Source organism: Orbicella faveolata, unplaced genomic scaffold (genome assembly GCF_042242905.1).
Source record: "Orbicella faveolata isolate gen_17 unplaced genomic scaffold, um_ofav_v1 contig_24, whole genome shotgun sequence".
In the NCBI taxonomy this organism is placed as follows: domain Eukaryota; kingdom Metazoa; phylum Cnidaria; class Anthozoa; order Scleractinia; family Merulinidae; genus Orbicella; species Orbicella faveolata.
In genome coordinates, this window is record NW_028301552.1 from 34,283,046 (window position 1) to 34,421,851 (window position 138,806).

Here is a 138,806-nt window from a genome sequence, read left to right on the forward strand (position 1 = left end):
TGAGGAAATTTCGTGCAATTTTGTGCCCAGCACGTTGGATTACATTGTAATGCAAATATGAGAAAAGTAACAACGTAGGAACTTAAGCGGGAAGAGAGGAGGGCTGGGGACTCTTCACAGATCCACTTCGGCCACCGGTTGGCGCGTTGTGAAGACGAACAAATATTTTCTCCAGCCCAAAGACAATTTTCGCTATGGTCACACGGCTAGAAAGGTGTGTCTCCTGCTGGAAATTAAAGTTGGCGTGCATATGTTCAGGAAAGCACCAATCACATCGTACTCCCCGCGGCTCGTCGGAACAAATCAATAAACTTTCGAAGTCGTCGATCGGCAATCGACCTACGAAAATCGCGAAGTCCTCGTTCCCAGGGCCCGTTTCTCGAAAGTCCCGGAAACTTCTCGGGCCCGCAAAGCCATTTTTAGTTAATCGGTATTTAAAGACAAGGAGGTGTATACGCCTGAAACTTCTTGTATGAAGAGAACCTTTGTTCATATTAAGAATATGTGCCGCATAAAACAGCTCTGAAGTCATAAGGTTTGAGATTTTGCTACGGCTTTTCGGGTGCGAAAACTTTTTGGGACCTTCGAGAAACGGGTCCCTTGGGCTTTTTCCTTAGAATTGGGAGAGGTGGAAAGGACGTTGCTTTTCGCGCGCAAAAATTCTTTCCGCGAACTTCGACCCGAAGAATTCTATACTGATGGAAATTCGATACTGTCGCTCCATGGTCTTATGAAGTGAACATGTTTAATATGGGATCTAAAGTAAAGTAAAGTAAATCTCTTGTATAATCTGGCTGATAGGAACAAACTTTTCAAGGTCTATTTGAGTATTTCAATTCGTTCTGCAGATTTCTCTGCCTACCTTGAGCCTGGTCTTTGGAAAGGATTTCACTCAAAGGCACTTGAGGAGTATATAGAACGGTAGGGACTTCACGAGCTAAACTTTTACAAAGCTGCCGTTTTGCTAGTTAAAAGACCCTTTCACTGAACTATCTGGAAAAAATTTGTCCGAGGCTCTGTCATTTATGATTTTAAGGGGATGTGCTGTCCAAGGTGGTTGAAAAAGGAGGTAGCGTGTGATTGTGGAAATTCGGTGAAATTTTCTGACTGCCGGGCATGTAGCCACAGCGAAGCTTATATGAAACAAGAGAGGATCAAGGGATCTTCTCTTGATACGAAAGAGTCACCTTTTGCCGTCAAAAATGGGTATTCAAATTAAAATGGCAAGCCTTTGGACCTCAGGGTAGGGTCTTTCCTGTTATATAACTTTGTTAAGTACCCTGCATTATAATTATTTCAAGAAAGCTGCTGATGGGGTCAAGCCACGTTAACAGGGTCTTTGATCAGATCCGATAATTCAGTTCAATATAAATTTGGCATCTGTCACCAGAACGGAAAAGTTCAAAAAATATGCTTTCTTCGCTCATGAAAATTGGATTAAGTAAGCTCAGTAAACAAAGACAACAAATTAATCTTAGTACGCCACTATCGTTGTTTAGTTTGCTCATTATGCTCGCTCGAACTGACTTTTGCTTATAAAGGGACATGCCGTGAACGTGTACCTAATCTTTTCGTGAAATTTCGCAGTTTAAGTAGACGACTTAATTTAAAGACTATAAAACAATTTGTCTTCAGCCGGAAATGGCTTGCATATGCAAAACTGACCTAAAATTGGTTTCCACTCCAACTGCGCTCCAACTGTCCGCGACGACTGCATGGCCAATGATAATCTGTCTCGGGTCCGTAGATTTGACCCTTGTATAAATTTACCATTTATATGCAAGTACTCCCTAGGAGCTTAGTTATACAAGAGGAGCTTCACATGCAAAGACGCCAACTTAACCTGCTTGTATGAGTGCTTGTCTTGCCCTGGAGGTTTTAGACTAAGGACATTCTACACATACTGAACAGCGGATCAAGGGCCTGCTCCTTCAAAACCGTGCACATTACAGATTAAGTCTTCGCCACAGAGTATATTTGAAAGTCAATTGCCTTTTACTCTCTCCATATTTGAAGCCATGAAGGATTGGTTGAGGCGAAATCATCCTCTCTACCTCATCTACAAGTTTAAGGAATTTAAGGTAATCTATATGTCTTCAAATGATATATATTTGGACTACCCCTTGTGGTTAACCACTTCCTACCTCAATTTTCCTTAACATTAAACTACTGGTACTGTTACATGTTAGACAAGACGACACGGCACGAAGGAGGTAAGTTTGCACAAGTTGTAAGTTTAACTTATCTTTATTTCCTAAGCTTCGCTATGGCATACAAAGACAGGAGATGACTGATAAATTTCAAACTCTTAGGTTTAACTCCACGATGTTTGTATAAACGATTAAGAGAAATTTTTTGGTTGCTGCTAAAACATGATATAGGCCCGCACGCGTTTAAACCAATTGAAAGTTCGTTTTACAACCTCTTCTGCAAATGTTTCAGAAGAAGCTCTTTTCAGCTTTAAAATTAAGTTTGCGCTAAAACTCATGAAAAGAACGCGATTGCGAAACAATAGTTGTGTAACATAAATCTGCAAGGCAAATTATCCTTGAGAGACCAGCCATTGTGGGCAACTCAAATCTTTTCGTTAAACATTCTTATTCGTGGAAAATTTTATGCTTGAACTTCTCCACATGACGCCCATATTTTCAGAGGAAGCTATCGTAAGGAATTTGTGTCTGATCGAAAAAACTGCGAGGCATATGTCTGGAAGAGGTTTGCGTGTAAATAGCCGAGATTACATAAGTTTACTGCAAGGAAAATTCTCATTCTAGGTCAGAGTGCACACACATAACCAACCCTGTTCCAGACTAAAATCTATACCCTATTTCCACAAAAACGGCTTAAAAACCACATACGTTTTGGAGTTACGCATATAAGCCTATTTAAAGGAACCATGTTTAGGCAACTAACTAATTTACTGGTCTTTGGCCCTTCTCTGGATTATTTCCACTGAACTAATTTAAAATTCGAAATGGTTCATTTACACCTTTTAGTACAGTGAGTCCTAAAATAGCTTGAGCAATGTAGCAGTAAAGCGGCAGCCTCGGTTAACCGTATAAGGCAGTTATCCGGCCTGTGTGGTATTTAGAGATATCCTAGAAGCAAAAAAAAATAATAATATCTAACCAGACAAATCCTAAAGCGAGAAGTGCGATACCGCGTTTTATAACGGAATTGGACTCACGAGACTGGAAATAATATGTTCCATAAAAAAATTGTCTTCAATACATTCGGCACGTGAACGTCCACGTGCACGCGGCGCGCACGGTCCAGACAGGATGAAACTTGCTAAATGAACTCTTGCCCTTTCGTGAATTAATTCCCATCTCATTTTCGCGTTCTTCTTCTTTCATGAATAAACCGAGAGACTCTAAAAGGTTTAAGCATTTTCCCTGGCCTTCGGCTATCGTAACATACTATACTGAACTTAGTAATACTATAGATGACAACACGATAATTAAAATCTCCGCAGACCGTTGTCGCCTTTGTCTGGCAGGGTTATTGTTTTAATAGTCTTGTTGATATTGGTGACTATAGAGACCTATGGAGTTAAGTAGTTTATTTATGCCCTCGGGCCACTTGACGGATGCCGGTCATTCCAGCTGTTCCTGTATCCGTAGTTTCCATGTATAAGATTATCGGCTGAAAATGGGATCAAAGATGGCTGTTGAAGGGCCAGTAATTTTCAGTCTCGCACATTCCGTGATCGTTTACAGACATTGTCTTGGCGAATCGCAAGGTGATAAAAATGACGAAGGGCGAAGCAAAGAAGGGCTGTTGCTTGCTTGAAATTTAGGGAATACGGAGTACATGCGGACCTTTTATTTCTCTAATAATCGTTGGAGGGGGAGAAACGTTTTTGAACCGTATAGTGCGAAAACCAGGAAGGCCTACGGACGAAAAGCGTCAAGGAAAACGTATCGATGAAAACACTTTAATAACAAAAGCATTAGTGTGAAAGTGGACCTGACTTAAGTCATAGCGTGAGTTCTTGGTTCATTGGAACTAATCGCGAGATCCGTGTCCCAAGAAGGATGAAATTATCTGCTGCGCGGCTGAGCCTCACCGTGGGGTTAACTACATATATTAGCAACGAAAATACTCATTGAAAATTTGAAGGAGCTTCACCGGGAGCTTCATAAGGCTTAAACTAGCTGTTTATGTCACGATATCGTGAACTCTCACAATATTTCTTGATCAAGGGTAGAGTTAAGTTATGAAGTTTCGTTATTTTTGGTGTTTCTTTAGTCAAAGTCAAGTGCCTTCCTTAGCCGAACTGGAAATGAAAATACAGTCAAACCTCTCTACAATGGGGATAAAAAGAGGTGGCCGTTGAGGGGAGATAGGGGTGTAATATGACACCTGCTTTTTTCGGGGGTGCCACTTTTTTTGCAAAACAAAAATGCTCATTTTAGCGTACAAATACGCAACACGACCAAACCATATCAATAAAACAGAAACTAAATAGCAACAGAAAGCAACGACGCGCGGTACGGATCAAGTTTGGTGACCTTTTATATTTTACAATAAAAACTAGGGCTTGTATCGACACCGCTCGTCAGTCGTTGATTATTGTTTGGCCGCTGTCGAGAGATTATCTTGGCAGTTGGGATGCGTTTAAGTGGCTGTTGCCGTTGTGGAAAGGTGGCCGTTGTAGAGAGGTGGCTGTTGCAGAGAGGCGGTGGCCGCTAGTGGACTCTTGATCACTCACGGCTACCCAACTCTTTACCGTTGGAGCCTGAGCACTACATTTGCTCCCGCCCATAGACAGATACGTAGACAGAAAAATATTTGTTCTGCATCATTGATGTCGGTCCGTGGAACATTTGAAACTCAAAATGGGTTAAAATGGGAAATTGTTCCTGCCTTTGTTGCTATGGAAGATTGTTTTGGAAAGGAGAGGTAAGGGGGTCAGCTTTTTTGGAAAACTTGGTTGATTTGAGGAAATTAAGAGTTAATTTACGTCACAGATCTGTGCGTGAGCTTCCATCTCCCAACAATTCGCAGCCTTTTGGAGGCGGTAATTTAGACACAATAACTTCAATTTTAAACAGTTTAAGTGAATATGGCTCTTGAAAACAACCATTTATTTCGTCTTTTCTTTCACAAGGCTTCGTAACATCTGTGTAACTTGAATTGTCGACTCGTTTAGACGACCTTCGATAGCCACGAAAAAGACCTTCCATTTGAGTTCTGAACTCTTCTCATCTGTCAAATCCGTCAAGTTTCCTGCAGCCTCGATTTTCCGTCGGTATCCTCGAACAAGCGTTTGCTACTGCGTTGTTGCTGTTTTATTTCCACATTCCTATCAACTGGTTTGCAGTTAGAGTACTTATCATAATTAGGGGTGTCGGTTGGAAGGTCATCGGTTCGTAAATGGGACATCCCATGAAAAACTTATCTTCTCCTTTTATAACGGTTGCCGTACAGTATGGTCTCCACTGCTCTGGCTAGTACAAAGCTAAGTCAACGCATTGTTTATACCCCACCACCCCCACATTAGTCAAAATTTAACCAAAAAAGATCAAAGTGCTCATATGCTGAAAGTGCTTTAAGTGCACCCGGCAGATTTAATATTTTATTCTTTACGAGTGGACGCTGCTTTCCACCAATAAATAGACGCTAAAAAATTTTTTTCCTTGGTTTCCGGAGGTACACACATGTGCATGTGTATATGGTCACTACGCCCCTCAATTTGCATTTAATCTTGTTTATAATCTTTCATTTAATTTTGAGAGAAGATCTTGGCCATAAAATCCTAATTGGCAACAAACTAAAGTAATATACAAGCAACATAGCATAGCACCTGCTCTTGTGAGGGAAAAGCCTGGGGGGGGGGGGGGGGGGAGTGGCACTCCCCAAAGGTTTTGGTTGGGGTGTGCAGCCCAAACCATTCTGTGATTCAGGGCTGTCATTAAGTTATTAAGTTATTAATCACCTGTTAAGCCTTGATCTTCAGACCCATAGCAAGCTTGTTTCTTTTTGGATGAATTATATCAGCTACAGGCAAGTTCACCCATCACTCAAGGGCCTATCAAGCATATTTAGCCATAGCAACTATTACGGGTTACACCTTATTGACAACCCTGCTATTTCAGACCTGAGACAAAAATTGATACCCCATCTCAGGCATCTAAAATTACTACACGGCTCTAATATATGACCACGGCTACCCAGAAACAGCTCCATTTGCAAAAACATTTGAGAAGGGTTACAATTTTGCCAATGTTAATGCAGAAAAAAGTACCTTGTAGAGAAAATACCTACTGCAGAGCCTACATTCCCCTGTCACTCCATCTATCAGATTTTTGATATGTGAATTCTCTTTTTTCAAGTGACTAATCAACTTGGGTTTTTCACACTTAGGATCAGAAGCAACTATTAGCTACCACAGGGACATTGGCTGTACAGATGGTAGAATCTACTGAAGGCGAATCACAACATCAGATGAAGAAAAAGAAAAAAAGAATAGGTGGAGCTAAAGAGATTAAACTGATCTGGGCAAATAATCGAGGTAAGTGTCAATGTCAATCATGTGTAATCAAATCACTTACAAGGCCGTATCCTAAAGAGAGAGTTTCAATTATTGTTTTTTGCACGCCATGCCATTTTCCAAACCACTGTAATTTTGGTCAAACTTAAATGTTATGTTGGTTGAAATTGTTCTTGGTTCACGCCTTGCTCGAAGGGTTTTTCTCTGGATTCTCCTTTTTTCCTCCCTCCACAAACTGACCAACACTCCAAATTCCAATTCAACTAGGATTGTTAAAAGACCTGCACGAAAACCAGCTGAGGCTAATGTGGCTTTCTCTCTAAATATTTTGATTTCTCTATTTATTTTTCTATTTCTTTCTTTCTTCTTTCTTTCTTTATTAATTAATTAATTTATTTATTTATTGTCATAGAAACAAATGCAGTGTTTAGTAAACTTGGAGCAGAGGACATTGTTGCTCGCTATGATAAACTCTTGCATGAGTGGAAGCTGTTGAAGGATGCTGAACACGACTTTAAGAAAATAATGGGCTTGGATTATGATCGTCCTCTAGTAAAGTGTTTGGATTCTATTCCTCCTGGTACGTATACCAAATTCAGCCCAAGACATTACGTTCTTCATGTATGTGTTTGGAAATATGTGTATTTGTAATAAAAATGCACCTGTAGACCTTTGAAAGGTTGACTGGTCCTTGCATTGTTCTGGTTAATACTATTACTGGTATGCTACTCCCAGAGTGTATCCATAGTTCTAAACCAACAAATGCATTATTTCTTTGGATGATCCTTTAGTTGTTTCCTCTTAGGAGTAAATGAAAGCTGTTGAACAGTATTTTGAGCACATTAAGGGTAAAACAGTCTCCAAATTAAACAAAAATGGCTTCAAGCTTATAGAGCCAAATATTAATACTGGTTATAGGTTGTTTTGGAGTCTAATTTATTTCTTTATGCATGTTATAATTTAATATTTCAGACCTCTGAATTTTTGTATGGTTTTCATTTATGCAAATGATTGAATATGCAATTAAATTTACATGTCTTAAGTTCTTATCAACAAATTAGTAGGGGCGCAGTGGCCTCATGGTCAGTGCGCTTGCCTCTGGATCAAGCAGTCCGGGTTTGAGCCCTGGCCAGGGACATTGTGTTGTGTTCTTGGGCAAGACACTTTACTCTCACAGTGCCTCTCTCCAGGTGTATAAATGGGTGCTGGAGAATTAAATGCTGGGGGTAACCCTGTGATGGACTGGCATCCCGTCCAGGGGGAAGCAGAAATACTCTTAGTGACTTCATGCTACAGAAATGGGAGATAAGCATGGGCTTGATGGATGGGTCACTTGGCTCGTATGCAGACTTAAATTTTACGTTTCCTTTATTAACAAATTGTTTAATATTTCCAGATATGAGAATAGGCTTCAGTCATGGGACCGGTGACAGTGAATATGAGTTCCACCTTGATGTTCACCCCCTCCTGTCAGTTGACAACCTCAAAGCACCACTGGCAGACCAGCTCAAGACCGCCATCTTCCTCTTCAGTGTTATATCAAGTAGAATGAACTTTGTTAAGACAGAAGGAGCGTCAATACAGAAAGTTCTTGAGAAGTTGATAGGCAAGTTCAAAGATGAAAAGGAGACCAGCGTTAACATACATGGGGTGCGGCACAGCGTGGAGCTCTTGAATGTTCAGCAAGTGGAGCAGGCTCTTCTTATTGTTAAGGACATTGTCGCTTTCACGCTCGCACGGAGTAATGCTCTGATGGAGTATATTGTGGCACAAGGAGACAAGGTTGACATGCAAGTCTCAAAAGATGACCCAGAGAATCCAAAGGTTATTATTTTTTCAAAGAAATTACAGAGTTCAAAGAAGCAGAGATCTGTGTAAAATTAATCTTGAAGTAAAGATTACTTTCTGAGCAACAGTTTCTGGGGGTGTTCTCGTGGGAATTTAATATCATTGTAATGCTAGGTTAGTCAGGGCTGTCATAAGTTTTGAGTCAAATACTGTAGCCTTGATCTTTACACCTGTAACAAACTTGTTACCTTTTAGGTGAATTGTGTCAACTATTGTACCATCAAGGGCCCACAAAACATATTCAGTCATAACAAATGTTACAAGTGATGGCACTTATTGACAGCCCTGTAAGTTTCCTAGACTAAACAGTTTTTGTCCTTAGCTTAAGGTAAACTTTTCTTTGATTATTTATAATGAATTTTGCTTTCCTGAAATGTGATTTGAAATCATTGGCCTAGTGTCCAAACCTTTTATGTCCTTTGTAACCCCCCAGGTGGGTATGTCTACAAGGGAAGAGTAGAAGGTAGTTAGAACACGGGAAAAGGAAGCAAAGATTGCCTTTGAGATAATATTATTAGTATGCATTATAAAGAAGTTTACACTTAAATATAATGGGCTGGACCCTGAAGAGACAGTCTTCCATCTAATAGCATGCTCAATTTTTCCTCCACTCAAAAGACCTTTGAGATTCAACTGGAAATATTCCATAATGTTGACACAAACTCTACAGAGAACCATGTTGTGTGCCTGTTTAGCTGTCCTTAGATTACAAGTTATGTTGAACCAATCAGTCATCACTTTGCTTAAACATGTTGCACCTAAGAGGTTAGTGTTAGTGCAATCAAAATATGAGCATGTGTGCAACAGAAAAAGACCATTATTATATTAGTCAGATACATAAGATATCTCTGTAGAGTTACATATTAAGTTATCAGTATGGAGACTAATTCACAGTTTTTACTTGATGGGGAAGAACAAATTTAATGAATCAGCAGTTATATCTGGTCACTCAGTCTAGAAGATTGCCAGATCCAAAAGCTACATCATGCCGAACGCTCATCTTGAAAAAAGTAAGCCTAAGTTTTTCATGCAGACAGTTTCTCCATTGTTAACCATCTTAACCATCTACCTTTTGGTAAAGTTTTCTTTAGGTTTCTTTCAATTTGACAGTCTAGTTTATTTGGATATTGTGCACATTTTGAGGTCTTTTACCCCCTTTTAGCATTTATAAAGTGGCTGGTCCATTGAAAGGTGCGCTGGTTGTGGGGCAAAAGTTGAAAAATGTAGCATAATGTCATTACAATATTATTGGTTTTTTTTTCTTGGGGGGGGGGGGTGCTGTTAAAATTTAAAGCACTGAGTTTTTTGCATTATTCTGTTTTGTTCTAAAAGTTCAAACAGCTAAATTAAAAGGGTCATACATGTATAAATAGTTTTTTTGAAGTATAATTTTCAATATTTGGACAATAGTTTTTCTTGTGGCAATTTCCATTTTGATGGCAAGAAGATGCAGAGTTAGCTGATTAGTTCTGTATTGTCTGAAATTATTCAATTAAGTCATGTGGTTTTCAATTTTCCTCTAAATTCTTGTACCACATGATGTCATGTGAAGTAGTGGTCAATATCGTCAAAGTGATCAGCAATTTAGAATTACATGTACAGTTATGACCATTTAACTGAAAGGTTAAAGCAGGTCAAGATAATTAAATATGTACACTATTAGTATACTAATAGCACAGTGATCAATGATCTTATCTTATCTAAATTAAGTAGGACAGTTGAATGGACACAGCTGGTACTGTGCTCAATAATGTTAATGAACTTCAACAAGCATTGCTTCATCTTAAGTTGTTGTTACTTACTGAAAGTAATTTCCAGTCAGTAATAATAAATTTGTCTCTCGTGTATGACTAGAAATTGATTGTCATTTTGAGGGTGGTTTACTCTGTAGGTTTCTTGGGGCATCATCAGATTATGCAAGAAACGAGCAAGTTACATGTAATTTATTCACCTGTAAATGCAATTTTTCCACATCTGTTTAGGGGGTCATTGTTAATTATGATTGCTACCATATGGTCAAGTGACATTTAACATAATTTTTTAAAGAATGATATTTAAAATGTCACAATGAATATCTGAAATTTCAGTTTCTGTGACATGATTTATAGATTAATTATAAAGACAGCACCGTTAAAATTATGGGAGATTTGTTAGTTCTAAAATATAATTGTTAGTTATTCTGTAGGCAAACATGTGAACATATTTAATTAATGCATTTTTTGACAGTGTCTTTAATGCAGACAAAGTGTTCCATACATTGTAAAAACAAAAGAAATCAAATCAATAGTCTTACAAGAAATAATTATTATTATATAAATTATACAGTAAATCTCAAACTCATTTATAACGATGGAAATCAAGATTTTTTGACATTGTAAAAACTGAGAAGTAGCATAGTTTATGATAAAATATTGGTGGTGATTACTAAATGTTTTTGTAACCCTTTGAGTGAACATTGTATTTTTATGAAGATATCAATAAAATTTAATTTCATTCCTGATGACTCAGTGATGGCTGCACATAAGTAACCTTAATGCTATGCAGACATTTTTTAATATGGCTCATTGTCATCATGACAAGCCTTAAGAACTGCTTAAGAGGCTATATAGGGGTCACTGGAGGAGTAGAAAATATTTACCTGCTTTGATTGAGTAGTCCAATCACAACAGAAAAGAAAAAATCATTTATTAGGTAATCAATAGCACTTTTTAGCTTGGGAGGTTTGTTTTCCATTTAATATAGCCCACATGATTATTCCTAGAGAATTGTTTTTTTCTTGATCTAAAAATTATTCTTTCATGGGCATGTAAGTATTTGAAAATTTGAAATCAAGAATTCTCAAGAGCCTCATCACAGCGTTTGGAAATATGGGGTAACAAACTGCCTAAGCTAAAATGATCTATTTGAGGCCTATTCAAATTGCGTTTTACATCTGTTTCAAAACTAGTCTTGGTGCACAACCTTCCTAATGGAAACAAGTTTTTCTTGCACGTTAACTGTCTTGCAATTAACCCATTTCTACATGAAAGGTTGTGCACCAGGACTCGTTTTGAAACAGGTAAAAAGCAACTCGGAAATGACTTATTCTGCTCTGTCTTAACTCTTTCCCCTTGTATGGCTTGAACAAAAGAATATTTTACCACCGGCTCAACTGCTTATGCCTGTGAACTTGAAATTTCTTGAGACCCTCCCATGTGGGGTGGGGGAAAACCATTGCTAGTAGGAGAGAGAACTGGGAACAAGCTACTCGATTGTAAGAGATTGCGACACTGCGACACACACGTGGGAAAACAAAATGGCGGAAGGATCGAGTGAAAAGATGAGCAGTGAAACAACGGAAGATGAGCCATTTGAGACTGTTCCAGTGAGGAGAAAACGAAAACGAGGGCAACTGGAAGATATGGATACTAGCGAAGAATTAAAAAGACCCAGTTTTCCTCCTGCAAAAGCTGAAAAATTGATGGTCAGTGTAAATCTGTTGCGGCGTCAATTGTACGATGAATGCAAGTGTTCTTCAACTTTACACATCGCTTGATCCGCTTTCTTTACAGGGTGGAAAGTCAGAAACGCGAAAAATACCAGTTCCACCCCACCGATATACACCTCTTAAAGAGAACTGGATGAAGATATTCACTCCGATTGTCGAGCAGTTGAAGCTTCAAATTCGTTTCAATTTGAATGCAAGAAAAGTAGAAATTCGGGTAAGGTTATTCTAGCTACGTATCTATCATTTCTCGCAATTCTCGTCTAAATTTTTTGACATTACATAATCTTAAAATGAATGAGAACTGGTAAAATGTTTTTCTTGCCAAAATGGACGGTACATGAAAAGCAGTTTCTTCTTTATAAATTATCTAGAAATGCAGCTAAAATTATGCGCACAAAATACGGTAAGTGATCGAAGATCTGCTCTTGCGTGAGAGTCACTGACACTTGCACACCTGTAAAACCTGTCTGGGTACAACTACATGGGGGACCCTGTTTGAAACAAACCTCTTTCAGTAGGTGAACCAAACGGGAAGGAGCTAAGTGTCTGTGTTACAGTGTGAGAGTTAGGTGACCCATGTTGTTAAGATTGAGACTCACTGGTAATGAATTATGGTTTCACTGGGACCACATAAACTTTCTGTAACACATAGAAGCATCCATGTTATGGAGTTGGCTATAGAAGATGTTTGGCTGTATGTGTGAGAAAAATTGAACTGAACTTGTTTCTTGTAGACTTCCAAGGACACTCAAGATATTGGTGCGATCCAAAAAGCAGCAGATTTTGTTCAGGCATTTCTACTTGGATTTGAAGTAGAGGTGAGTGCGTTGAATAAGAGAAAACTGTTCTTTTGTAATTCATACAAGGGCAGACCTTGCTGGTCTCCATTTGAGTCTAATCAGTAGAATTAATCGGGAGAATTAAACTATATTTACGTGCTGACAGTGTGAGGCACTGCAGTTACTAGCGTTTTGGTTCTTGTGCTGGATACTGGATGAAGTGTCTGGGTTTGAGAGCTGGTAAGAGTCTTTCTTTTTTGGGGGGGGGGGAGGATGGGGGGGGGGGGGGCACTTTATTCTCGCAGTGCCTGTTTCCACCCAGGAGTACAAGTAGGTTCTGTTGAACCATCAGGGCAATAGGAAACAATGTTGAGAGATTACCTGTGATGAACTAGCGTCCCATTAAGGGGGAACAGTAGTGTTTGCAGTTAATTCATGCTACAGAAACTAGAGGTATAATGCACAAATTAGCTATCTGGCTCACCCACCACCCAGGTCTAGAAAGGACTTCAATTACAGGTAGGTTAAGTCTGCATATGAGCCAAGTGACCCATCAAGCCAGAGCATTTCCTGGTTTCTGTAGCACAAAGTAACTAAGAATATTTCTACTTCCCCCTGGATGGGATGCTAGTCCATTGCAGGGTTACCTCCGGTATTAAATTCGCCAGCACCCATTTGCACACCTGAGTGTAGAGAGGCACTGTGAGAGTTAAGTGTCTTGCCCAAGAACAAGACACAATGTCCTCAGTCAGGGCTCGAACCTGGACCACACAGTATGGAGTCGAGAACACTCACCATAAGGCCACTATGCTTCCACAGACTTCAGGTAACATCAAGATAATTTCTCCCTGGTGATCATTTCTTTATATTTTTCTGTGAACTATGTGCCTTTCTTTCAGTGTTAATTTATTGAGAATATTGCTTTTGATCTGTGGTGGTTTGGTGATGACTTCTGCCATGCTAATTGTGAGAGTCTTCTCTCAAGTCTGTTGCTCAGCTGGTCTTGTTGACAGTGGGCTCAGATCTTGTGGAGACTCTGTGACAGCAATAACGCATACTGAAAACCACTTGATAAGTCAACAGCAGTCTTCTCATGACTATGAAGGCAAAACGAAATCCAGTAGTCACAACAAAGTGAGTGATAGATTCGTTTAACACAATTAAATACCATGGCGGAAATTCCATGCCATGCCCGGCAAGTATAAGCGAACAGTTGCCATATTAGTAAGCATTCCCTTTGCCATCAGTGAGCGATCAACGTTATTAGTATTTAGTGCAAATCTGTAATGTCTTTTCTCTCCTCTATTTACCTCCCCGTTTGGGGGAGCATCATGTATGGTCTTACGTAATAAAGACCCAGTTTCCCCCAATTGAGTTGGTGTGTATTTAAGCACATGATGCAATGAATCTAACAGAACATAAGTTTAAACATGTACATAGTGTTGAAGATTTTTGATGTGATTTTCTTCCGCAGGATTCCTTAGCCTTGGTCAGATTAGATGATTTGTTCTTGGAGACATTTGAAATTGCTGATGGTATGTTCACTTGAAATGATTTCAGTCTTATTTTCCCTTACTATTAGGGACACATCTAGAGACAAAACAGATTGGTTTGGATATGTATGGGTTATTGACCAAGTGTGAGGTCAAGATCGCTGGATATTGGCCAAGTTCTTTTTTGCGTGTTTATGGACCAAGATGGAGTCAAGGTCCTTAAACTCGCCAAAAAAGAACGAGGCCAATATCCAGCCATCTTGACCAAACAAGCTTAGTCAATAAAGGATTTATCATATGGCTTTCGGGGAAATTTTTTGTGGGACACGGCGGGTAGTCCCGAGTGGGCAAGATAGCTCCATCTTGCCTACTCAGGTAGCCAATCACAGTGCAGGATTTGATTCATCTTGCCCACTCACGGAGCTAGCCATATAATAAAGCAAAATACCCAACAACAATAAATTTATAATTTTCAGATGTGATATTATAATGCACAACAATAATTATTGAAAGCAACAAAACATTGAATATTTCACTTTGTAACTTTGTTTTACCAACAGTTAAGCCACTGAAGGGAGATCATCTTTCAAGAGCCATTGGTCGTATCGCCGGGAAAGGTGGCAAAACAAAGTTCACCATTGAAAATGTATCCAAGACAAGAATAATCCTTGCCGACTCGTGAGTAAAATGTTTTGCATCTGACTTTAGCGTTGGCATATTATACACTGTATGTCACCAAAGAAAAGAATCAGTTGGGTTCAGAACAAGTGTCGTATTTGGCAGTTAAGTCATCATTGAAGCACTTGTCAAGTTTTTGATTTTTATTTTTGATTATGTATCCCATCAAAGAAAATGGCAAAGCACTCAGACTACTCTGAAAGTTGTCATGCCATCATATAGCAATCTGCTTTGTTACAAAGGGGTTTAGCAACTGAGTCCCTGGGCAGGCCTATGGTCTTCTTTTGTGTCAGGTTAAGTTAATGTCAGGAAGGTCATTCTCATAGTTACTTATTTGTGTTATTTTTCTTTTTTTTTTTTTTTCAGTAAAATCCACATTTTAGGATCATTTCAGAACATCAAAATTGCCAGAACAGCAATTTGTAGTCTCATCTTAGGTAAGGAACAAAAGTTGTTTTTTCCACTTTCAGTGTGTAGAACACAAAGTAAGATAACCTACTCTCCTACACCATATTGTTCCTAAAAGTTGATCAAAAAAGTGCTGTCTTCATCTCAAAGTATTAGATATGAAGAGCGTGGGATGAATGTGACTCTTTGAAATTCATTGTATTTTCATAAGTTTCCAACATTTGAGAAACTTGCAGAATTTATTTTCTATTTGAATTGTTCTGTTTGTTGTCCCCTTTCACAGGATTTGTTTTAGCCTGCATAGCAGGCATTCCTATCTAAAAGCATGCAAAGGGAGCAAATTGAACTGCGAGCCTTTGTGAAAAAATAAGGAGGAGGGAGTGGGGCAAAAGATGAATGATACCTTTCCTCCCCACACCCTCTCCCCTCTCCTCTTTTTTTTTTCTCACCCCTCTCCACCTCTCTCGATTTTTTGCTCACCCCTGACGCACTCATTTGCTTGCTCACTTGGTTGATCTCCCTTCTGAAAAATGGAAGGGAAACGTCTGCAATACAGGCTAGATTTGTCTGAACACAATCAACCGAACCGTTATTGCAATCAATGTTTCTTTTGATGGGATATCCTTTATAAAGTATTCCATCATTGTCTGATGATTCCCCAATCACCACTCCCCCCCCCCCCCGGTTCGTAAGTAAACAGCACCTGTTAGCATAGATGGTTATGTAAGATTTTTAAAAACAGTATTTTAAGCTTATCTTGTGTTGCTGTTGGTTCCTTCACAGGAAGCCCTCCATCAAAAGTATACGGAAACATGAGAGCAGTGGCGAGCAGAACGGCCGAGAGATTTTGAAGAGACCGGGCGGAGATGGAGGGAAGTGATACAGGAGAGCAAGAATGAAGTCAGATCCGCAACGAGGAATTGTGATGTCTGTGATGATAAATTCGTGGCAAATACAGAAATGTTTTGATCTGATACAGCGTGGCGACGGATTACAAACAACATTTTTATCACTAACACTTACAAACTTGCAAAGGATCAAAAGCACGATCAAACGAAGACAAGGAAAATTTTAATTTATTGGAATGGAAAACTTCCAGTGAAAAAACCAGGATTTAGAAGAAATTGCAACCCAAAACTAATAGGAATCAACTGAACATTTTTTACACAAATTTGTATAGTCACAAAAAATTGCAAACGGTTGCTTAAAACCTGCTAGAAAATTGTACGTACAGATATATTGTCTGATGTAGTCCATGCGTTTTATCGCTATTAAACGAAAAAAATAAAGATTTATCTTGGAAGCAAAATGCAATAAACCACAGAACAATCTCATAAGCAAAATAGAGGAGTACTGTTTTATCCATTTCTCATTGGTTAGTCTGTCCACAGCCGTTTACGTTTTTGGTGCGAGTTGTTTTTCTACGAGCAGGCGAGAGCAGCCGCGAAGTGGGCGCAAGATGTTTCCCCAGCCGCACCCCCTGGCGTTTCAACGTATGTATTTATTTCACTAAGTTCGCGATCTCGACGAACTAAAGACAAAATAGCTAAATAGGTAAAGCTTCCTAGTGTGTCGAGCCTTCCTGACAGTGTCAGACCATTTTTGGTTCCCTTGAAATGTTCAAACTTCTGAAGGAAAACAAAAGATGGAAAGCCAAAGTAGACGGTAATAACATGGTTAACGGGTTGTATGGAGCACCCTTCCGTGTTCAATTCGCATTTATTCAAGTGTTCATGGTCTTGATTTGTGTACAGTCGTAAGCACAGGAATAGTCATTCGAAACTCCAGGTAGCAGGAATGTTTTAATCTCTTTAACGGCTTCGCTTTTGCAGGGCACAGTGTAGAAGCTCTTCAAAACACCTACATTCGCGAGTTGAGAACCCGAGTTGGGTGGGAGTATTGCCACATGTGGGCAGGGTGGGTGTGTGCGGCCCAAAAGGATGTTTTTTTTAGCAGTTTTGGTCAGAAATAGGGCATCGATTTTGGCCATTTTGTTCCCAAATAGGGTATGGATTTTGCACTCTAGTCTTGAACTGGGTATGTTTTTTAGAAGAAGCTACTTTTTCATCATTATCGATAAGACCGTCGACAAAAGCCTTTCACAATGTCTTTCACATCGGTCTGAACTCGGGAGCTAATTATAGGGCAGTTCAGAAACGGGGAGACAGTGTAGGAGAATCGCAGCTATAGTATATTTTAAATGTTCAATTCAGTTGTTTGCGCTTAAAACTGCATCATAAATTTCTGCATTGCGAGGCATTGCAACTTAAAGAATAAAACCAAACTTCAAAGTTAACATGTGCGTTTATTTTCTCAGATTTTCTATCAAGACATACATATGCGATATCAATAAATACAATTAATCTTTTTTGTCCACTTATACAAAATCAGTTAACAATAAAGATTAGCGAAAAAACTGAGCAACGACGTTTCGGTGTCATCCTGGCACCATTTTCAAGTTAAAAAATATTTGTGCGAAAAGTAAACTAATTTATACCAATGGTAGAGGTGCGAAATTGAATAAATTAAGATTAAGATAGCTGTTCAATGTTCATGTTCATTCCAATGAGGTGTCAAACACTGGTAATGAGTTCAGTGTCTGTTCAATTTCGCACCTCTACCATTGGTATAAATTAGTTTACTTTTCGCACAAATATTTTTTAACTTGAAAATGGTGCCAGGATGACACCGAAACGTCGTTGCTCAGTTTTTTCGCTAATCTTTATTGTTAACTGTATTTCCAAATTTAATCTTATAAGAATTATACAAAATCTCCATAAAAATTTATTACTTTTTGATTGCTGGTAAAATCTTTATACAAAAGGCAAATATTTCCTTGATAAAAATGGTAGAAATTGGTTCTCTTCAGCTAAATTTTGATGACTATACGGCCAGCAGAAATGATTAAGAAAACTTCAGTACTTTTTTCTTTTTCTTTTTTCATGCAACCTGCTTTGTTACCGATAGCGAAAAGAATGGTCAACTCCGTATTGGCATTTTTCAGTTGCGGAAAGTGAAAATCACGCCAGCGTGAAAGAAAAGAAAACTTGAGGTGTATCTGGCAGCATTTAGCATGTTCTTTTTGGTAGACACTACCCTGGAAGAAATTTGAAAACGCGGCTTATTGCTTACGGTTAGGATTACCGTCATGAAAACGGAGCTTTTCGAAAACGCTCTTCAAACCGGAGGGATTTGCAAACGACGGCTTCGCGTTTTCGTATGGACGGAAAATTTTTTTGGGAGCTTCTCGAAAACGAAAACGTCACGATAATCATGTGACAAACCCTAACTCTCGAGCGTTTCTGCTGCCGGTGATTGTTGCGTTTTCAAATTTCTTCGATCGAGGTAGTGTGGACAGAAAGCATTTAATTCGTTTTCAGAGTGCATGAAAACGCTGTTTTCAGATTTCTCCGGCGTTGTGTGCACGGGGCGTAAGACTGAAAAATGAATATGAAACGATTGTTTTTGTCATTAAATAATTTGACAAAATTTGAAGTTGTGGATACCAGTGAAAGATCTCCACAACCTCATACTAATTTTCCAGTTAAATAAACTAAATATCTTCTAGGTTTTAAGCTTCTCCTCTAATTTTGACTATTTACAACAAAGCGGAGTTTTTGCCCCACCTAGCTAGACAGTGTAAATTCTAAACTTGGTGAAACTCTAACCAAGCCATAACAGTAGATCGCCGTTTTTGGAGCTCAAGGTGTTGCGTGACGTCATTGATAGCACCTGTTAGGACACCTGACACAATTTGTCCATGCCTGACCGCTGCCTAAATCCGCGGTTTAATAAAAACAATGCAATGTTTCTCAGTGATTAGAAGTCAGAAACAGCTGTAACCATAAATAAACTAAAATTCGTACAAGTCCAGTCAAGCGGACAAAACGTAAAAAAATTCATCTCCTGATTATTTCGGTTTTGTTGAGTGCATGCGTTCTTTTGTGAAGTAAAAAACATCCTTGATCGTGGGCCGCAACCTAGGCTCGGGTATTAAACAAGACATGATTAGATACCCAAGGTCGGGGCTGTATAAGTTCTCTGCCTCTTGTAGTCTTGCCGGAGGGACCCCATTGACAACATTATTCAAGGTTTCAAAAATATTTTCACCCTGGTGCAAAGGAAAAGCAGGTTCCAGAAATGCCAACTCGTAGGCCACGCAGCCGAGCGACCATGAATCCTGTTTGTTCGAGTGTTTCTGTCCCCGTATCCTCTCCGGGGCAACGTAAATTCCATAGAAGGAATCTTTGCCGTCCACACAGACGTTCAGCTCTGTTTCGCTGGGCGTATAAATTAACAGATTGTGCAGCAAAATATCTCCCGTTTTTGAGAGGGACAAAGTTTTGGTTTGGATCTCCGCGTGCACCATCTGCCGCCTCTGTAAATACCACAGAACATCGCAGATTTGATGAAGCATTTTCCACAATAACCATTCCGAGAATTTAACACCTGCTTTGCGATATTCTTGCACTAGTTCGTAAAGACTCTTTGGAAATGGCTCCAATACCACAGCTACGGTTTCTTGCTCTCTGAACCACAATAACACCTTCATTATGTTCTTGTGATTTATATCTGCCCATTTGTCCAACAGACGCGAAACAGTCGTGGAATTACAAGCTTTGACGTTTATGCACTTCAAAAGAACCTTAGAATCGTCCAGCAAGCTGCAGGACGGATAAATACAGTGAATTCGCATGTCTCTTGGGAGATTTAAACTCTGCATTTCAAACTCTCGAAAGCTGAAATCCGATGTCAAAAAGTCAATTAAATTTCGCGGCAAAGGAAGATCTTTTCGCGCTCTCCGTAGTCGATGCAATCCTGTGTTCCTTATAATCACAGCCCTGCAAAGTTTTCGAAGGCTCGTCGTTTTAGGTTTCGGTATCCGCATTTTTCGCTTTGAGCTCTCCGCTTCAGTTCCCGAACTCATGGAAGAATCATTAATTGTGTGTGTACTTCGCTCAGCATCATTGCTTCGGGCTGGGCAACTTTAAGTCCTCGATTGGGCATGACAGAATGTACCGTTATGAACATACTAATAAGTCATTTGCAGTTGATTCGATCTGACATGGCAAATTCGCGACTAAAATAGCTCTAACTGCATTTAAATTTTATCGCGCCATAACAAAACAAAATTAGCATATGATGTCACTTCCGTTAGACGTGCAGGGCCAGGGACAAGCTCAGACTTGCAGTTTCCAGAATTTTTTCGAAGTTAACAAGAATTATGAAAAGCAACTTGAATCGTACATGTTTCACTTTTCAATCGAAAAGCAACCTGGAAACAAAAACCTGAATGGTAACGAGTTTAGATTATTACTACCAAGAACAGTTCGGAGAGCGTGACTGTTAACAGGTTCGGCGTTGTCACGCAACCGGAAAGTGGGTTGTGGAGTGCGTCACAACACTAAATTCCCAAACCCAATATCATCAATATTTTAAATGAGAAATTTGTAGATACACTCTTCAAGAAACGGCCCTGTTATTGAGCAATATTGCTATCAACGGCTGAAAAATCCTCCGAAATCGTAGCTATTCGGGAAAATAAAAACTGCACATCAACGGCCGTGAAAGACTGGACCCCGCTACACGGTTATAGATCGATAAAAGGTCGGTACTATTCGTGGGCTCGATAATTGAACGGAGAAGTTCGTTATACGTCCTCGTCGTTCAGTAATGGCGACAAAGGAGGAATCAAATATGGCGGAAGCTAACGGTGAAACTTCGGTAAAGAAATTGAGCTTTTAGACGTAAAAATCCACGTGATCAGCCTATTTTCTTAACTAAATCTTTTAATTGTTGATCATCTTAGATGGAGGTGGTAGAAGGTTGCAGAATGCCAGTAAAAATGAGTGGTTCCGACGAATGGCGTAAGTAATTTCTTCGATTCAAAGTGAAAACGGACATGCAAAATGAGGTTGAAAGCGTTGTTCTTGTGTTCACCACTTACATTTTTTTCGTAGCATTGGCTGAAATACTGAGCAAGAGAGAACTTTCAAATGGTCTGACCCATTATTACGTGCATTATATCGACTGTGAGTACGAAATATTTTGTGTATTGTATAAGCTTACGCTATAAGCCTATATTGCATATTTTGGCGCGCATTTTGCTTCCACAGCAACAAGCAATTTTGGAGTTTTAACTCATGGAAGGGCAATTTTTCAACATCAATCCTGTCGATTTTATTTATTTGTGATTTATTTAACCCATTATTAAGACTACTTAAGGCGTAATTGTCAAGAATCCGAGTTTTTTTCGAAATTTATTCAGCCCAAAAATTCAAGATGGCGGAACGGGAGTTTTCATTCCCGTGATGCATTGCTTCCCTAAACGACAGGTCCGCTCGGCGTACTTGTTTATACTTCTACAAGTTGAATCCCGGCTGTATTTGAAATTAAAGTCTTTCTAGAACAGCTTGATCATTCACAGTATCTTTTTAATGATCCCATACACTTTCATATGTGGCCTTTATTACATGATTTATGAAAATATGATGGCATTTCAACACAAAGCAGAATTTTTTTTTTCCAGTTCAAAATTTTTTCATTGGTTACCTAAGCTATGCACTTCATGCAAGACTGGGAATCTCTTGCCTAACTTCTGTTTTGTGTTTTAGTCAACAAGCGGCTTGATGAATGGGTTGAAGAAGAGCGACTGGACTTGACCAAACTGCAGATGCCTAAAAAGGAAGATACTAAAAAGATCAGTAAGGGTAAAGGTACTGCTGGTTCCAGGCCCTGCTCGCCTGACAGGGAACTTGTGAATGGTGTCGGAGGAGGACGACCTAAAGCTCCGGTAGGCAGGAAGAGGAAAGCTAATGCCATGGACAAGTCTGGTGATGAGGTAAAACACAAGAAAACTTTCTCTGTATATTAGAGACAAAAGAAGAAAAAACATTTGAGCCTCTAACAAGAGTCAAACCCTGTGTCCTTCCACACACCAGTCAGGTGCTGTAGGTAACCACAACGCTACAGGAGAAAGTAGTTGAGACATTACCCAAAAACAAACGTTCTCCCTTCAAATGTAATTTTTCTACTTGCACTCCATATATTTTGCTCCCTTCCCCCCTTCCAGTGTTCTAACCATGTGACAGTGTCGAAAAAACTTGTTTTAACATTGATTGCGGGGTGGGGGTGTTTATTGACGAAAGAGTTTTTTTTTTTAATCAAGAGAAGTATGTATCTTGGTTTGAAAATGCCCCATTTGCAAAAATGTCTCAACACATTTGTCTTTGATATGTGACACACATCCTGGGTACCACTAGGATCAATAAATTATGTTGAAGGTGTCTTGTCAAGCATGGTCTGAGATAAATGGTCTGTAAGTACAAAGTTTGATCATGCTGTGAAGTGCACTAATTGTGTTTGGTTTGTCATGGGCATGGGGCTTTTAAAGAGAAAATCAGACTTGAAAATGGTTAAAAATTACCATTGTTGAATTTATAACCATAAAAACACTTTTGTCTTTTATGTTGAAAGATTGATTCCCAAGACAGCCCGAAGGACTTGCCCAGCACTCCACCAAAAACAGGGAGCATGAGACAGACAGGCAGTATGGTTCAAGATCGTAGTCATGACGACATCATAACACGAATGAAAAACATCAAAATGGTCCAACTGGGGAAATTCAGAATTAAACCCTGGTACTTTTCACCCTATCCACAAGAACTCACTCTGGAGCCTGTGGTGTTCCTGTGTGAATTTTGTCTAAAGTATGTAAAGAGTTTCCACTGCCTCAAAAGACACAAGGTATTAAAAAGAACAACTTAAAAATATTTACTGTATTTTAATAATTTATCAAGGTTGGTCCCAAGAATATTCTGATAATTCTGATATTCAAGGCTACACGTAGGTCTGTCATTTTATTAGTGAAGACTACGCTACAAGTGTGGATTCACATTATTTTTATTATTTTTGTTACGTAATTTATTTTTTCCTTGTTTATATTTTGCAGGAAAAATGCAAGTTACGTCATCCCCCTGGCAATGAAATTTACAGGAAAGGAACAATATCTTTCTTTGAAATTGATGGCAGAAAAAACAAGGTGTGAATTGCTAAGCTAAAAAAAGGTCATATTCTTTCAATCTCTGGGATTATGAAGTCATCAGCATGTTGTAGGTCAAAATGAAATTCAGGTTAAAATGAAATTCCTTTGTCTCTTAACCCTAATTATTCTGGATCATGAATAATCAGGGTTAGAAGACAAAGGAAATTGAGAATCGAACTAGGTTAGAATCATTTTAACCTGAATTTCATTTTGACCTACCACATATTATATAGTACAATTTTTTTGGCGCAAAAATCCTAACTAGACATAATTTTCTGTTGTGTTCAGGAAAAATAGTTGGCTTACCTTAATAAAAAATACTGTTTGTTAATTTCTCTTCCAGGCATACGCTCAAAATCTGTGCCTCTTGGCTAAAATGTTTCTAGATCACAAGACTTTATACTACGACACAGACCCTTTTCTGTTTTACGTCATGACTGAATATGACTCAATTGGATTTCACATTGTAGGATACTTCTCTAAGGTAGGAATGCCTTTTCACAGGACAGGCGATGTTCAATAATTCTTAGTTTAGGTTGGAAGCAGATTGCGGCAGTGATAGAAATACCTCTTACTGACCAAGTTTGAGGTCTGTACTGTAAGTCATGGACCAAGTTTTTCCCTTCGATTTATCACCCAAACATGAAGCACTTGGGCCTTGAAGGGGAGAAAACGAGGATCCTTAACTTACAGTATGGAGTGAGAAGACAAGGTTAGTAAAATATTTATTACTGTAAATCTCTACTGTGTGTCTGATGGGTTCAGGAACGATTTGTTTTCTACACAGAAGCACCTAATGAGTGAATCTTGTGAATATTTCAGGAAAAAGAATCATCAGAAGATTACAATGTAGCCTGCATTCTAACTCTACCACAGTATCAGAGAATGGGTTATGGCAAGCTTCTGATAGAATTTAGTAAGTGTGAATTTCTACTTTGCCATTTTGCTGCTCACTTTACATTCTCCCCCGGGGGAGTCCTATGAAAGAATGACAGACACACATGTACCAGTATGCGTGTGATCATCAGAAATTTTGTAAGAAACTTTTGAAGGAATCAAGATTTTGCTTGTGTCGTTCAAAGTTAATTTTCAATCCAGGATAAGAGTTGACCTAGTAAGTACTTCATGTCACTAATGTTTGATGTCCTGAGACATTGGTAAGACATGATTCAAACAAATATTATATGCCACAGTTAATGTCCTTGCTTATTCTCTTCACTAGTCTCCTAGAAAGTGTATGGATATAGTGAGGAGAAACTATTTGCTGATCATTTTCTGTTTTGTCTGTTTGCTTGTATTTAGCATGCCATCTAAATTTTTATTTGGTATGATAAATTGTTCTCGGCAGGTTATGAGCTTTCAAAGTTTGAAGGTAAAACAGGGACCCCAGAAAAGCCTCTCTCAGATTTAGGACTGCTTTCTTACCGCAGCTACTGGTCACAGACCATTCTTGAAATTCTTGTTTCTCTCAAGGCTGGGGAGGATGGAAATCCTCCAGCAATAACTATCAAGTAAGAGTGCATTTAATATTTAACTTCCCAGAGACTCAGAGGTAAAGGGTAGCACCAGAACTTTGAGATAAAAAACATTGATTGGCAAAACTCTTTGGAATTAGATAGGGTTTGCACTCCTTTTATTTGACCAAACAGTCAAGGACTTTTAAGGGACTAATCCAGGTTTTCAATGGGAAATTATTGATAAAAATTTATCTTTGCTATATTATACAATGTAATATGAAACTCATAATTTATTGAAACCATTGACATTTCAAGATATTTCAAGCAGTAAATTCCAGCATTTCGCCTTTGAAAATTTAAAGATTTCCAATGAGGAACTAAGAATCATATTTGTGCTTTCTACCTTCTGCATTGTAGTTCTTAGCCTTGTGTAGTTACACATTAAAAAAAATTATAAATTATTGCTTTGGCATATTTCTAACAGTGATATTTGTGAGATGACCAGCATAAGAAAGGAAGATGTTGTTTCAACCTTGCAACATCTTGGAATCATCCACTACTACAAAGGACAATACATTCTGAATCTGTCAAAAGAAATTCTTGATGGGCACAGAAGAGCCATGACAAAGAGAAAGATTAGGATTGACTCAACCTGTCTACACTGGACTCCTAAAGACTGGGCTAAGAGAGGAAAATGGTGACAACCAGGGTGGAAACTGAAGGAATTAATCAATTCTACTTCTAGTAATTAATATTTCTAGCGGATAAAAATTAATGTGTAGAGCAGCATGTATTGTTTTGAATTTTGAAAATTAATTTAATAATTCAGTCATTCTAATCAATAGTAGCCTTTATTCCAGAGTCAAAGTTAATTTTGAGGTCAATAGGTGAACTTTCAAAAAACTATGTTGGTCTTTACTGTGGCCATTTATGACTTCTGACATGGGCTACAGTAGTAATGGAGAAATGTTATGTTTGAAGAACATAAGACTAATCTTGACTTGTAAGGATTCACTTTCTACTAGAGGCTACAGTTGAACAAAGGAGTTATTCAGCCAGACTTTCAAAATTTAAAACAAAGATATTGAACGTTTTCTCATCTTTTGGTGAAATGCTGCTGCAATTCCTGTAGAAAAGGCTGCAGAACACAAAGGTGCACCTTAAGGGATCTGTGAAGAGGGTGGGGGTAGGGGGTGTGACCAAAAAGCCTGAGTTTTGTCACATACGATTGTTTCAAACAAAATGTCATTTCCTGCAGCAACCTTGCACTTGTTCTTCACCCTCATTCCAGGTTTCTTACGGTCAGCCCTTCATGCAAGGTTATTAAGTTAGCCAAGATATTTATTTGTATAATTATTATGGTCACAATTGTAAATAGTGTACTAATCTTCTGTAGGTATTGACTGCTTTATGTGAAGCAGCATGAAATTAGAATTAGTATGGAAAAGCCATGCCAGTCATTCAGAAACTTGAAGTTGTTACAACATTTGATTTTTATTGGCTTAAAATTAAGTTTAGACTTAATAATAAAAAACATTTTGAACGATCAAGACTTATCAATCCTATCATGATCAATCATATCTTCATAACTTATCAGAGTGTTAATAAACCGAAATAAGATGGAGTTAGGTCGAGTTTTGGGCCATGGGTGGGGAAGGGAGGTAGATGACCAGGTCTTTTGAGTTGTACATAAGCCATGCCTTACAAGTTGGTGTGGTAAAAAAAAACATCAATTTAATTGTTACAACTGTAGTAAAAGTTATAACTGATATCCAAGTCATAAAGCAACGTTGTAAATATGTTATGGTAGCAATGAATGTGCAAGATTCATTTAGTTTTACTTCAACAAAGGCTCTGTTGCACTAATTATTTATTCTTTTTTCATGTTAGAAAACATTAACTTAAGGTAGAAAGAGGTGCAATTGAATAATTTACTAGCAAGTTCTACCAAGTGGTATTAGAACAATTATATAATTTGGGTGCATCTGTTAACTGCCAAATAATTTAAAAATTAGTGCATACTATTGATCCCAGACGTCAGTTGAAATGGTCCTTTTCAGGCCATTTCATGCACCATTGGTTTCACATACCTGAAAAAAAAGTAATCATGTGATGACGAATTTCACGATCGTGTGATGAGTGAATCTCTGCCATCGTAAAGTTGCTTCACAGTTTGTTTCCAAGTTTGTTGAGTTTCATACTTTCTAGCAAGATACAATCCAACATACATTACAGAGAAGAGTGTGACAGATGCAAAATCCATCGCATGGATAACTTGGTACTTTTGAGGAATTTGCAGCGATTGTGCTTCAAACTGTGGCCATAAGTGCCAAGATATGTTTTTCATCTCGTGATCACTTTTTGAATCATGTGAATGAAACCAACAGGATGTGAAACGGCCTGAAAAAAAAAAAAAGAAAACATTTCAACAGATGTCTGGGAACAATAGTAATATTATTGCCTAGAATTTTGGTCTGGTACAGTTTGTACAGAGGGCTACCAGCATACCCTTTGCACACATTGTGCCTAAACATGCATCAATCACAGACCTTATTTGCGTGGTAATTAACTGAAAGATCTGACAAGGATATTATTCCATACCTGGTAACCACAATGTAGACTGTTAGTAGTTATTTGAGCTTATGAATGCATGTATTACCAGGTTTACCCTGGGTGCCAGAGGTTTTTTTTTTTGTAGCGAAGCTGTGATTGTGAGCGGCGAACCCTCTGGCACACAGGATATACCAGGTTAAGACATCTTAAGAATGTAAATTACTTTGTATTACACAAGAATGAGGGCATAAAACAGTTTTATTAACAAATAAATCTTAATCAAAATACTGTCAACTGTAAAAATGCTATTGAGAGATTTATTTTAAATGATCCATGCTCCATGTACCAATATTGCAATATTGTTGTAAACAGCATTATGTTGAAATAAATATTGTGAAATATTTTTGGTCAGATCTTTGCCTTTTTACTGGATGTCTTGTGCCATGGAACATACTTCTATCATTGACTGGCCTTTTTCATCTCACTTGATAAAAGAAAATGTTTTGTAGTTCATAAATGTCTTCATCACAAGAAGAGATTTCTGTTACATTGTAGCTTACTGTACAAGGCTTCACCCAACTGTTTAGATCAATGCAAGCCTAGAAAAGGAAAAAGAACTTTATCAGGGATTCTACTCTACTCTGGAGTAGTATTCCTTTGATACGATGTAAGTCGCAATGTTCATAACTGTTCCATTCATGCTTGGTTCGCTCATAAAAGCAAATAAGAAAAATGAACATTGACATAACAGATTTTTTTAAACTCGACTCTTTTTAAAAAATTATCTTACTCAGAATTTATATTACACAGTTATTTTAATAGCACCTCGCGCCCACAGCCTAGCTGAGGGTGGGTGATGACTGGCATTTCAGGCTAAGCTAAACTACTGATCAGAAATTTAGGCAAAGTTCAAATCAGGCCAGTGCTGGTCAGCGTCTCACCAACAGTGTAAGTGCCTGAGTCAATATTCTTCTTGATTGTTTGGTTTTCCCTCCCTCACTCTCAGTTGGCAGGTGCCTGGAGGTTGGTGGTGGCAGGGTTGCCTCCCTCTTTTGCTACCTTAAGACCGCCATTCTACAAAGCTTCATTCAGCTTTGAGTTTAAATATTAACTTAAACTTACATTAATTAAAATGATGAGCATCTCAACTAACCTTATCATTGAAGATTGTGGCTTCTTCAAGACTAGGCACAGTGACTAAAACACAACCAGGCTTTGTCAAGTGCTCTCTGAGAATTTTCCAAGTTCTTTGCACAAAAACAAAAAGAAAATCAAAATTCTACTCTGGTCTTTACAAGTCAAGGTATGTCATTCTTGCATTTTGTAATCAGCAATATGGGATAAATCTTTTGCTTCCTACCTAATTTGTTCATCCACAGGTAGAAAGAACTCAAACACATTGTTCAGAACAACAACATCAGCTGAGGAAACAAACGAAATAAAGATTTTTCCAACAGCACGCATGTTCTAAATAAATAGCTTGCGTTGCAGGCATATTACACTATGCAGGCTATAAATAAATGTCCAAAGTCTGCATATGAGCCAAGTGGCCCATCAGGCCAGAGCTTATCCCAGTTTCTGTAGCATGAAGTGATTAGGAGTATTTCTCACTCGGAAAATACTCCCCCTGAGATGGTATGCCAGTCCATCACAGGGTTACTGGTATCTCCAGCAATGAATTTGCTTGAATTAACCTGGATGGAGAGAGGCACTGTGAGAGTAAAGTGTTTTGCCCAAGAACACAACACAATGACCCCAGTCAGCTGGGCTCAAACCTGGAACGCTCAATCTGGAGTCGAGCACAATGACCATGATGCCACTGCGCCTCCACCCAAGTGATTGAGTGAAGTATAAACAAGAAAACAAACCAATAAAGAATAAAAGGGTAGCCATAGACTAAAAGACAGTAAATTATATCGAAATCTTGATTTTAGATGCAACATGGTAAAACCGGTCAGAGCTTATTTCAAGCAAATGTGAGAAAGGGATACTAGTAGATAATACTTAGCAATTTTCCATTTAATCTTGAGGTACAATTTCTCAAGGTTATATTTTGCAGTTGTTTGGAGTTGTACTAATTATAATACTAGTACTGACAGTCTTTGTTTATACCTTGTTCCAAGAGGGTAAGCTCACTGCAAATATCAGCGCATCTGATCTGAGATAACAACAAAGACATAATATTATTAACAATGAAGTATAATATTATTGTTTGTCTTATCATGTCATGACGTAGTCACTTGTGATGAAGATCTTGATGTTTCGACCACATACTGCAAGTCTTCATCGGGTGATGAGGTTGATTGGTTATGGATCACTGATAGAGCACAATGCTTTTTCTCTGACTGAACAGTTTTTGACAGCTGCAATTGACAAATTTCAATCTTTGCTGTTTCGTTAACTTGGAATTCTACTGCATGAGGCACAGGAATTGCAACTCCCCTGGGACAGTGGTCACTTGCAGGTATATAACACCATTATTTGATGATTGAGCAATATATGTCCTGTAATGCTGAATGACATCAATGTAACCAACAAACTGAACCTTAGTTAACTTACACATCTTTTAAAAATTCACCTCCACTCGATCTGACATGTTATACTTTTCTATTGTCTCCTGTTGCAAGTTACACAAATCTGAATTGATTTCTACTCCAATAATCTTCTGTATTGTGCTGAAATGATATGCCTACAAGAAAAGGTAATAAATTAGTAAAAGTATTAATTTTAAAAATTTCTGATAAAATTTTAACATTTGGCCAACAATGAAAGCATGTTGTCTTACAATAATACTAAGATCAGGACAAAGACTGACTTAGCTAGTAGCTAGTAGTAGACTTTTCTTAGCCTAAGAGTTTCTACAAGAATGATAAAATTTGGGTAAAATTCTGTGAGAAGTGTACATCTCAAAGTGTATATATTAATCTATAATGTAAAACTTAAGGTTAAGAAGATGGAGTGCTAAAATAACATGATGACCTAACTAATTGCTTTCATGGACTGATCATAAATTATATGGGGACTAGAAAGTAAACAGCACATGTAACTGCCAGACTTAATTACACAGGGTTTGTGCTTTTCTTAAGAGTAACAAATGTAGTGACTGACGCTGTAATAAACATTATAGGGAAGGAATATATATATATATAAATAAATATAAATAAATACTCTATTTTAGTTAGGAAAAATACGTAATGTCTGTGTGACCTAAAAATACAGAAAGAAGTTCAAGAAAGTCATGTCTCATAGCTTGGGGCTAGTGGATGTTGCAGTCCAGTTAGTAGATTTTGCAGTTTCTTGGGAAAATTAAGGACATTTAAATTACAGAACTACTGTAAGAGATGATTTTTTTTAGGGGGAGGGGTGTAAGTGAGAAATGTCCTTTGGGCAGTATATCACTTTCTTTGCAAGGGTAGATTGAATGTCTCTTAAGCTAGGTGGCAATGCAAATCCAATCAAGCTGAAGTTCCATGTGGTAAAACTGGATTTCACTGACTGGATCTGTCCTCTTTCAATTGGATGCAGAACAGCCTGCCTCATGGAATACATCTGAATATACCTGACACACAAGACTACCTGCACAGTCTTTGCACCTGCCCTATGAGTGTTGTTTTCCACTGGCTGGGGAACAAAAGAAGCAGAAGACGTTTTTCTCACACACATTCTGGACTCTTGGCGGTTGTGTGTGGGTAGTCTGGTCACATGGATTGTGGTTGTTTGCCAGTTTTTTGCAGCATGTAATCCCAAGGTCATCTTTTCCTGCTAGTCACTTTCTTGTACTATTTTAACATTAATTTTTGTAATAAAGGTCAATCTGCATGGTTCAGCTTGGCATGGCTCCCAATTGTGTGTGGGAAAGCACATTTATACAGAATAACTAAGGCATTGTCTTTCAGTTTTCAGCTCAATTCATAATTATTATATACTACTTACTCCATAAAGCACAGCTCCAAGTCTTGACCCAACATCTAACATCAACTTGTTACTAAGTGTGTTAAGTATCATGGGAAGGGCTGCTTGAAATATGAACCTTAATTGCACCAGTGATGAGGAATGTGATATAAAAGCTGAAAATATAAAATTTTGTTGACCATGGATAAAACTTATGTCAGTCATACAAGTTTAAAAATAAAAAGGTGTAGCTAGTTTCATTTTAATTCTCTGAAATAGAGGGATCATGTTTACTTTAGGTCATGTCGGTTGACACTATTGACCGATATATCAACTGACACTTGGTTGATCTGTTGGTCAAGTATTGGCCTTGTATTGGCTAAGTCTCGACTGATACACAGTCGATATATCGGCCGACAGTCAGTCGAGTGTTGGTTGAGTATTGATAGAGTGTCAGTCGAGTGTTAGTAGGGTATCAGTCCATTATTTTAATATGCACTTCTTACTTAGTGGAGCTGTATTGTGAGATCCACAATCTTTACAGTAGTTACGACTCATTTTGCCCTCATCACAAAGTCTGTCAATGTCTTCATCACTGTACAGGAATGAATCAACATGAATTGTAGTGGAAGGATGGAACTCTGAATTCTAAGAAAGAACCATTGATCAGAAATGTATCACAAAGAAGAAACTGTTTTAATTTTAGGTTTTACAAACTTTGCAAACATCTTAATTAAACTACAACATGATGGAAAATACATCATGTTCCTTTAAAAGATGACTGGAGTAAGCATGATATTTTTTTTTTAACCCTATCCATCGATTATGGATAATAAATTCTTTAAAATGATGATTGGACTGATATGTATACCATAAGACAGTTAACAAATGATAAAATTTGTATTTTCTGTCAAAGCTCTGCATGTGTTCCTCATCATTCACCATGGCATTAATTGGCTTTTTAACTATTTAGAACTTGTTGCTATGAAAGGTGATAATTTTTTAATGCTCCTTTCCCTATTCACTTGTGTTGCAAAACCTTTTCCATGAGGCAATCAACCTTTAAAAAACTGGTGAAAGGATGGATATAGCAGAAGGGAAAGTGGGGTCAGAAGTTTGCAATGCAATATAGTCACAATTACCTCCCAAATAATTCCTGTTACACTGTCCTCTGACTCCCAAGCTTTTATTAAAATAATTTGGTCTTTTTCTCTCACTTCCTGCTTTCCTGAACATTATTTCACTACACACCCTTTCCCCCTATGCTTCTCTTAGTCTTCGTCACCCCTTTTCTTGAAGGCCCCTCCCCTCACAGACCCATCTCCCTCCAGGATCTGGCAATGTGTTGTCCCCAGGGGCTCCCATATAGAAAGGACAGGGGTGCTCATCATACCTTTTAGGGGTTATTAACACACTTTTGGTAACTCTTAGGGGTACTGGACCTCAAAAGGTCCACAGCAGAAGCTTTTGAGGTACCTTATAGGGTATTGAGCCAAGAAAATATAACAGGGAATAATGTGTTATGCAAGAATTGGTACCTCCTAGGGGAGAAAAACCTTTCTAGCCAAACCCACAAAAACAGGATCTTGGTAACTCTTAGGGGTTCTCTTCAAAATCTCCAAAAAGCACCCCTGTCCTTTTGGGAGTTCCCCCCTGGGTGCATTGTACTCTGGAGGTAGGCCCTATTTGAACATATCAAATACCTCCACATTTTCAGGGCAGCATAAGCCCTAATTATGTTGAGTTACCTCTTCTTCCTCTTCTGGATGAGAAATGTTCTCTGATGCCATGACCCCTAGAAGAGGAACCCTCTTTTTGATATCTTTCACAATCTCTCTCAACCTTTTCTCCGCCGAAGTCATAGATGCGTAATTAGTTGTTTCTCCTGTGTTCCCAGTGGTATTTACATTAGAGCAATGCTGAATGACCCATTCTACAAAACTTGGCGACTCGCAGGGGTCAACTCTTGACAGAAGAGAGAGGAATGAAGACTTGGCCACTTCCAGCGAACTAGCGTCAATATCTTCCATCACAATCAATCCCTTCGACGCGTAGGATCAATAGAAATGTTTCATTGGAAGTTAAAAATAAAGGTAAAAGTTAGCGCACCGAGCCAGGTAAAGGATAAGCTTGAATTTGAAAAGAGTACAGGGAAAGGACCTATTGGACGATTTGCGCCACATGGCTTACGTTCGGTTACCAAGCCACAACATCGCGTGGCCACCAAGCCCAGGCCAGAAGAAATTAAGATGGCGGTCGCAGACGTCGTTATCAAACAAGAAGCCGTGGACGCTGTAGATTTGGAAGAGAGAGTCGTAGAACTTTGTAAAGCGAATCCAAAAGGAATAACAGACCAGCTGATATCTCAGGATATGCCAAATATTCCTCCACAGCAAAGAGTAACTGCTATAAACAGACTTCTCTCTATGGTGGGTCTCAGAAGAAAAAAGGAAATACATAAAAGTCAATGAAAAAGACAGCTTCCTTAGCCAAGCAGTCTCGAAACATTTCTTCTAACTTCTGATTTTTTTACCAGCTTATTTACTATTTATCATCTGAAAAGTTAATTCTTTTTCTTTTTCTTATCAGCTGTCATCTTGACAATGCACTGAGATTGTTCTGAGGAGAAATAACTTATTAGAGTAACTTATTATAACAGATCAGTAAATTAATTTAATTATTATTGTTTTTATCAATATATTAGTTTATGATCACTATGTGGATTTTAGATGCACTTTGAAAATCACTTTTCAAGAATTGTTGTCTGAGAATATGACTTAGCTGTTGCATTACTTTGCACTGTAATGCGCTAATGTTGTGCATGTGCTTGCATATTTTCTCTGAAGGGTAGGATTGAACTTTTAAAAAGTGGCACACAGCTTTTATATAGATACAAAGATGCACAGGCAGCGACGTGAGTTTCAGCTTTTACTTTTACACTTCAATGTTTTAGGAACTAATGTAAAAAGTGAGGACTACCCCTACCCCCATTGGTTTGAACCCCCCCCCCCTACTCCTCTGGAAATTGAAGGAATGAGCAAACAAACAACTGAATAACCTTTATTTGAACTCAACGAAATTTAAGCTATGAGTTTGTGGGGTCGTGTAAAGAGAAAAGGTGAATTAAATAGATTATATAAATAAGAAAATTGTGAGGTTTTAACTTTGAAGTAAAAGTAACAAGTGCTCTGCTATAATAATTAGTTTTTTCCTTCCTGTTAAAACGTTTGTCTTTTGAGCCCCCTCCCCCATGGGATTCCCAACAACCTTCCTCAGGGTGGGTGTGGATTTGGTCACTGCACAATAGTTCTGAAACACAATTTCAGATAACTAATAACTTGTTTTTACAGGAAAACAAAAGGATTTGACTTACAAGAGAAACTTGTTTATCAGATTATAGAAGAGGCACAAAACAAAGGTAAATTTCAAAATTATTTCATTTCAAAATTATAGTACTTGTACATGTTATACATGTGTTATTATTTTCCATTGAGATCACTAATAACGCTGCATAAAATTAATCTATATAATAATTATTATATACATCGAGCAGGTATCTGGATTAGGGACATCAGATTCAAAAGTAACATACAAATGACACAAGTCAACAAGATTGTAAAGAATCTGGAGAGCAAGAAGCTTATTAAGGCTGTCAAATCTGTAGCTGTAAGTACTATAGAGAAACTGTGATTCTTTCCTTAAATCTGTCGATCAATCTTGCTAAATTTCTTCAACCTGATCCTCATGTTGGCAGACAAAAGCTAGTCACAGTTCCTGTGACAACAACAAGCTTTTAATAAATCAGGCAGAAATTGGTTTAATTATCAGTTGACTTGGCTACTATGTGTGATTCCAGAAAATACCCATACCCACCCTAAGGAGGGTTATTGGAAATTCCAAGGGGATGTGGGGGAAGGGGTGGGTCTCAAAAGCCAAAATTTGTAAAGGAAAAGTATGAGCCAAAATGGAATTCTGGGGTGGGGTGAGAGCTGAAACCAAAAAACCCTTGGTGGGAGAGGTATAGATTTTTTTCTGAACAAGACTATAAGCAGTTATACCCTCTGAACAAAAATCTTTATTTGCACTCTGTCTTGCCTTTGCAATTAAATAATTAATTAATTAGGAATGAAATTAGATTACTGGCTGCCTGGAATAACCATGAGAGGGGCTGGTAGAGCTGGATGGCCAGGTGATAAAAGCATTAAACAAGAAATATAAATTACTGGAGACAGAACAAACTCACTCATTTCTGACTATTTTTTAGGCTTCTAGAAAGAAAGTGTACATGCTCTTTAATTTGGAGCCTGACATTACAGTGACTGGAGGAGCTTGGTACAGTGATCAGGATTTTGAATCTGAGTTTGTAGAAGTGCTAAATCAACAGTGTTACAAGTATCTTGAACAAAAGGTATGAAACAGAAACTGTAATCAGCAGTTGGTATGTCTGTCAACTCAACGTACCTGCTGTATGTGACAACCTTGTGGTAGGTGTAGTGGTATACATGTAATTATGGTAAGTGCATTGTGGTGAGACAAGAGGGGCAGCAGTTCTGTGCAATGCTGTTTTTATCACGCAGATGCTCATTCAGTTCCCACTACAGTAATGCCTTGGAAATCTCACTTCCCAGCCTTTCCATACCCCTCCTGACTTCTGCTCTCCCTTGTTTTCCACACCCCCCCTAACTTGATTGGACTCCTGCTCTAGAGGACCTTATTCAATCTTGTGTGGGATAATGATAAATTTACTGTTTGTAGGCTGATCAAGCTGACAGAATGAATGTGGATCCTTTAGCTAAAAGAAATGCTTCTTATTCGTCATGCAATGATGTGTGGAAGTACATTTCTGAACTAGGAATCAGTAAGGTAAATACATTACTTCTAACAAATTATTACTGACAAGTTTTTTATGTGCATCTGTGTTTGCATACAACTGTGCAACTCCACCTTCTGGCTTTAACTGCAGTTGCTGCAAAAAAGTGTCATTCTTTCTGTACGAATGGTCTATATATACAGTCCCTCTAGAGTTTGCAGATTGACCAGTGCTCCCTAGCTTCAGTTGGTACAAACCCAAATTAACTATTGATTCCATATGTTTGCATGAAAAAGTACTGGTACCAAATTGCAACTTTTTGATTTGGAATATTGTGAGTCCTAATCAGGAGGTGCGGTGGCCTCGTGGTTAGTGCACTCATCTCTAGATTGAGTGGTCTGGGTTAGAGCCCTGGCTGGGGACAATGCAAGACACTTACCTCTCACAGTGCCTCTCTCCACCCAGGTGTATATGGGTATTGACAAATTTAATGCTGGGGGTAAGTAACCCTGTGATGGACTAGCATCCCATCCAGGCGGGAGTAGAAATACTCCTAGTTGCTTCATGCTACTGAAACCAGGATATGCTCCAGCCTGATGGGCCAGTTGGCTTGTATGCAGACTTTACCCACCTAGTCAAGAATGGACACTAAACCAGAAGAATAACCTCAACAAAACAAGACTATTAAACTGTCAAGGAAGATAAGTAACCTAATGGTAGCAAGGTGTTATCTCTTCAAATCCTAACTTGTGAAGAGTGGCTTTGGATACATTACCTCTCCCCAATCCCTCTGCTTAAATGTAGACTGAGGTACACTGGGCACAAGGCTACACTCAGGTGACACTCAGCTTGCATGTAACTAACATTGTTTAATTAATTCTACATGATTGTAGGTTCAACTATCCGAGGGTGATATTGAAACAATTTTGAACACATTAGTCTTTGATGGAAAAGCAGAAATGTCACTAGTGGTGGATAGCAGTTCAGGATCATCATCAAATGGACAAAGGAAACTTTTCAGGGTTCTTAGACCTCTGTTACCAGTGACAGGACTCATGAGGACACCGTGTGGTGTTTGCCCGGTAAGGAAGCTATCTTCCTGTGAAGGTGAACAAGTGTCCTTTGACATAGCTTTGAATGCTCAGGAAGAAAGGACTGACCATTATATTCCAAGTTTTAGCAATGTTTTTAATATTGAAATGCACAGATCTACTGGTTCTAGTGACACACGCACAATGATAGTTTAGTAACATGTTCAAAAATGTCTCATTTCCTGCTGTCTTAATAGTAAAATTGTTATTGTTGGTGAACATAGTGTTTTAGTTAAGGTTGACTCCCTTACAGGAGCTACATCATGGTTTATGCATCTTGAAAACTTTAGCCTAAATTTTTCAAGTTTGTGGTTTTTAATCTGTTTTAATCTTCTCTATCCTTAACCATCCTTGTTCTTTTACGGTTTATTATTATCCCTTTGGTGTTTTTCCATTTTTGTAAGCTACTATTTCCAGGTTTCCTTCAATTTAAAGGTAATTCTGCACGTGGCCAAAATAAGTTAAAATACCATGACTGAGCTCCTTTAACTTGAACCATGATTTTATTGTTGATCGTCGTTTACAGGTATCTGATCAGTGTCGAGATGGTGGGCCTATATCACCAAGCAAGTGTATCTATATGAAGGACTGGCTTGCAGAATTATAGTGTAGTAGTACCTTTGTACGTAACTTAAAGTGTTTTATTGATTTCATATTTATACAAAATAAACATTTATACTGGTTAGCTGGTTTATTTGATGGCTGATCACTAACTTTTTTTTTCTGACTGATTTACTCAACAATACTGCCTGGCCATTTAAATTTACGATATTTAGAGAGGAGGCCACATCAGCCTAAGCTGGTTTTCATGCAGGTCCTCTCTCCTGGTTGAATTGGAAGTTGTATGTAAATGCTTGTTTTTGGAGGGAGGAAAACCCGAGAACCCGGAGAAACACCCTTGGAGCTAGGCAAGAACCAACAACAAACTTAACTTACATGTGGCACCAGGCCAGAATCAAACCTGGCCACATTGGTGGGAGGTGAACGCTCTCACAGCTGTACCATCCCTGGTCCATGATATAATTTTTGTGATTCAAAAACACTAGGCAGGTATTATTAAGAAGAGGAACAAACGTTGATAGAAACTTGCATATGTGCACACTCATCAAGAATACAGAAACAGGAGCTCTCAAAAGCTAAAAATTCTAGTGGGAAGTACAAAGCCAAACTATAATTTTTGGGGTGGAGGGGGTTCATACCAAAAGCTGTCCATGGGGAGAGTTTAGGTGATTATCTTCTGGAACAAATAATTAATTATACCATAATGACAAATTATTGACAAGAAATTCAACTCTTCTTTAATGTCAGCAATAATTATGTATTTTGGAAGAATAACAATTTCAGTCATAAATAATCCATTTAAGACAATTTTAACAAAAAAGCAGTTCTATGTATATACATTAAATTTTCAATAGTATGATAGAAAAAAAAGTACACCAAAATTGGTAGCTAAGGGTTGTAGCAGAAAAGAGCCACAAGAAATCAACTTGAATTCTTATCTTGCAACCCTATACCTTATGAAGCTTTAAATGACATTTCATTCGTGCTGAAAGTATATTAAGCAGGTTTTAAGTGTAATAATGATAGCTCATTTCTGAATTTCCCTTTGCCTCTGAATCAGTTCTCTGTTTCAAAACACGTCCTTTTCATAGGAAATGAGCTTCGTTTGCGTGAAAGTAAAGGTGCAGGTGAAACACATTTTCATATGAACAGTTTTGCAGGAAGGCTCATTTTGACATCAAGGAAAAAGGCAACTTGGAAATGGCCTATCATGATAAACTTCATTGCAATAATAATTTAGTGCCAAAAATAGATCAAGTGTCATTGAAATAAAGTCTAATATGTAATGCTTCAAATGTCTGTTTGATACATGCAATGATAAAAAAATTCACCAAAATTATGAGTGATCCTCAGAATTCACTGACTTGAAGGCCTTGCCAGAACCTTTTATGGCTTCTACTTGTCAAATTTTGCCTGACAGGTTGGTCATGATAAAAAAGAGAAAAAACTTGCCCCTTCCTAGTAGCCTGCAAAACCCCAACATGAATAAAGTTCATATTTTTGTTGCTTGAAAAGCTACAAGTGTATTTCAAAGATTAGTGGACACAGTGGATTGATTCTAAATAGCATGGCACCCTTAGTTTGAGTATGAGTATTGCTTCTCCCCTTGAATGGGATCCCAGACTACAGATCCCTCAACCCTCCTGCCCAGCATTTTGTAAATTCACAGTCTCTCTCTCTATTAATTTGAGTCCTTCTCTGATTTGATTTTGTAATGTTACAAAATCGTTTTCAAAGAATGATGGCACACCCCCATTAAAACTGTTACTGTAGTTATTTGCTGGGGTTTACACGAACTGCAGAGAAGTTGATTACTCCGGCCAGCAGAATCACAAAGCACTGAACTTTCTAAGTCATTTCTCATTTTATCTTTTAGTACAAAATTTTACTGCCATAAATATTACAACAATGGTGCAGTTCTTTTTCAAAAGACTCAAATGAAAGCCTGCTGACTGGAGAGGCTGTCCATGAATGGCTTGACAAGCTCTGTAGTGGCAAAGTTGAAAATGAGTCCAAATGTAATTGATATAGGCAAAGCAGGTAAAGCCTTCTTGTAGATAGCTAAAAGGAGGAGGGTTAAGCACAGGCCCTGCAAACAACAAACAGCCATGAGTGAAGGACTATATTTAACACAGCTTGAATACACAAACATAGTCATGTGAAAAATCTGTCTCTCTTTGAATGCCCATCTCTTCCTTTCCTCAGAAGACTGGTTTTCACTAGTAATGGAGTCTGAGTCCTCATCAGAAGTGCTGAGTGATACAATCAAACCAGCAGAGTCAATAGAAGAATTCCAGGTCCTCTTATGACTCAACTGCCTATGATATGAAAACTAGATTATCGGAATCACAAGCAGAAATTCCTAGCATTGTGATTGGTTGCTTCTGCTTCACACTCTGACAATGTAGTTTTCACTGGATTATAAGAGAACGAGTCATAAGTGCAATCGGAACAAAATGAAAACGTTCCGGTTTATCTGACTCTGAAGCTTATGACTCTGCTTACAACTCTGATTCTTTATTTTCACTAGATTGTTAGTGCTCTTCCAATTCTGACTCTAGTAAAAACAAGCCTTAAAGATGCATTTATGTCAAGGGTACAAAATGTACTAAGCTCAAAACACCTCACACCTATGTTACATTCTTACAGTTCAGCAACAAAATTCTGTAGGTGAAAATAGATTGCATCACCTCCAATATTATTATATGGCTACTTACAATGAGAATGGCCACAAAGCAAGCAATTGTAGTGTTCCAATCCTTGTATGAGGAAGCTTTCCCAACAAGAACACTGTAGAAAATGAAATCTCCAAGGCCTAGTTTGACACCCTCTGATGGCATTGAAAAACAAAATCATTAATTGACACTGGAAAATAGCCAAAAGAAAATATGCACGCTGATTGGTTTAAAATTGTGTTTCTATAACTCGATAGAAACACAGTACATGTTTTCTATTTCTTAAACAGAGAATATATTAAACAGAGTTGACTGCATTGCATTCACAGTTAATACAATTACGAATGAAAAATGAAGTATCAATGGCATCAAGGCAATAAGAACCTGACCTTTTTTCATAACCTGTCAGTACGTGTACTAAAATCTTATTCTTGTTAGTCTATATTTGCATATTATCCCTACTATCCCTTAAGATTTTGTCAGCTTCCCTTCAAACAATTTGCTGGCACTATAAGAGTAAAGTGTTTTGCTCAAAAAGACAACAGAATGACATTGACCAGGGCTTGAAACCTGGACTGGGTTGTTCAAAGCTGAATAAGCTTACCCAGGATTAGCGAGAATTTTGATTTGAGTTTTGTAACGTTGCAGTGAGGTTTCCTGTTTATGTTGTTTGGTCGTCTGTTTTGAGTTTGAATAATCTCAAACTAAACAAAACATGAGGCTTATTTAAGCAGTGAAAAACATTTTTATTCAAGAAAAATTTATACTTAGGTTAGCTTTTAACCCTGGGTTAGCTTTAACCTGCTTCCAAACAACCAGCCCCAACTTCTTGATTTGGAATCCAACATGAACTACCCATTGGGCCACTACTGCAACATCAACATAATCATCTCTACAGTAGGTTCTAAGAGATCTAGCTACATTCTACAGTGGAGCAGCTCAATTTTCTAGACTCACTCTCTTCTTCGTCACCATCTGGGGACTCATTTGGTGGATTTTGTTCCTCGTCATGAGCACCCAGTGCTCTTATAGCATTTTCTGCTGCCTCATTTGTTGGTCCCTCTCCATCGACAGATTCTAGCAACTCCTCCTCATCTTCTGAACTAACACGAGTGGATGATAATGGTCGTGCTCTTGGCTCACCTGAAGTATCTCTATCAGCCATGCCAATTGACCACATCATTGTGGCTAAAAAAACCATCAGAAATATTACATAGTTAAACCCCAGGCGCTGATCTAACAGACGTAGCAATGCTGGGTCAAGAAGTGGGAGGAAATTGCTTTTAAATAAGAATTGCAGCATGTCTAGACCCCAAGTAGGGTAGCTGTTGAATCAACTGAACAAGTTGTAAGGACCTAAAACCTAAGGGAAGCATGGAAGTGCAGTTTTCGTATTCTGGGAATCAAATTCTTGAAGTTTACACACAGTGGTAATGATTTTCTCTTCAACTGTTTCATGCTCATGATGATAATCATTAACAACAGTAACAACCTGATGTTCCTGCAAAAAGAAAAATCTTGCAAACTTGTACAAATCTGTAGGTCATACAGAACATACTGCTGCAGAATTAAGGAATTTTCTTAATGCAAAGAAAGTGTCTACATAATCCAAAGACATTTAACTTACAGGAGTAAATTAAAGATGGAAACAGAGGTTCATCTCTCTCTTGAGCAGTTTGTACGAGAATCTTCAAGGGCCCTTTAGGGCACAGAACAGCACACAAATCTGAAAAAAAAAAATCAAACAGCTTAACTTGTTTCTCAAGCAATAAAAACCAGTTGCTGATCACACTGCAAGTAATGGAGTGGTTGGATGACTTACCATAGAGAGAAATGGCTGCTAATATTGCCCATGTGGTCCAATCTGGTAAAAATTTGATGAACACTAAGGCCTGTAACATGAAATAATGGTTCATTTCATTAAAAATAAGTTAACAGTATTTTCAAATCATCCCTGTTAAACAGAGATGTAGCAAAGGAAACACTAAGCCGGCTCATTGACAAGCCCAGCTTGTAGACTCTTGTAGGTTTTCCAGATACCAAAAAAAATAGCTACGAATAGTATTTCATTGTCCTTAAGTGCCTACTTTCTTCAAATGTTTTGCATGAATTTCCTCTGCACAAGTAAATTTGCTCACTCAGTAACATGATCCTAAATTTCCCAGTTAATGTTACTGATTTCAATGACCCACCTAAAGGAATCACTGACACCTTTTCAGTCCTGTAAGATGCCTGAACAAAATTACAGGACTTTCATTCCTGAGAGCAAATTAGAGTTCGTTACAACTCATTAAGTGACTCTTGAGATTTCAAATTACTTAAGACCTAAAACTTGGATCTCATCACTTTGATCTCAAAAACATTTTATACAGTGTAAATCCAGGTGTTTCATTAAGGGCCAGGCAACAGGCAAATTGACAGGCTGTGAGGATGATTGTGCCTGACTGGTTTGACCATCTAGAGGAAAGTTTTTCTTATAACGAATTTTGGTTCAAAAAGTTTTGCCTGCCTGTGACAACCAGCTGCCCTTCTGCTGAAAATGTTAATGAAACCCCTCGTAAATTACCCTCAAAACATGAATGTTGTTGAAAGACATACATGTAGTAACCAGATGACAACTTAATGTAATTATAATAAATAATCAACTTACCATCAAAGCACTAACTAAAATAAGATAAGCTTGCTGCAGTCTGAGTGGTCCTTTCCAATGGATGCAAATCATGCCAACAACTCCAAAATTCCAGATTATCAGTGACAATGTGAAATAATCCATTGGCACATTGTATACCCTCAGCACCTCTCTACAAGAAAGAGGTAAATGGAAATGTTACATTAACCACTGTTTTATGGGCGGCATTTTCCTGCAGCATATTATGAAACAATAGGGAGTTTAAGCAAATCACTACGGCTCGCGCTGATACGGCTGCCAGAAGTAAATTTACCCCAAAATGAGACAGTGCGCATGTATGTCGGTTGCATCCAGCCGTAGCATGAAATCTGACTACGTGAGTTGGGATGTTTTGCCGTAGTGGCTGCTACGTTGGGTTTATTTCGCATCTCTGGCCCTTTTCAACAGACATCTCGGCATTTTAAGAATTCCATTGGATACCGCATCCTTTAAAGTCAATTTAAGTCAAAGATTGTGTTAAGGTTACCTGTCATAAGGTTGTAAATCCATATCCTGAATTTACGATATGTTTTGGCAAAGGTGTTGGAATGGCAAAGTGAGTCAAGTGAAATATTCGTGTTGAGCACGAGGTTGTTTTTCTTCGGTTTAGTTTGCTTTGAGGGTTTAGTGAAGATGTTTTATATCTGGATAAATATACGATGCTATTTTGCTTCTTTGAGTATTAATATATTTGTGTTCTTCACTCGATATTCTTTGAGATATTTGTCTCAGAAATTATATATTTCATCCATCAAATTGTTATGGAACAAAGTGTCTGGCATTCGCTTTCACTCAGAAATAATCTGTTTGCCCTAGGAAGGCAAATAACGGCCATCGTCCTTTGAGTGAAGCCATTTGGCTGTGAGAAACTTAATAAAAGAGATTTTAAACTCCTTAGCCGATGTTTGTTTCATCTTTGTATTGCGCTTTATGCACTACACTTAAAAATTTGGCAGACCACTGTTAAGTCCTACAAATTGTACTTTACTATTTCAAGAGGCCCCACATTAGGCAATTTCTGCATTTCTGCTTACAACTTGAAAAATTACCAGTCAAGAAAACATTTAACGAAACCACCAAACACTTACTGGAAATAAATGTAGCCAAAGAAGAATAGTAACATAAGTGAAGATAGAACCAGCCATCCAGATATTACCTGCCAAAATAATAATAACCGACACACATTTACATGTAGCCCATATTAAATATTTGGACATTTAGGCACTTTGAGCACAACTATAATATCAATTTTATAAAGACTAGGATAGTTCACGGCTACTACAACAACAGAATCAATGTTAGTAGTTTCTACACTATCTCGACTCCCTGAATGACAGTTGGCAACTGTCCTCAACCAACACTCAGTGAAACATTTGCCAAAGCAAAATATAATAAAAATAAACACCTTATAACACATCGTCAATGGTACAGCAGAACAGACTATAACAGGGGCAAGGGTTAGACCGCACGAAAATGAAAAATCTGTTGCATTATTCACAAAATAATATACAAAACCTCAAAACACTTCCATTTACACACACAAGTGTCTTGCTACCTCTGTTTGAAATGTTGCCAAAACATTTTAGATTTGAAACATGGAAATCAGTGCATTTTGTCACTCCTTGACCTTGAGTATTCACTACTACACTGTATCATTATTATCCACAAATCAAAAATATGTCTCAAGTGTCCCAAGGAAGAAGCCTGAGTTTTAGCATAACAATGGGCATGTACAGAGTCTCAAGCACAAGAAATACTCACACAATAGCATCTAAACTTGTACAACAGCACTAGGATTATTGTCAGCACCAAGACAACACCAATCACTATAAAGGCATTTGCTATTGCCTCTCCAGCCTTCCTTGCCTGGCTAATGTCTCCATCTTCATGAAATGGTGTGTAAACACTAAACAAGAACAAGAGACATGAAAATTTTTCTCTTATAAATGTAACCATGTATACAAATCTGTGTGGCTGGGACCTTGACGCACAACAGAAATTTACAAGTATCACTATCACCAGAATGTTAAAGGTACAGGTAAAGGAAGTTATTATCCTTTCCTTGTCAAAATTAAGACAACTAAATATGGTCTTACACCATGGAGATTTTTTGCTACAAAGAAATGGAATGAGCTAACAAATGATATTAGAACTAAAGTAGTCACCAATGAGGTGAACAACAAAATTTGATCACTTAAGTTTGACTGATATCGGAACTTATTATAATTTGATTCTCTAGATTTTTAGTTCTCCACGTTTATAGTTTTATACGTTTTATTATTGTATTTTATTATCGTTTTTATTATTGTACATTTTTATTTTTAATTTTTAGAATATACTAGGGCCGTGGATTACCTGTAAACTAACTGATTAGCTAAGCATAAACCCCATGATAAATAAAGTATTGTGCAATTATATTGTTATCGTTATAAGATGAACATTCAAACAAAGGAAATACAGTGAAAATCAGGACATATCAATACGGAACATGTACATGTACAAAAAAATACTATTAATAGGAAGTGAGTAAGACTCTGGAGACAGAAACTGAAAGGGTACAACTTACAGATATGTTCCTTCCCTGCGAGTGTAGTATGTGACTGATGCTATGGTTGCCACCACAACCAACATACAAGTCGACACTGGGACAATCAACATCATAACGCTCTTGGCTCCATATTTGAGCATTTCCTCTTCATCCATTTCACTCTCATGAGGCGACACATCTCGCACCCTTGGTTCTCTTCCTTGGTTTCTTGTGCGCCCTCTAGCTCCTGTTACATCATCTCCTTGATCAAATTCGTCAGGTCTATCTTCCTGTAAAAGTAAACAAATTGCTGGATCCCCATTTGTAAAAAATTGCAAAAGCTGTGATCCTCCTGAATGTTTGGGAGCACTCACAAAAGCTGTGGAAAAACTTGCTTCTGGCTCATTTTGGGACAGCAAAACTCCTTCTCCCAAACTTCCACTAGTGTTTCTATAGACACATTGAAAGTGTTTTCTATTTCTTGAATTAAGAAAGGCTATGCAGTATGCATAGAAAGCCTGCAGCTAGAGGATTTTCCAGTAGTCACTCATTGTCCTTTCTAGTTGTCACTGTCCATCACTCACCCAACAGGCAAGAGAAATTTCTTGAGGTAATCGTTGTCGAAATGCAAATAAGAGAAGTACTGCAAGAAACAAACTTTTTGGTGATGACTGATTTCGGACTAGTACTACTGCATCTGGCCATAGGACTTGCCCAAAGGGTAAGCTCGAAAATTTATTTTCCTTGCATCCTACCATGGTCTGTATCTACAAACTCCACACACTGTCATTATTTTTTCAAAATGATCCTAAAAGGATGGTGGAAAATCTCTGCTGGCAACTATCTGCCCATAGGCCCTTGACAAAAATGCTCTATTGTTTATATAGAAACCTTAAGTTCACCATCTAATTGTTAATTATTTGTCCCCCTAGCTTAGCTATTTTATCCCCCATTTCTCTGCCACAAAAAAATCCCGAGTTAAAGAATAGCCACCTTTTACTGATACTAGTTAACCAAACTGATGTATACGTATATAGGTGAGGTAATAAAGGTAAGTTGAGTTTACAGTGGAACGTCTCCACAATGGCCACCTTGGGGACTGAGTCCTGAAAGTAGCCATTATGGGGAGGTAGGGGTGTAATAAGACACCTGTTTTTATTTTTCAGGGTGCAACATTTTTTTGTCAAAATGTGCTTATTTTGGCATATAGAAATCAAAATGTATCAATGCAACAGAAACTAAATAAAAACAGAGACCCAACGACCCACAGTATGGATCAAGTTTAGTGACCTTTTACAATAAAAAGGTTTTGTCTACACTGTTTGGCAGTCATTGATTAATGGCCCTTTTTGAGAGGTTATTTTGGCCACTTGGGATGAGTTTTAGTGGCAGTTGCCATGGTGGAGAGGTGGCTGTTGTAGAGAGATTAAAATAAGAGTCAATGTAAGGACTGTCCGCCAGGACTGAAAAAAGTGGCCGCTGTAAAGAGGTCACCGTTGTATGGAGGTGGCTGTTAGTGGAGGTTCGACTGTATTTATTTTTCGTTAGGGGGGGGGGGGGAGGGGGGAGAGGGGGAGCAGAGGCAGAGGAGGAGTTCAGTCCATGCATTCTCTTCGTCTCTATTCTTTATCTGTACCAAAACTACTCCCATGTATGCCATTTGTAAAGCTAATGCTGGCTGGTAGATTCACAGACATTTAACAGGACATCGAACATTTGTCAACAGCATGTCAAAAAATAAACCTTACTTTCCAGAAAACACACTTAATCTGATAGATTGCTAGCTTGTATTTAGGCATAATTCTGACACGAAGTAACCTTTCAATATTAAAACGACAACGGAATCTTCCATTGGGCTGAATAAAGCTAAGGTTACCACACACCTCAGTGTAGGCTTTATAACCTATGTAGTTCCTTACTGTTGATGCGGTTTACGCGGATCTGTGCCCAAAACTATGAAACATAGTGAAACAACTAATTGCAAAAGAGAGCTACTTCCATCTTCTCTTACCGCATCAGTATTTTCGTCTCCTCGTTGACTCCGAGGCCGGCGGTCACGAGAACTTGTGTCATTGTCCTCGTAAGCTACTTCGCCCGACATCAGTCTAGTTGTTTCGCCGACGTCTTCTTCGTTCATGTATCTGTTACAACAAGCATTGGCACTCCTTCTTGGTACGGAAACGTATCACCAAAGCGGTGAAGTTCCTTTCTCTGCACGAGGTTCCGAAAATCACTGAAAAACCATCATCGCGGAAAAACAGTGACGTCATATCACCCCTCCTCGATATCAGACTGCGATCGAGCGGAAATTGGGTACCAGCGCACATGTCTTCGTGGTGGGCCATGGGCCGGGGGTGGGTGAATAAACTAAGGAGAGAAGGAGAATGAACGCGAGCTAAAACGCCTAAAAGAACAATATCCCAGAAAAATAAGATACGTTTTAAGTATCAATACAAATAACATGTCCTTATATAATTATATTTGCCTTTTTTTGTTCCACTGGGCCTTAAAAATTTTTGGCCTTGATCCGCAATACGTTTTTCTTTTTCTTTCCCTCTCCAATCTCCACCTCTCTCTCTCTCTTTTCTCCGAAATTCGGATTATTTGTGAACAGAAGGCGATTATAAACGCCACAACCTGAGTGAGAAAAAGACGAAAGATAATGAAAAGATTGGAGGAAGGACAAAAACAACAACCTGAATCAAAATAAACAATACCGTAGGAATTTCCTGTGGTCTATGGAGAGAAATTTAACCCGGCCCCTAGGCAGAGAAATTTATATCCCTAGTCTTAGAACTCACATTTGCACCCAAACTTTTGGAAATGGTGGGGGAGTTGGGAGAGGAAACATAAAAAAACTGACAGAGATGGAATCCATCAAACAACCCTGCTTACAACTAAAAAAACTTAACACGGAATAGACAAAGGTCGAAACTGAAAGCCAAGATTTGCAAAAGGGAACAGCTGTTCCAACTTGGTTGGGTCTCGTCAACACAGTGTAGTTGAAATAGTTGTAGAATTTCGTATCGTTGAAACATAATTTGGTCCATTGAACCAGATTCGAACCAGTGACCTAAGGATCTAGCAGGAAAAAAAACACAGAGGGCAACTAGCAAGAGAGCCAATTGTGTACTAAACGCACGTGTTTATGACACAAGAAAGACATTATAGAGACACTTCAGGCTAGGTAAGCTGAATTTTTAATAGGGTTAAGGACAATCGCTTCAAATTCCTTCAATTAGTTAAGGTGATTATCAAAACTAAAAGGTACTGCAAAAGCTCCAGCTGGGGACCTTACAATAATAATAATAATAATAATAATAATTAGATACGGAAACATGTTTTACAGGTTTAACAGACATCCGTGTGAAGATCAAATTGAAAGTTTAAATAAATACAAAAAAAAAAAAAAAATAATAATAATAATAATAATAATAATACCCTAACAGGTATCAAAACTGCTTTTTAACCCCAAAAAGGTTTGACAAGCACCCCCGTCCTTCTTTGAATGGGAGTGTCCCCCCACCCACCCCCCAGGTTACAGGTCTAGATTAAAAAATCTAACAAGCCTGATTGCCTTAATTTACAACCATAGGAAAGTAGGGTGAAAAGCAGCCTGCAAACATTCTGAGAACTTTTATTATTTACAACTCAAACAGCTTTCAGCCACTTAAAACAGTGCAATTATTAGATCGTTAATACATATCTTCCCTACTTTAAGGCTAAAAATCACATCTACTGCATTTCCTTTTTTTGGCCAATCAGAGACAAGTAATTTTCTAAAATGTAATATTACAAACTACAATAAAAAGACAATGAAGGCCTTCTTCGCAACAGCTTACTAACCATGCATTCTGCCACGGGGCAAAAATTGTAAAGAAAAAAACAATTCTCAAGAAAAAAAACTTGAGTGTCAAGTAATAGAGTGGTATATAATTATACAACAATTTTTCTGTATGACCATTGAGGTGGCTATTGTGAGTAAGGCTTTATTATGAACTTTTTTGTTGACATCAATTAATATTACACTTTTGACTGAGTGAAGAAAGTTGTGCAAATAAACATCTGTATCAATACATTTTCTTGAACAAAAGAAAATAGCAAACTAACAATTTGAAAGTGTGTTGTCATTTTGTTATTTTTTATTTTCACTAACTTATTTATAAGAGATGTCAATTGAATTATTACTGTTCTCTTGCAGGAGTGGTTGAATCAGGATTTTGACTTGAAATGTAACAACTACTGAATGATTAAATTTTGGTAAAAAGAACAAATTTATGACCCCTTTGAACTGGTTGAATTTCCAGACCCCCCATCCCATTCCCCATGCAATGGACAAACCAAATAAATTGCTCAAATTTTATGACTTTACCAAGAAGATAATTTCAACAAACTCTTTCTGATACTCAAGTTCAACAGCTGGCCTACTCGCCTAGTTATAGTAAGATTTAATTGACCTTTCAACATTTACCACACTGATACTTATCAAACATATTGCCAACAAACTATTACGTTATGGGTGTTAAACTTCAATCTAAACCCTTTTTCAAGATTTACTTGGCTAGAAGACATGTTAAACCTTTGAGTCTACCAACCCTAAACAATCACTTAAAACTCCATATTTTTCAACTTTGAGCTGTTGGTTTAATGAACACGACAACCAGCTTTGTGGTTTCGTGAAACAATATCACTATTTATTTAACATTAAAACAACCCCTTTAATTAAACACTTGCATTTTAATCACCCACATTTGATTTTTGAGGCCCATCCACAGTGGATTTCAGTGGTTGAGGCGTGTTGTCGACTGGATTATGTGCGTATAAGATAACTGCATATGACACAATTGCTATTGCAATAAAAGTAAAAACATCAACTGGAATTCCAAAGATGAACCAGCACAACACAGCCGTGAACATGATTTCTAATGCACTGGCAAAAGTCTTCAGAATAGAGTTAAGACGCTGTAAGAACAAAGCAGTAGTTATGCCAATGGCAGCATTATTGAATATGATAGCCAAAACTTTGCCATGAAAAAGTGATGATAAGCTGTCTCTGGTGAAGGCATCTGAGAGAGTGCCATTGGTCCAGAGAACAGCAAAATTACAGACCACAGAATCTAAATACATAAAAAAGTTCTGAACCATAAAAGGAACATCGCCACTCTTGCCCTTTAGGAGATACTCATTATAGACCCCTGCAAAACAGGAACAAAACACTTGCACAAGGATTAAAAGCAGGTGCAAGTCAAAGCGCAGTGAAAAGGAGCTGCCTGTAGCAGTGAGATTCTCGTATTTGATCTGCTTTACAATGCAACCTGATGTCAATAGTAACAAAGAGAACCACTGCAACCCACTCAACTTCTTGCTGAACAATATCTGCAAAAAATAAATACAACTAAATAAACATTAAGATAGAAACTACAGTTACTCGAGTAAATAAATAAATAAATAAATTATAAATGAATTAATTAACATGACTGGCAACATCATATTGAATTTTTTTAATAGTCCCCGGAAAATAATTAAATCACTTTGAACTGAAAAGACCAACACATTTTCAAACCTGAACATTACTAAAACAAATAAAAATATCCAACTAAAGGTACTAGATCTTGATGTACCAAAACAATAATTCTATAATATTATGATTTATTTTCACTAGATACATACACAGAAAATTGATAATCTGTAAAGGCAGGGCTGAAAATATTACTCTTTGTTGAAAATACATATATTAAATGTCTGCCACTATTCAGGCGAGACAAACAAAAATGCTTTATGAATAATATTTTATATTTTTGGACAAATTGTTCACAGATAACATGTAGGTCCAATCACAAACCGAGTCAAAATTTTGCAAAAATGGGAAAATTTAGACCAACTATTAGCTTGACTAGAACAACACTAGCTTGAAAACAGTACAAGATTGGACTGACCAAGACTGATAAGCGATGTCATTTCTCTTTATTTCAGATTTTGTTTAGCATTTATTTGTAACAAATGTGGCAAAATTTTAACGCCTTGAATTACTAAAAGGTCTGCTCGCAGTTGAGAAAAATTTGAGAGTAATTTGCTCAAGCCTGAACAATTTTTACCAGGATAGGCTTTTGTAATGTTACAATAAATCTGATGATGGTTAATGCTTTGCATATTTAATATTGTTTCATTTATTTCCAAAACACCTGTTAAAACACAAGGTTAGGCCAGTTGTTCAAAAGCTGAGTAAATGTTAAATAATCTAAGTTCACTTTCTCACAAAGTTTTTTCTTCTGTATCATTTTGAAACATTCTACACTCTTATAATGTTAGGCTACAATTTAGTATGAATTTTAGAGAAAAAAAGAAGAGAAAGAATGATAACTTTTAGAAAGTTATCATGGGTTTCAAAGGTTTTATTAGTAACTTCAAATACACCATTTACAACATTTGTAAATTACATAGTAATAAAATAAATAGTACATGGCTTATACATGTACAAACCTTTTCTGTTTAGCTTCAGGGTGCAAGATTAACATTTAAACATACTGTCTAGCCAACTGTCTCGAGAGATCTCACATTTTATCTAGTCAGATTTTCCTCTAGTCAGGGTTACGAACATAATTTTATTTCTGCACCCTTTCTTCAATTTACAAGGTCTGGAATTGACCCTGCTAGAGGTTAAACATTGTAAAAAGACTAAGACATTAAGCTTTTGTAGTTCACATTTTATGACGTTTTACAGTGAGCAATCACAAATGACAACTACATGACAAGTCTGAATTTTTTTCAAATACTGTACCAAAAGCCAAATTGGAATTTTTACTCAACTCTGTGACCAGTTTGCTACTGTTAGTCTTGAGCCCTGAGTTTATGCATGTAAATTGGCAAAATGCTAACTATGACATGAGACAACAACATTTACTGAAGCAGTAATCTCTCCTGGTTACCACCTAATAATGGCTGTTAAAATTGAACCTTCGAAGGAAATAAATAGCACATTTACTTTTTTAAAGCAAATGTATCAATCATTTAGATACTGTAATACACTAGCCAGTAATGTTTTTAGCCCTTACTATAATTATCTAAAGGACTGGCGTAACAACCACCTGATATTATAGGAATGCTTGAGTGCAAAATACTAACTAACAACTTAAATTCCCATGACTACACTGTGACTTAAAATGCAAAAGTCAAGAAAAGAGACATTCGTTTAGGACTACTTGCTTTGTAAATAAACATTACATTTCACATTAAGTAAAATAAAAATAACATTTACCACACCTTTAAAAACTGAAAGCAGCTCAGAAATGGTGATTAAAATAAATCTCTACATTTTTTACTGATATCAAGTTTTACCTTCATTTGGCACCAAGATTTGAAAAAAAAAAAATTAAACTCCAGTAATTATTATTAAGCATGTATCAGGTTGTACTTTTTTTTATCAAGAGAGGTACCTTTCAGGGGCAAATTGAGAAATTAACTTTTAGTTAAGTTATCAACTCTGACCTGAAAAATAACTCCTGTTACTACAACACGAAACTGAAGCAGTAGGTAGTATGTGGTTGGGTCATAGTTTGCCAGATTAACAAAAGCCAAGTTGTTATAAAGGCAGTACATGAATGCTGGGACAACGTAGAGAAGTAAAACTATAAAACAAAGAAAATATTCATACTGTGAAGGTTAGTAAATTTTAAAAAAAGCTAGCTTTATACTTAGAAAGATCAACTTTAGCATAACTGTTAGACCTACATAGACCAAGCTTCATGTGTTGGAATATTTTTCAAGGATTTGCATTTAGTGACAACCTAAATTGAGAGCATTGCATGAGTAATGAAATAACAAATCAATAAATACTAAAATTGTTGACTTCAGCAAAGTCATGGTCTCCTGGGGAAAGGTATATATGGTGCAAAATACTGTTTCCAGTAGTGCAATGCGCTTACGAAAAGCCAGTGGTTTCAGGTCAATGGATTTCAACTTTCACCTGACAATTCAGCAAATTTATGTTTTGATTTGACTTAGTTACGTCTATTGAAAGCAACTTCCGGACAATTAAACCTTGCTGTAAGGTAGTCTATGGGGCTAAAATTTAGTGTTTTACCATCTTGGTAACAGTAGCTGATGTAATTGACCAATTTCCAGAGCTTTTTGTTTTTAATTTGAATTTTACTCAGACATGAAAAAACTGACTGATACTACCAAATCAAATTTTAAACTCAAGACAGTACCTCACTCACACATACAGTTCTCACTTAAGTGTTAAAGAAATTCGTATTTGCTTCATTCTGCATTACCACTCTAAGAACCTGGCTCAAATAACTTGTGCCGCTTTGTCATCCAATCACAAGAGAAACAAAAACCAACTGTGACTACGCTGCACACACAGCAAAACTCAAATTTGGCCAACAATTGTAAAAATTACACCCCAGCTAAAGAATCATACATGTTAATCTAAGATTATGCTGACAACTAGATGGAGTGGGTATGGACAAATTATTCAAACCTTTGCTTGCCACAGAAAAATTACTGTGGTTGAAAATGTCTGATCCTATGGTAAGTTTAATCATTATTCCATTTTTCCCGTGATGAATTTGACAGGTTTGATCAAATTTAGCTGGGACTTAAAAGTAGATTACTTGACTCTTCATAGCTTGCATTTTGATTGTTTACAACAAGAATACTAACTAGGGGTACTTAGGGGTAAAGTATTAAACCGCGTTAATCAACGTTCATACACGCTTGCAAACCTGCAGAATGTTAAATTATTTACCTTTAGTGTTAGACCGAACTTCTTCCACAAATTCTCCCAAAGTTGAACTAAACATGAACACGGTATAAAACATTTAATGAATTATTTTCAACGTACATTTTAAAATTACAAGCAAAGACCAGAAGAGATGGCTCAAACTTTTGGCAAGATTTCCGCTCGAATCGCTTACTTATTGTACATAAGTTCTTTCATACAAATTGCGAGCCTTTTTCCCACCGAACAAAACTGCTTTTGTGTTTGTATAAAGGCTATATGCAAATAAGTAAATTAGGAGCGATGCGGAAATCTTAGCAAAGTTTCAACGTACGTCCTCATCTGCAGTCCCACAGCAACAAGAAGTTTGACAAATTCTGTCAAGAGCACCACTGTAACCGTGTTGTAGGAGTAATGGTTTTCTTTGTCTTTCGTCGCTGTAACAAGGATACCTGTCGGAAAAAATTAAGACCAGTATTGAGAACGCTGAGAATATCTAACCGTAAATCTACAAACAATTGTACTGTACAAATACTGAGTCAACCGAAGAAGTCTCGGATGACTAATACTTTCATGAAGGGCAACATGTCTTAACCTATGCTTACGAAATGTAGATTTTATTAAGGTGTTAACTTAGCGTTCGCACCCTGATTTATGAACAGTGCCATGTATCCTACGAAAATGAAAAAGTGGTTTTTCGTAGGGAAAAGGTTTTTTAGATCTGCGAGAGCGCCAACACCCCGTAAACCCGCCATAGTTTTCGCTTCCTGCATCGGGGCAGCCATTCAACCGTGTTATGTAGCCGACGTGCTGAGAAGAATGGCGCGACTATGCTCGCTTCTTTGAATCATGGGAAAGCTCTCCCCAGTTTTCTCGTCTTATTGCCATAGCAACAACCATCTTGAAGGAAAAGCAAAAAGAGAGCAAAGATGGCGGACTTACCGAACGTGGGAGAAGATAGTCCTAAAAGAACGCGGGTATTCGTGAATCATGTGGATTTATTCACTGGTAAAAATATCAGCAAGGTAAGGAAGATGACAAAGATAAACTCATTCCAATAGCTGGAAGAACGGGAATCACTTTCTAAGTCTTGACAGCAAAATCAACTTGTGTTAATTCCGACTTAAGCTTGGTTTTATTTTGGTTAAAATAAAAGCACCTAAGTCTATACAGCACTTCCTTTGATCATTTTTCTTACTTCAATTTCAGGTGAACATGTTTATCGTTTAGGGCTTTCTGCAAACATTGTTCAACTGATGACCAACTTGTCAGCTTAATATATAAAACTTAGTTCATCTGCACAAGTTAAGCTGTATTTCAATAACATTTTTCTTTCCTTTTCCAAGATATTAGCATCCTCTGTTGTCGGTGCTACAGCAGAGGAAGATGAAGGCAACGATGATGAGTCCCAAGCTAGTGGACAGCCTCAAATTCCAAAGGAAAATTGTTATGAAGTAGTTGGTACCTTGCAAGATCCAACTCAACGCAAACCTGAATGGGTTGAGGACGTGTTTGAGGTGTGTGCTTTAGGTTTTACAGTAAATCTCTGTAAGGTTTACAGTAAGATCTCTGTAAACCGATTTCTTTCTTTTTGTGTGCAATTCTTCCCATCTTTAAGCCGGGGGGGGGGGGGGGGGGGAAGGTATTCCCAGAAAAATCAGGTAGAGGTGTGCGGCTCGCTTCCCAAAACCCTTACCCTATTTATGACAAAAATCAGCAATATTCCCTACCCAATTTATGACCTAACCAAAAATTCAAAACCCTATTTGTGACATAGCCCTCAAATCAAAACCCTGTTTCAGACCTGCGCTATAATTAGTTCCCTAGTTCAGACCAATGTTAAATTACCGTAAACATAATATTATTTGTGAAGGGCCTTTGTTGATTTTCTTTTCCATAATGATGAAAAAGTGGCTTCCTTTTAAAAACATACCCATATCAAGGCACGAGTGCAAAAACCATACCCTATTTATGACCAAAATGGCCAAAATCAGCTAAAATCGATACCCTATTTATGACCAAAACAGCTGAAAAACCATACCCTTTGGGGCCGCACATACCTATATAGCCCATATTAGGCAGTATCCTCCGGGTCTTTAAGAGAAGCACTTCAAAGAGAACCCTGTCATGATTGTGACTGGTCATTATATGGGTTTGAAATTTTGTTTTCAAGCAACAGCCAACAAAAGACATGACACAGATCTCTGTAGACATATGCCATCAGTATGGTTGAGCTCTACTGAATGCTTGGATGCAAGAATGTACTTCCTTATATAAAATTTTACATGTAACATATTTTATATTGTACTTTTCAATTGGAATGCATTTACTTTGAAATACCTTTGATTTTGATTTGACCGTTGCTCATGCTCAAACTTGACAGTAACATTTTGAAGACGTCAAAAGGTTGTTGTACCCTTCGCTTATTTTCATATTGAAGAGTGACTGAGTGGTCAGCACGTTGTACTCTCAATTCAGTGATCCTGGGTTTAAGGTCCTCTGACCACTACCTGGATTTGTTTCACTGTAGCCCCAAGTTCAAATCCTCACCCATGCTTGTAAATAGCCAACTGATTTGCCTCTGGCCAGTTGGGATTCTTAACAAAGGTTTGTTCAATTTGAATTATTTGTTCAGCTGTTTGCTTGGCCCCACTAGCCTTTGTGCTATAAATTCTGCCAAGAGCAAATTAAGGTTTTTTGAACTGCCCTTGGTTTATTTTCATATTGAATTTCACTCATTCACAATCAAAAACCAAAGGAAAACAAACTGCAACTTAAAGTTATTTTCTTCTGCAGTACACAACTAAAGAGGATCTCCTTCCTCATTTACTGGAGTGTGATATTATTGTGTATGACATCACTGGTAGTCCTGATCAAGTTGATGAAGCTACATGGGCAGTTTCTGGTAAGTTCATGCTCAAAATGTTGTAAATTTTCTCACTAACTTCTATACGTTTGATGTAAATTAGACCAGTTAAGACAACACTCTAGATGATTTAATTGTAATATTGATCAATCTTGGAATAATTCAAAAGTCAAAATAATATATAAATAATGGTGAGGTAAAGTCTGCATACAAGCCAAGTGGCTCATCAGGCCAGAGCTTATCCTGGTTTCTCTAGCATAAAATGAATAGCAGTAATTCTACCCCTGCCCCCCCGCCCCCCCCCCCCTCCGATGGGATGCTAGTCCATCGCAGGGTTACCCCCAACGTTAGATTCGTGGTACCCATTTAGACACTTGGGTGGAGAGAGGCACTGTGAGAGTAAAGTGTCTTGCCTAAAAACACAACACAATGTCCCTTGTCAGGGTTCCAACCCTGACCGCTCAGTTCAAAGACAAGCGCACTAACCACGAGGCCACCATGCCTCCCACTAAAATAATAATTTATTATTGATACTTATTAACTAAAATAATTGCTGTTGATCCATCTGTAGAGTGATAAATGTGAAAGGTAATAAACAGAACCTCAGTAATACATCAAAATTATAATAACTTGACATCTAATGATCATACACAATAATTCCCTAAGTATAATTTTTCAAGTACATTATAACATACTCATGTAATATTTTTTATTAGCCCTTCATGCAGAGCTGGAGAATTTCAAGACAATGAAGGTGTTCATCTGTCTATCCACTGTAATGACGTGGGCAAGAAGCAAGCCACTTGATCCTGTAAGTTTATACCCTGGTTCATTTTAATTTACAGCACTGACAAAACATGAAAACTTGAATCCTTTGTATCCACTGCTTGTGTTAGAGCTGAGAATTCAAATGCTGACCAACATAATTATAGCCTTTGCAATGCAAACATACAAGAGATGTAGTAAATAATTAACTGGAAAAATTCTAAATTAATGATTGGGCTATAACTGACTTAACCCATTAACATGTGAAGATTTTTGGTGAAAATGCAGTTTTTGACATTTTTGACATTTTCTGGTCAGTTATGAGATGAATTTAGCTCCAAACTGCTCAAAACGGTGAAATATTGAGACAGGAAATTTTTACCACGGAGTAGCCAAGTGTACATGTAGTTGAGGGAGATTTTCCTCTGAGTCTTTTACTTTAATTTTTAACCATTTTTGTGCAATCCCCATATTTCAAGCTCAATTCACCCAATCACTCTGACCTGGGTGTCACTGGTAAGGTCTTTTCCTTCTGCTGAACTTAAGTATAAGCGATGCCAATTTTAGTCAAAGGTGATGATGTCAGAATTGGAACAAAGGTCAACACTCCTCATGACTGGTTACAGCCAGCACAGGAGCCAAAGGTTTAAAGTCAAAAAACATGTTTAAAAGCATTGTTTGATTTTTTCAAATAGGATGATCCAGAGATTTCCTTCACTGAAGATGACTACCGCCGTAGAAGAGCTCATCCTAACTTCAAATCACACATCAGTGCCGAGAAGCTTGTCATCAAGCATGGAAAAACAAACAAGGCTAAGTTCATTACCTATGTTGTTGCCTCAGGGTTAACATATGGATCAGGAGAAGAGATATTTCACTTCCTCTTCAAGACGGCATGGCACGGACAGGCTCCAGCATTGCAGTGTTTCGGGAATGGCCAGAACATTGTCCCAGCCATCCACATCAAGGACCTTGCAGCAGTGATCGTGAACATCTGTGATCAGAATCCTAAAGTTCGCTACCTAGTGGCAGTGGATGATTCTAAGAACACCCTTGAAGAAATTGTCAAGGTATAATGTCCTATTTTGGAATTTATAAAAACACTTGATCTGGGTTGCTGGAATTGTCAGTATTACCAGACAGAGTATACTGAAATATCTTAACTTCTAAATTCTATGGTTCCTTGTTCAGGTTGTAAGTTTACATCTTGGAAATGGAAAAGTCAAGAACATCACTAAAGAAGAAGCATTGCTTATAAAAGAGCTTGAGGTATTATTATTGATGATTATGTACATTTTATTTATACTCTTTGTTTGTATTCAGAGGTACAGAGTTGAGTTAGAGCCTTTTCATCATAAAGTTATGTTATATTCTTGAGCTAGACTTTTTTTGATACAAATTTCAATGAATTTGTTCATAGCAAGCTGACTTTGACATGCTCTTGGTCAACCTGAGAATGGATGCTACATACATCAAGGAAGGTATGAACATCTCCTGGGTGTCAGAGGTAAGAACTGGTCAGATTAAATCAAAGGATATTTAGTTAGAATACAATTGACAGTTTAATTTATTTAGTTTCTGTTTTTCATCCCCAATCGTTTGTTATCTGAACTTATCTTACAGTGAAAATTTTGCCCTATGATTGTAGTGCAGCTTTCTTTATGCATGTTGCTTACTATGGAAACAAGCCTTCTGTTAGTCGATCAACAAAATTCTTATGGGGGTGTTGTAATTTCCAAGTGAGATGCAATTTTCATATTAATATGAGTATTACCGAAATTTTATTGATAAAAATTAATGTTACAGTATTTTTGAATGACAACCTCTAGGCTGGCCTTACAGAGAACATAGATCAAGTCATAAAAGAGTACAAAGAAACAAGAGGCTTACTGGTAAGATTTGCAATATGTCAGTGTTAATTCTTGCGTTGTTTATGGATTCATGAACTATTTGGAGTAGCTTTCATCACTAAATACTGACTGATGTTACATGTTAGAGCATGGTCGAATGGTTAGCGCACCAGACTTGAAATCTGGAGGTCTCTGGTTTAAGTCCTGCTCTGACCACTCAGCTGGAGTTGTTTCTCGGTAGACCCTGGTTCAACTTCTCAGTCATGTTTGTAAATAGCCAACTGGTCTGTCTCCTGCCAGTTGGGATTTTTAAACCTATTATGTGTAGTTGATGTGTTTGTTTCTTTCTGTTTAAGTGATATGCCTGTGAACTAGCAAGGGAGTACATTGACCACAATAAACAACAACAAAAACAACAATGTAACATCTTTCTGATTACTACATAGCTCTCAAAGCCTCACACATTGAGCAAGACACTTTTGCAAATGGATGCGATCTTATGCTCCCATGCTAAAACAATATTGTTTCTCACACATTTCAATTTTTTATTGAACAGCCAGTTGCCCATAAAATAATATGTTTTATGAATGCTTAAAACATGGTCATGTTGCCCCTGAGTTGAGAAAGCACATGTAAGATGCGTTGAACAAGTTTTCACAGTTTTCCTAGGGAGCAAGCCCTCAGATCGTGTAGGGAAGGAAATAGGGAAGAGGTTTCTGATTCTCACTGGTTCTTGACACACCATCTTGAAAGACTTGAGACTATTATTTTCAACAGGACATTATTTTGTGTTCTTACAAAACTCTTCATTTATAATCGTTTTTGTCCAGCCACTTAGAGCCTGCATTTTGGGCCCACCTGCCTCTGGTAAAACACTTGTCATCAAACAACTCTGTGATCACTACAAACTTCATCACATCAAAATTCAAGACGTCATTGATGAAGCTGTGGAAAAACTGGTACGTTTTTATTAATTTGCAGGATAAAATACAATATTGTACATTGGGAAGAGGGATTTAGGTTTTGGAGTGATGAACTTAATAATTGCTGAAACTAAATAAACTACAGTACATCATAACCAAACCTTCAATCAGGGGTTCTTTTTGGGGTGAATGAGAGAAGATGAAGAAGCTTCTGAAACCTTGCAGTGAAATCACTTCAGTCACAATTCGAATTTGTCACTCACTTGAATTCTCGAATTTTGTCGCCTATATAGTTTGTTGTGGAGGTGCAGTGGCCTCATGGTTAGTGCATTCATCTCTGGGTTGAGCAGTCCTAGTTTGAGCCCTGCGATGGACTAGCATCCCATCCAGGGGGGAGTAGAATTTAATACTCCTAGTTGCTTCATGTTACAGAAACTGGAGATAAGTGGCGGCCTGATTGGCCTCTTGGCTCGTATGCAGACTTTTTTATATAGTTTGTAACTGCGCCGACTACAGAACATGGAATCAATGCTAGTAAAGCGTGAAAGCCTACAATGAATGGATACCACAACTCAGGCTCCTGTCACTGGCCTTGAAGTCAATACAATCACAGAACTGAAAGAACGACCCCACAAGCTCATGTAGCTTTAATACTCATCGTTTTAAAATAAAGGTTATCTTATCTTATCTCTTATCTTAACTGAAAGAAAGGTTCTTGTCTTTATATCCTTGCCCATTGTACATGTTTTCTAATTTAAAACTTCTTCCCATTTTCCACCAGGGCAATAACCCTTTTAAAGTAGTATGAACTCATTAAGGTACCACTGATCAAACACTTTATTGATGGAGTTTTAATTATTTTTAGCAACGCAGTGCTGCTCGCGCAGAAGCTGAGGGTGATGATGAAGATGATCTGAAGGCACAAGAAGATCAAGAATTCCTTGAAACACTACAGGACAGCAAGGATAGAAACAGCGGTAACAATGCTATGCATTTTCTCTTTTTCTCGCAGTTGTCTTCACAAAGCACCTAATACATGTCAGTGTCCCCTCTCTAGTAAGCGCCCTTCTTCGAGCGAACTAATTTATTAGGTATTGTTATGAAGTAGTTTTGATGTCTGTTTTTTTTTTCCCTCAGGCCGTTATGAAGATCAGTACATTATCCGGTTTTACAAGGACAAGTTACATTCCATGCCTTGTCAAAATCAGGTAGAAGGATTCAAGTTTTTATTTGGGCTACATCACTTGCAACAAATTTCGGACGTTTAATTTTTGGGACGCTTTTTATCTCATTTCGGTCAAATTTCTGAAAACGATTTCGGTCACTTTGCTGAAACAAACTAAAGTAAATTTACGGCTACAAAACACGAATTGGAATAACATTAAGAGATGATAGTTTTACAGCAACCTCAACTGAGGTTTCACGAATACACCAGCGAGAAAATATCACAGATTGATGATTCTATCAAGACGTCACGTACATGTATGTCAAGTGGTGTCTAGCCTGCAGAACAGGCGGATTAGCGGGGCAGAGAGCGAAACGCGACACACGCGCGCGGAGCGCGACCACGAGCGCGAGCGCGTCTCGCTCACTGCCCCGCTAATCCGCCTGTTCTGCAGGCTGAGTGGTGTCTCAACTAGAGTTTGCTCCATAAAGCCCGGCATAAAGGAAACTAAGAGCTTTGGAGCTGCTTCAAAGTTTTATACTGTACTTTTCTTGGTTGACAATTTGTCAGTCTTATGCTCCAGTGTTTTTAATGGATGTAGGTAGCGCTGTGTTGCCTTTACCTAATTTCATAGGCAGTCTCTCGCTTTATGTCTTTTTACTTATTTCAAAGGTTTCAATGACCACAAACCTATTAAACAGTCAGGCAATTACTCGTCCTCTGTTTGTTTGTTCGTTTAGTCTGGGCTAGACTATCAAAGAAATTTGTTGATCTTGAAATTGTGAATCAAAACTATATTTAGGATCATAAACGGTAGTTTTGCTTTGGAATTAACAGGTGATCCTTTGTTGTTTTTTTAGGGTTTTATTTTAGATGGATATCCAAAAACATACGAACAAGCAAAAGAACTGTTTGCAGGTATATTACAATAATTCTATAACCTAGATTGATAGAGTACTGCGTTCTTTTGACCATCGGTTTTGATTTTTCACGGTTTTGCTTTTGCCACTCTCCCAATATAATGCTCCATGTGACTCTGTTATTTCACAATATTGAGGGATTATTTTGCTGTTAAACGTTTTAAATTCGGTAGAAAACTGCTGTAATTTTTCAATTTGTTTTTCTTTCAGCTGAAGAGGGAGAGGAAGGTGACGAGGATTCGCCGTTAAGCTACGACAAACTTATTATGCCAGGTGAAAATAAAATTCAAGGTTTTTTGTCCCGCCATATTCCCCCAGTTTCAAGGCGCGAAGTAGAAACTGCTTTTGGGCGTGTCAAATAATTGCCGTTAAATTTTGAATTCTAGAATATGTATGAATTCTGAGCTTAATTTACCAAGAAAAAGATATGATTGTTGAAATTTGAGGGATGTAGCTTTGCTAAAAACAGGAATAGTCGCGGTCGGGCTCAGCAAATCGTCTTCATGTGTCTGTAAAACCCTGTCAAAGTTCGATTGAAAATGTACAAGCAAATATTCAATGAAAAGTTAAACTGCGGCTGCATACTTCATAATACAGCCAAGGAAATTATTTGACGAGAGCTCGCGATTTTTCCGTACAAGCACTGTATGTCACCTGTTTTCTGGGTCCGACAGTGTGACAAACTTGTTCTCTCTGCTGAATTTCACATTTCTAGTGCTTTTCCGTACTAAGCAGTAATTAAGCTGAGTTTGTGTTGTCATTACAGAGGTGGTAGCGTCACTAGAAGCACCGGACGAATTTCTTAAGAACAGAGTCATGAACTTACCTGAAAGTGTGGTCGCTGGAACGCACAACACAGAGGAAGGTAAGGCTTGTCATGTTAAAACGTTCCCTGTTTTTCAAACTGTTTTTTCTTTCCCCTGGGACTGACGAAGTAGCGTCTTTAAGTGAAGCTTCCAATCTAACGCTCTGTTTACATGTTTCCAGGTTTGACGAGACGGTTGGCTGAGTTTCGTGCTATTAATACTGAAGATGAGACAGTCCTGAATTATTTCGATGAACTGGAAATACATCCCGACCACATTGGTGAGTAAATGAACAAAAATGATGGCATATGTTATGAAGGTTATAAAATAAATAAAGTAAATCTTGGTCTACGCAGGAATTTCTGAGATTAAAAATTTTTCAAAACGCGACGTTTCAGGCGGTTTTACTGCCCTTCTGGCATCGTAGTTTCAGCTCAATGTGGCGAAATTTGTTTCAGAAAGACTGTTACGAAACTGATTACAAATTTTGCGGAAGATGTTTATAAGTCATTTTGACACAAGGTACTCGGGGAAAAAAATTCCAATCCTTCCCAGGACCAAAATGGACTAGACTCTCAATTTAAGCGTTTTTCGCAAAAAATTTTAGTGCTGAAAAAATAAATGGTTAATTTATTAGAAGAAATGTGAAACAACTTTATGCAGTTCCTGGTGCAGGTTAATATAAAGTTCAAAGTCCAATGTTTTGCGCCTTAAATTTATTGCAGCGCCCGTCTAGATTGGTTCTTATGAGTTGGTATTCATTGCTAACAGATTAATGTAATTCTTCACCAGATATAACTCACGATAAAACCAGGAAAATGACCAAAATAGTGGAACAAATCAAAAAGCTGATGGGATCACCCAGAAATTACGGTAAGTGTAGAACATAAAGGCTGTCACGACCTCGAATGAAACTTTTATCAACGACACTAATCGAATCCTGAATTCCCCTGTGAATGTTCCTTCGTTCTAGTCAGTTTGAAAAATTGGTAAGGAGAGTTAGAACTATCCACTTTGTTCAACTTGTAGAAATATTGGATTTAAAACCTTGAAAGTCATGTTCGCCATTTTTTTTTTTTTTTTTTTTCATGTTTCTTCTACAATGCATTGGGTGTGTGCTCGGGCTCAAGGCTTTTGTTATTATTTAAATAAATAAATAAATAAATAAATAAATAAATATACATTTATATAGCGCCATTTTCCACTAATTGTCCATGGCGCTTTACAATACTTTAAAATTTGTTATTATTTGTTATTGTTAAGTCCCATATCCCTCCTCTCTTCTTCTAGATACTAGAAAAAGCGTCGAAGTTGAAGCAGTGCCGTAAGAATCTATAATGTTGCCACCATGTTGTATACAGAATTTCATTTTATTTATTTGCTTTTCAATCAGGTCCTACACCGGAAGAGTTGGCGGAAATGGAAAGAATTGAAACTGAAAAACGAGTACGTTGTGATTTTAATGCTCTAAAATCTTTTTGCGCTAATATGTAAAGTAAACTATCTCACCCTCTAAAGATTTGAGAGATGGCAATGTTTTCGTGGAAAAAGACGATGGCTCTCAGGTTTTTCCCGCCAAAAATGATTTGGTTCACACGTGAGGAGCTACCACGTGTTATCCCATGTCTTTTCCCGCCAGAACTACATACTTGATCGCATGCTCACTTCTCTAATATTGGAAGACCTAAGTTTTCTTATCATGACTCCTACAGCTGCTATATAAACCTCGCTTTTTTGTTACAGCTTGAAAAAGAAAGGAAAGCAAGAGAAGAGCGGGAGAAACGAGATGCCGAGGAAGCCGCTGAGCGACAACGAAGAGAAGAAGAATGGGTAAGACGAAACCACGGGAACTCAATCGCGCGCGCGTTTTCTGTCAGCTCTCACCAAAATTTTGGCACCTTCATTTTAGCGTTGTCAGCTCTCGAGAGTCGACAAAAACCTGTTGGAGTTTGCGAACAAACAGAAGGGAGAGGTCGAATTCACGTCAATAGCAGTTTTCATTTGATCACGTCAAAGTTGGGATGACTAACAATGGGGAAAATGAAAACCGTTGTCGGTCTATTTTCGCCATTGTGCTTAGCCCCAACTTTTTTAGTTCCTGTCATCCACGGGGGAGGGAATCTCCCTTGTAGAAAGGACGGGATGCCCATCGGAAATTATTTTGTGGGCGTGACTTGAAAAATGTTTTTTCACCCCAAGGAGGTACCAATTCGTAAACAACACATTAACTGAAATCGACGTTATTCGGCTCAATACCCTAAAAGGTACCGCGAAAACTCCCGCTGTGGACCTTTTGAGGCTGAATACCCTAAGGGTTGCCAAACCCGCTTTTTTAGCCCCTAAACGGCACGGCGAGCACACCGTCCTCTCGTCCAGGAGCCAGTGCTTTGTTTTAAGATAGTTTTGCTGTGCCTTCTTTTTCTAGCGTGTGCGATTGTCGGAGGTCAAACGCCAAGAGCAAGAGTTGTTAGAAAATCAGTCCATTCCATTGAGGAACTATCTCATGAAGCACGTTATGCCGACACTTGCGCAAGGCCTTATAGAGTGCTGTAAAATGCGCCCTGATGATCCAGTTGATTTTGTGGTAAGCTCTTATTGGTAAAGTTCGATATACACTTGGGGACGTGTTGAAGAGGCATTATTTGTCCCCACGATCTGTTTGAATTTGAGTCATAAGGTCGAGAAGCAGATTTGAATTTCAAGAAAACAAGTTTTTAAAATTAGAGCAGTTTTCACTTGAGTGTGGAAAGTAATTTGCATGCGTTTTGGTTTTGCGTTACCAAAAGATAAGCGGTTGGCTTAAAAAATCTGACGCCACTTTTTTCATCCAATCAGAAGTTCAACTTTGTGATTGGCTAGAGTGATTGCTTTGTTTTTACGACATTCAATTGAAAACTGATGACTACGATTTCAAGAAACAAACTAACAAATTAGATCCACTTGGCGAGAGAATTTAGTGCTAACTCTGAGGTTGCTTTTAAGGCACGTGTCAGCAGTTTAATGCTTTTGTTTTCCTTCCTTTGTCAGGCGGAGTATCTCTTCAAGAACAACCCACAGATCGATTGAATAAGTTACGTAATAATTGTACAGTTGAATGACAGTCACTGAGGAAACATGTTAGCCTTCTGACGTTTTATGAACATACCACGCTGATTTTAGTTTAGTCGTGTAAAATTAACCGTAGAAAATGTGATGAGCAATTGTCTTGTTAAGTTACACGTTCTATTGTTGTAAATAAATCTTGAATATTAAAGTTGGTCAGCTTGTATAATCTTTCCCTTGATATTAAACTGATTCCTTGAGATTACAGTTCACAAGAAAATATAGCATGACATAGACTCACAGAAAAACAGGAGAAACTGTTCTCCACGGGGGAAAATGGGTACGGCCACATGAAGTCTAGCTGCTGCTATCATGCATGGCATTAAGCATAACTGGGTCTTACCTTCTTAACCCGTTTTTTTTGACAGCGACTTAGTTCGCATCTTCTTGAGCCAACCGCGTACAGCGTTCGCTACCAAACACTGTTTGATGCAACTTGTTTCGGGCTAGTCTGAGAGAGTTGCGTGGCAGGATTTTCTTTTAGGTGTCACTTGACGGGAGAGAATGAGCGCATTTGTAATCAATGACAAAAGCTATGATGTATGTAAAATAGAGGGGTTATTCAACCGAGTGTCGTAAAACCAAAACCAAAGTATAACAATACAGTGAACCAATCAAAACTCGAATTAAATACTACATGCAGCTGTCGCTAAGCGCGGGAAAACGTGTACGAATAGCCACGATTAGTTTTGGGTTTTTCAGTCTGATTGGATGAAAAAGTGGCGCGAGTTTTTTAAGCCAATCGCGTAGCTTGGTAGCGCAACACCAAGTACTTTTCGACACTCAACTGAAAACCCTGAATATGATTATAGAAATGTTTTAGTTATGGGTAAGTTATGTGACTCTCAGTGATTGCCACTCAAGTCAAAACCGCCCTATATGATTAAAATGTGTAAATGATTGATTAGTTATGCATCACTTCCAATGATCGCCAAGGGGATAACAAAATAAAAGTAAACAATAGAACAAATGAAAGAAGAGATTAATAACAACAGTAAGAGAAAATAGTAGTCTGTCATTAGCACAAGCTTGGTGGTTTTTCCGAAGAAACTTCACTTCTTTAAGACTTTTAGTGTGGATAAGTACGGTCTGGTTCCGGTACAAAGCCGAGCAGAACTTGGAAATAACACTTACTGGGAACGAAACGAGGAAATATATTGTGGAAGCATGTGCAACCATAAACTTACTGAACTATCGTAGAACGAAGAGTCAAGCATCTTTGAGTACGAGCTAATTTAACTTTCAGGCTGCACCAAAACAATCTAGTCGTAACGCCATGGAAATCAGTGATTTTAAATCGCTTGCTGCGGTCGAAGGAGCAGAAAATTATCAAGAGGCAGCCATCATTCTGGAGGGACCACCGATTGAAATCTTCGCCCAACGCGCTGCTCCTACAGTAGTAATGAAACCGCTGCGACAGAAGCAGGGTAGGTTTTACTTTGAATGTAAAACTAACACAGGCGGGTATATGCAGCTGGGATGGGCGGATGCGAGCTTCAGAGCCGTCGCTGATGAAGGAAAGGGTTGTGGCGACGATGCGCATTCATGGGCATACGATGGTATGAGACGTTTGAAGTGGCACAACAACATGAAGGAACAATATGGACGACAGTGGAAAGCGGGAGATATAATTAGCCTGGCTGTCAATTTAGAGGACAAAGAAGTGAGCTTTGGCTTAAATGGCGACTGGGAGGGTGAAATGGGGTGCGCTTTCTCTGGAGTTACATTCGAGGGAGCTGTTTACCCATGCATGTCCCTCATGAGAGGAGAGAGGGTGCAAATCAACCTAGGGACCGAAACGAACCCCTTCGTTTACCCCCCTCCAGAAGGGTTCCTTCCTTTGACAGTGACGCATCCAGTTGTTAACCTGGAGAATGAATACAACAGGTTTTCGAGCTTTGCGCACGTGGTACAGATGGGGCTCGCAGAGAGTAGCTTTACTGTATCCTTCCCCGGTGAGATCATGGTGACAATGATGAGACGAGGACTTGAATATGAGGGCAAAAAGAATGCGCTCATTCATGCAGGTTACGAGGAAACGCTTAAGAAATGGCTCGAAGCGAGAGAGACAATCGAAGCCAATTTAGGCCGCTCTGGCTTGACAAAAGACGAGATTTTCGCCGTTATTTGTTACACGCTTGAAAAACCACCGGTTTATCGCCATTTCAACGGCGACACAAGAAAAGGATATACCGGTGATGGCATGGATTTTCCAATTTTATCATACCTGCTACGAGAGGCGTGCAGAAAAATCCTCGCCGCCACGCCCAAAGAAAATCGGACAAGAATTGTTTACAGGGGTGTCACTGTTAAATTTGCCGCCGAACCTGGCCAGATAGTCCGGTTTGGTTCGTACACTTCGACTACAGGGAATATTTCAGTGGCAGAAGATTTCCAGAAAAATTCAACAGGGAGTCAATTCGTTATTGTTACCAAAATTGGAGCATCGATTAAAATGTTGTCCGCTTATCCTGAGGAGGACGAAGTTCTTCTTCCGCCTTATGAGGTGTACAAGGTTCACAGAGTAGAGGAAGCGCCTTCCAGAATTTACTTAACGAGTTGTTTCGATGACTCGTTTGTCGAGAAGTATGTTGTCGACGGCAATGCGGTTGGTGAAGCAGAGGCACTCGTGAAAAAGTTGACAGAATAGTGAAAAAGACTTCCTTCGTTGCCATTAACACTTACGTGTTAGGGGTTCTTGTAATACTATATTCAATTACCATTATACCGTAAACTGTTGCTTATAAAACCTGGTCTTATACAATTTCGTAAGGGGTTTTGAATGGTGGGGGGGGGGGGGGGGGAGGGCGGGAGAGGGGGCTTTTATCCTGGGGGCTTAGAAGCGGAATGAAAAAAAAAACATGTGAAGATGAGCTACAGCAGTGTTGATCGAAATACGTTTTTCATATCCTGGTTTCTAGTTAAACTTTAAAACATCATAATAAATCGAATTCAATTCATTTTAAACTGGAGGGGGGCTTATATCCAGGGGAAGCTTATAATCGGAAGTAATATTTTGTTTATAGTTTAATGAATATCTGTTTAAAAGCCTGTAGACAGAACCCTAATATTTTACTATGACCATTCCAAAAACGGCTCTCCAGGTCGGAATATTAATTTAGATAATTTTGGAATTAAGTATATTTAACTGTAATTTAATGTAATGCTGAGGCCAGAATATTACGTAAGTAAATTTGTTATTAGTAACAAATTGTTGTTGTTGTTTTTGCTCTTCTCGAGTTTAGAGAAGAACCTACTTTTACGGCTGAGTCTCCTTCTTGAACGTAACCGATGGCCCCGTTGCAGGAGTAAACAGGGAAGGGGTAGGGGAAACGAAAAGCTCCCCCTCCCACCATCCACACTCTCCCTCCCCGTCTTCCTTCGTTTTACACACCAGGCTAGAAAACGCCCACTCAACCTTCTCTTATTCATTTCTACAATCAGCGATATCTCCAAACGCGATCATTTTTCCCTCCTACGGAAACAAAATAACCTGTTTTCAAGACCGACTCCAAGTTCACAGACAGTGCGTGTACATGTAAGGTGAGAGAGAAAACTAGAGTAGTTGCAGAAGGACAGGAGGACTATTTTTCCAGATAAAGGAACGAGTATTTCTGAGATTGCTTGGGTAGGAATCCAAGCCGAATACCATTGAGAGTTATCGACGGTGATGCTTGTGTCGAGCATCACAAACACTCGCATGCAGGAAGGAAACGACAGCAAAAAAACTTAGATGATATTGTGGCTTGTAAAGGACGGACCATTATTTTCTTTTTTGAGAGACGGGGGGGGGGGGGATGGTTTGGCAATTTCCAACGCAGTGTACATGTAAAAACTGCTAGGAAAAAATCCTGCTTACTACTATCAGGTCCTGTTTTTGATGTTAAAAATATCCTTGCACTAGCTATTGCCCACGAAAAATATCACCCACAACCTAAAGGTGCATGAGAAAAAATTTCACGCCCCAGAAAATTGCCCAACCCCCTGCCCCCGCTCTCCTCCTCAAAAATAATGTTCCGTCCCTAAGAGAATTAATCCTAAATGCTGATTAATTGACATACTTTTGTTTTTAGCACCTGTGATGAAAATAGAACGACGAATTGAGAAAATTTCAGTTTTGTTATTATTAGATGCCATAAATATGGAGTTCTTACGTACATCGATCCAATATTTTTTCGCGTGCATCGAAAAAACCGTCAAATTGACCGACGTGTTCCGAGCTACGACTTCGTCGGAAGTCACGAGATACGAGTCGACTTTGCCACGTCGTCCTACTGCTACATGACGTCATGGTGAAGAGCAATTTGTTTATCCCCCTCCAAGGATTATTGTTAGCACCACGCCAAGCTGAGCTTAGTAGCTCGCTTCCTCTTTCACCGAAAAAGCAAGATATTTGCCGGTATTTGTACATCATTTCATTTACAATTTAGCTTGGCACAAAGCTAAATCAACGACCAACACAACTGGGAGCGAGACAACCTAACATGTCCACTATGAATCCCGAATAGTAGGTTTAAGATTATGCTATGTACACTGTTTCCCTGTGGCAGGGTTTCGAGTTCAACCAGGGATGATTCGACGTGTCATTTGGAATTTTTCTCTTACAGAACGTATTTCTACTCTGTTTTACTTACAGTGATTATTTGTTCAAGCTTCTACTTATCGGAGACTCTGGTGTTGGAAAATCATGCTTGTTGCTTCGGTTCGCGGTTGGTATTCGCATTTTCCTGTTCTTTTGACGAGTATTGCCTAATATTTCCCAACGACAGTGATGTCTGACCGGTTACCGGTTTTGGCTTTTATTCCAATCGCTGTTAACCCTCGCTGTTGTTTTTCTGCCTTAACAGGATGATACATATACAGAAAGCTACATCAGCACAATTGGTGTCGACTTTGTAAGTTGTATAAACTAATCTTTCCACGTTTAAGGGGCTTATTATGGACTTTCTACTGCGCGATTTAAGGGTAAAACGAGGGATGCGTAATTACTTCTAATTTTGTGTTTATTTTGTTGTTTTCCCTACGTAGAAAATACGAACCATAGAATTGGATGGCAAGACGATAAAGCTGCAAATTGTAAGTACAATGAAAAGGGTGATAAGGTTGCAATCCATTTCAATTTCATATAAAATACAATTTAAATCGATCGGAAAGGAACATAGAAGTAAACCATTACGTCGTTCAAACGCATTGTACTTTGCTCGGCTGTAAATTACGATATTTTAGTGCATCAACATTGATAATGATTCGATTTGCTTTTTCTCAGTGGGACACTGCAGGTCAGGAACGATTCCGTACCATAACCTCTAGCTACTACAGAGGAGCTCACGGAATTATAGTCGTTTATGATGTTACAGACCAGGTAAAACACATAACCATTGCTTACTCACAGTGACTTTGTTAAGGTGCACAGTGACGAGGTGCTTGACTTATTGTTGTGAGTTTGTAAATTTTAGTGTGTCGCTCTTACAGCCATGCGAAACTGTTTAACTTTTGTCTGTATGGATTTGCATTCATATAATACATGTTGACCTTTTTGCATCCAAATGGTTAACATTTGTTGCTGAGTCATTTCATCAGCATGCAAAGGTGCATGCAACATCCTGTAAACTGAAGTGCAGTGGTGTATTTTAAGTCGTTTGAAAAAGAGAATGGCATTTAAGTGGGTCAAAGTCCCCTATTATGTGCAATAATATTATTTTGGATGTGTTTTTTCATACACACTATTTGTTGGGTAAAGTCAAGTACCTGTCAAGTTTACACCATTTTGTGGTCCATAGTTTGTTGTGGTATCTAATTACTGCACGTCAATTAGCCTTGTCCCAGGCCTACATATCATGTAAGCTTTTTCATTTTCAGCCTACTTTCTTCTAAAGATAAGACAGTGCTTGTTGTGGTTGGTAACTCTTTCAGTGTGAAGTAGGATTGTTTGTTTGTAATGTTCTGATGGAATAGGCTCACAAAAAAGGAAGAGCCATTTTGCATTTGTATCCAAATTTTTTCTTGGTTATGTAACCAGTCTGAGTAACAAATTTAGAATTACTTCCAAGCACCTTTTAGTATTTCTAAATTTTTGTCAGTCCTTGTTGTCACATAGAATTGAATTCTACATGTATGTGTTAAAGAGGGTCTTGTTTGTTCATCTTCAACTTCACTTTATTTTGCTCTTACATTCTGAAATATTTACAATATTACAATATTGAAAATACAATATTTCAATTCTTGTTGTAAAGTGATTTCACCTAAACTTCAATTTGTGTTGTTAAATTTCAGGAGTCGTTTAACAACGTCAAGCAGTGGTTACAAGAAATTGACCGGTATGCATGTGAAAATGTTAATAAACTACTTGTTGGGAACAAGTCTGATCTTACAACAAAGAAAGTAGTGGACTTCACAACAGCAAAGGTACTGTAAATAACTAGAGTCGAACCTCCCATAAGCGGACATGCTCTGGACCAGAAAACGTGTTCCCTTTAAGAGATTTGTCTGGTTATGGATGGTTAAAAATGCAGTGTTTGTATGTGGTTGGAACCATTACTGTGTCCGCTTACAGGAGGTGTTTGCCTACAGAAGGTGTTCATTAGCAGAGGTTCAACTGTATATAAATTCAAGAGATGTGCATCAAATTTGAGTGCACAGAAATTCTCTGTCATTCCCTCTTTGGTGTGTATTTTGTTTCTTTTTAATACAGTTCTTTATTCAAGCAAATTTCCAGAGAAATGTCAATATTAATATTTTTGTATTCAAGTTAAAGAAAGTCCTAATGGTGGTTTGTTTTGTAAGGTTTTTGGGAAGTGACAAGAATATTAAAGAAAAAGCCCTTTTGTTTGTGGCTCTTTTTTCCCAACTTGTCTCACCTGGCAACAACACTAGGCACAGTTGTGGCTTTTCAGTTGTGAATTATTAGTGAATTCCTGCCTAGCCCTTCCTTGTAACTGTTTTGGTACATGCAGGGTAAGGCATTATTCACTTGCTCAGTGAGAACATTTTTTCCTCTCTTTTTGCCAAGTTTGTGCAAAATCAATTCTCAAAGCAATACTGTACATTTCTCTCTGTAGGAATATGCAGACTCCCTGGGAATACCATTCTTGGAAACAAGTGCCAAGAATGCCACAAATGTGGAGCAAGCTTTTATGACAATGGCAGCAGAAATAAAGAATCGTATGGGACCAGCGCCGGCTCAACCTGGAACTAGTAACGTCAAAATCAATTCTAGTACGCCAGTTAAGCCAAGCGGCGGTGGATGTTGTTAGTAACTAATCAAAGACACTGGACTACAAACCATTTGGTTTTAGTTACTTAATACTCCAACCAGCAAAAAATGATATTAAGGACTCCCATTTTATACATCTTTCCAAGTTTCAAAATAACACAGACTTTCTTCTGGGAAGGGATATAACTGGGAGTTTCCAATGATTGAAATGTTGACGGTCACTTCTATCCTACATCTTGACAAAATGGTGCAACATATATTAGACAGCGAATTGTAGACTTAATATCTTTCCCTTTACTAATCACTCCTCTGATATCTACTTTCTTTTTTTTTTTTTAAATTTAAATGTAGCAGTTAGATTTTCGAAAGAGTAAACTGGTACCAAAGCATTGTATGTTAAATTGATGACACTGTTTTAGTGTGTTCAATAGAATTTGCTGTATTGCAAATTAAAAATAAACTATTGTTGAATTGAGAGATTGTTGATTAAAACCACACTTCGCAAAAAATAACAAATTTAATTTCAACTTTATTCATAGTAATACTTTAATCTAAGAGCATGGCAGTCAGTGATCTTTGGTGACAATTTACACTTAAGAGTAACCGTAAGGGTAAGGGCATAGTTTTATATGGAGTTCACTTGTTAAACAAAAAGAAAAATCATTCAGAACATTTTGTAATTCTTAGGAACATGCTGTCTTATGCAGAGTTTCTATTCTTAAAACCTTTTCGGAAATTGTTGAAAACCTTATAGCCAAACAACATCTGGCCATGAGGCTGAATTCACACATGTTTTGTTCAATAACCATTTTCACATTTAGATTTGATGGTTGGGTTTGCACCAGTGATGAGAAATTATTATAATTATTGTTTTGAAATCAAGGTTTGTTAAACAACATAGACTTACTTTGAAAGTAGCCAGTAAGATGTCAAGAAGCAAGTACTATTTTTGGTGAAAATGCTCATGGAAACTGCCCAAAGATTTTAAACTTCACTTATAATCTCCAATCGAAGACAATAGATCCAGCTTTAGTTTTTAGAATGTTTATGTTGATTGAGCCACTTGGCTGTCTTCGTTGAAGCCGCTGTTTTGGCTTGTCATATGATCCTTGGAAACTAATCCATAGCAACTACAAAGGAGATTGATGGAAGGAATGCTGATTTAACAAAATGTGTTGCTAGGGATTGATGAACATGTGTTGTTGCCAGGCAACTTCAACAAATGATAGCTATGGGCTCACTCAATTTGCAGAGACAGTACCTGTTCTCTTGACTGAATAGCCATTTTAGGAAAGGCAGAACAAGCCAAGAAAACATCAGTTGGGAACATCCTTCTGTGCAGAGGAATATCCTGGCAAGTGGTGACATTGTGATCAATTTTCCGTTTTACCCTCTCCATTTTTCCAGAAATAAACAATAACAATAATGCCAGTGAATGCTATGTTTTGCATCTCCTAAAATGGGTCTTTCTGGCATTGTATTTGCATTCAAGGTGTGCTGAACAGTAGTTTCAGTGCAGACATGTAATTAATTATATGCAAGCAAAAGAATATTCTCCTTTTTGTTGTAATTATAGAGCTATGTTCAATAAAAATGTGTGAGTATGTCATGTCTACAAGTGCTAGTACTGTCTTGTGATGCTGCTTGCATGTATCACTAAACCTCTTATGTAAGTCCTCTCAACGATGTGTTGAGAATAAAGATCGTTAGGCAGGTTGAAGCTATTGTGTACAAGCCTGTCCCTGGCAGTCTGCAGTTTACGGAAATTGGTTAGAGTTGTCAGAATGACTCTGAAACCCAAGAAAGGGGACTTGAGAAGTTCAAATCCAGAGCATTTTCTGGAGGAGAATGGGTCTCAGAGCCCTTTAGAAGCTTGCACCTTTAACACTTTTATTGGAAATCAGCAGAACAAGCCTCTAAGCACTTGTGAAACAAGTTCTGTAGGATAGGACTCTTAATCAAAAGAATTTGCTCCGGGTAAACTCTCACATGATAAGGATGAGGATGCTCATCAAAAATCTTGAAAAGAACCCCTATGAGGTTCCAATATCCTTTTTTGTAGGTGTGACTTAAATATTTTTCACCCGCAGAGATGCCAATTCATTTCTAAAACAAAACATCTCGTCATATTTTCTTTTGGCTCAATACCCTAGAAGGTCCTGCAAAAGGTCCTGTTGTGGACCTTTTCAGGCTGAGCTCTCTAGGAAATACCAAAACCATCTTACTTTAGGATCGTTAATCTAAGTAAGCCCATGTCGGGAGGGGGGTATTACATGTCATGCCATACACAACATTTCATTTTTATCAGTTTTCATATGCCAATTCAAAGGGTGGAAGTCGGCTCCTGCAATGTTGTAACCACTACACCAAAAGAATGTTAAGTTTGGAATTCTCTACCAGTATCCACTAGTTCAACAAGCTTTTCCAGCTTTAAGAAAAAAGGGACTATATTTTTAATAAAATAATGCTGGATTGGTCATGCTGCACACAAAAGTTAACATTTACACCATACACTGGTATTGACAACTGAGGTGGCTACGTGCGCACCCTTATAAGCCTAGTGGTATTTTGTAGCTCAACCTTTTTTTATCTTGTATATGTTTTATCGGTGGTGTGACAAATAAAACACGATGACGATGAAGTTTCCCAGAAAGTTTTAAGTCCGTTAAAATAACAAAAGAAAACAAAAGATGGCTAGATAGCACTTTATTTTCATGTGCATAAAATTCAAGACATCCTTTTTCAGCAAAATAGCAGATGGAAATGTGCACAACTGCCTGTACAAGGCCAACAGTATTTTCAGTTGCAAATATTCCAATAACAAAAATACCATGCTACTTGAACAAACCACCAAAATTTCTTCAATATAAGTTAACATAATTTCAAGAAAATATTTCTTTTTGTTTCCCATAATTGCATTTCTTAACAACCTATGCTCTTATAGTAACCATCACCAAATGGCAAGAAAATGGGAGATCTTGAAAGACAATTCAAAGAACAAGAACTTTAGTGCACAGGAAACACTAACCACAAACTCAATGATATTATTGTATTTAAATATATTATAATGCATTTAAAGCTGGCAGATTCTTTCTTTTAGGTTAAGTCTCCTGTGCCGAACAAAATAAACATGTGAAGCGAGAGTATTACAGAGTTACTACTTGAGCTGGGCCACTTGGAAAAGAGTCAACCAATCAGAATGTTACTTGAGAAAAAAGGATTACAATCTTCTTCTCAAATAAACCAAACAATAGATCTTAACAAAATTGAAAACCCAACAAAGTGGGAGGTGGTGCAAACCTCTCGGGAAACTTTGCCATTTGTTTATTTGTTACTTTTGATCCTAAATTTTGTACACTGTTTAACGGGAAATCAGTTCAATTGTTGCAAAATGAGTTTTCAAGCTAAATTTTTGGAGCAAGATTTATAATTATGATAATTTGCCATCAAGGAGTGAATCTTTAAGAAAGCATATAACGCAGAGGAGTTGATAGTGTTTATGTTTTCACGTCAAACAGACCATTACTTGCCATTGTGAAAAGGTACCAGTCCATTGTTCTCAGTTTATGTTTTGATTGGTTTGTTTTCTTCTAGGTGGCCAGGTGGCCCAGTTCAAGTAGTCTTACAGTAATAGAGATCATTTTCATTTTACAACTGCTGGTAAGTTTCATTTTGTGAATGAAAAATTTATTTAAATATTTATCAAGCTGTTACCTCCAAGGAGTGCCACAAACACTGGATTCTGCAGACAGCACAAATCAGCACTTTTGTATTAACATTTAGAGAGTGAGGTGTATAATTACGTTAATTACTCTCCACACAGGTTCAATTCTTACTCAACAACTGAGAATCCGCCCAGAAAAATATACTCTGGTTTCACCGCTGACTGCAAAGATGACTCCTGCCCACAAGTTGCAGATGGATTGTGGAAACAACAGTCATCATTGAGCACCAATTCATGTGGTGTTCCTGGAAGGCTTTGAACCTTGTACCCTTATACATTTAATTAACATACTTTTGACCCATCATGCAATAATTATTAAGACTTCTATCTTCTGCCTGGGTGCTTAATGAGTTAAATCAGGTTATCAGGAGTGCTAATTAAAATAATCAGACAACCTGCTGTTGAGCCTAAAACCTTGACATTTTAACTCAGACCCTCTGCTTCTATTACTCAAAGTTGTTGTTCTAATTCTAACAATGTTCTAACACTAGTTAACCAGCATTTTAACTCAAGCTTAATATTTAAATAAAAATCCGAGACTCAAAACTTCACTGGGAAGTTACGAAAACCAAACAAGCATGGAAATTGAAGTAAGAAGTTTCCCAGCACTGAGAAAAAACATGAAAAAGCAGTTATATATACAAAGAAAGCAGAGGTTGAACATCACTGTGCTTTTTGATGCAGCACACCAGCAGCATAGCTGACAGAGCTGTCACCAGCGTGACGACATTCATTGGACTGAGAGTAGTGAATAAATTCTAATGTCCATGGATGGGTTACGCCATTCATCTGTCGCATGACCTCAACTGCCTGTAATAAAAAGAAAAAAGAGACAATTTTTTAATGTGGCTGGCAAGTCAGTACTATTGGCAAACAGTAGTGTTTTTTTTTATAATATTTGCTCAAACTCATTACTAATTACTCATTACTACTTTGATTTACATGAAAATGAACCAGTAGGCAGAACTCATTTTCATATGAATGGTTTCACATGAAGACTCCTTTTGACACAGAGACCATGAAAGGCAACTCGGAAATGGCCTATTGAAAGGAAATCATGACTGTGATAGTGTTTGGATATCTGATCTTACTTAGCATAGATTTTTACAATTTTATTTCTCCCTTTTCTCCTTAATTTTAGTTCTCCTTCACAGAAGATAGATCACTTAAGACAGTGTTTGACTACATTTCCAAACACCTCAAAGTTCGTCAAAAAACTCTCGTCTCAGTGTTTGGAAATGTGGTAAAACATGGTCTTTTGTGTTTGATATATTACTTAAAACACAATGGAAAAGCACACTTCACATTTAAAGAAATTAAATACAGTTGACTTCTGGTAACTTGAACTGTCAAGGAAAATCATAAAAGGTTCAAGTTATTAGGAGTTCACATTAGAGGGGATGGGAAAAAATGACCAAAAATAAGGAAGAAAAAACAGGGTTACATTTTCCTTTATCAATTTCTGTTCAAACAATGTGTTTATAAGTTTCATAATTTACAAAGAGAGAGCAAAAAATTAACAACATTTTGCTAACAAAACAAAACAATGGACCTCCAATAACGAGGAAATAAAACAAAAAAAATGCAAAGCAGGAAAGAATCACTCAGTGCTCAATTTGTTTCAAATTAAATTTTCTGACCTTTACTGGTCTGATCTATGTATTGACTAGTTGCACTTTGACAAAGGGGTTTGAGTAACTAAGCCAGTCTAAAATTCTAGAGAAAGTGACCTGAAGTGAGTAGCAGGATTTTCAAGTAATTGAGGGGTTCATTTTACTGAGGGTAAAATTGCAGTAAATGTATGGATCCAGGGCTACACTCTAGAGGCACCCAGGTGCCACGGGCAACTAACTTTTACGTTTGGGTGACTGGAAAAACTTACTTAAATTTAGATTAAGTGAGCACTGCATGAACAGGAACCTTTAGGCTGCTCAAAATTTCTTTTAAACCACAGCCTTGGAACTAAATCCAGGAGAAATCAGCTTTGGTTCCAGTCAGGATAAGATTTGAGTTGCCGAGAGTTCAAGTTACTGGGAGTCAACTCTGTGTAGTTACTTACGTGGAGTAAAACACCAATAGGATGTCTACCACATATTGTGTTGTGGTATTTATCTATATACTCTTTAAAATATTTGGGGTCTAGTTTTTCTATAGCTTCCATTCCCTATGAATTGACAGCAAGAAAACAGTTACAAACTGATGGCATCCATAACTAATGAGTACCTTGTTACCGTGGTAACATACATGTGTAGTCACAATGTTGAAAAGTTTATATCAAATGAGTGAACTTAGAAATAACCGAACTTGAGATCCAAGGGGGGACTCTCATATACAATGTAAAAAGGTATGGGGGGGTGGGGGGGGGCTCATCGTACCTTTTAGGGGTTAAAAAAAAGCAGTTTTGGTACCTCTCACAGTGTGCAGCATCAAAAGGTTCACAGTGGGAGCTTTTGCAGTACCTATTAGGGTGTTGAGCCAAAAAAAAAACTATGGCAGGAGATAATTTGTTGTTTTAGAATTGGTACCTCTTAGTGGTGAAAAAAAGTTCAAGCCACACCCACAAAACAGGATCTTAGTACCTCTTAGGGGTTCTTTTCAAAATTTCTGACGAGCCCCCCCTGTTCTTTTTATATGGGAGTGCCCCCTCCTCCCATGCTCAAGATAGGAGAAAATGAAATGAAACGCATCAAGAAATCAAGAAAAAAATCAATCAAGAAAAAAAGAAACCCACTAAATTCAAGACATACATAACCTATGGAACATTGGAAGTTGGGGCTCAATTTAAATTTTGAACATGTGGTAAAAGACTAGAAATCTTTTAAACAAGGGGTGTAAGTACAACAAATTATAAACTACTAACTAAAGTTATTTTCTTCATTCTTCATTCTCCATTGCATGGTTCAAAGCTCTGTTACAGGCTTCATGCATGTGCCCAATTTTGTTCGATTTTAAGCTGACTTAGTATCCACTTGAACCTTGATCTAAAGGTTCATATTATAAATACCACATTTATTACTTACTTTCCTATCTAGAGCTTCAATGTATTGAAAAATAGGGCCACAACTTCTGTCATAAAATGAGTAGTTAAATCGTTTTCCTGAAAAAGAACATCTTAGTTGATTGATATTTTGTTTATCTTAGTTGATTTTACCATCTCAGTTCAATAGCCTTTATATATATATATGCATGTTGACATCAGACCAGAGATAATTTCACCCCATCCCAATGAGCGAATGGCATTTAAAACATTGACAAAGAATAGACTACATGTAGTTAGGGGAAATGAATAATTAATTCTGCTTTCCCATCAGAATGTTATGACTATCAGTCAGAGAGCTCCTCTTGGTATAGTTCTTTCAAGTGTTAATTAAGTATCAGTATTGTTGTTTTTCATTAATAAGTATTGTATATGTTCAAAAAGAAAAAAGCACACCCCCTTCCCTCCAATAGGTGAGCCCTACCTTGAGCTACCAAAGGTAAATCAGTACCCCTGGTACTAAATTGAATCATTATGGTAGCTCTCATTAAACAATTGGGGTAGGGTATGGGAGAATCCTGACTGAGGTCTCGTGCACAGACCAAGTACAATAATATAAAATTGTTTTAATTTTTACCATATTTTCTGACTTAATCAGTTTCTTTCTCAGTCATTTGTTTGTTCGTTCATTCAACATTTCCTCAAGGCACTATTTTCTTTTATCATTTCCAACTCTTAATCCAACTTTCAGAAATTTATAGATCACGTGCTTGACTTCATACTTACCCCAGTGACAAAAATCTGAAGAGATAACAAAAAAATTCTCGGGTTTGATCAGATATTTGCTTAGAATCCTGCCAAACTTTGCTTCACCCTCAGACTTTAATCCACCTACCAGGATTGGAACAATCTTAAACTGATCCTTTTTACTGTAGTAAGACAAGAAAGTAGCATACATTAATGCAGAAAACAAGTGATTATTATAATTTATTATTCTGATTCTGAGATAGAGAGATGTGTTGTCTTAACAGTACACAGAAAATTAAGGTTTAGTACACGGAAGTAATCACTAAACCCTTGGGAAAGGACTCCCACAAGAAAAGATTGGGGATGCCTACCGGGAAATTTAAATTAAACCCCTAAAGGAGACCAATCTGGGCGTGGCTCAGGCTTTATCTGACCTGTGAAAGATAACACTTAAAACGCAATAGGCTTGATTACCAGCCGTTGTTCAGGACAGAGGCCTGGGCCAGTAGACTGGACTCGAGAGATTGGCAGAAATCAAGTCTAAATACAGAAATAAGCGTGTTTCTTTCATTATTATTTCTTTGTGTGCACCCTAAAAGATATGTTTATTTGACAGCTAAAAATACTGGCATTTCTTTATGAACACCCTAAGTGAAATCTGAATCGTTAATTGATATCCCCAAGCAAGAAGACGAGCATTCCGACACCTGACCTTTTCATATGGGAGTCTTGGCCATCCCACTGGGAACTACACATTGGCAAAAATATAATGTAACAACATTGCTACTCCACTGAATGAGGCTTTATTTTTCATCTGTAAAAAAGGATCAGTCTTACCTCTCCATTACTTTTGCAATGTATGGCAAATGAAGTTCTATACTGTGTTCCTTCTCGTCATCAGCCTCATCAAGCTTCTCAAATTCTCCAGTAGCATACAATTCATTATTGACTGAAAAAAGAAATTTGCATCTTGTCAGTGGCTACATTCATGATCACAAACACCCCAGGCACCAGCAGGCTTTAAAGGATTTGTGCTCACCTTCAGTGTCTACGGAAAGATTGTACAACGGAGTTTGATACTGTGTTAAACTGGTTATTGCACAGCCAGGCAGGTACATGTGATGAGACGGTCCAAGGATAAATATCCGCTTTCTGTAAAAACACAAATTGAACCCTCGTTACTACATTCGAGAAAAGAGTTTGTTAATGGTAATTAACAAATAGTTGTCTGTTTCTACACATTCCAAAGAGACAACTGAGATTCAACCCAGAAAATTTCACACTGTTATATGAGCTTATGAACTCAAAATTTGTATCACACAGTGGTTGACAAGGGCAAAGTCTGAGTCAACAAAAGAAATCGAGAGCAAAATAATCCAATTGATTTATTTAGTATAAATTATCTACTAGTGGTTCAAAACTTTATCAGAATCTTCTTCACAGACACTTTAAAAATGCATTGAAGCGGCTGCCATTTTGTTAACAACTGCACACTGCTAGGCTACTCAGAATAGATAGTGAGTAGCATAGCCAATCAAAGAACGGTATTATGATAGAGCGCAAGTAAATTTATCCTAAAACTCCATTGAAATCAACTGTGGGTACTTTCTTGGATTGACTATTGAATGGCAAAATTCAAGACTGACCAATAACCAACCAGGAACACTCAAGTTGGATCTCTGTAGAACTAGGTAATCAGACGAGTAGGTGAATGGAGTGCATTTACTAAACCTAGTAGTGGTGTGGTTCTGAAGGTAGCCTGTAGTACAGGCGTTGTCTCTGTGTTCACGAGTTATCAGTGTACAGTTACTTCCCTGGATGCCTTTCTGTCTCTCCCCAAGCCTCTTCTAAGTTTGAATCTCACTTAATCAAAATGTGCTCACTCGCCAAAATACGCCTGCACTGCAGGCTATTCTGAATGTAATGGTTAGGGGGAGAATGGGTGAGCTGAGATAAGCACTTGCTGAAAGTCATCTACAGCTTTGGGTATCAAATGTAGAGCTCCCTAAATATCTGTTAAGGTGAGAGGCACATTACAGGAAAACAATTTATCAAGAAAAACTGAGCCACTGATGTTGTTAATAAAATAAATGTTGATTAGAATGTTTATAGTGGTTAATGCACTTAGCTACAATTAAGTGCATCGACCATTTAGATAAAATGCGAGAGACTGACTACATGTAAGTGTCAAAAAACTAGTAACATAATTTTAAGAAGTTCATGCTATAATAGTATCTTGTACTGCTTTGCAAGATAAAAAGGAGCCCTCCCAATAAAAACATCAACAGCTTGTGATCACTAAAACATCAACTCTGCTTCAGTATCTTGCTTCTTATTATGTCTACCACAGAGTTGGGAAACAATATCTTTACTCAGTAATTATTAGCTGTACACACATCTACACAAGTTAACTCGGTAAAAATCTTAAGACATCACACTGACTGTAGAAAACAAAAAAATATTAATGATAGGTAAAAATAACTATTTAAAAAAGTAAAAATAACAGCATCAACAGAAAAAGAGTGGTTATAGTAAATTGATTCATGAATGAAGATTGAAGCTGTTGCAACCCACCTTAAGCGCTACAAACTAATCTAAGTCTTACCAGATGACTGAATTAGGCTAACAAAGGAAAGACTCAGGGTATTGATTAAATAAATAACAGTACATTATACATACATGTGTTTAAATAAAAGATGATGTACCTCATAAATTTGAAGGACAGTGGTAGTTAAGAATGTTTTACCTACATGTAGTTTTGATGATTCATGTACATAATAAGATCTTTAATATGAACAAGAAATGCTATCAAACAATTTTGCTTGGGGTGACATAAAATTGTACCTGCTACTTGGAATTGAATACAATGAAAATAGCCATGTCATAACAGGTGGAAATGTAGGCATCAATAATTATGAATACAAAATAATAAAAGTAATTCAAACTCAGTTTGTCCTATTCTGTTATAAACACTCTTTGCTTTAATAACAATTCCCTGTAACATATGTTATCACAGGTCTACATCAGAACTATTATTAAGAATGTGTGGGGAATTTACTTTCTAGCAAACAACATTTATTACAATCAATTTATTACCATGGCAGTTGGGTCAAGGAGAAAGAAATGGCGAGGTTCTATTTTTTTTGTAAATTTTTGTGGAGTTGTAATGGGGTTTCTTAACCACGTCAGCTCTTTTTTTAATTTTCAGTTCAAGTTTCCATGAGTTTTGTACTCTGTCTGTTCTGACAAAAGACAGCACAGCACCTTTAAATTTCAAAGCTCTGACAAAAACAAGCAATGACTACTTTTCAAATGTGATCAACATTTGTGTGTAATCTGTGTGAAACTTGACCTCAAGACATAAGACCAATATTTACCTCTCTGCATGGTTAACAAGCATATTGTAAATCCTCGAATTATTGCCCAGAGCTCTTATTTCAAATTTTCGACATTTTCTGCTCCGAGAAGCATACCATTTCTGAGAGCATAGCTCAAAGAAAATTGCAAGCTTTGAGGAACAGATATTATGTCCAAGGACAGATATCCAAGCATATTCTTGTACCAAATTCAGGCTATTGTGTTTATTATCCTTCAAATTTTTAGCAAGACATGCTGTTTTGAAAGTTGGGAAATATCAGTCGGATATTCCCTTGTTTTAGCTGGGGTAATTTATTCAGTGCCATGATACGTTTCGACCAATCGTGTGTAAGCAAAAGATTTTATGGACTTTAAACAGTGGTATTACACTCTAAAATTTATTATATTGTTAAAAAGATATATGTACATGTAGTCATCTATCACCAAATAGTCTGAACTAGTAAACATTATGCAGGTGTAAGGAAAAAAGCAAATCAAATCTCAAGAATAAAACTGAAAAGCTTTGAAATTAACTTCCTCCTCAAAACAGTTTAGGAACTAAAAGTCCTACTGACAATACAACATGGTTTCCAGTGGAACAGCTATTTATAATTTGACTATGATTCAGGCTTTCTTCTAAAACTTCCATAAAACGATTCTCTGAAACCAAGTCCATCTCCTGTTATTAGGTTGTAACAAAAATAGAGCACCTACTCACATTTTACTTGGATCGATCTGTTTGTAAGCATGGGCTCCGCACGAACCACAGTAAGTGTAACCGGCATGCCTTCATAAAGAAAGAAAACATTGCTGTTTATACATAAAAGCTTCTGTATTCCCTCGATAAAAAGGGATCGGGATTTTTTTTCAAACAAACTTACTTACGGTGCTATGATAGCTTTCGCTGGTCGACATGTTGGTTCAACTTTAGATAACCACTCTTCTAGCTTCGCGTTTAGTTTTCGTGCTACATTTTGATGATGGGAAAGAAACACAACAAAAGAGTTTAAAAACACCGGCACTACTGCTTATACCAAAAAGTTCATCTTCAAAAAAAGAAGTATTTGGTTAAGAGTCCTCCCACCATCAGAAGTATACCAGCTTCCTGCGTGACTTGCTCTACGTATAGACATAATACTTGGCTTATAATTTCAAAGAGGAACTAAATAACGTTTCAAACTGGAAAAAATTCTCAACAATATCTTCCCCGGGAAAGTTCGAGATGAAAACACTGCCACGAAGGTGACGTTTGTCGTGAGGGACTGGGCAGTACATGTGCAGATGACAGAAAACTGCTGCCTGGATATTGTCTGATTGCATATTCATCTAAGCTCGTAAAATCTGGAAGAACTTCTCCTTGCCAAGGAATGAAGCTTGGCTGGCAAAGCTATGGAAATCAAGTTTTTTATTATTTGAGGGGCAATGGAAATTTTTATCCAGAAAATCTACCAGCTAGCAGATGCAGGTGCCGAATAATCATCCAAAGGCCAACTGAAGAGGTGTGCATTTATAGACAATAAGCAACCAATTTTACTGTACGTAATATGCGATAAAAGCATACCACATTAACGTGGTATCAATTCATTCAAATTTATCTTTATTTCAACCCCTGGGGGCGGTGAAGAGAGGGGTATGCAGGATTGTGGGACCATAATATTTAGTGCGTAGGGTGGGGTAGGGTGGGTCCATGGGGTGGGGTGGGGTGGGGTAGGGAAGTTTGGTGATTAAATTATGTTAGGCTATGGTTAGCACTCATGTTTGCTTGTTGTTAACATTTTATTTCTTAGAATAGAAGGGACAGCATTGTCTTGTATAGTATTTGCCTTTTCCAACAAATAAAAGCTAACTGCTAGTAAGTTAGTTAGTAAGCGCTTTATTTGCAGAGGGTAGCACCTAAAAGTGTGTTCATTTTTACCGATTCTTTGTATTTTGTCTTGCCCTGCATGCACATCAAAATATACTTGGTCATATGTACCAAATGTGACTAATACTAACCACAAACCCGGGCCACCAACATAAAGTGCATTTGGCAATCGTCATTTAACGAATTGTCCCTGCCAATAAATACCGTAAAAACTCGTGTATAAGCCGCACCTTTTTGCTGAAATTTTGGGCTCAAAATGGCGGGTGCGGCTTATATACGAGACCATTGCTTCCAGAGGGGGCTAATTGCCTAGTTAGTGGTCAGATATAGTACTTAAAAACGTAAGTAAATAAACATTCAACATTTTGAAACCTGTTGCTGTTGTTGATCATTGCTTTTGATAGAAGTGGTGGCTCCTAAAGGAGCCTTTGTCTCTTCAGGTTTTAAACCTGAATCTTCTTCGCGAGTAGTTCTTTCAAGCGATTCATTTGTACTTCCTTTGTGCAGCTAAACTCTAACTGGCATGGAATCTCCATTCCTCCACAAAGCTGCTTACAATGCCTTCTGCGACCGATCACTTCAATACTGATCTCTCCGCCATGTGCAAGAAAATACCACGCTATTCGTGAGAACTCACGGGGCAAATGACCGACTGTTTCGGTGTTCTTCACAACTTGCACCGCGTGTTTATCCATAGGATTGTTAAACTCGCGTCGAGCAACAAGTTTTTCACCAATTGAAGGCTTCCATACATGTTTATAAACATGGTATCCACGCACAGCTGATGTGAAATGGAACTTTTCCATGTTGTTTATCGTTCGTTCGATCGTTCAATTCGATCGATCTACGTGACTCGGCCCAGACTTCTTATCGGTTTTTAGCTAGCCAATCAAAGTAGAGTGCATCTGTGAGGCGTTGCTAAGTGACCTAACCAAGCCGCATGCTTGTGGCTGTAAATAAACCTGTTTTTTGGCATGAAAATTGATTCTCAAGGAACTTTATATTCAAATTTTCGATAATATGCTCATATATTGCGTGTGTATTTCTCTTGTGTCCAGACTCTCTCTTTAAATGACTGCGTGGTTACTAAGCAACATTTTGCATCGATCGGTCAGAGATTGTTTTGCTCGGATTTCCGTTTGAATTTCATCGTTTTCCACTATCGCCTTTAGCAATGAAGGCAACATCTTGTCAAAAGAGCCTCTCTTTAGGAGGATATCAGAAATTCCGTTGAAGAATAGCTTGTAAAAGGTATTTCAAGAGTTATTTAGCTCGCAGCAAATACACAGCATCAGATTTGACCAAGCTTACAATGTACAAGTAATCACTTTCTTTTGCTCAGCGCTTTTTAAAGAGTTTTCTTTTTTTCAAAATCAAGCTCGAAAGTTGGGGGTGCGGCTTATATACGAGTGCGGCTTATACACGAGTTTTTACGGTAATTAATGGTAAAAAAATCCACTGAATTTATAAACTGATAAGTTATTTTCCTATCCAGGGAGTATAAGAAAACAGATCCCAATGTGTGTGAATCCTTGTGTTACTGCAAATTTCAAGTCAGAATAAGATCTGATTAATTAGACCTTATTATATTATAAAGTTACAAGTGAGGTCAAAGCACTGAGAAGACCACAATGAGTACAAGTTTGGTTGATGGGATTTCATCATCTCCTTTGCATGGTGCGTTAAATCTGTTTTCTGTTCTCTTGTACAGGTTTATTTAATTAGATTTGTATTTTGTCAGAGTGACTCAATACTAGTGACCCAGGGCATTGCCAATTACTCTTGACCGTGAGTAATAAGTAAACCTAGGGTCGATATATCTGGCTGTTCCAACGACCTACATGTAAAGGATTGGAGAGGCCATGAGCCCATTATTGTAAATGCATTTAACTCTGCCAGTTTCTGCATAGCATGACATGACTAGGATTACTGCTAGTCCCATTCAATTTTTGTAGGTTGAATTTCTCATGTCATGCTAAACGCCACATGTACAAGTCATGCCACTTTCTTCACTAAAATAATATTGTTCCATGAAGATTTCAAAAAAAAAATTGTCTCAAATTCCTGCCTTACATTTATCATTTCAATTTTGTATTAATAGTAAGTAGGATGTAGGTTATAAATGTAAAACACAGAAAATGTTCTAGAATTTGTTACAACTGATTCAAATACATTTTTTCTTATTCAAAAGGATTTAAACTGGTTCAAATACATGCTAGCTGCAACAAATTTAAGTTGCACTATCTAAAATGGCCATAAAAGTAAACCACAACCCAATTATACTCTTGTTTGATGAGATGCCAACTGTGAGAATGAACTGACTAAATTGCTGAAAAACTCAACATGAGGACCCTAGACTCAAATAATCTGATCTGCACCTCTTGTACAGATTCCAACAGGTTGAACCACTATAAATAATACTTCACACAGTTGCCAGACCTAGTCAGAGTTACTTTCATGGGATAAAATTCAATCTGTAAGGTTGAAGCTTAAGCATTGCTTAAAGCTCTTACCTTTGCAATAATGTTGATCTTTTCATGGAAAGCAGGGCATTCCCATGATACCCAAGTTGCCGTTGTTGGTGGAGGAATGGCTGGCTTGGCAGCAGCATCTTCACTGTCAGAGGCTGGGTTTGATGTCATGTTGTTTGAGGCTGCTGATTACCTAGGTAAAGAGAGATTTCTCATTCTTTTATCTTTGAAATGCTCAGGCCAACATAACTACACATCATTATCAGGGTCATCACTGTCTCCGACACCGTCACCATTACCATCATCATCATCATCATCATCATCATGAACATTGCCGTCATCATTATTAAGTTTGTAAAGGTAATAAGGCATCACCTTTGTTAAACCATCCCCCCCGGGGAAAGAAGTTGTAAATGATGCAGTAAAAAGATTTATGTCATTTTTTGTTGTGTTGTCACTCTGTAGGAGGCAGAGTGAAGCAGGTTCAGCCATTCAAAGGATTTGCTCCTATTGATCTTGGTGGCGAGTTTATTCATGGTTCAGACAGCATCATAAACAGGACTGCAAAGGAAAATGGTTGGGTTGTTCAACCAGTAAGTCTCAGATTTAATTAACCCTGATTGTTTATTTAGTTTAGCATTCTCTGTATTCAATTCGTCCACTACCCAAGAAACATGAGATATTTGCCAATGCCAAAATGCCAAATTCCAAAGCTTGAATTTTCCACATTTAGGTACTGTCTTAGCCCGTGAACAGGCTCCTGATCGGGGTGTACAGTGTAAAACAACTGTAAAAACCGTGTATGATCAGCACTTGCACTATGTTGGATCAAGGTAGATCTTGACCATAGTTACCAAAACATAAGGAACTATAACAAATACTGCAAAGGTCAGCCAAACAGTGTTTCGGCTGGCCAACACAAGTCTTCTTCAGGTCTATTTAAAAGAATGCGAGTTTACATGGTTTATATGTACATAAAGAGCCGACCGCTCACCCCAGACCATGCTCGGTTCACTGCACTCATCTATTTCTTTTCCCCCTATGCTCCTATCAGGAGCCTGTTCACAGGCTAGTTGTCCCAGCAGTAATCTTATATGAAAAGGACGGGCTGCTCATTGGAAATTTTGAAAAAAACCCTTAAGAGGTACCAAGATCCTGTTTTGTGGGCGTGGCTTGAAATTTTTTACCCCTAAGAGGAACCAATTCTAAAACAACACTTTTCCTGTCACATTTTTTTCCAGCTCAGTACCCTAAAAGGTGCTGCACAACCTCCCACTGTGAACCTTTTGAGGATGAACACCCTAAAGGTACAATGAGCACCCCTATCCTTTTTATATGGGAGTACCCCCCCCCCCCCTCTTTGGGCTAGTGGTGTCTTTGATTAGCTGTATCCTGCGTGGAGACACCAAAGGAAAAATCAGCAGACAAACACAGTCTGAATACTGTTCATCGGATTCGTTCTGATGAAGGGCTAAGCTCAAAATGTCAGCTTTCGAATCTCTTTATGGTGGCCAGTTCACATTATCAACCCAGTTGATAAAACCAAATTATGGTGTTAAATTCCCCACCGACGCAGCACCACAGTTTCTTTAGAAACTTACCCTCTCCACAGTCTGAATACTTCGAGGCTAATTAGATTTTGTACAGTTTTAAATAACAAACAATCCAGCTCTCAGATCTCTCTCTCGGACATTGTCCAAACACTGACAGACTCTTCAACATACAAAAACGTTCTTATTTTCCTCAATTTACAGTGCTATAAGTGTGAAGGACTTGAGAATGAATACATGTTCTACTACAAAGGCAAATTACATCCATTGTTAAGTAGTCATCCGGATATTCAGAAAGCTTGGAAGGCTTGGGATGATATCATATTCTTTTGGCAGAAGAGATCTAGAAATGACCATCTTCAAAGTGCGGAAAATTCTCACGAGACAGACCAAGAGGCAAACTTTTACGACAGTGGTTTAAAAAGTGCTGAGGATCACAAAACTCAACCAGATTCAGTATCTATAAAGAATTCTGGAGTCACAAAATTAGAAGAAACTCAAGAAATGCATTGCAGACAGAGCACTGTGAATAGTTATTTAAAGTGAGTTGGGAAGTAATGAATTTATTAATTAAATAATTAAGGACGTTTGCATCCAATATGTTCTCACAGATAGATTTTTTTTAAACTTATCATGAAGTATGGGGGCTTGACATTGCAACATGAATTTCATGCACAGAAAGGATGCATAGTAACAACTAGTGTGAATGTCCTAAGTTCAAGACAATGAAGTACTCTATGAAAATCGCTAGTTGGTTTAAATCTGCCTTTTTGTAGTAGAAAAGTTAGATAAGTATAAATCAAGTCAATCAATTTAATGTTGTTTTTAAATTTTGCAGAAGTCATTAATTTGTTTCATTTTTTTTTTTTTTTCATTTTAATCTGCTGACACCTTGCCAGCCAAAACTAAATATTGAATCTCTGTCAGTTAGTTCAAATTGTTGTCTGGTTATCAGGCAATAATAATCAGATTTGGTTTCCATCAATTCATTTTAATTCACTGGTGGAAATCTAGTGGATAAATTCATATTGTTTTAACATGATTATGCGTGTGTTATCTCCAGGCTCCGAAAACCATTTGACAACAACAATGTATATGCTATATAAACAGCAATTTTTTGTATAATGTTTTTCCGATATTTTTCTTTTTGAATTGAAGTTCAGTTCCTAATGTAATGAAAGAGATTGAAATATTGTGAATGTGGGAAAATAGGTGTGGCTGGAGGTGTTCGGGCCACTACCCAAAACCCTTGCCCTATTGAAGACCATAATCTGAGATTTTCCCTACCCTATATATGACCTGACCGACCAAAAATTTGATACCCTATTTAAGACTGGCCCTTAAATCAATACCCTGTTTTAAGCCTGCCTTATAATTAGTTCCTTAGTTCAGACCGATGTTAAAGGTATTGGGAAGGGCTGTTGATGGTCTTGTCGGTGGTGAAAAAGTAGCTTCTTCTAAAAAACTGCACCCAATTCAAGATTAGAGTGCAAAAACAATACTTTGTTTGAGACCAAATGGCCAAAATTGATACCCTATTTCTGGCCAAAACATCTAAAAAACATATACTTTGGGGCTGCGCATACCTCTATAGTCCATATAAGAGAGTATCCCCCCCCCCCCCACCCACCCCCACACACACACCGGGCCACATTTCACAGTTCTATGTTTAGTGGTCAGGCCTTAAATGAACAGAAATGAGGCAAGAGTTGGCTTTGTTGTGATGCAAACCGTGTTACTTTTCAAATGTAAATTAACCTGTTATTATGCTAACTAATTACTAATCTCTATCATCTCAAGGCCAACCCAAACCTCGCTTCCATGCAGAGGCTAGGATACATGTCACAGAAGTTACTGTAGAATGGTCTATTCAATTGTTGAACCATATTTTTATTATAGGGCTCCACTTGGAGACATGAGTATTCAGGAGTGGTTGGAAAGAAAGGAGTGTGACGAGGATGTAATTGCAGTGTTTGAAGCCATGTATTGTCAAACCATAGCTGCCACGCCCAAGCAGATGGGGCTGTTTGAGTCTGCACGTGAAGAAAATGCTTGGCAGTATGGAAGTGGCAACTATAGGTGAGTCAGTTTAAATGATTCTTTTGTTGATCAGCATGTCATGTCTCCTTTCAATTTCAAAAATAGTGCCAAGTGGACAGGTGATGAGAATAACAAAAATCATCAACAAGAAGACATTGTCTTGATAAACCCCAAAATATCATTTTGTACTTGGTTACTCCGTCTCCATCCATGAACTGTACCATGTAACCATATAGGTGTGTTTCCACTAGCTTTGATAGGCGTGACTTAATAGTCCGTGATAACTGAGTAACTGTAGTTTACTTTTACCAATGGTGGAGGCGTGCTGTCCTCATGGTTAGTGCGCTTATCTCTGGATCAAGCGGTCTGGGTTTGAGCCCTGGCCAGGGTCATTGTGTTGTGTTCTTGGGCAAGACACTTTACTCTCACAGTGCCTCTCTTCACCCAGGTGTATAAATGGGTACTGGCGAATTTAATGCTGAGGGTAACCCTGCAATGGACAAGCATCACATCCAGGGAGGGGGGGGGGGGGGGGGGAGGGGAGTAGAAATACTCCTAGTTGCTTCATGCTACTGAAACCTTGATAAGTTCCGTCCTGGTGGGCCACTTGGCTCGTATGCAGACTTTATCTTTTACCTTACTTACTTTTACCAATGGTCCCCAATGCTGGCTTTTTTTTGTGAATCTTTAGGTGAGCAGAAATTAACCATCATAAACTAACGACCACTTGTTCAGTCATTGACATACCATGCCCAGCGTTTTTTTCTCACTCTCTCTTCAATCTCACTTTCCTTTCTCGCTTCATATCTTTGTTGAATTTCCTCACAAGAAGGAAAGAAATCCAAGTGACATGGTTTCAGTTCAAATCTTAAGATAAAAAAATGCGAATATGTCCTTCCAAATTGAGAACATTGGTTGCTACGAAAATTTCTAGTACTAAGGAAACTCAAGAAGCGTAGAAAAAAAGCACTTTGCTTGTTTTTGCTCGCTCTCTCAATTTGAGGGCACGGCGGTTTCCGCTTCTATGATTTCATTCTTTGAACTTGCCGTAATTTGTCTTTTATCTTGTTTTTTTTTTTCTTTAGGTTGGCCGAATCATACTCGCTGCTCGTAGAACATCTCTTAAACAAATGCGCTAAAGTTGATAAACGACTCTGCTGGCAAGTGAAGGAAATCGACTGGACAGGTTATAATAATTGAATCATCCCATCATTTATACTAGAAGTTCTGCACTCGAATAAAGTTCAGCCGCATTTTACTAGCACACGCTTCGTACGGGCACTCCTCTGACTTGGCCGCCCCATTCGGGCACCTCATTGATGCGGGCACCCTGTAAATAAAATATACAACACCGGTTAATAAGGACATTTTCTGTTACTCCCTGTGCCCTTGTTATGTTGTCGGACTGTATTGGGAGCTTAAGCAACGACGACGGCGACGCCGAGGACGATACCTAGTCAGAAATGAGTTTATATGTTGCCCGCGAAATTCGCAATTGTCCAGATCTGTTCAGTACGCCAATGGCTGGTGCAATGACAGCGTTCAGTTCCAAATGGAAGTACGAAAAATTAGCCGTCGTCGTTCGCGTTCCTCAGGCAACGCAGAACTTAGTCATTTCACGTTGTTGTTTTTCAGAGGACGGCAAAGAAATGTACAAAGATTTATAACGCACGTGCACAGCTATTGTTCTACTCATTAAACCTTTGTTTGGTGGCGTTCCCGTTGCCGTCGTCTTCGTGGTTTGCTTATAAGCTGTCTAATCAAGGGGCTATGTCGCGTACCTTTCAGTATTGTTTCAATGTATGCAAGCTTGGTTGGGATGTCAACCGCTCATAAAATTGAATAAACAACTGACTAATGATTTCCCTTCCTCCTTCTCTCTAAAATTTCAATTTTGTATTAAGCCCTATTACCGTTAATATTCAATACAGGTGCCACTGGTCAGAATAGAGAACGGAAACAGGATAAATCAAACCCAGCTGGAAAGGTTTGCCTGAAAAATCAACGCGGAGAAATGTTCACCGCCAAATACGTCATCATCACTGTTCCGCTAACAATCCTTAAAGATGGAGATATCTTCTTCACTCCAGCCTTGCCGTCGAGCAAGAAAAAAGCCATTGATTCCATTGAGATGCGAGGAGCACTGAAAATCGTATGTCGGTTTAAGTCACAATTCTGGCCGGACAATCTGAAACTTATTTATAGTGTACGGGGGTTTGTTAGCCAAATTTGGATGTACTCACGTGATTCCACGCACAGTCATGAAAAATGTGACCTGGTTGCTGGCTTCGAGACTGCTGAGCCCGCTGAAGAGAAAATTCGTCTCAGTGGACAGGAAGTTTTGGATGGATTTCTCAAACATTTGGACGAAATATTTAGGTTAGTCTATCATTACACAGCATAAAAACCTAACTTTACTGCCAAGTAATGTCGTAAACTTCTCATTTTATCAGTTGTGAAGGCTGCCTTTGCACTAGCTATACGCTAATTAAAGCCTTCCTGATATGCCAACTTTACGTTGCGTAACTGTCGGCGTTAAAAACCTTAAAGGACATTTAAGTTATACAACAACTTTAATAAGGAGATTGAAGCCAACTTTAATTTTTCGCAAATTTCTATTTTCATGCTGTGTTGCCTACGAAAATGTCTGCACTTTAAAATTAAATGGACTTTGCTTTGGGGAAAACTTGAAAACGGCGTTTTCACTCTGAAAACCCATGAAATGTTTTCCGTCCGGACTATGCGGAGAAATTTGAAAACGCAACAATCACCGGTCATTTTGGATTTGTGTTTGGAGAAAACTCGGTCAGGGAAATCACGTGATTGTCGTGACGTCATCGTTTTCGAAAAGCTCCGTTTTCAAAATGTTTTCCGTCCACACTAAAACGTAAACGCGGCGTTTTCAAATTCCTACGGTTTGAAGAGCTCTGTGTTTTCCGTCTTCTCCGGCGTAGTATGGACGCATTTTTCCACTCGATACCTGTAGACCAAATCATGGTGGAAGCAAAAAAAACAACCGGAAGCACGATTTTTTTTCCCTTGATTCTAAGAACTTGTCCTTACAAGAATTCAGCACAGATAGAGAGACAAGCCGCTTATCTTTTTCTTCGGCAATTTGAAACTGAGCAAAGTTCGCGGAATATTTTGTCATTTTGGCAAATGTTTGAGTGCTAGTTTCTGTTCCAGGGCCTGTGTAGAATTCTTTCAAAGACGAACTCTTGGATTCGAAGAAAAAAATCCCGTATTTTTCGGCCGTGAACTCAGTTTTAACCGAGACTAAAACTTTCTCCTTTCACAGAACCGATTCAAACCCGCATCCTGCCTCAGACTCATACATGGACTACGTCTACTACCATTGGTCAAAACATCCCTTTATTCGGGGAGGCTACAGTTCCCCTACTGCTCATGCGCACGGGCTGCGTGACGAGCTTGCCAGGCCTGTGGAGGATCGCTTGTTCTTTGCGGGTGAAGCTACGAGTGTCACGGCCTGTGCAACCGTTCACACTGCTATGGAAACCGGGTTTCGGGCCGCCCGCGAAGTTTGCAGTCTTGCCAAACGCGTTCACATGAAGTGATTAAAATAGGAGAACTTAAGCAAACAACGACAGCAACGGTAACGAGAACGCCACCAAACAAAAGGTTTCATGAACAGAACAATAGCTGTGCACGTGCGTTATAAATCTTTGTACATTTCTTTGCCGTCTTCTGTACAGCAATAACGTGAAATGACTAAATTCTGCGTTTTTTGGAGAACGCGAACGACGATAGCTAGTTTTTTTCCTATATATATTTGGAATTGAACGCTGGCGTTACATATTAAGCTTGAACAAGTTCTGAGACCAATAGGCGCACTGAACAGATCTAGACAATTGCGAAATTCGAAGGTAAAAGACAAATTCATATTTTACTAGGCGTTGTCCCCGGGCTCGCCGCCGTCATTCCTTAAACTCTCTATTATTATCCACGGAACAACTGGGTACCGTGTTTAAAAATAACTTGAGAGAGTAAGGCCTATATGGTGGGTGAACTGTTCTAATCCTTCAAGGACATTTTTCCTCTCTACTGACTTTCTACTCAATGCGTGAGCTTGACCGCACGCTGATGACAGTAACATATAATTAAATCAACTTTTTTCTGATCTTCATTCCTGACCCTTGTCTTTTTTCGTTGTCCTCTCCTGATCTGAAAAAAATACCGAATGAGTTTTGTCAAAGTTTAAAGTTTCCATGGCTTTATGTAAATGTTTCCATTTTCTCTAGATATCTTCAGACAGACAGACAGACAGACAGACAGACAACCTTTATAAAGCTCAGTAGCTTATGGGTTTGCGCAAACATAACAAAATAAACGTTAAATTAAACCAGGGGGCTCCTGATTAAACTTCGTACAAAGTAGATACATGATAGATACAGTTCATCTAAGATTCCTCCAAAGGCTACTATGTCTGTTTTAAGGGTGATTTGCAGTAACAATCAATCCTTGGCCCTACGTTGAAAGCTCGACCCCTGGAATTTTTTTTTTGAATGATTCAGTTAATGTCTTTTAAGAATCGGTTATTCACATTCGCAGAGTTCGATCTCTTTTAAACACTCCAATGTGGGAGCAGGGATAGCGAAGGGGCGAGAACGCTCGCCCCCGACCAATGTGGCCTGGTTTCGCCTTACTTCAAGGTCTCCGGTTTCCTCCCTCCACAGACCCAACATCTCCAAATTCCAATTCGACCAGCATGAAAACCAGCTAAGGTTGATGCGGCCTCCTCTCTAAAAATTGTAATTTACTTATTTTATTTATTTAATAATAACGTACAGTAAGCGCTTTCGAATTTCGGACGTTTTCCCCTGCAAAGTAGGCAAGACTGGCTCACAAGTGGAAGTAACATTGTACGCTTTTGCACATGTTGAGGTGAGGTTCGCCTGAAAAGTGCAGCGCTCCATCAAGGTTCATTAAATCGTTTTTCTATTATTATTATTATCGAAGGTAGTCTGGAAATTTAATGTTCGTATTTCAAAAAATTTGTTCTTGACAATGTCCGACCCCCGCGGCTGACTTGTTTTAGCAAATACCCTCCACCGGCAGGGTAAGTTTTCAAATACCCGACAAATGCCCATGCAGGGGATGGGTGGGTGTAAAATTGACAGAGCCATAGATAACTGGTCAGCTTTCAACCAGTTGGGATTTTTAGGTTCTTTTTTAAGTTTTCAGTTTCATTTACAATATTTGTTTCTCGCGATTGATGGTGTCGCCATTAGCATAGCAGAGCTAAAAATAACGTGGTTTGCTTTTTGTACCCGAGAGTACCCGTCTGAGGAATGCGAAATGTTTAACGCACCAAAGACCCTGGGGACGACCATTGTTTCAGAGTCACTTGCATCAAAACCAGCACGGGAATCTCCGTGCAGAAAAATTCTGCGTACAAATTCTGCAGACACCGTCTGCACAGATGTCTCGTAATCCAAGATGCGAATCGTAAACTTGGCTGAAGAGTTTCACCTCGTCGAAGAAATATTTCTGAACGTTGATTTTTCTGGCGATGGCCACTGGATCGGAGAATTCCTTCAGCAAAGGCACTCATTGAAAAATCGAATGAAAACAGTCCTTGTAACTTTGCAGGAGGTGTCTGTATTTGATATCGTTCTTGTTGAATACTTTGCCAGCGGAAACTATGGATTCGTGAAGTTATTAACCTTCAATGATCGATGTCCAGAAGGCAACGAATGCAGGCTGCAGTTAAGCTTAATAAATGAGGCCATTTCTGTTGTAAACAAGGTTAGTTTTCACATACTATCTGATACTATGCATACCGTTAATTATGTTTTAAGGTTATTATGCTGACCCACTTAATATGCTAAATGTAAAGCTCTGTCATCCCTTTGAGACATCTCTCTTTGCTTACTAAGTGGGTACAGATAAAGTTTGTCGTTTGTTTTTCCTCCTCAAAAAACCTTCACTTGGTCATGTTAGACCGGGTTGTAAGACCTCTGGGATTTGAATCGACAACAATCAGTGGATGGTCATTTATTTGGTCAATTTTTGATTTCCACACACAAGCGACAGCCAATTAGAGGCTTATCAGGGGCTAAGCAATGCCAGAGAAGAAATGTCATTGGAATGGCATTCTCTTATATATCTTCAGACTATGAGAGGCTCCTCTTCTTGGTCCAAATGTTACAGGAGTGGGAACCTAGCCTTGCAAAATCTCTTTTTTGTGGTCAGTCGTGCTCCCAAAAGTGTTAAAAAAGTCCTTCAAAATAATCTGAACTCTGTTTGACTAATATATTAACAGCTGATTTTAATACAGTCAAACCAGGATGTGGCCATTGTGCACGGAGAGGTGGCCCTTATGTGGAGGTAGGGGTGTAATATGAAACCAGTGTTCTTTTCGGGGTACAAAATTTATATATATATTTTTAAAAATGCGTATTTTAGCATATAAATACATAACACAATCAAACTATATCAATAAAATAAGAACTCAATGGAAACAGGGGCCAACGATGTGTAGTACAGATCAAGGAGTTGTGACCTTTTCCAACAAAAAATTATGTGGTTTTGCATTCACTGTTTCGAGGTTCTACTGTAATAATATTGAACTTGGTGTATTCAATAATTTGTACTTAACATGGTGTATTAGACTGTAATTTTCCTTTTTTCATTTTTTGCAGTATGCTCAGCAATGCAGTCATCATAACTGTGATGAAATTTTTAGTATGGTCAGCAAAAAGCATAATTCCACAATAGCCAGTAAACAAAGATGGTCTGAACAGTGCAAGTGTCTGTATGCGGCAGGATTTCGTCTTATAGAAACTGATAACAATACATCAAATATTTCGACTGAAAGTTGCGTACTTGTTTACAAGCCCAATTTATTGCCCAACTTCCAAGTAGAAGATGGTGTTGTAGGAGGTCATATAGATACATCCTCTGTACTGAACTTTTGTGAGGATCTCATCAATTCTATGGATTTCTCTGGTGATGGAAAACAAACTGCAGAGCAGATACAAGACCTCATGAACATTTTTAGAAAGAATTCTAGGCTGATGTTAAATACAGTAAAACCCTCTCTCCCTTGGAGTGGTATGTATGTTAATTTTGTTTTTGGTTTTGATTTTTTTTCCCCCAAATTGGTATTGTCTCTCCCTTTGTTCCTTGATTGAGTTAAGCCATTGTTACCACTGAATGTTGCTACATGAAAATTGAAAAACCTGTCAAACCATGCACAAATTCTCACACTCCTTATATAGAGTGGCGTTGATTGAAGCATTAATTTGATGAACCTTTGAGGTTTGGGTCGAGCCTCGATTTAAATGTTGAAGATTTTCATTTCATTTGTCTGTGCATTTGAATTGTCCTAGAATAAATCCAGTATCTGTTTCCTTTAAACTAAATTAAAACTGGAAAGTTTGGCTTTAAAACTGATTTCATCAATCTGTGAGTTGAATTTTGGGAATCTTTGATACAAATCATCAAACTGATTGGGGTTACACTGTAAAAAGAATAGTTATGTAGGTAGCGGTCCAAGTTTGATTGCCGGCTGGGGTCACTGTGTTGCTTTCTTAGGCAAGTCACCTTTCTCACAGACGGTGCCTCTCTCCACCTTGGTGTATAATGGCTACTAGCTAATTAAATTAACTATTTGGGAGAGAGAGGGGAGCGATGACCCTGCTATATATGGACCATCATCCCATCCAGGCATGAGTTCCATGAGTAAAGAACGACTCCTAGGTACTTTGTGCTATGGAAACTGGAGATACGCACTGGCCTGATGGGCCACTAGGTTTGAATAGAATGCAGGCCTAGTACAGAAGCTTGAAATAGCAATAAGTTAACACTCTTCTGTCACTCATTTTAGGAAAGGCAGGACCTTGCCCTGCTAATCAAATAGCTGTTGTCGGTGGAGGACTGGCTGGTCTTGCTACAGCCGCCTCTCTATCCAAGGCTGGGTTTGATGTTGTTCTTTTGGAGGCTGCCAACTATCTAGGTAAGTTTACATTAATAGGGAGCTTATTTTAAACCAAAACATCGCAGTTTTGGCATGTCACCAAACAAAAGATTTAATAAGCAGAGCAATGATTATGCATGTGCATTATAGAACTTTGTACATTTCATTGTCATCCTCTGCAAAACAACAAAGTCAAATAACCAAGTTCTGTGTATTTTACAAGTTTTCATATTTCCTTTTTAAATTAATCACTGTGGGCATTACATATCAGCTTGATCAGGTTTTTAGACCGTATTGGTGCACTGAACAAATCTTAAGTATACAGTATTATAACTGCCAAAGTCAAAGGTAAAAAAATAAATCCATTTTTTATCCACCTGTTCTTCATGGGTGTAGAGAGGCCTGTGAGAGTAAAGTGTCTTACCCGAGGACACAACAGAATGACCCCAGCATGAACCTTGGGGCCTAGAGCCCAGCCCACTTAACACTAGGTCACTGCACCTCCTGCAATGAATATACAGAACAAACAATAGGTTGTTTCTTGACTCATATTCTCACTCTAGGTGGCAGAGTGAAGCAGGTTCAACCATTTAAAGGATTTCCACCAGTTGATCTTGGAGGAGAGTTTATTCATGGATCAAACACTGTGGTTAACAAGATTGCCCATGATGATGGCTGGGTTGTTCTACCAGTAAGTCAGTTTTATCTATTAAACAATATTATTAGATTATGAGCTTGGGATTTCTATCACGTGATAGTTGACAAGGGTGCACAATCAGGGAACACCATTCATGATAGAATGCGAGTAGATTTATACTAACAATATTTATTATAGTTACCCACCATACTGTTTCACCTTGAAATGGTCATTGATCAAATTTTGACATCTTTTGACAACCTCTTGACAACTATTTGCTGGCTTTTATTTGAACCGGCCCATTAAAACATGGGAACTGTTGAGGGCAGAGATATTAAATTGACAGATCCACCATTCATTCTCGTGGGAATTTCAAAAGTCTGAACCTGCAAACATTTGAACTGGCGGCAAGTTGTTGCAGTTTGATTGGCCATTTCAAACGAAAGCCATCAGAAGTTGTCATAAAGATGGCAAAAAGTCGTCAAAATTTATTGAAAAAACTTTCCTCTGTAGCAACAGTTAGGCAAATAATGGATAGCACTGTAATTAAATGATAACAAATTGAAATACATATTGATAACTTTCATTACTTCACAAAAGTAGGATGGGGTGAATTTGAAGATTGCAGGCAGCCTTATATTTTTAAATTTCTCTCAGTTTTGTTCTACTAGGTCTATTCATAGCCATGCCCAGTTTAGTTTCTCTCTTTACCTGCTCTATTATCAGAAGACTCTAAGTTGTCAGAAAAAGGAAACAGAACAGTAACACAATTATAAAAATACATTCAGTACAAGTGAATATGTATATATGCAAGATTTGAACTGTAAAGAAAGATGTAAAGACATGAATGATGTACACAATGCAGTGGCGGATCTAGGGAAGGGGCCGGGGGCCTGCCCCCCCCCCCCCTTATTTTGGGTAAAAAAGAGAAAAAATCACAGAAGGAAGAAAAGCCGGCAGAGCAAGCAAAACAAAACCGGGTCCCCCTTGGCTCAAGGTCTGGATCCGCCACTGCAATGTGCACGACTTATAATTAAGCAGTTGTGAAATTAACGCCTGAAAGAAAGAAAATACTTTAATTTTATATAGTATAGTAACGAGGTATTCAAAGTAGTTTACATAAATTAGGCAAACATGCTAGCTTGCATCAAGTGGATTTAACCTGGAGCTTGGCAGATTGAACAGCAAAGGTCTATAATGTCCTGTCATAAGCTTGTCCGACATCGCTCTCCTTGTTCTTACTGTCGGAAGTTTACTAGGATGTTATTAACCAAGTGCAAGGACAGCACTGGTAAAATATCAGTTGTCAGTCTTGACGATTCAGACCAGGTAACAGTATGGTCTCTACAGAAAAGACCATGCACAGACCAATAACTGCAATCCTAACCATGCCCACCCTGGTACTGTGTGGTGCAACTTTGTTTTCATAAATTAAAATTTAACAGACTTGAATTATTACCTCACTTACCTCTGACCTGCTCCTGTCACCCGTCGGTAGGTCTCTAGCTAAGCAGGAAGAGCAACAATGATCTAGTATCAGTGGAGGTAGTGTGTCCAAATCGAACTGAGGTCAATTTCTTTTATTTGCATTGTGTAGTTTGACTTTTCTTTTTTGGACTACTGTTCAACTGGGTTATTTTCCCGGCACTTTAAATTACCTCCGAGTCAATTTTTCCAGTGAATAAAAGAGTTATTGCATTCGGGCACTTTATTACTTGGTCTGTTTGGCTTATTTTAGTTACTGGCAAGTGCCCTGGCAAGTAATAAATTTATTATTAACGCTGTCTTTCCGCACCCTTTGCAGGCCGCTCAATGTAAAGACAAAAAAGAAGGGACTAAAATCTACTACAAAGGAGAGCTTCACTCGCTGTCCAGTGATCAGCCAGACATTGTACTCGCTAGAGAAGCATGGACTGAAATAATCAACAGCAAATACAAAAGTCAAGACAATGAACCTGGATCTGAGTCAGATTCTTTGAAAATCAGACTTGAAGAGAAGGGTTTGTCACGTGATGTCCTGGACGTCATTGATTGGTGGAAGATGAAGATATCTGCGGGATCCTTAGCGTATTATGGGGTGCGTGAGGGAAGGCGTAGAATGGAGTCCAAATATGAGTGGGGACTTGAGGACTTTAGGTAAATGGATCTTGATGAGACGGGAACAGCTACCTCTTTATTTGGCGCTTTCCTTGCTCCTAGGCCTCGATATTTTGCCGCGGTCAATCATTTTTCGGTCACGTGGCAAATTTTGGGTCAAAATAAGTGTGGTTCACACACTCGCGGCTACCACAGTTTTTTCCCGCCAAAATTACGCGTCCGATCACATGCACACTCGTTTTTTAGGGCGCTCTCCATTCAACCAAATATTCCTGAACTTTCGAAACGGGGAAAAATGGTGGGGAAATTTCCTTTGAAAGTTTCGGGAAAATCCAAAAATTGTTGAATTTCCGAAATGCGAACCAATCAACCGAAAATTTCCAGGAGCAAAATCAAATGGAACAGAAATGTCGGAAATTTCCGGTAAGAAATTTTCGAATTATGTGGGTATACCACGCGAGGATGTTCTCAATTCCGAAAATTCTGGAAAATGCTGTTTCATTAGACACAAGAAATTTCTGTAAAATTCAAAGCGGAATTTTTGGTCGAATGGAAAGCGCCGTTGTACTCACAGTAAAATTTGTATTAGAATCTTACTTAATAAGCTCTGAAGTAATTACTTTTGTTACTTCACTGCTTTTCTTCAGACTGGCTGAATCTTATTCTCAACTCGTGAAGTACTACTTAGATGACATTATAGATGTGGATAAACGTCTCAACTGGCAAGTTAAGGAGATTCTTTGGAAAGGTAAGCCTTTGCCTACGGAAGTTTGCACAGCCCGTGTTGTAGTGAGATCTTCTGAATGAACTTCGTAAACAAGTCAGCTTGCTGTAATTTAGAGACCTTTAGATCCACGTTTACCGCAAACGTCATACTGCGGTTTGAGGTTAGACGTTTGCCGTTCGCCATTCGGACGTAAACAGATTTAGATTGAAGTCAATTGGAGCAAATAGAAATCATCCTGTCAATACAGTAGAAATTGTCAAAATAACGCCGAATTTGAAAAAAAAAATGTTTTCTAGCATGTGTAGTTTTCTAAAGAACTAAAACATCATAAAACACACATTCAACTTAAGCCGCCGCCATATTGGATTTCCACTTAGGATAAGTGCTTTTCTTCAAATAACAACAAAAGGCTAGGTAATTGCTTAGTTGCCTGAAACATTCATCCGATTTGTAGAAAAAGGGTCACTTTATTCGATTTCAGCATTTGTACGTGGCATAAAATACAATTCAAGGCAATAAAGCTTGTGTTAAATGACTCACGTGAAAACCTACTACTTGACGTTCAAAACGCCAGTCGAAAACCTCAAACGTGACGTCTGGCTTTGGTCACGTGATCCTTAGCGGTTAGCCGTTCGCAGGAAACGTGAACCTAAAAATTCTACCCGCGATCGGTTTTTGAATTTTCGCGCGCAGACACTGCATTCGAGCGCTGTAGTCGAGAGATACTTTATTGGCGAGGAAAGTGATTTTTAGGCAGAACATTCGATGTTTCTCGAGTCTGGCTCGACAAGAGCTGTCTGTTCAGTAAAGCTGTAGGTCAACACTAGAAAATTATAGTTAAGTAAGTTGATTCAAACGCATGATAGGTGGGCTGTGGCTGCGGTGCAGTCGTTGTTCAAGTTTGGTCTGACTGTGGTAAGACAGGTATATGACCAATGGTGGACTGCATTGTGACTTGTTTGGTTTTGTAATAATTGGAGTGTATCTGCAGTTTGACTATGATGTACTTTTTAGGGGAAGAGGGTCTACCGGGTGCTTGTTAGAGATGGATGACAGAAGGAACGCTTTTTATTTGATTATTATTTTTATTATTATTATTATTTTTAAAAGATCTGTTCAATATTTAAAGGGGTCAGGCATAGTGAAAGGTGAGCGCTAAATCGAATTTCTACGGGTAAAATAAAACGTTGAGAAAAATGTCTTCATTTTCTCTACCATTATTTATCCTCTCGGGCAGGCGAAGACAGGAGCGGGTCCAACCCTGGCGGAAGAATTCTTCTGAGAAACCAACATGGCGAAGAGTTAACCGCTAAACATGTCATCCTCGCTGTCCCACTGACAGTCCTCAAAGATGGCGATATCAATTTTATTCCAGCTCTTCCTGCCAACAAGAATACAGCTATTGACACGATTCAGATGCTTGGTGCATGGAAAATTGTGTGTCGTTTTAAACACCGCTTCTGGCCTGAGAACCTGCATCAGATTTACAGCGTGCGCGGGTTCGTTAGTGAGATATGGACTTGTACACGTGACTTGCCTGACAGGGACGACATATGTCACGTGATAGTCGGGTTTGAAACTGCTGAGCCTGCGCAAGAGAAGAGTGTTCTCACCGGACGGGAGGTCTTACAGGGATTCTTGAGCTATTTGGATGAGATATTTGGGTACGAAAATAGATTATGCTTTTTAGGCCGATATAAATATATGGCGATCCAGATTAATTAATTAAGTGGTTTGCTCGGTGCGTAATTTCATCGTTTTGGATTCCGTATCAAAAGGTAGAAGAAGTAAAATAAATTTTATAACCTTTACTCCTGAGCAGTGTTTTTAGTACCAAAGCAAGTGGGGCCAAGCAATCAAATAATCGAAATTAAACAGAACAAGATTAAAACCCAACTGTCAGGGAGCTAACCAGTTTGTTGTTAATATTAACGCGGCCGAGGAGTAGACCTCGAGCCTACTGTGAATACAGCAACAACATTACTACACTCCTACCAACCACGTAATTTGATTTTGATTTGCAGCACAACTTCTGACCTTCATCCCGCAACGAACTCGTTCATGGATTTTGTGTACTTTCATTGGTCCAATCATCCCTTTATACGCGGAGGTTACACGTCGCCTACTGCTTATGCCTACGACCTTCGTCACGTGCTGGCCAGCCCTGTAGAGGATTGCCTGTTCTTTGCTGGTGAAGCCACTAGCCTGAGGTCTTGTTCAACTGTGCCGACTGCCATAGAAACAGGAGTACGAGCGGCAGAGGAAGTCTGCAGCGTGGCAGGACTGCCTTGGGCGAAACTTTAATGGCTGATCCATTACCGTCTAGACAACCAAAACTAGCGAATAACTTCACTTTAAAGTCTTTAACTGTCGAGAAGTGTTTTTATGGTGTGGAGATGCAAGACTGGTGATTGAACACTTGGATAAATTGCCGAGAAGTCCTATGTTAGTGAAAGAGATATTTTATTAGAATTCAAATACATATAAAATTACAGGAAGAAAATACGAGGGAGATGCATTTCATTGTATTTCAAAATGTATATGCATTAAAGACATTCAAAGATGGTTTTTACGGTGAAATTTTGGAAACTATAAAACGCCTTATGTCGAAAGGCTTCCCATGAGAGTGTGGTGGGAAAACCCTTTCAGAAGTGACTTTTGAAGAAACAGAAAAAAAGGAAAAAACCGGTTAAAAGTTAATAAAGATGGTGAATTTTAAGCTCGGTAATGAAACGTGAAGGTGAATTAATCAACATGACACGAGCGTGGGACAAAGAAAAATTCTGAGTCCCCGACAGGAATCGAACCCATGACCTCCCGAACACCGGGCGGGCGCTCTATCCACTGAGCTACGAGAACTCATGGAGAGCAAGGTCATTTAACTGAGTTCATGTATAATAGGACACCTATCATTTAACTGAGTTCATGTATGATAGGACACCTATCATACATGAACTCAGTTAAATGACCTTGCTCTCCATGAGTTCTCGTAGCTCAGTGGATAGAGCGCCCGCCCGGTGTTCGGGAGGTCATGGGTTCGATTTCTGTCGGGGACTCAGAATTTTTCTTTGTCCCACGCTCGTGTCATGTTGATTAATTCACCTTCACGTTTCAAACCGGTTAAAGTTGACTTGAAACTGTTGCTTATAAAGGAAACTGGTATTTACGTGAGTCTCAAAGTCGTTCAAAATGTGCACTAAACGACTTTGATTAAAAAAAGCTAATTGATCGCCCCCGTGTACTTTAATATAGTATACTGAGCCGATTTACAGACCTTGACAAAGTTTTTAACTTGAAGTGTGTCAGTTGAAACGACGGCAATAGCGCTAGCTTAGGGCCAACATTGGGTTTGGAGTTCAGCCACAGTACTGAGGCTCATGCCGGGGAATATCATTAAAAAGAGATTTAAAATGTCATCTGCTTTTGAAAAAACTTTCCGCATTAGCCTCAGTCACAAGCTACTTCCAGTCCAATACCGAGAATACGAATATGGTCCATTGCAGACAGATTTCCGCTCTTTGGTATTTGGTCACCGATGCTGAGCAGAATTCCAGAAAAATAAGAAAGGCCCTACATACGGGTCATTGCAGATCGAGGAGTCATCCGATTGGATGGTATCAGTTCAACATGAGTAATTTTCCCTTCAGTTGTTTACAAAAGTAATTCCATTATGTATTGCATTGTATTCGTCGAAAGCTTATTTCATGCAAACGTATCACTCTTTCGTTCATAACTTCCCTTTTTGAATTTCCTTTATTGAACCATGTTGTCCATTCAAGGATTATTCAGCCTAATGTGCATTTTTTACTGTTAATTGTCCTGGGGCTTCTGTTGAAACTATACAGAGCTGTACAGAATTGGGAGCGAAGACCGGCGGAAAATAACAGAGAACCTGAGCCATTAAGGGGACGACTTTTGTTGCAAGACGAATGGAAATATAATAACAGCGTCCCATGTAATCGCAAACGGGCCACAGAACACGATGAATATTAACAGTTCGGAACAGTGCAGTAAGTGTCCATACCGCCGTTATTTCAAGTTTTAAATCACGTTAGCTTCATCAGAATTGAACGAAGCAGATAACTTCACTCTTGTTTTTACTGCTTTGTTTTATGTATTTTGTAGTTCAAAAAGAGAGTTTGCGACGTTCTCTCAGCATTTTAGAGGTGCATTTTTTAGTCTATTAGACAAAATTCAAAATTGCAAAATGGACTTTTGTATCTATCTACTTCATGTTATGATTTTTCTATTACGTTTATCCAGTGCTTTACTTATTACTAAGCACAATTTCCGATTGCCCGGGGGTACTGGAATGCCTCCAGAATTTGCACTGCCGTCTGTTATTCTCTACTTCTAATATTTTTCTTGCTTTATTTTCCAGAATGAGTGAAACGAAAATGGTATTCCCCGAGAAGCTTTATTAGGACTGAGGACTATTCTGTCAGAAGATATTTAGACAGAGCCGGAAAAATTGCAATGGCTTTATTTTATTCATGGTTAACTCTAAGTTTAAAACCCTTTGTATGGAAGCACGCTGCGTTATACTCGTGTCTGGCGCGTGGAATCACGTAAAGAACTCGTGTGATCTGAACATTATAATGAACTGCATACTTGAACAAGATAGCCGCAGGCTCTTTAAAATAACGCTTTGTATGGAAGCACGCGCTCGCTACGTTATACTCGTGTCTGGCGCGCGCGTGGAATGCATAAAGAACTCAAGTGTCTGCTTTACTTTATAATGGACTGCATACTTGGACAAGATAGCCGCGGGCTCTTTATAAACAAATCAGCTATCGACATTCTGTTTAGCTGGTTCAAGAAAATGTAGAGAAATTAACCAGAAGTAGTTGTTAAACATCAGGATTGTGAATATAGAATCGTCAAAATATGAAGCCTTTATTTAAGTTCGCCAAAAGACCATTGTAACGATTGTAAATAATTAATACGGCGCGCCTGCATGCATGACCAGCTTGCAATAATTGTCCGTCCTTTTTAATTTTTAAGGTATTTCAGTTTTAAAACTTTGCTTTTGTTATTCAAATTTGCTAACACGGATTGTCACTCTAGCAGGCCACGGACTGCTGATTTTATTGGCAATAAAAAAACAAAACAAAACAAAACAAAAACAGCTTACGTCCCTTCACTATCCTCCAGCAATAGGTAGGAAAAGCATCTTTCCTGAACGTGAATAAAATGGGTTAACATAGTATAAGTCATGATCAGGGATGAGAAACCACCGGCACTATTCTCAGTGAATAATGATTTGATCACCCAAGATTGAAACAGTGAGGCTGATAATGCGTGTTTCAACCAATTTGAAGCATTCAAATCCAAGATAATTGACGCTAAACGCTTGTTAGGCGCCCTCTCTCAGCCCTGAACGATAATTTGAGTACTTTTGTTTAGATTTCTTTAACACTCATTCAGGCTATGAAAAAATTCAAATAAAATACCCAAGACATAACGCTGAATGAAACCCCCTCAAACTACGTATCAATAAAAAAAGGTTACTGCGCCTTTCAATAACATGCCTGAGGGTTCTAAAATTCAAAGCGTCAACTGACAAGTGCGTTTTTCGCTACCGTCAATCAAATATCGGAGGATCCTAATCAAATCGTTGAGCACAGTTCAGACAACGAAACAGTGCTCGACAGTAGTCGAAAGCTGGAAGGAGCCGCCGAACATTTGATTGACGGTAGCCGGAAAAACGCATTTTTGTCGGTTCAGAGAGCTTTGAATTTTAATTTCCGCATGATTTTGAAAGGCGCAGTAACCTTCCTATTTGATCCTACCCCGGCCACCTGTTAATATAATACGGCCAAATTTTCATGATCATCGTTGGTCACCGTATTGGACTTCCACGGTATACTGATGTATGCCCTACATACGGGTCATTGCAGATCGAGGTGTCATCCGATTGGGTGGTACTGTTCAACATGAGTAATTTTGTTCACAAACGTAATTCCATTACATATTGCATTGTATTCGTCGAAAGCGCATTGACTGCAAACACGTATAATCACTCCTTCGTTGATAACTATACTTTTTGGAATTCTCCCGTTAAATCATGCTATCCATTCAAGGATTCTTCACCATCGTGTATACTTTTTTACTGTTATTGGTCCTGGGGCTTCTGTTGAAACTATACAGAGCTGTACAGAATTGGGAGCAAAGACCTGTGGAAAATAACAGAGAACCTGTGCCATTAAGGAGACGACTTTTGTTGCAAGACGAATGGAAATACAATAACAGCGTCCCATGTAATCGCAAACGGGCCACAGAACACGATGAGTATTAACAGTTCGGAACAGTGCAGTAAGTGTCCATACCGCCGTTATTTCAAGTTTTAAATCATGTTAGCTTCATCAGAATTGAACGAAGCAGATAACTTCACTCTTGTTTTGTTTTTAATGCTTTGTTTTATGTATTTTGTAGTTCAAAAAGAGAGTTTGCGACGCTCTCTCAGCATGTAAAGGGTGCATTTTTTAGTCTATTAGACAAAATTCAAAATTGCAAAATGGACTTTTGTATCTATCTACTTCATGTTATGATTTTTCTATTACGTTTATCCAGTGCTTTACTTATTACTAAGCACAATTTCCGATTGCCCGGAGGTATTGGAATGCCTCCAGAATTTGCACTGCCGTCTGTTATTCTCTACTTCTAATATTTTTCTTACTTTATTTTCCAGAATGAGTGAAACGAAAATGGTATTCCCCGAGAAGCTTTATTAGGACTGAGGACTATTCTGTCAGAAGATATTTAGACAGAGCCGGAAAAATTGCAACGGCTTTATTTTATTCATGGTTAACTCTAAGTTTAAAACCCTTTGTATGGAAGCACGCTGCGTTATACTCGTGTCTGGCGCGTGGAATCACGTAAAGAACTCAAGTGTGATCTGAACATTATAATGGACTGCATACTTGAACAAGATAGCCGCAGGCTCTTTAAAATAACGCTTTGTATGGAAGCACGCGCTCGCTACGTTATACTCGTGTCTGGGGCGTGGAACTCAAGTGTGAACTGAACATTATAATGAACTGCATACTTGAACAAGATAGTGGCAGGCTCTTTAAAATAACGCTTTGTATGGAAGTACGCGCTCGCTGCGTTATACTCGTGTCTGGCGCGCGCGTGGAATGCATAAAGAACTCAAGTGTCTGCTGAACATTATAATGGACTGCATACTTGGACAAGAAAGTCGCAGGCTCTTTATAAACAAATCAACTATCGACATTCTGTTTAGCTGGTTCAAGAAAATGTAGAGAAATTAACCAATAGTAGTTGTTGAACATCCGGATTGTGAATATAGTATCGTCAAAATATGAAGCCTTTATTTAAGTTCGCCAAAAGACCATTGTAACGATTGTAAATAATTAATACGGCGCGCCTGCATGCATGACCAGCTTACAGTAATTGTCAATCCTTTTTAATTTTTAATGTATTTCAGTTTTATTCTAACTAGGTTAGTTAACAAAGTTGCCATTTTTTCTACTTGCCTAGATTTCGAGTCGACACCCAGTGATTTTTGAAAATCAATATAAAGCAATGCAGAAAGGGCCAAGTTTCAAACAGTAGGTAGATGTTGAGAACAGCTGCGGCCGTAGACCGGCGCTAGAACACATCCGTACCCTGAAGAAGTCTGTTTTAAAACTTTGCTTTTGTTATTCAAATTTGCTAACACGGATTGTCACTCTAGTAGGCCACGGACTGCTGATTTTATTGAGAAAACAAAAACGGCCTACCTGCCTTCACTATCCTTTAGCAATATTGGAAAAGCATCTGGCCTGAGAGTAAATAAAATTGGTTAAAATAGCATAAGTCAGGGATGAGAAACCGTCGACACTTTTCTCAATGAAGAATTTTTTGATCACCCAAGATTGTAACAATGAAGCTAATAATGCGTGTTTCAACCCATTTCAAGCGTTCAAATCCGAGATAATAGACGCTAAACGCCTGTTAGACTCGCCCTCTCTCAGCCCTGAACGATAATAGGCCATTTCCAAGTTAGTTTGTGCCTCTGTTTCAAAACGAGTCTTCGTGCAAAAATAAATTAGATTTGCATAATGAAAATGAACCTGTAGGCGGAACTCACTTTCATATGAATCCAAATGTTTGCGAATACCCCGACCCATTTCAGAACTCTTAATATTATACGGCTCTAATATATGACCGCAGCTAACTAGACTACTGGCTTTCATTTACTTAAGGTTACTTCAAACCTTCGCGGGGCTACATTGGTCGATGTTTTTTTGGTCAAGAAAATTAAAGTCCGCGAAGCTCAAGTTTGCATATTGTGAACGCTAGGGGTTCTGTTATTTCATTGGCTCGCGGCTTTTCAAGCTAACACATTCCTCTGTGAAGGCGTGATATGTTTATGAATCTTTAGAGGGCGAAAACTCGCACTCGTTTTTCGAGAGAATCCCTTCTCTTTAAATGAATTAATAGGGTATGCAGATTTGACGGTTTTCCATAAAATTTGGTCAGAACATTCACTGATAGATATGGAACAAAAGGGTGTCGGCGAATTCCTTTATTTTAAATACTTTCCTCGTGGCGGCCTTTAACGCAACAGGTTACGCGAATTTTTCGATAGTCGAACTTGACAGATCTATAAAAAGATAACCAATAGAAATAAAAGAAAATGCTGACAGGTTTTTGGAGATTGAGGCTTTGTGATTAACACTGTACAGTTATTTTGCATGAACGATCGCATTTGATACCCGATTAATTCGCTGGAACGTCAGTCGGTCATTTTGGAGTTGACGGCCTCTGCTGACTTTGGAAAACAAAATCCAAAACAAACATAATTTTATCGAATTCTACATTTTATAACCTTTCTGTTGATATATAGTTTGTGGGGGTTTCCTTGAAAACAGCGCGCGCACGAATTTTTTTCTGGAGGACACCCGCGAAGGTTTGAAGTAACCTTAAACACTTAGAACGCTACAAAATTGCCAATGTTGATGCTGAGAAAAGTACAGGTAGTTCCCTGTAAACAAAATACTAGCTAATCCATACCTTTATCGACCAAAACTACTCAAAAACCATACCCCTTGGGGCCGCACCCACCTAGATAGCCGGTATAACGGAGTATCCCGGGGACTAAACAAAGTAGTTCCGGGTTGCTGTAGCTTCCGGGTTCCTCAACCATGCCTAGAGGGACTGGGGACGAACTTGTCGAAAAAAATGCCGGATGGTGTTTCGATTTGCTACGCTAGCTGATAGTCTTTACATCTCTTTAGGAACGCTGCAAGATTCTAGCAAGGTATGGAGAGTTTGTGTGCTTACGATAGCAGTTCATCTTCTGACGGCAACGACGACTCACCGAAAAACAAGAAACGAAAGGCAAGCTCAACAGAAGTTGACAGAGGCAATGGTCGTGGATCAGGACCGAACATCGGACAGCGAAAGGATAAATTACTTAAGTCTTCTTTCGAACCGTCAAATGCTAGAGGAACGTCTGTAAGTACTATTTCGGTATCAAAACCATTACCATCTTTCAGTGCTTTGAACTATAACAGTGACTTATCCGATCGCCTTGGTGATGATCATAAAACGCATTCGCAAGGGGCTGGCAACCAAACCAAGAAAACTCCACCTTTCATCGAATCAGTGACAAGGAAAACACATACAAAGTCGAGCATTTCGGGACTTAGCGTGAAACCTTATGTGTCTAAGAGAGAAAGAGAGAAACTAGCTCAAGAAAATGCCTTAATTACGGCTTCAACAGTTTCAACGAATCCTCAGTTGGAAGAGATTGATTGTGATAATACTTTGAAAGGTGTTGAGTTAAAATCTGAGATAAAAACTGACATTTCTAGCATTAAAACTACAGGCACAGATCTTGTATGCAGACCACCAAGAAAGCTACATCTAAATCTTGAAGGGCATTCACAGGGAGTCAACTGCGTCAGATGGAATCCAGTAGAAAGCAATTTGTTGATTTCTGCATCAATGGATCATGTGGTCTGTGTTTGGGACACACACAAAGGTGGAGTCTGTGCCCGAAGATTCACGCGCCACAGTGAAGCAGTCAAAGATTCCAAGTGGAGTCTGTGTGGATCGCAAGTCTTGACATGTGGTTATGACAAAACTGCAAGACTTTTTAACTTGGAAACAGGTAGTGACAGTGGTAGTGATATTATGTAGTTACAGCAAGCAAGACTGGCGAGGAGTGGAGGGGTCATGAGGAAGAGAAAGGGAGCTCCTAGGCTGCATGCAGTCTGCACATATTTTTCCTTGAGCGACTGATATGTAGAATAGCAAGAAGGCACAGTGTGCAGTTTCAAAAAATATCCATGACAACCCAGGCAGTCAAGGGATCTCGATAGCCAAAACTTTTAAAGGACAGTTTGAAGAAACTGGGATTTCTGTAGAAGTGGAGGAGGAGGGGATTCAAACTAAAACCCCTTCTGTAGGGAGGCCGGGAAAGCACAATGCTTGCTTGAAGCCTGCTGAGCAATGAGAACTGAATTGTTGATCTTAATTAAAATTTTTATTACCTATCCAAATTCTTTTTAGGATGCTTTTGTTAGTTGTTGATTCATAATTCTATCTCTTGGGCATTTACAGAAGAGTAGTAATAGATTGTAGTGATTTTCAGAATGTGGAGCACCAGAAAGATTTTTCACTGATGCATTCATGTTGTTTGTACAATAACTTTAGAGGGTTTTTTTATTACTTCAAAGGCCTGGACTATTGCTGAAACCATACCTGGACATCAAGTGCATTACATTGTAAATAATGTTTATAAATGAATTAATTAAAACACTTGTTTTTTTTGACAGGTCAGGAAATCAAAGTGTTTCCACACAAGAACTATGTGACTTGTGTTGAGTTTTACCCCACAGACCCTGCCCTGTTCTTAGCTGGGACATTTAAATCTGACATTCTTTGCTGGGACACAAGAACTGGAAATGTTAGTATGGAATAGTTGAAAGGTGCATCGTCATATCTGAAGCTGTTTTCTTGCAAAAGCTCAAAACACACTTGGATCATTGGGAAACCAACCAAAAGTGTTAATTATTTTGCAAAACCGCTTAAGTGACTGTGACAGGAATTTTTTTGGCAGGGAGGTCACTGATAACAGACCACAATATAGACACATCGTGGAAAATGTGGTGTTTTGTATTTTTCAAGCCTGGTTTTTTTTCTTTTGAATTTGGAAAAATTATAATGATTTTACAATGCAGTCTTCCATTATTCTTTTAATTTGCAGAGAAAATCAGTTTTTGATTTTCATATATAAACTGCGATAATCAATCATGTGTTCATATCTTTATCTGCAGTTCAAATGTATGATCTTTCATATATTCTTTTTTAACTAGTGTTAGTGAATTGTTTGCCTAATCTTGATGGCAACTGTGATTTTCATCAACAGGTGGCATCAACTTACTCAGCATTTTTTGGCCAAGTACAAGACGTGGCATTTCTTCCTGGAGGAGATGAATTTATTTCTGCTGCTGAGGTAGTCAGGCGGAATTCCACAGACAAAGGGATCATGGTCTGGGATTTTAGATCGACTGCAATATTATCCAATCAGATTTACCAGGTATGTCAATGGCAAGCCAGACCAAACAAGCTTAGGCAATACAGGAATTTATTATGATTTTTGAAAACACACGGTAAAGCCTTGGCCAAACAATCAAATTGATTCATTTCCAAACTTGAGTCAACAACACCCAACATGTGGCAACATGTCGGCCAATGGGTGACCAAATGCGCACATGTTTTGCAACAACAACTTACAACTTTTATTTTTATTATGACTCGCGTATTTACAATTTTTACAGAAACAGATATACAGATTAAGTTAAAACTGCTTGATAATAGTAACAACGCGAACCCGCAGGTAGCCTGGGCTAATCTAGGCAGGCCACATCTATATTTATATTAAAAAAAATAAATAGGTAAATAAATAACAAAAAAATTGCCCAACAATTGCCCAACAATGTTGCAATATGTGGTGTTAAAATGTTGCGATTGTTTGGCCGGGGCTTAGGAGAGCTGCCCTGAGGACTGTACAAGCTGCTGATGTATTGATGATCGGAGCAAAGATAATTGACATTTTGATGATGTTTTCTGAAAGAAATAGAAACATTTTGCCTGTGTTTCTATTGCATTATAGCACAAAGGTTTCCGAGAACTTAAAAAAGCTGTAGAAACACTTGCCTGTAGCTTGTGCTCCCACAGCATTTCTTGTTCTTCCAAACTTTCACTAGTGTTGCTATATAAAAATTAAAAAAAAAATACAAAATGAAAGGTGATAAGGTAGAAAAACATAAAAAAAGTGTCATCTTGTGAAAAAATGGAAATGTTTCAGGCATAACCTTTCTTCATAGCCCTTCTTTTGTGCTTCTATAGTGGATAGAAACAAGGGAAATGTTTTTTTTAATTTCCCAAATTTTAATGGCCTAAGTCACTCTTTTGAATCACCATTAATGGTATTGACAGCATCTTTAATGTCAAAAATCTACCAGAATGCCTAAAAAAGTGTTTCTGAGATTTTGAAAATCGCGATTTTCCTATGGTAGCATGCCCCAGCACCACCTGTATTTGATTGCAAATGCGGGTGACCCCTCCTCCCCTCTGATTAACAACCACATCCAAACAATAAAACAAAATTACTTAGTTCACTATATATTATTCTTATTAAGAAATAATCATCACTTTAATCTGCAATTTTATCTTGGTAAAGTCTGCATGTGAGCCAAGTGGCCCATCAGGCCGGAGCTTATCCCAGTTTCTGTAGCATGAAGCGACTAAGAGTATTTCTACTCCCCCCTGGATGGGATACTAGTCCATCGCAGGGTTACCCCCAGCATTAAGTTCGCCGGTAGCCATTTATATACCTGGGTGGAGAGAGGCACTGTCAGAGTAAAATGTCTTGCCCAAGAACACAACACAATGTCCCCGGCCAGGGCTGGAACCCGGACCGCTCGATCCGGAGACGAGCGCACTAACCATGAGGCCACCGCGCCTCCCACTAATTTTATCTTGAGTTTAGCTTTACATGTTTAATTTTACCATATCATTTCCAGGCGCACGGGGGGGGGGGGGGGGGGGTCAGCTCATTCTCTTTAGGATTATGAGGGGGGGGGGGCATGGTCCCCAGTCCTTTCCAACTGAATCTTGAAGTTGTCTGTTGAAGTTAGTTATGAATTAATTACTGGCTATTTCTGCAGTTATTTGTTTCTGTTGTTGTTTTAGGAGGCCTTCACGTGTACTTGTTTAAGAGTCCATCCAAGTGAATCTCATTTTGTGGCACAGTCAAACGGAGACTACATTGCCTTGTTCTCAACAAGAAAACCTTACAAGCTGAACAAGTTTAAAAGATACGAGGGCCATAAGGTAATGATACAACACAGCTAAGATCAATGGCTGACTCGTCCCTAGTCTCCTCTCAGATTTGAAAAAAAAATTGTAACACATGGTAGGATGACAGGAAGTCGAGTTGTTTTCCTAAGTTTCTTCCCGTCATCCCCGCTTTTTATAATTTTTTCACAAGAGTCGATTGGGAGCGAGCAAAGTTCAAACGTCCCAAGAGACCACGGGTCTGCGGGGCCACGTAGTGCCGTTGCTCCACAGCCGCCCCTGGGATAGCCCCGTAGCCCCATAGCCCCGTCGCCAAATATGACTATAATTTTTGATGCGAAAACGGGGAAAATAAAGCGAGAATGACTGCGTAACCGCGTATCAAGGTTTTTTTTAGTCGTACAGCTTCGAGGTGGCCAAGTATTCTGCAGTTACTCTGCATGGATCTGCATGACTGGACAACTAAAAGATGTTAAACCACACTTTACCAACAAAATCAATAGTTAAAAAACTGCTTCTTAATCGCATTTCCTTGAAAATATCTCGTTTCGTTAACAGGAAGTCTAGAAGGTTTAGAAGGTTCAGAAGGGTGTTTAAAGAAATTTAAAGCGCAAAAGAGATTATTACTGATGATTCAGCTGCCACTGCTCTAACGGGGGAGAAGGAAATACGTCTAAACCAAAATAGGTCTGTAATACCGTTACCTGAAAACATTCATTGCAAAAAAAAAAAAAATGACTTGCTCAAGCTTTGGTACCCACAAATGTGCTAACCTTTTCAATGCAGCTTCCGGTAATGGTCGTCTCAGGAAGGAAGTCTTTAAAGAAATCCTCCTTGTTATCAGGTTGCGAAGTTTCTGCAAACAAATGACGTTTTGTTTTAACCATCACAAAATGCATTCTAGTTTAAAATGAAAGAATTGTTTTTCTTTCCTAGGCCTGTAGTTGTAGTTGTTTAAAATCCCAAACCATAAACGCAACGTAAGAGCACAGGAGCGGTTTTTCAATAAGTGTCGTAAACCCCAGACCAAACCAATTACCTATCAATTGGACTACTCAATCAATCTCAAACCGCGGTAAAACCAAACCAAAACCGAAACGAAAATAATTGTCCGATTTCACAGTAACCGTGGAAGCGCGCGCTTTAAATTAAATAGAGAAGAACGGTTACTTCCTACCTTTGCGGGTGCCCTTCGGGAACATCGTACGCGCGCCAGTTTCAATAAAACCCCAACAAACTATATATCATAAGAAAGCTTAATAAATGTACTTTGCGAAAAAAAAAAAATACAATTTCAGCAATGCATTCTTTTAGGAAGTGTCAGGAGGCGGTAAGGCGTGAAACGACCGAGCCTTCTTCTATTGAATTTATCGGCTATCGGACTCCGCAGTACTAGCAAAATGGCTGCTCAGTCTTATTCACAAGGCATCGATCAACAAAAGTGTGTGGGACTTTTTCGATATTCTGATTGGTTGTCTAGATATCCACATCTAAAGTAGGATTAGCTAAAAATATGCGAGACGTGTTGCGTAAATGGACGCCACGGGAAAAATGTGTTAAATATCAAAATTTCCCGACACACTTTGGTTTGTCATTATCTCTGGAATGTTGTGGCGAAATTTCACGAAAATCCGTCAAATCTGCATACCCTATAAATTCGCTCAAAGTGGATGTATTCCGCCAAAAATCAAATGCGAGATTTTAGCTCGTGAAGGTTCGTAAACAACTCGCGCCACGCCCGGAGATTATCACACCTAATAAAACCGCAAACCAATGGAACAACAGGACCTCCTAGTGTCTCTGACAATAGATCAAGATTTCCCGGGAAAAGCATCGCATTGCAACATGTTTTTTTTATCTCGCTCAGTGGAGTTCAATTTAGGACGGCGACGTAACATAATGGGCAAAGACGTCAAAGGCAAAGGCAAAGGCAAAACTCGCGCCAAAAATGTTTAAGGCGGAAAGTGTGCCGCTGAAAAACAAGACGTTAAGGAATCGACGGACAGCTTAAGAAATACCTTTATTGCTGAAATGAGTTCCCTTGGTTAGGTTTCATTATCTTCATCGCTTCCGCCAGATTCCGACGAAGAATCTTGTTCGCAGCCTGCACTGACGTTGACTTTGATTTTTAAGCTACTTGTTCCAAGGATATTTGAACGCTCCGGATCTTCAGCAGATGCCGAGATTGTCGAAGACGTTTGGCCAAACCAAATGCCTTTGTCGCTCCCGGCAAGGTTTTTTTTTTCTTTCCTTGACAATATGGAGCTTTTTCTTTCTTCTTTGGGCCGGTTTTTTTCGTTTTCTTTACCCAAGGACTTTTTTCAGCTTTTGGTTTTTCCATAGGAGTTAGCGTAAAGAGCTTTCACGTGGGAATTTTTGTCAAGTGCGTGATGTAAATAAAAATATGCAAATGACATGAAATACGAGCGATGAGCGTTTGCCGCGAAAATTTCCCCAGGGTTCTCGCCCGTTGACAGGATTATGACACCTTCCTAGTTTATTAACTTTATTTGAAATTTGAGATTTTTAATGTTTTTCCTTTGGAAACACTAGATAAAATGACGAACTTAAATTTTGTCAAATAAAAGAAAAAACGATTTTTTTGGCCTCTGAAGGTGGGAAGTAACCTTTAAAATACTGCCATGGCAACCGGAGTTGTTTAGTGTTCCGAAGAAAAAGGATGGAGGTTTTCCAAATTTGCCATTGGCAAAGAACAGTTAACGGCTGACTTTTTATTCTTTGACGCGAACAAAGACTTCTTGGCTTCCCGAGAAAAGACAATTCTTTCATGCAGAGAAGGAGGCGATTGGTGGACTCTCGGGTTTAAATTTAAAGTTTAGCCAGGTTGCGAGAAGAAAAGAGAGGAAACTAGTTTTAAAACGAAAGGAAATCTTACCGTGTGGTTTAGCAGGATATGCAAGGCATGATAACAACTAGAAAATCAACAGCGCCGCGAGCGGAAATGACAACTTTGTGCGTTCAACAAAACATTTTGCCTCGTGTGATGTGCACACAGCTTGTTCGTTCCACGAAAAAGAGCGAAGTGAAAGTTTGGCGTCACAATAAGCGTTTGTGACGTAGCATGCGCGAGGTGAGTTACGCTGGGCTCGTACCCAGACCAGATTGCGAATGGTTTTGAGACAAGCTTATTTAATGGCGTACTTTTGTTGTATCTTGTTTTGGCTGGACTTAAAGAAAACGGGATAATTTGTTTATATCATGATTTCATGTATTATTTTATTAGTCGAAGAAGTACGCTGGTATCTCCGGTATTTTTAAGTCTACTGTACAAAGATGGTTTTTGCTCATTCTTAGAGCTTACAGAGTATTGAGGCGTAACTCGCACAAGGAATATTTAAGGACGGTTGCGCTAATTGTTTCTGCGCATTCTTACTGCGCACGCAAATTCACACGCCACGTCATGTATCGAGCGCGCGCTAAGTAATAAAATGAACAACGATAGGGCACATGGCTATTGGTATAGCTTTGCCTGGATTTAACGATCTTGGACGTTCAGTGACCCCTATTTTTCTTTTGATGGACCATTTTCTCTACCGATTTTCTACGTTTAGCGAAAAAATGAAGAAAATCTATCGATTAGAAGTTTGAATTTTTCTTTTTAGCTTTTCCTTTATCTGTGCGGCGCTTTCAAATGCCTCTTGAAGGATTAGGTTTTGTGAACACGTTGGCAACATTTGGAATTAAAGCAACGGATTCACTAACACAAAATATTACTAGGATAGTTTGTCTCCGTTGATTCAACTAAAAACTCCGGCGGAGACCATGCTGATTTACGCGCGCTCATTTCTAAAAATCAGACTAATTTTCCACACGCTTTATCTCTGAAACGAAGTCGGTGACCCGCATTTCATTTTCATTTCTGAAACAAGTAATTCATTATCTGTCCGCAGTAGAAGTTTGAAGAAAATCTATCGAGTAGAACATTTTCGTGCCAACGTCCTTAATTGTGGGTAGGGTAAAATTTAGTATTGAATTCGGCAATGTTCTGATCGCAAATGGAGGAATCACAGGGCCGTAATCTGATCAAAATTAAATTATTATTTGACACTAGTTTTGTGCGCTTGAAGCGGGGCAAATTTTATTTGATTGTTTTAATTTTTTCAATTTTAGTATCAAATCAAACAACATTTGCCCTAATAAAGATGTATTCCACTGGAAAATTGTCAAGGTCGGGCGGTTACTTGCTTAAAATGAATAGATTTAATGTACCTGGAAAGGGCATTGAAAGAATAATAATAATAATAATAATAATAATAATAATAATAATAACAATAATAATAATAATAATAATAATAGTAATAATAATAATAATAATAATAATAATAATAATAAAACATTTTTAAAACCTCAGATCAGAAGTCGGCTAGAGGATAGTGATGTCATACATTTGATTAAACCTAATTAGTAATGTTTTTGTTTTCAGGTTTGTGGTTATCACATTGGATGTGATTTCAGTCCTGATGGTAGAATAGTCTCTTCTGGCTCAGCGGATGGGAAAATCTTTTTCTACGATCAGTTAACGTCTCGTGTGATTAGAACACTTGATGCTCATTCTGCGCCATGTATGGACGTGGCTTATCACCCCACCCTACCCAGCTGTGTAGCAAGCTGTGGGTGGGGTGGGCAAGTTAAAGTGTGGACATGATGAGCGATTTGTACAACCATCAATTAAATAACAGCTTCAATAAGGATAAACTGTATTTCCTTTGTGCAATTCAACAGTACACAGAACGACACAAAAGTCTACATAATTTCAGATCATTTATGAATGTATTATTGTCAAATGTGTACACAGAGTCTTCTACAGAGTCGGGTTTTACACATTATACTCACATTTTGCACTATTAAGCTAATGTCCGATGCTCAATAGACCATTTTACAGTTGTCTACTCAGTAACCTGGCCTTTGGATGGAAGCGAGACTGGAGTTGACCTTGTTTTGATACAGACCTCACTGCATTTGTCATGTAAATTCCCCTAGTTAGCATGAGAACAACTTGTTTTACACAACAAAAGCAGTGAAAAGTTAATAAAGATGGTGAATTTTAAGCTCGGTAATGAAATGTGAAGGTGAATTAATCAACATGACACGAGCGTGGGACAAAGGAAAATTCTGAGTCCCCGACGGGAATCGAACCCATGACCTCCCGAACACCGGGCGGGAGCTCTATCCACTGAGCTACGAGAACTCATGGAGAACTCATGGAGGGCACCTTCACGTTTCGTTACCGAGCTTAAAATTCACCATCTTTATTAACTTATCACTACTCACGATGAATTCGATAGCGTTGATCCTAGCAGTATGCAGGACACCTGTCATATATGAACTCCGTTAAATAACCTTGCTCTCCATGAGTTCTCGTAGCTCAGTGGATAGAGCTCCCGCCCGGTGTTCGGGAGGTCATGGGTTCGATTCCCGTCGGGGACTCAGAATTTTTCTTTGTCCCACGCTCGTGTCATGTTGATTAATTCACCTTCACAAAAGCAGTGAAGTTTGTATCAAAACAAGGTCAACTCCAGCCTCGCTGCCATCCAAAAGGCCAGGTCACTGAGTAGACAACTGTAAAATGGTCTATTTTAAAATACCTCGCTACTAGATTACTACATGTATTATGGTCAAAGGGCGCCACTATTATGATCTATTATGCTCACACAAAAAGCTGATCTTTACCCTTTGCGGACTTTTTTTTATTGTTGGTGACAAGTTATCACGGCAACTCGGGCTCGTTCAGTCACATCAGCAAGGACCTCCGATAGGTAAAATGCCTTTGCGATGCGCGTGCCCAATCAAAGTGACCCATGCTGGCTTTATTTTCTTCCGGCTACAGGTTCATTATCATCTTAATCAAACTCATTTTCATATGAAAGTTTTTGCACGAGGACTTGTTTTGAAACAGAGGCACAAGGTAACTCGGAAATGGTCTATTATAGAACAAACACTCGGCATCGTGAAAAAAACAAAAATAGAGTGTTTTTCTTTTGTGTGTCTGTTTTTCTCACGATCAGCTCCGATATTTTTAAGCGGAGTATTCCCGCATGGCACGCATCACTTGTGTTTACTTTTAACCTTGTCCGTCCGTCTGACTTGAAAAGGAAATATAGCTTCTTTTCAGATGCATTGAAATGACCGTGGCTAAACGCCATGTATTTTCAAGTCACATAATAAGCCATTGTAAACTAGCTCTGATCAGCCTTGTTTTCCTAAATCATTCATCCATACTTTGACTTTGTAATTAGACGGAGTCCACTTTTTTGCTTGGTTTGTTTAGACAATGCACCCGCACATAGAACGGAAAGCCAGTGTATTGTTGTAGGTAAATGACCCTTGTAAATAAATGCGCATTCAGTATCAGTTGTAGACCATCTCTGTATCGCCCCGCGAACGATCGTCTTAATTGATATTCATGATAACTTTGTCTTCTTCAGTGCGACCGTTCTGAATGCGCATTTCGAAATCATGTTTTCCACTCAAGAATTTTCCAGCCTGGTGTGTATTATTTTACAGTTTTTCAGTTTGTATTACTTGATCAAAATATACAGAGTATTGAAGCCGAGCGAGAATCACCAACAGCGTTTAACGGAAGCCCGCAGAAGTTTAAATAAGAGACGGATGTAGGAGTTTAAATAAGGAGTTTAAATAGCTTAGGAGTTTAAATAAGAGACGGATGTTCACGGTGCAAACAATAACAACTGAATGAACGGCAGGGAAATGTCTAGACAAACGAGTGCGAAGCAAGGAAACGCGCAAACACAAGCTAGGCAACCGAACAAACAGATGGTTCAAAGTGCAGGCAGACGCTCGTCGCCCAAGTAGCAAAAGGCAGTTTAAGCAGCAACGGCAACAACGCCAAAGACAATGTCGATTTAAAAACGATCGAGACTAAAACACCACACTAGTACATACGAGTAACATTACCCGCGCACATGTAAAAATGAAATGTAAAGAGAAAAATGGTACATATCATGTTTATTACCCTCCTGCCATCCTATGTTGCTCCTATGTATTCGTATGTAAACCAATCTATTCGTATATAACCTGTATGTTACCGTATGTGTCTGTCGTATGTTACTCCTATTCTAGTCGTATGTACTCGTATGTTACTCGTATGTACTCATATGTTACTCGTATGTTGCTCGTATGTTACTCGTATGTTGCTCGTATGTTACTCGTATGTACTCGTATGTTACTCGTATGTACTCGTGTGGTGGTTTAGTCACGATCTTAAAAAACGACTTTTGTTTTGAACTTTTGGCATTCTCTTAGAGTGCTGGAGACTGTGTTTCCTTTAGTTCCGGGCCGGAAGGAGATTGTCTATAAATTGAACGAACGATTGTTTGAGACAATCAGTTGTAGGTGGAAGTCAGCTATTAAATAGTCATTGCCTTTGTCGTGCACATAATTTTGTATAGCGATTTGCAAAGAGCTTTGCTGCATGATTTAAACATGTGTATATTCAGTGACTTTGGAAGCGTTTCCTAAGAGAAGCGAGTAGAAAGTGCGTATAGATGTTTTGCCATGTTTACTTAGTTGTTTTCTCTATGATTTACTACTATCAATTTTAAAGACCTTGTGTTACATCCGAGATCGGGTATAGCTGACGGTATTTACCTTTAGTGCTAATTGATCGCCCCCTTGTTTACCCTCGATCTATTCAAGCAGCTGGCATGATAAACAGAGTTTTAACTTCGATTGTGAAAACGTCAACATTTGCGCTATACAGGTCATTGCAGATGTGATCCTCCTGCGGTGGCTAGTGTAAAAACGACCTTATTTCCGCTCCCTTGAACTTAAATTTATTTTTCTTTTCTTACAAACGATTACAAGAATTTCTTGCCCTGCAACTTCTTTCAGAACTAATCGACCCTTAGTCACTAAAGTATAAATTTACATGTCATTTATTACACGTCATTTATTGCACCGTATTCAAAGTCTTTTTTATCCAAGACGCGTGTATAAGTCACAACATCGAACACAACTTTCCTTACTGATTTCCAACAATGCTATCCTTTCAAGACTTTCAAGGATTCCTCAGCCTTGTGTGCGGTGTTTTGTTGCTCCTGATCCTAGGGCTTCTGATGAAAATCCACCGAGCCGTACAGAATCAGTGTCATCAGCGGGAGCCAGTGGAAAACAGCACTCAACCTGTGGCACTAGGGAAGCTTCCTTATTTGTTTAGATACGAATGGGAATATAATAACAGCATCCAGGGTGGTAGGAAGCAGGCTACAGAAAACGATGAATACTAACAGTGTGGTAAGTGTTCATGCGTTCTTTAAAGTTTTCAGCAAGTTAGCTTCATAGATATAAACGACACATATAACTTCACTCTTGTTTTGCTTTCAATATTCAGCTTTGTTTTATGATTCTTTCTTAAAGTTTAAATTGGGAGTTTGCAATCCACTCTGAGCGTGTGTAGCGTGTATTTTTCCGTCGATCAGACTTACTCGAAATTGTATAATGGATTTCTGTATCTAGCTCTTTCGTGTTTTGATTTTCTATTACGTTTAGTTAAAGCAAAGATTTTAATTTGTTTTTGAGAACTGATATTAATTTGCATTGCCCCGAGGTATGATGAAATACCTCCACAATTTAATACTCCAGTCCGAGTTTGATAGAGTCTGATATTTCTCATTCTATTTTTCAGTATGAAAGAACAGCAAAAGGCTTTTAACGATTCAGGAACAGTGAAATATTCCGGCCGACGATTTAGCAAGAACGCGGAATAAACAGCGAAATTTTATCCCTGTTTAGGCATGCATGAAAATTTCCGTTATTCTGCTACTTAGGAATATTATGAATATCCAGTGTAACCTGAACATGCTATTTTGTTGTAGACTATAGGTCCTCATTAGCTGTATATTTACCATAGTTTGACCGATCACATTAAGTTTTTTTTGGATGACTGTTAAGGAAAAACACTCACAGGAATTAACCAGTACTTGTTAAATTGTGAATAACTCTTCAATATTAGTTGTCAGGATGAAACAACAAACAAACAAAGGAATGCTGCTTCAATGTTCTGTAGCAATACCATTTAAATGTACACCGACATATGTCTTAACAGCTGCCATATTGCCTCTGGCATTTTTACCCCTGAAAAAAAACTTCATAGTTCAATTGTATTCCGATCGACTAGACATACCGCATACACCCAATTACATCCAGTCTGAACTGTACTGATCATTTGCCCGTGGCATGACGCGTTCAGTTCTCTGTTCAACATTTGCCAAGGAAAAACGTAATACGAGTGCATAGCCCTGCTTCCTTGTAGACTACTAAGAAGATGCAAATGTTGATGAGACCTATTGTCCATTTAACGGTTACTTTTAAAATCTACTCAGCTCGACAAGGTTGATGACACCGGGGATGACACGCAATGGTCTAATATCTGTTAATTGATTTCTGAACGACTGCTGTTTTGACCTCATAAAATGCATTACCAGGGTTTCCTAGATCTTTCTAGTTCCGGCGAATGTTCAAATATGTACAAACGTCAGGCCTATTTGTTCTGCCTGTTGCATAATGATCTGTCATGGATGTCAGTTTCATGTTTGAGAGTTTTATGATTTTTCCTTTTAAAAAAAGTGCTTACGTTATCACTGTAAGGACAGGTGTTTCGACAACTGCACGGTTCATCCATCCATCCAGAGAATGGACCAAATTTACATGTAAACCAGACGATCTTATTCATTAACATGCAAAGTTAGGAGACCCTGCGGTTTATTGTCCATCGATCCCTTTTCATTTTTTATCACATCATCAGTTAATCCAAATTGGTATTACAAGTTAACAAAGTTGCATTATTTATCTAGCAAAATATAGATGTTTTTCAATTAACGCCAGCTGACAGCTGCTGTCGTTGACAGCCGGCTGTGCTGTCACGTGATTGCAGCATGTGAGGGTCATAGTGCCTGTAGGGAAGATATTTCTTTTAAAAAAACTTTGCTTTTGTTATACAAATCTGTCTACCGGTAAATTGAAAACTCTTTGTTTTACCAAAAAAATAGTTCTCTGGATGGTACGTTAATAACAATAGCCTGTTTCCTTGGCTATGCTCAGTTTAACAGATAAGAATTGCAGACCTTTTGTTTGAGAATAAAGTGTCGGAATTTTCTCATTCAAATAGATGATTATTGATATAATTGTTAGGAGACCGCGAAGGCATGCAATACAAGATTTGTCTTAATAACAAATGAAAATTAGCGGAAAATAGTCCAAAGAAAATACGTGCGCTGAGTGGTTAAAATCGTAGTTCTATTTAACAATCTTCTGAGCTCGAGATTTTTACCGCGTGATAGTTGACGAGGGTGCATCACGCATAGAAATCTGGGGCGAATATACAAGTCGATTCTTGTCGTTCGAAACTTTATCTAAATCAGTTCAACATCACCAGAAATGTCCCGGTGTATCTAATCGACCAAAATCGAAACAAACCGAACAAAATCGAACATCTAATTTGCTGCGAGTTCGATTATCTAACCAATCGAACAAAATCGAACGCAATCGAACTCAATCCGATTCGATTTTGTTCGGAATCTATTTCTTGGTGTAATTTCCATACATGCAGTCTCCTCCCTGGTCTCCTGGATATCACTTCGGGTCTTGACGCTCTCCACATTTCTTTTCGCGTTCACTGAAAACTAGCAGTAATTCCACCTTTAGTAGCTTTCAGCAGAAATTTCCCCCGACTACGTGGCTATTATGGGATATTAAGCAGATGTGACAATCGTCTTATCAAATCGCTAACAAAGGATTCGGGGGAATTAGGGGGGCGGTTCAAAGTACAAAATTTCAAATGTTGTTGTTTATAGTGGTCAATGGACTTAGCTACACCTAGCTAGTTCACAGGAATGTCACTTTAAATGAAAGAAACAAATATATCAACTAATCGTAATAGGCTTAAAAATCCCAACCGGCGGGAGGCAGACCAGTTGACTATTTACAAGCATGACCGAGGAGTTGAACTAGGCTCTACCGGGAAACAACTCCAGCTAAGTGGTCAGAGCGGAACGTGAACCCGCGACCTCCGGATTTCAACCACTCGGCCACGCTGCCTCCATTATCATTATTACTTACAGTACGGCAAAATATACACTTGTTTGATAATAGGGTAATATTTATTGACGTTTAATTGTTCGAGTTTCACATAGAATGTTCAAAAGACTTCACCAAACAGTAAATAGAGAAAGGAAAAACATCCTTTGAAAAGAGTTAGCCGTGGACGATCTGAAGGTCTGTAATACCCTGACCCGCCCTCCAGATTACCCACTCTAAACGATAATTTAATCACTCACATTCAATTAGCTTTTATCAATGATGTTTGCAAAAGAAACATCTATTCTTATACTACACATTCGGTCTCTTCCGAAATTTTTTTATGCTCATTCACGCTGCGAAAAGTAAAATACCCAAGACATTTGGCTCAATTACCTTGAAGGAATAATGATATAAACACAGAACATCAGTAGAATTCATAGAGCTAAAAATAAAGTTAATAACACGGTAAACGGTACAGTAAACGGTAGCTTTCTGAAAAAAAAAATATGACAAAAGCTTGATACATTAACGTTTATTTACCATCGGCAATGTTTATAATACTGCTAGTGGGGAGGAGCAAACAACTGAAACAAATAATTCAAATCAGGAGCTCCTGTTCAAATTGAATATAACATAAGAATCCCAAGTGGTGGTGGTATGTAGTGGTTGGAGCCGAAAGATAATCGTGGCATCGTGTTTGGAATTGACGGCGTCATAATATTTACAATTCCAGCTTCCCGCTGAAGTCGTACTTCCGGGTTATTATGTGTGAGCTTCTAGGTTTACTTCCGGGTGCTTTTCACCCATACCTTGAAAGACTGGGTACTAATATGTCAAAAAATGGCGGATGGTGTTTCGTTCTTTATGAACGTTGCAAGATTCTAGCTAGGTATGGAGAGTTTGTGTGCTTACGATAGCAGTTCATCTTCTGAAGACAATGACGAATCACCGCAAAATAAGAAACAAAAGGCAAGCTCAACAGAAGTTGATAGCGGAGGCAATGGTCGTGGATCAGGAGCGAACATCGGACAACGAAAGGATAAATTACTTAAGGTGGCTCGTACCAATTTTCTCGCGCGGGGAGTAGATCACCATCGTACGTCACGCGTGAGTATAGAGGCGCGAGATTTAAAACCCGAAAGACTAAAACAAATATGGCGGCGCGCGGTTTTTTTCGCTCAAGGTCACTTTTGTACTGTTGGAGACGAAATTCGCATACAAAAGAGGCTTTACCTGCTAGACCAACTTTAGGCAATTCTGTGTATTTAAGAAAAATTGTTTCGGGAATTCAATGTTTCCCAAATTTCAAAGGAGACTCGATCGATCGCGACAGCCACCGGGAGCGTATCAAGGACTCGCAAAACATAGCAAATCTACCCAGAATTTGTGTGAAAATCCTATAGAGTAAACCCAGGAGGTCATGTCTTTAACGACAACTACAACTGTAAATGAAGTTTTAGCAGCAAACAAAACAAAACGCCTGTTTGGAGCCCGCTCGCCTGCGCGGGCACACGAAGCAGTCAGCGGTAGTCAAAACAGCTCATGAGCATCTGCTGATCTTATAAAGTCTGGATTTTTGAATGCGTGTCTACGCGCGTGGGAATAAAGGAACTCGCGAAGGCTTTTACATGAAAACAAGCCCGGTGACCCCTTCTTTTTATTGTTTTAATATAATATTATTATTGAGAGGAAGTGTCTGAAAAAACGTGAAAAAATTCTACGCAAGGAAATTTGCACTTTGTGCAAATTGTCATTTTTCCAAGTTTACAAGAAATCGTCTCCGTAAAATTATTTTAAAACTGTTGTGCATTTTCATTTTCAGATGCCAAAAGCTATTGATTAAAAAAAACTCGGGGTCAGCAGGTTAATTTTTTAGTTATCAGTGACATAAGCAAAAAATCAGGTCTGGAAAATCCTTTTAGAATGTTGCGGTGGTAACCACTGACGACAAAATAACAGCTTATTTAGGACAAGTATAACTTATATAATCCAAACCTACAAAAATATTACAGTGGGCCTGGTCTGCCTTTTTGTTCTATGCTTACAAAGTTATGAGCCATCAAAAACCTGAAAACTGGTGTAAGCGACCTTAAGCCTTCTTTCGAGCCTTCAAATGCTAGAGGAACGCTTGTAAGTACTATTTCGGTATAAAAACCAATTCCATCTTTCAGTGCTTTGAACTATCACAGTGGTTTATCAGATCGCCTTTTTGATGATCATAAAACGCATTCGCAAGGGGCTGGCAACCAAACCAAGAAAACTCGACCATTCATTGGATCAGTAACAAGAAAAATACATGCAAAGTCGAGCATATCGGGACTAATTAGCGTGAAACCTTATGTGTCTAAGAGAGAAAGAGAGAAACTAGCTCAAGAAAATGCCTTAATCACGACTTCAACATTTTCAACGAATCATCAGTTGGAAGAGATTGATTGTGATAATTCTTTGAAAGGTGTTGAGTTAAAATCTAAGCTTAAAACTGACATATCTAGCATTAAAACTACATACACAGATCTTGTATGCAGACCATCAAGAAAGCTACATCTAAATCTTGAAGGGCATTCACAGGGAGTCAACTGCGTCAGATGGAATCCAGTAGAAAGCAATTTGTTGATTTCTGCATCAATGGATCATGTTTTCTGTGCTTGGGATCGACAGTACACAAAGGTGGAGTCTGTGCCCAAAGATTCAAACGCCACAGTGCAGCAGTCAAAGATGCCAGGTGGAGTCTGTGTGGATTGCAAGTCTTGACATGTGGTTATGACAAAACTGCAAGACTTTTTAATTTGGAAACAGGTAGTGACAGTGGTAGTGATATAATGTAGTTATAGCAAGCAAGTTGCAGACTGGCAAGGAGTGGAGGGGTCATGAGGAAGAAAAAGGGAGCTCCTAGACTGCATGCAGTCTCCACATATTTTTCCTTGAGCTACTGATATGTGGAATAGCAAGAAGGCACAGTGTGTGGTTCCAAAAAATATCTATGACCACCCAGACAGTGAACTGGGGTCTCGATATTCAAAACTTTTAAAGGACAGTTTGAAGAAACTGGGATTTCTGTAGAAGTGGAGGGGGAGGGGATTCAAACTAAAACCCCTTCTGTAGGGAGGCTGGGAGAGCACAATGCTTGCTTGAAGCCTGCTGGGCAATGAGAACTGAATTGGTTGATATTAATTAAAATTTTTATTACCTATCCAAATTCTTTTTAGGATGCTTTTGTTAGTTATTGATTCATAATTCTATCTCTTGGGCATTTACAGAAGAGTAGTAATAGATTGTAGTGATTTTCAGAATGTGGAGCACCAGAAAGATTTTTCACTGATGCATTCATGTTGTTTGTACAATAACTTTAGAGGGTTTTTTTTATTACTTCAAAGGCCTGGACTATTGCTGAAGCCATACCTGGAGATCAAGTGCATTACATTGTAAATAATGTTTATAATTGAATTAATTAAAACACTTGTTTTTTTACACAGGTCAGGAAATCAAAGTGTTGAGTTTCACCCCACAGACCCTGCCCTGTTCTTAGCTGGGACATTTAAATCTGACATTCTTTGCTGGGACACAAGAACTGGAAATGTTAGTATGGAATAGCTGAAAGGTGCATCGTCATATCTGAAGACGTTTTCTTGCAAAAGCTCAAAACACACTTTGATCATTGAGAAACCAACCAAAAGTGTTAATTATTTTGCAGAACCACTTAAGTGACTGTGAGAGGAATTTTTTTGGCAGGGTGGTCACTGATAACAGACCACAATATAGACACATTGGGGAAAATGTGGTGTTTTGTATTTTTCAAGCCTGGGTTTTTTCTTTTGAATTTGCAAAAATTATAATGATTTTACAATGCAGTCTTCCATTATTCTCTTAATTTGCAGAGAAAATCAGTTTTTGATTTTCATATATAAACTGCGATAATCAATCATGTCTTTATATCTTTATCCGCAGTTCTAATTTATGATCTTTCATATATTCTTTTTTAACTAGTGTTAGTGAATTGTTTGCCTAATCTTGATGGCAACTGTGATTTTCATCAACAGGTGGCATCAACTTACTCAGCATTTTTTGGCCAAGTGCAAGACATGGCATTTCTTCCTGGAGGAGATGAATTTATTTCTGCTGCTGAGGTAGTCAGGCGGAATTCCACAGACAAAGGGATCATGGTCTGGGATTTTAAATCGACTGCTATATTATCCAATCAGATTTACCAGGTATGTCAATGGCAAGCCAGACCAAACAAGCTTAGTCAATACAGGAATTTATTATGATTTTTGAAAACACACCGTGAAGCCCTGGCCAAACAATCAAATTAATTCATTTCCAAACGTGAGCCAACAACATCCAACATGTGGCAACACGTCACAATGGGTGGACAAATAAGCGCAACATGTTGTGCGCAACAATGTTGCAATGTGTTGTGTTAAAATGTTGCGATTGTTTGGGGCTTAAAAATTCAAAAATTCAAAACTGTACGAGCTGCTGATGTAATGATGATAGGAGCAAAGATAATTGACATTTTGATGATGTTTCCTGAAAACATTTTGCCTGTGTTTCTATTGCATTTTAGTATAAATCTACCAGCGTTCTATCATGAATCCCGTTCTCTGATTGGCTACGCTACTCACTATCTATTCTGTGATAGATAGTGAGTAGCATAGCTGAAAGCTCTTCTTAACAAAATGATGGCAGCTTCTTGCTTTTTCGAAGTGTCTGTGAAGAGGATTTAAATAAAATTTTGAACGACTAGAAGATTTATACTAAAACAATTAGATTATGGGCTAGAGATTTTTATCGCATGATAGTTGACATGGGCTGCACCCTCATCAACCATCATGCTATAGAAATCTCTAGCTCATAATCTAAATGTTTAATAGCACAAAAGTTTAGGAGAACTCAAAAAAGCTGTAGAAACATTTGCCTGTGGCCTGTGCTCCCACAGCATTTCTTGTTCATCCAAACTTTCACTAGTATTTGTATAAAGAATTCAAAGGAAAGTAAAACTTGGCAGTTGCTGATGTAGAAAAATGTAAAAAAGTGTCATCGTGTCAAAAACACATTTCAGGCATAGCCTTTCTTTATAGCCCTTCTTTTGTGTTTCTATCGTGAATCCCCAGCACCACCCCATTTTGCTATGTACTGAACAGCATCAATTCAACCCCACCAACTATTTGATTGCAAATACAGGTGACCCCACCCCCCCACTTAACGACTGCATCCAACCAATAAATCAAAATTACTTGCTTATCTTAAGTTTAGCTTGCTATGTTTAATTTTACCTTATCATTTCCAGGGGGGGTCATCTCATTCTCTTTAGGATTATTAGGGGGTGGGACAAGGTAAAAAAAATTCTGGTTAAGAGTGAGGGTCATTATATATTGGAGGGCCTATTCATAAAATATCACCTTCCCACCCCATGGATACTGGAATGGTGCCTAGTCATTTCCAAATGAATCTGGATGAAGGTGTCTGTTGAAGACGGTTATGAATTAATTACTGGCTATTCCTGCAGTCATTTGTTTCTGTTTTTGTTCTGGGAAGCCTTCACGTGTACTTGTTTAAGAGTCCATCCAAGTGAATCTCATTTTGTGGCACAGTCAAATGGAGACTACATTGCCTTGTTCTCAACAAGAAGACCTTTCAAGCTGAACAAGTTTAAAAGATACGAGGGCCATAAGGTAATGATACAACACAGGTAAGATCAATGGCTGAGTTGTCCCTAGTCTCCTCTCAGATATGAAAAAATGTAAGACACTAGCGGGATGACAGGAAGTCAATTTTTTTTTTCTTAAGCACCTTCCCGTCATCCCCTGCGTTTTATAATTCTCTCACAAGAGTCGACTGGGAACGAGTAAGGATCAAACGTCCTGAAAGATCACAGGCCTACGGGGCCACGTAGTGCCGCTGCCCCACAGCCGCCCCTCTGTTAGCCTCGTAGCCCCGTAGCCAAATATGTCTATAATGAAAACGGGGAAAATAAAGGAAGCGAGAATGACTGCGTAACCTCGTATCAAGGGTTTTTTTAAGTCATACAGCTTCGAGGTGGCCAAGTATTCTGCAGTTACTCCGCATGACTGGAAAACTGAAAGATGTTAAACCACACTTTACTAACAAAATCAATAGCAAAAAAACTGCTTCTTAATCGCATTTCCTCGAAAATATCTCGTTTCATTAACAGGAAGTCTAGAAAGTTCAGAAGGGTGTTTAAAGAAATTTATAGAGCAAAAGAGATTATTACTGGTCAACTACTCAACGACTACCCAACCACTCTCAAACCACGGTAAAACCAAAACGAAAATAATTGTCCGATTTCACAGTAGCCGTGCAAGCGCGCGCTAAAAAGAAATTAAATAGAGAAGAACGCACGCGCTTAACACCTGCAAATACCGCCATGGAAACCGGAGTTTAGTTTTCGGAAAAAAAAGGATAGAGGTTTCCCAAATTTGCCATCGGCAAAGAACAGTTAACGGCTGACTTTTTTATCCTTTGACGCGAACAAAGACTTCTTGACTTGCCGAGAAAAAAACAATTCTTTCATACAGAGAAGGGGGCGATTGGTGGATTCTCGGTTGAAATTTAAAGTTTAGCCAGGTTGTGAGAAGAAAAGAGAGGAAACTAATTTTAAAACGCAAGGGAATCTTACCGTGTGGTTTAGCAGGATATGTAAGGCATGATAACAACTAGAAAATCAACAGCGCCGCGAGCGGAAATGACAACTTTGTGCGTACAACAAAACATTTTGCCTCGTGTGATGAACACACAACTTGTTCGTTTCACGAAAAAGAGCGAAGTGAAAGTTTGACGTCACAGTAAGCGTTTATGACGTAGCAAGGGCGAGATGAGTTACGCTGGGCTCATACCCAGACCAGATTGCGAATGGTTTTGTGAAACAAGCTTATTTAATGGCGTACTTTTGTTGTATCTTGTTTTGGCAGGACTTAAAGAAAACGGAATAATTTGATTATATTATGATTTCATGTATTATTTTAGTAGTCGAAGAAGTACGCTGGTATCTCTGGTGTCTCCGGTATTTTCAAGTCTACTGTACAGAGATGGTTTTCGTTCACTCTTAGAGCTTACAGAGGATTGAGGCGTAACTCGCACAAGAAATATTTAAGGACGTTCGCGCTAATTGTTTCTGCGCATCCTTACTGCGCACGCAAATTCACACGCCACGTCATGCATGCGCGCTAAGTAATAAAATGAACAATAATAGGGCAGATGGCCATTGGTATAGCTCTGCTTGGATTTAACGATCTTAGAGGTTCAGTGACCCCTGTTTAGCGAAAAAATGAAGAAAATCTATCGATTTGAAGTTTGAATTTTTCGCATCGAATTCCGTTCTTTTTACCTTTTCGTTTATCTGTTCGGCGGTTTCAAATGCCTCTTGAAGGATTAAGTTTTGTGAACACGTTGGCAACATAATTTTGGAATTAAAGCAACGGATTCACTTAAACAAAATATTACTAAGATAGTTTGTCTCCGTTGATTCAACTTTGATATTTTAAGCTAAAAACCCTGAAAACTATGCTGATTTACGCGCGCCAATCGGGCGGAGACTTGCTTAAAGCGAATAGATTTAATGTACCAGGAAAAGGCATTGAAAGAATTTAAAAAAAAAAAAACAGTTTCAAACCCTCACATCAGAAGTCGGCTAGAGGGTAGTGACTGTTATTCGTATATTTTGCGTATTTTGTCATACGTTTGATTAAACCTAATTAGTAACGTTTTTGTTTTCAGGTTTGTGGTTATCACATTGGATGTGATTTCAGTCCTGATGGTAGAATAGTCTCCTCTGGCTCAGCGGATGGGAAAATATTTTTCTACGATCATTTAACGTCTCGTGTGATTAGAACACTTGATGCTCATTCTGCGCCATGCATGGACGTGGCTTATCACCCCACCCTACCCGGCTGTGTAGCAAGCTGTGGATGGGGTGGGCAAGTTAAAGTGTGGACATGATGAGCGATTTGTACAAACATTAACTAAATAACAGCCTCAATAAAGACAAACCGTATATCTTTACCCTTTGCGTTGTTATACTGAAGCATGAGGGAAGTCCCAATGTAATCCTTTATTGCTTTAGCTTGGTTATTATGAAGAGAGTTTTCTAGTAATGATAAAGGTCGCTCTAATGTAGCATAAGAGGGTCGAATTAACAAAACCTGTTGGCACGTGCTGTGTGTACGGTGAGTGAATGCTGTCCAGATTTCTTTTGGCCTGGGTAAGGCCCGCAACCGTCGGCCAGTTTTTGTCACTATTATTGCCTCAATATTATGCTCAAAATAATGCCGCCTTAATGCATAAAACCCCACTACAGAGTGTAGTCCATGGCGCACAATTTATGATCCAGACATGTACACCACTTTAAATTTCAAGCGAAAAACCGATATCGCACGAATCGCGAAACGTGCGATATCGGTTTTTCAAGTGAAATTTAACATGGAATTCACGAGTCAGGCTATGAATTTTCCTTGTATGCTGCAATATCTAACGCGTGCTCGAGAAAAGCCATTCCAGTTGAATCAACTGTCAAGACTGTCAGGAGTCAGCGAATAGAAATCCAGCTAGAATCAGAAAACTTTACTTTTTTTGGCTTCGTGGACTGCGACAATGAAAACATGTTTAACAGGTCATTGTTTGTTATTATTTGGAGTTGTTTTGTTGTCGCTCCAGTGCAATACTAGAACAAACATGGTTAACACGCTTCGGTCAGCGACTGAACGACAGTGTGATTGTTCCACCCCCATTCACGGTCACATTGATATATTTGCACGAGGGTGGTTCACTTCCGCCTGACTTTAAAAAGAAATATCAATTATAGCTTCTTTTCGGATGAATTGAAATGACCGTGGCTTAACGTTCTGTATTGCCAACGGGCACTCATTAAAGTCATTTCAGTAGACTAGCTCTGATCAGCTTCGGTTTTCCTACATCATTCATTGGACTCATTTACACTCATTACGTCATTGACAACAACCTACCGTATTGCCCGCGGTAAATAAAATGATCCTTATAAATAATTGAGAACCCAGTCGTGATAGGTAACATAGGTCGACTTGATTCATAGCTTTGTTTTCTTCAGTGCGGCCGTTCTGAATGCTAATTTGGAAATCATGTTTTTCACCCAATAATTTTGCAGCCTGGTGTGTATTATTTCACAGTTTTTAATTTTGTATTACTTGATCAAAATTTACTGAGCATTGGAACCGAGTGACAATCGTGTTCCGCCGAGCCGTGTTCCGCCTACAGGTTCATTTTCATGCCTTGAGGGCTCCCAACAGCCGTGTTTATCTTAAATGCGAGTTCAAGCTGACCTCCTAAGTTAATAATGACGAGCAACCTGTGCTTTTTATAAGGAGAGGAAGCTGTATAGTTTTTTATGAAGTATGCTAAAGGATGCGACTTTCTACTGTGTGTTCTTTAATCTGTTTTCATTTTTATAACCTAACCATGAAACTGTGAATAAGAGGCTTAGTTAGAAACTAATAAGCCGACCGTATCTTCTAAGATGATAAAAATTTTAGCTGTCTGTCGAATGATTCTCCTTAAGATTTCCGGATAAGGAAAGGACCTGATTAACTTACAATTCTGTAGGTTTGAGGTTAATACTTGTAGGGAATTCAAAGTTATTAAAGTGCAAAGTTGGCTTCCGCTAAAGAGAACCGAAAGTCGATAAACGCTTGCTGAAGTTATGATGCAATTTTGCTGGGTAATAAGCGCATCATCGCTTTTGCGATGGTTATTCTGATACTTGCAAAGCATGGTGCAGTCGTTTATGTATTGATTCGGACAATTCCGTCTCATTGCAATGTATTTCAAAAACGTTATAACTTTTGTGAATGGCACAAGGCAGGTCTAAGGTTGCGTCGGCCCTCGCTATTTTGTATGGCTGTTTACTTATGATTAATTGTTGCGGTGGGAGTGAGACATATTGCGATGGTTAAAGCACAAGTACAACTATGTCGTTGCAAAAGAGGATATTTTGTTAATGATTTTTCGCGAAGTTATAACGGATCAAACTTCCCACTCTTGCGTAAAGGAGAAAACGTGAACAAGTCTAATTTTCGTAAGTATTATCATACTTTTGGTTGCCTTTTGTTCTAGCGCTTTATTTGTTGTTTCTATATGAAGTAATAATAGAACACTTTCTTTGATATCGATATTTCGATTTTTACTCGGGCTTCCGTAGGACCCGAGTCATAAAATGCAAGTTTTTTGGTCGCCAAAGGGGGTCCCAGGTGTTCCATGCGTAGAGAATGGAAACTGGGGACGAGAATGCGACAGCTTGCTTTATCGCGTGCTCGCACTTCGTTAACAACGTAATTAGTTGATACAGAATGAAGTGTTTTCTGACGAAAATGTCAGAAAGAATCACTTGTTATACGTTCATCTCACAAACAAAGATGCCGATCGTTTTCGGAAAGGGACGGTCCACGAATTATCTTGCTTGAAAGCCTGCCAAATAAGCAAAGTTCGTGCTCGTTCTCACGAGATAACAAATGGGCC

At 38.5% G+C, this 138,806-nt stretch overlaps 15 protein-coding genes and 1 pseudogene across 23 annotated transcripts; 11 read left to right on the top strand and 5 right to left on the bottom strand.

Moving 5' to 3' along the window:
* Positions 1 to 1,766: 1,766 nt before the first annotated feature.
* LOC110056234 (uncharacterized) lies at positions 1,767 to 10,840 on the top strand. 3 transcript variants are annotated; one of them, XM_089291332.1, is made up of 4 exons: positions 1,767 to 2,081; positions 6,370 to 6,517; positions 6,909 to 7,076; positions 7,893 to 10,840. In XM_089291332.1, exons 1-4 carry the CDS (start codon positions 2,019 to 2,021, stop codon positions 8,372 to 8,374), a joined length of 861 nt encoding a protein of 286 aa, XP_089147458.1. In that variant the 5' UTR covers positions 1,767 to 2,018; the 3' UTR covers positions 8,375 to 10,840. The 3 variants fall into 3 exon arrangements, with proteins under 3 accessions (XP_089147458.1, XP_089147460.1, XP_089147459.1); XM_089291334.1 differs by lacking the exon at positions 1,767 to 2,081 and adding an exon at positions 2,107 to 2,213; XM_089291333.1 differs by lacking the exon at positions 1,767 to 2,081 and adding an exon at positions 4,556 to 4,905.
* Positions 10,841 to 11,582: 742 nt separating this feature from the next.
* LOC110056549 (RNA-binding protein pno1-like) lies at positions 11,583 to 16,532 on the top strand. Of its 2 annotated transcripts, XM_020763051.2 has the most exons (7): positions 11,583 to 11,807; positions 11,896 to 12,045; positions 12,566 to 12,649; positions 14,085 to 14,145; positions 14,664 to 14,781; positions 15,148 to 15,218; positions 15,973 to 16,532. In XM_020763051.2, the coding sequence occupies exons 1-7, from the start codon at positions 11,640 to 11,642 to the stop codon at positions 16,038 to 16,040; spliced, it is 720 nt and encodes a 239-aa protein (XP_020618710.1). In that variant the 5' UTR covers positions 11,583 to 11,639; the 3' UTR covers positions 16,041 to 16,532. The 2 variants fall into 2 exon arrangements, with proteins under 2 accessions (XP_020618710.1, XP_089147461.1); XM_089291335.1 differs by lacking the exon at positions 15,973 to 16,532 and having other exon boundaries at positions 15,148 to 15,557.
* Positions 16,533 to 17,474: 942 nt separating this feature from the next.
* LOC110056763 (serine/threonine-protein kinase Nek7-like) lies at positions 17,475 to 20,362 on the bottom strand. The gene has a single exon (XM_020763292.2). It carries the CDS (start codon positions 20,114 to 20,116, stop codon positions 19,100 to 19,102), a length of 1,017 nt encoding a protein of 338 aa, XP_020618951.2. The 5' UTR covers positions 20,117 to 20,362; the 3' UTR covers positions 17,475 to 19,099.
* A 340-nt stretch (positions 20,363 to 20,702) lies between these two features.
* LOC110056762 (histone acetyltransferase KAT5-like) lies at positions 20,703 to 27,654 on the top strand. The gene is made up of 10 exons (XM_020763290.2): positions 20,703 to 20,913; positions 20,999 to 21,056; positions 21,150 to 21,221; positions 21,804 to 22,030; positions 22,666 to 22,935; positions 23,141 to 23,230; positions 23,577 to 23,717; positions 24,056 to 24,149; positions 24,582 to 24,744; positions 25,175 to 27,654. Exons 1-10 carry the CDS (start codon positions 20,863 to 20,865, stop codon positions 25,389 to 25,391), a joined length of 1,383 nt encoding a protein of 460 aa, XP_020618949.1. The 5' UTR covers positions 20,703 to 20,862; the 3' UTR covers positions 25,392 to 27,654.
* On the bottom strand, positions 27,484 to 33,315 carry LOC110056766 (uncharacterized). Of its 3 annotated transcripts, XM_089291330.1 has the most exons (9): positions 32,883 to 33,315; positions 31,641 to 31,782; positions 31,177 to 31,310; positions 30,820 to 30,864; positions 29,822 to 29,932; positions 29,356 to 29,401; positions 28,604 to 28,664; positions 28,397 to 28,490; positions 27,484 to 27,842 (listed from the first exon to the last, which is right to left on the bottom strand). In XM_089291330.1, exons 1-9 carry the CDS (start codon positions 33,162 to 33,164, stop codon positions 27,720 to 27,722), a joined length of 1,038 nt encoding a protein of 345 aa, XP_089147456.1. In that variant the 5' UTR covers positions 33,165 to 33,315; the 3' UTR covers positions 27,484 to 27,719. The 3 variants fall into 3 exon arrangements, with proteins under 3 accessions (XP_089147456.1, XP_020618953.2, XP_089147457.1); XM_020763294.2 differs by lacking the exon at positions 30,820 to 30,864; XM_089291331.1 differs by lacking the exons at positions 27,484 to 27,842; positions 28,397 to 28,490; positions 28,604 to 28,664; positions 29,356 to 29,401; positions 29,822 to 29,932 and having other exon boundaries at positions 29,939 to 30,864.
* A 17-nt stretch (positions 33,316 to 33,332) lies between these two features.
* LOC110056767 (DNA-directed RNA polymerase III subunit RPC6-like) lies at positions 33,333 to 37,720 on the top strand. Its single transcript, XM_020763295.2, has 8 exons — positions 33,333 to 33,563; positions 33,981 to 34,048; positions 34,485 to 34,552; positions 34,688 to 34,800; positions 35,399 to 35,542; positions 35,890 to 35,997; positions 36,838 to 37,026; positions 37,562 to 37,720. Exons 1-8 carry the CDS (start codon positions 33,384 to 33,386, stop codon positions 37,640 to 37,642), a joined length of 951 nt encoding a protein of 316 aa, XP_020618954.1. The 5' UTR covers positions 33,333 to 33,383; the 3' UTR covers positions 37,643 to 37,720.
* Positions 37,721 to 38,307: 587 nt separating this feature from the next.
* LOC110056761 (presenilin-1-like) lies at positions 38,308 to 47,752 on the bottom strand. The gene is made up of 10 exons (XM_020763289.2): positions 47,478 to 47,752; positions 45,506 to 45,756; positions 44,701 to 44,845; positions 44,028 to 44,095; positions 42,922 to 43,072; positions 42,094 to 42,163; positions 41,899 to 41,997; positions 41,229 to 41,459; positions 40,314 to 40,426; positions 38,308 to 39,685 (listed from the first exon to the last, which is right to left on the bottom strand). Exons 1-10 carry the CDS (start codon positions 47,601 to 47,603, stop codon positions 39,530 to 39,532), a joined length of 1,410 nt encoding a protein of 469 aa, XP_020618948.2. The 5' UTR covers positions 47,604 to 47,752; the 3' UTR covers positions 38,308 to 39,529.
* Positions 47,753 to 49,087: 1,335 nt separating this feature from the next.
* On the bottom strand, positions 49,088 to 55,016 carry LOC110056759 (UDP-galactose transporter senju-like). Its single transcript, XM_020763287.2, has 5 exons — positions 54,835 to 55,016; positions 54,523 to 54,640; positions 54,216 to 54,262; positions 52,952 to 53,091; positions 49,088 to 50,842 (listed from the first exon to the last, which is right to left on the bottom strand). Exons 1-5 carry the CDS (start codon positions 54,971 to 54,973, stop codon positions 50,204 to 50,206), a joined length of 1,083 nt encoding a protein of 360 aa, XP_020618946.1. The 5' UTR covers positions 54,974 to 55,016; the 3' UTR covers positions 49,088 to 50,203.
* Positions 55,017 to 55,063: 47 nt separating this feature from the next.
* LOC110056685 (adenylate kinase 7-like) lies at positions 55,064 to 66,754 on the top strand. The gene is made up of 20 exons (XM_089291327.1): positions 55,064 to 55,213; positions 55,535 to 55,705; positions 56,985 to 57,093; positions 57,771 to 57,865; positions 58,515 to 58,889; positions 59,011 to 59,088; positions 59,240 to 59,326; positions 59,649 to 59,711; positions 60,500 to 60,628; positions 61,458 to 61,569; positions 61,730 to 61,800; positions 62,618 to 62,675; positions 62,888 to 62,950; positions 63,444 to 63,542; positions 63,665 to 63,763; positions 64,276 to 64,356; positions 64,877 to 64,929; positions 65,227 to 65,313; positions 65,909 to 66,067; positions 66,511 to 66,754. Exons 1-20 carry the CDS (start codon positions 55,118 to 55,120, stop codon positions 66,547 to 66,549), a joined length of 2,124 nt encoding a protein of 707 aa, XP_089147453.1. The 5' UTR covers positions 55,064 to 55,117; the 3' UTR covers positions 66,550 to 66,754.
* A 64-nt stretch (positions 66,755 to 66,818) lies between these two features.
* LOC110056758 (uncharacterized) lies at positions 66,819 to 69,346 on the top strand. Its single transcript, XM_020763285.2, has one exon. The coding sequence runs from the start codon at positions 67,862 to 67,864 to the stop codon at positions 69,233 to 69,235; it is 1,374 nt and encodes a 457-aa protein (XP_020618944.2). The 5' UTR covers positions 66,819 to 67,861; the 3' UTR covers positions 69,236 to 69,346.
* Positions 69,347 to 70,902: 1,556 nt separating this feature from the next.
* Positions 70,903 to 75,416, top strand: LOC110056757 (ras-related protein Rab-1A). Its single transcript, XM_020763283.2, has 7 exons — positions 70,903 to 71,092; positions 71,222 to 71,294; positions 71,433 to 71,480; positions 71,614 to 71,661; positions 71,852 to 71,947; positions 72,859 to 72,990; positions 73,644 to 75,416. Exons 1-7 carry the CDS (start codon positions 71,070 to 71,072, stop codon positions 73,836 to 73,838), a joined length of 615 nt encoding a protein of 204 aa, XP_020618942.1. The 5' UTR covers positions 70,903 to 71,069; the 3' UTR covers positions 73,839 to 75,416.
* Positions 75,417 to 76,487: 1,071 nt separating this feature from the next.
* On the bottom strand, positions 76,488 to 85,868 carry LOC110056760 (protein MEMO1-like). Its single transcript, XM_089291341.1, has 9 exons — positions 85,688 to 85,868; positions 85,489 to 85,570; positions 85,322 to 85,390; positions 82,286 to 82,398; positions 82,084 to 82,195; positions 81,286 to 81,428; positions 80,543 to 80,619; positions 79,582 to 79,686; positions 76,488 to 78,332 (listed from the first exon to the last, which is right to left on the bottom strand). Exons 1-9 carry the CDS (start codon positions 85,734 to 85,736, stop codon positions 78,186 to 78,188), a joined length of 897 nt encoding a protein of 298 aa, XP_089147467.1. The 5' UTR covers positions 85,737 to 85,868; the 3' UTR covers positions 76,488 to 78,185.
* A 33-nt stretch (positions 85,869 to 85,901) lies between these two features.
* On the top strand, positions 85,902 to 96,888 carry LOC110056683 (uncharacterized). Of its 2 annotated transcripts, none has more exons than XM_089291338.1 (9): positions 85,902 to 86,102; positions 88,065 to 88,144; positions 89,016 to 89,135; positions 89,404 to 89,531; positions 90,693 to 91,030; positions 92,388 to 92,567; positions 93,614 to 93,714; positions 94,460 to 94,907; positions 95,827 to 96,888. In XM_089291338.1, the coding sequence occupies exons 2-9, from the start codon at positions 88,099 to 88,101 to the stop codon at positions 96,101 to 96,103; spliced, it is 1,638 nt and encodes a 545-aa protein (XP_089147464.1). In that variant the 5' UTR covers positions 85,902 to 86,102; positions 88,065 to 88,098; the 3' UTR covers positions 96,104 to 96,888. The 2 variants fall into 2 exon arrangements, with proteins under 2 accessions (XP_089147464.1, XP_089147465.1); XM_089291339.1 differs by lacking the exon at positions 85,902 to 86,102 and adding an exon at positions 87,458 to 87,718.
* A 62-nt stretch (positions 96,889 to 96,950) lies between these two features.
* LOC110056595 (uncharacterized) lies at positions 96,951 to 106,494 on the top strand. 2 transcript variants are annotated; one of them, XM_089291336.1, is made up of 8 exons: positions 96,951 to 98,294; positions 99,191 to 99,602; positions 100,378 to 100,506; positions 101,031 to 101,158; positions 102,909 to 103,240; positions 103,849 to 103,949; positions 105,166 to 105,592; positions 105,953 to 106,494. In XM_089291336.1, the coding sequence occupies exons 1-8, from the start codon at positions 97,986 to 97,988 to the stop codon at positions 106,230 to 106,232; spliced, it is 2,118 nt and encodes a 705-aa protein (XP_089147462.1). In that variant the 5' UTR covers positions 96,951 to 97,985; the 3' UTR covers positions 106,233 to 106,494. The 2 variants fall into 2 exon arrangements, with proteins under 2 accessions (XP_089147462.1, XP_089147463.1); XM_089291337.1 differs by having other exon boundaries at positions 98,158 to 98,876.
* Positions 106,495 to 113,092: 6,598 nt separating this feature from the next.
* On the top strand, positions 113,093 to 121,961 carry LOC149111383 (WD repeat-containing protein 25-like). The gene is made up of 5 exons (XM_089291340.1): positions 113,093 to 114,051; positions 114,719 to 114,849; positions 115,312 to 115,482; positions 117,141 to 117,281; positions 121,690 to 121,961. Exons 1-5 carry the CDS (start codon positions 113,199 to 113,201, stop codon positions 121,909 to 121,911), a joined length of 1,518 nt encoding a protein of 505 aa, XP_089147466.1. The 5' UTR covers positions 113,093 to 113,198; the 3' UTR covers positions 121,912 to 121,961.
* A 7,143-nt stretch (positions 121,962 to 129,104) lies between these two features.
* LOC149111384 (WD repeat-containing protein 25-like) lies at positions 129,105 to 136,322 on the top strand (annotated as a pseudogene). The gene is made up of 6 exons (XR_016208087.1): positions 129,105 to 129,551; positions 130,455 to 131,106; positions 131,750 to 131,879; positions 132,341 to 132,515; positions 133,839 to 133,975; positions 136,038 to 136,322. The product of XR_016208087.1 is annotated as a WD repeat-containing protein 25-like (transcript).
* The last annotated feature ends 2,484 nt before the right edge of the window (positions 136,323 to 138,806 follow it).

Bases quoted from the DNA above. Each gene is read 5' to 3' on its own strand.
- LOC110056766 (XM_089291330.1), bottom strand. From the start codon at position 33,164: ATGGAAGATATTGACGCTAGTTCGCTGGAAGTGGCCAAGTCTTCATTC. The intron at 30,865-31,176 runs GTAAGTAGTATA...TTTGTTCCCCAG, and splicing joins TTGGAGCTGTGCTTTATGGA to CCAGTGGAAAACAACACTCA. The intron at 28,665-29,355 runs GTATAAACAAAG...TTGTTTCCTCAG, and splicing joins GCTTACCCTCTTGGAACAAG to CTGATGTTGTTGTTCTGAAC.
- LOC110056549 (XM_089291335.1), top strand. From the start codon at position 11,640: ATGGCGGAAGGATCGAGTGAAAAGATGAGCAGTGAAACAACGGAAGAT. The intron at 11,808-11,895 runs GTCAGTGTAAAT...CTTTCTTTACAG, and splicing joins CAAAAGCTGAAAAATTGATG to GGTGGAAAGTCAGAAACGCG. The intron at 12,046-12,565 runs GTAAGGTTATTC...TGTTTCTTGTAG, and splicing joins CAAGAAAAGTAGAAATTCGG to ACTTCCAAGGACACTCAAGA.
- LOC110056685 (XM_089291327.1), top strand. From the start codon at position 55,118: ATGGCGGACTTACCGAACGTGGGAGAAGATAGTCCTAAAAGAACGCGG. The intron at 59,712-60,499 runs GTAAGATTTGCA...GTTTTTGTCCAG, and splicing joins AAGAAACAAGAGGCTTACTG to CCACTTAGAGCCTGCATTTT. The intron at 60,629-61,457 runs GTACGTTTTTAT...AATTATTTTTAG, and splicing joins ATGAAGCTGTGGAAAAACTG to CAACGCAGTGCTGCTCGCGC.
- LOC110056758 (XM_020763285.2), top strand. From the start codon at position 67,862: ATGGAAATCAGTGATTTTAAATCGCTTGCTGCGGTCGAAGGAGCAGAA.
- LOC110056760 (XM_089291341.1), bottom strand. From the start codon at position 85,736: ATGTCTATACGTAGAGCAAGTCACGCAGGAAGCTGGTATACTTCTGAT. The intron at 82,399-85,321 runs GTGAGTAGGTGC...GTGTTTTTACAG, and splicing joins CAGATCGATCCAAGTAAAAT to AAAGCGGATATTTATCCTTG. The intron at 79,687-80,542 runs GTAAGTAATAAA...GTCAATTCATAG, and splicing joins TTGAAGCTCTAGATAGGAAA to GGAATGGAAGCTATAGAAAA.
- LOC110056761 (XM_020763289.2), bottom strand. From the start codon at position 47,603: ATGAACGAAGAAGACGTCGGCGAAACAACTAGACTGATGTCGGGCGAA. The intron at 44,846-45,505 runs GTAAGTTGTACC...GTTCTTGTTTAG, and splicing joins CGCAGGGAAGGAACATATCT to TGTTTACACACCATTTCATG. The intron at 44,096-44,700 runs GTGAGTATTTCT...TTATTTTGGCAG, and splicing joins ACAAGTTTAGATGCTATTGT to GTAATATCTGGATGGCTGGT.
- LOC110056595 (XM_089291336.1), top strand. From the start codon at position 97,986: ATGCGAATCGTAAACTTGGCTGAAGAGTTTCACCTCGTCGAAGAAATA. The intron at 100,507-101,030 runs GTAAGTTTACAT...TTCTCACTCTAG, and splicing joins GGAGGCTGCCAACTATCTAG to GTGGCAGAGTGAAGCAGGTT. The intron at 105,593-105,952 runs GTACGAAAATAG...TTTGATTTGCAG, and splicing joins TATTTGGATGAGATATTTGG to CACAACTTCTGACCTTCATC.
- LOC110056683 (XM_089291338.1), top strand. From the start codon at position 88,099: ATGAGTACAAGTTTGGTTGATGGGATTTCATCATCTCCTTTGCATG. The intron at 88,145-89,015 runs GTGCGTTAAATC...CATGGAAAGCAG, and splicing joins TTCATCATCTCCTTTGCATG to GGCATTCCCATGATACCCAA. The intron at 89,136-89,403 runs GTAAAGAGAGAT...GTCACTCTGTAG, and splicing joins TGAGGCTGCTGATTACCTAG to GAGGCAGAGTGAAGCAGGTT.
- LOC110056757 (XM_020763283.2), top strand. From the start codon at position 71,070: ATGTCCACTATGAATCCCGAATA. The intron at 71,093-71,221 runs GTAGGTTTAAGA...TTTTACTTACAG, and splicing joins TCCACTATGAATCCCGAATA to TGATTATTTGTTCAAGCTTC. The intron at 72,991-73,643 runs GTACTGTAAATA...TTCTCTCTGTAG, and splicing joins TGGACTTCACAACAGCAAAG to GAATATGCAGACTCCCTGGG.
- LOC110056767 (XM_020763295.2), top strand. From the start codon at position 33,384: ATGGCGGTCGCAGACGTCGTTATCAAACAAGAAGCCGTGGACGCTGTA. The intron at 33,564-33,980 runs GTGGGTCTCAGA...TTTTCTCTGAAG, and splicing joins TAAACAGACTTCTCTCTATG to GGTAGGATTGAACTTTTAAA. The intron at 35,998-36,837 runs GTAAATACATTA...ACATGATTGTAG, and splicing joins CTGAACTAGGAATCAGTAAG to GTTCAACTATCCGAGGGTGA.
- LOC149111383 (XM_089291340.1), top strand. From the start codon at position 113,199: ATGGAGAGTTTGTGTGCTTACGATAGCAGTTCATCTTCTGACGGCAAC. The intron at 114,052-114,718 runs GTAGTGACAGTG...TTTTTTTGACAG, and splicing joins ACTTTTTAACTTGGAAACAG to GTCAGGAAATCAAAGTGTTT. The intron at 115,483-117,140 runs GTATGTCAATGG...TTGTTGTTTTAG, and splicing joins TATCCAATCAGATTTACCAG to GAGGCCTTCACGTGTACTTG.
- LOC110056762 (XM_020763290.2), top strand. From the start codon at position 20,863: ATGGCGACAAAGGAGGAATCAAATATGGCGGAAGCTAACGGTGAAACT. The intron at 20,914-20,998 runs GTAAAGAAATTG...TGATCATCTTAG, and splicing joins AAGCTAACGGTGAAACTTCG to ATGGAGGTGGTAGAAGGTTG. The intron at 22,031-22,665 runs GTAAAACACAAG...TTATGTTGAAAG, and splicing joins TGGACAAGTCTGGTGATGAG to ATTGATTCCCAAGACAGCCC.
- LOC110056234 (XM_089291332.1), top strand. From the start codon at position 2,019: ATGAAGGATTGGTTGAGGCGAAATCATCCTCTCTACCTCATCTACAAG. The intron at 6,518-6,908 runs GTAAGTGTCAAT...TTATTGTCATAG, and splicing joins GATCTGGGCAAATAATCGAG to AAACAAATGCAGTGTTTAGT. The intron at 7,077-7,892 runs GTACGTATACCA...TAATATTTCCAG, and splicing joins TTTGGATTCTATTCCTCCTG to ATATGAGAATAGGCTTCAGT.
- LOC110056763 (XM_020763292.2), bottom strand. From the start codon at position 20,116: ATGAGTTCGGGAACTGAAGCGGAGAGCTCAAAGCGAAAAATGCGGATA.
- LOC110056759 (XM_020763287.2), bottom strand. From the start codon at position 54,973: ATGGCTGCCCCGATGCAGGAAGCGAAAACTATGGCGGGTTTACGGGGT. The intron at 54,641-54,834 runs GTGCGAACGCTA...TTTTTCCGACAG, and splicing joins GGCACTGTTCATAAATCAGG to GTATCCTTGTTACAGCGACG. The intron at 50,843-52,951 runs GTCAGAGTTGAT...TATTTTTTGCAG, and splicing joins TAACAGGAGTTATTTTTCAG to ATATTGTTCAGCAAGAAGTT.